This window comes from Paroedura picta, chromosome 1 (genome assembly GCF_049243985.1).
Source record: "Paroedura picta isolate Pp20150507F chromosome 1, Ppicta_v3.0, whole genome shotgun sequence".
NCBI lineage: Eukaryota > Metazoa > Chordata > Lepidosauria > Squamata > Gekkonidae > Paroedura > Paroedura picta.
In genome coordinates, this window is record NC_135369.1 from 26,194,323 (window position 1) to 26,304,449 (window position 110,127).

Here is a 110,127-nt window from a genome sequence, read left to right on the forward strand (position 1 = left end):
AAATCTAATAATAATAATAATAATAATAATAATAATAATAATAATAATAATAATAATAATAATAATAAGGAGCTGTTGTTGCCCACCCATGCTGGTGCTGCCAAACTAAACGGCATTACGCCGAGTGAGAGGTGATCCCTTCCCCTAGTAGTAGGAAGGGAACTTGCCTGCGCTGCCACAAAAGAAGGGCCAGCTCACAACTTGGCCCGGGCCGCCCGCAGAGAGCTTGCCCCTGACTCTGGAGCCCACCGGTCAGTGCGGGGAAGGCTCTGAGAAGAGGGCGGGGTGGATCGGGGGCGAGGAAGCCCCGCCTGCACCGCTGGGGTTTTCCCGCGGGTGCCCCTGGGCCGTCCCTTCCCCTGCACGCCCGGCAAGCAAGCCCTCCTCTTCGGCCGCCCCCTCGGGCTCGGGGCTCCTTGGCGCGGCCTGGGGCAGGCGGGGCGGGGCCGGGGAGGAGGCGGGCCGCTCGGGGGGCGCCAGGCGGGGCGGGGCGGGGCGGGCGCTGCGGGACCTGCTGCTTCTGCTGCTGCTGCTGCCGCCTCCGGGCCAGTCCTTCCATTCCGGCGGCGTCGGGTCAGGGAGCTCTGCGGCGGCTCGCCTGGGCTCTGGGCGCCTCGGGCCGTCGGAGGCTGCCTGCTGCTGCCGCTGCTGCTGCTGCCGGCCACCTCGCCTCGGGGCCCCGCCTGGATGGAGCGGCGAGCAAGAAGAGGCGGCGGCGGCGGCGGCGGCACCGTCTCTCCGGGCCCGGACGAGGGGAGCGCGGCGCTCAGCCCCGGCCCAGCGCCCTCCCTGCTGCCTTGAGAAGACCCCGACGCCGGCGGCCGGCACGACCCCCGCCCGCCCTGCCTCCCTCCTTCCTCCGGGGGCTCGCCTCGCCCGGCTCGATGAGCAGCAGCAGCAGCAGCAGCAGTGCCCGGCCGCGACCATGGCTCCGCTCCCCGCGTACCTCGGCCCGGCCGCCGTCCTGGTGCTGGTCAGCTGCGACCTGTGCCTCGTGCGCGCAAGTAAGTGACCCCTGCTCGGCCGCTGGCCTTGGTGCTGAAGCGGGGCGGCCGGGCCGGGAGCAGCTCGGGGGCAGGAGGGCGGGCGGGGGGGGGGGGCGGCAGGTACGAGTGGCGCTGCGTCAGTGGGACTCCAGGAGCAAATCCCCCCCCCCAGTCGCCCCCTACCCCGGAGCCTGGTCTTCCAGCGACCCCCGCCCGGAGCCTTCCATGCCTTCCTGGTTCCCAGCATCCCGGAGCCACAGTTCCCGGCCAATTTCATTAAGATAAAAGCCTGAGTCAAGAGAAGGGGCTGCTGCCAGTTCTCCTGGCCAGCTCTTGAGTGGGGAGCGTCTTCCCCTCGCCTCCCTTGCCTCCCCACTCAGTGGTAGGTACTTTGTGCCCTGTGGGGTGTACAGGCAGCCACAGTCTTCACCAGCGGGCTTGAGCCCACCCCCAGGAGATGCTAGGAGCTCGGGTGTTGGCTGAACCAGGGAAGAGTCAGTCAGGCCACTGCTCTCTTGGGCTGAGGTCAGAGGGGGAAGGGCTCCCCTGCTTGCCTTTTGGGTGGTCCTCCTTTCAGAGCCTCTCCCATGATCTCTCAGGCCTTGTCTGGTCTGAAAGGGTCTGAGACAGAAAGGGGAGTGCTTGAGGGCTCATTTTGGGTGCCTGTTCCAGAGCCTCCAGGAAGCCAGTGGCGCTTAAGCAGTTTCCAGCCAGCGTCCCAAGTCAGCATGGCTAAAGGGCTGGCTGTGGCACAGGGACAGGACCCAAACCTCTGACAGAGGGCAGCCCTCAGTGGAAATGATCTTGTTCCAAGTTGACCATCTCAATCAAAGAACATTCTTCCACAGTATTAAGCCACAGAAATTCTGCTGTGCTCTGTGCTGGACCTCGTTCCATGGTATTTTGAGGTCCAAACCTTGAGTGTAGCCACCTGGCCCATCCCGCTGGAGACCTGCAGTCCCTGCTTAGGGCCCTGGCAACCCCTAGTCCATTGTACCACTTCTTTCCCATTTCTGTGGACCTCATCCAACTCTCCATAGGCCACTTTGATCCTACCCTCTCCTAGTAGCTATATTGCCCTCACTATGCTTCCTCCTCTCCAGCGCATAATCACCCCATCCCTCTTCTCTAGCTCTTCCAGAATTTAAGTGCACCACTGTTTCCTCCTTTTCCCAAGCGCCAACTCTTGCCCCGGTTCTCCTTTCATGAGTTCCAGATTTCCCCTTTGACTTTTGTTTCTATTTTCCTAGCAGATGTTCCTCACTCTAGCTCTTCCCTTCCTCTCCTACTTTCTCAGCCATCTACAATTTGTATGCTGCCCTCTTTAGGGCCACTGAAATGGCCCTAATCTCTTTCTCTTCCGTGCCAGAGCCAAAGGGCTGTCTGATACAGTTCATTGTGGGGTCCTTCACACTTTAGCTGTGTCTTCTTCTTCCTCTTCCTCAAAAGTTCCCGGGTTCAATCTCCAGAATTTCCAGTTAAGATTGCCATAATCTTACTGAGAGACACCATGGTATTAATGGTGAAACAGCTACAGACTCTAATCTGAAGAACTGGGTTTGATTCCCCACTCCTCTTCCACATGCAGCTGGGTGATCTTGGGCTAGTCACAGATCTCTTAAAGCTATTCTCACAAAGCAATTCTGTTAAGACAAGAGTTAAGCAATTCTGTTAAGACCTCTCATCCCCCCCCCATCTACCTCACAGGGTGTCTGTAGTGGGGTAATGGGTAATATAAATGCTCTCTACTTTAGGATGCTTAGGGCTGATCCTGCGTTGAGCAGGGGGTTGGACTAGATGGCCTGTATGGCCCCTTCCAACTCTATGATTCTATGATTCTATGATTCTACTTGAGACTCTGTAGAGCCGTTTCCAGTCAGACGATACTGACCTGGAGAGACCAGTGGTCTGATCCAGTAATAGGCAGGTTCACATGTTCTTGTTGAGGAAAGAAGCTGTGTTTTAGTGTAGAACAGGGGTAGTCAAACTGCGGCCCTCCAGGTGTCCATGGACTACAATTTCCATGAGCCCCTGCCAGCGTTTGCTGGCAGGGGCTCATGGGAATTGTAGTCCATGGACATCTGGAGGGCTGCAGTTTGACTACCCCCGGTGTAGAACATCTTTGCTTGCAATAAGTCCTCAGTTCTATTCCTGGCATCGGCATTTCAAAGCATCAGGTGGTGGGGAAAGCTCTGCCAGCCATAGTAAACAATACTGACCTTAATGCACCACCAGTATGACTCAAGATAAGGCAGCGTCAAATGTTCAGATCCAGCACAGATTCCTCATTGTCACTTTCAAAGTCCTGCATGGCTGTTCCTCTTTCTATCACCTCTCTTATCCCAGGATCCCCCTTCAATCACCTTAATAGCAGTTTCAGTTCTGAGAAGCCTCTTGATTATGCACATCCCCCTTGCTCCTCAGAGGCAGAGGAATCTCAGGCTATCTAGAATAGCAACTTCACTGGCTTGAGATTGCCAGTCTGATGCTGCCCCTGAATGAATCCCCACGGCTTCCCTTGCATAACTGCTCTGTGTACAAGCACAGTGATTCTCCTTCCTGAAACTTTGACTCACTGCCTTGGCGAATTCTGTAGTGAGTGAGATCACTGGCTATTTGTCTTCTATACGACCATTGATAAAATATTCAGAGGACTCTCCGTAGTCTTTCTCTGGGCTAGGTCCACTCCCCAGCATATTCCCATCTGCATAAAAGAACAGCCAATCCGCCCTTCTCTTGGCGGATTAGCCAATCAGAAGAGCAACGCAGGTTTAACATTGCAATGATCCTAAATAGTGAAGTTGTATCCCCGAAAGAGTACATGCAGAAAACACGAGCATCACAAGGGAATCCTTTGTGGTACTAATGTGCAGCCAAAATACTCTTGTTCCATCCCTTTTTTTGCCCAGTATTCAGTGGGGCAAGCCCTAACCATTTGGCACAAGAGATGGAAAGCTACTATTTACACTCCATGTTCAGGACCCCCATTTCCTTCCCCAAACCCACTATACCATCTGGCTTGTATCTGGCTGCCTTCTTCCTCCAGCAGTGCTAATACATAAATATTTGCAAGAGGGTGTTGGAAATGCACATTCCACATTCTGTAGTTGCAGTCAGGTGTTGTACTTCAGAATAGCCAGAAGGAAGGGCTCTTGGCTCAATGGTTTGCGTACAGAAGGCTCCAGGTTCAATCCCCAACATCCCCAGTTAAAGAAGGATCAGGTAGGAAGTGATAGGAAAGATTTCCACCAGATAGCCAAATGGCCAGATGCACCAGCCAGATTTATGGTGGTCTCTGGTCTCTAATTGGATGCTGAAAGGGAAGCATCTCAATGCAGTCTGGGTCAGCACACCTGATCCCATTCAGGGTGGATAGCTGGCAGGGGTTCATGGGAATTGTAGTCCATGAAGATCTGGAGGACCACAGGTTGACTACCCCTGGACTAAGGTTCTTCTGACTCAGCCACAGGTTGTTCTGTGTGTCCGTGTTTGGGGACGTTTGCATGCAATGCACAGACACACTTCTCCACCCCTCCTGCCACCCCCACGTCTCCCAGCAGTTTGTTTTTAAAGGCTGCTGAGACTGAAAAAACAGCCAGCCAAAATCTGCCATCCATAATTTGAGTCCTCAGCTTTTGTCGTGGTAAAACAGCCTGTGCTTTTCAGGCCCTCGTCTGCCTGGAACAATTGTTGGGTCTTTCTGTCACAGGTGTGTGCTTCCAGCTCCCGGCACTGCGTGCAGGTGTTTCAGAGCTTGGGTTATAGCTGCTAGATGAGTGGGGGGCCTGGGTCCAAAATCCCACTCAGACATGAATCTCACAAAGACCGTTTGCGCACTGGGAACTTCACTGCCCCAGCTCCTGTGCAGGAGGCGGATGAGGCACACCGGGCCAAATACCCCCCCCCGTGTGGGTGCAGGAAGAGGTGGGGCAACCTGCCACAAGTAAAACTCCAGCCTGCAGCCCGGCATGCAACCTCCACTGTGTAAACAGTCAAAGAGTGCAAGCCTAAAAACACTTTCCTGGGAATAAGCCCCATTGAATACTTTCAGTAGGATTCTGGGGAGGTCTGCTTAGGATGGCATGGCCAGCAACCTTGCTCCTGTCACTGTAACCTAACCTTCCTCACAGGATGGTTGTAATGGCAAAACGGAGGAGGAGAACACCATGCACATCATTCCAATTTCTTGAAAGGAAGGTGGAGTAAAAATACGCAAGACTTTTTTTTAAAAATAGAAAAGGTGAATTTGTCTGATCACAGCCTTGTGCCGTTACTGGTGGAACAGCAGACTTTTTGAGGGACATGGATTAGCAGGTCTTGGGATGCGACATGAACCAGGATGGCAGGTTTTGGTAGCAGACAAAATTAGCAACAGGTCAAGGGAAAAGTTCTTTGGCTTGGATGGCCTGATTCACCAAGTCTCCGAAGCTTTGGTTAATATTTGGATGGGAGACCACCAGGGGAGACCCTGCATGCTGTGTTGAGGCAGGCAGGGGCAAATCACATCTGCTCATCTAGTGCCTTGAAAAAACTAGCTTTGCAAAACCCTCAAGTTGGCTGTGGCTTGATGGGACTTTATAAACACACAGGCACAAAGAAGTGCGCAATGGTGAAAATTCTGAAAGAAGGACTCTAATATTGAAGGAGGAGCAGAATACAATGACTAGCGAGAGAAAATGAGGTTCGTTTGGTCATTCCAGATTTGTATTTTATATTAGCCCATTAAGACAGAGCTATCATTGGATGACTTGCTACTGCTTTTGTCTGCAGTTCTGAGCACACTTCCTTGGAGGAAGCCCTAATGAATAAAATGGGATTTACTTCTGAGTAGACCTGCTTAAGATGCCCCCCCCCCTGTTTTTTCCATCTTGTAAAGACATCTGTTGGCATCGCCACATCTCTGCAGTAATGAAACCTTTGTGTTAATTATGCAATGTGTGAAAAAGCATTTCGCACAATTGTCCACCAGCCGATATTGACAGTAGACGGCTCAGGGTTTTAAAAAAAATATGATTAATAGCAACGGCAGCCAAGAAGAGACTGGGAACGTATGGAGCCTTCAGTGAACTAACCAAATTAAATGAGTAATGGCTGCTGTGTGGTGTAGCGGTTAAGAGTAGAGGCTTCTAATCTGGAGAGCCAGGTCTGATTCCCCACTCCTCTCCCACATGCAGCCAGCTGGGTGACCATGGGCCAGTCACAGTTCTCTGAGAGCTCTCTCAGCCCCACCAATCAGGTGCCTGTTGCAGGGAGAGGAAGGGAAGGCAATTGCAAGCCGCTTTTAGACTCATTTGGGTAGTAAAAAGCGAGGTATAAAAACCAACACTTTTTCTTCTTCATCATCATCATCTTCTTCTCCTTGGTCTTCTTGAAAAGTGGTAGAAAAGCTAGCCCATAGGAAGGTCTCTCTCTCTCTCTGCTGGCAGCCTTAACTTGGGTGCAAGAGCCACCTGAAGAGGGGAAAAGTACAAGGGGTACAGCCACGTCTTTCTCTTGGCTGTTCACCCTGGTTCCTGGCCTGACTCTCATCCAACCTTGACTTACAGCCATTTAGGTGACCTCACATGGAACATCTCAAGTACTTCGTCTTCAGCATAATTGGGTTGATGGCAGGGGTACGGACCGTCATTGCCACCAGCAGGAAAGTTGTGAATTTTGGAGCTCGTAGCATTGCAGTTGGGTTCTTGGATTTGCAAGGATCCTCCCTGTTCTTGGAAATGTGCCCTGGGAATGAACTGCCTCCCAGCACTGAAGCCATAGAATTGGTTAGTTCTGGTTCTGCAGCCACTCCCTTGATAAAGCTTCATTTCAGGATTGAATCCAAAGTGATGGCTGTTAAGTACAAAGTTCTCCATGGCCTGAGCCTCACATCCCTAAGGGACTGCCTCTCAGTGTGCCCCACTAAGAAAGCTGCACCCATCTGAACAAAACCTTTTCAAGGTGCCGTTCTGCAGGGTGTACCCAAACATTCTTGCGTGTGGCTCCCACTTGGGGGAAGGGTCCTGACTAAGGTGACCAGATTGTCCCACTTTTGGAGACACATCTGGGGGCACCTGGCAAATTGTACTTATATTGCAAGTAAAAAAAAATATATTACAATACTATTTTTGTGTTCTATGCGTTCTATGAAATTTTTTATTGCTCCATATAGACCAAATTTTTAATCAAGACCCCCCCCCCCCCCAGTCAATGGTGTCCTGCTTTACCAATGTTAAAATCTGGTCTCCTTAGTCCTGACCTTCTGTTATTTCGCAGAATGTATCACACAGAATTGTATAAAGCATTTGTATAAAGCTGTATCTTGGCAGCACAGTCCTAAGCGGGTTCCACCTTTCTAAGCCTGTTGAATTCAACAAAGCTAAAAGTGTGTATCTCCTCCGTTTAACATCATGTCGTGAATGACTGAGAAATTTAAGTGGCTTTTTGCACTGCTTATGTATCATACTATATGATCTGCACTACTTAGAATTGCTGTGAGCTCTCTTCAGTCTCGGAAAGAAAGACAGACTTTAAATGAAGCGATAGAACAACGTTTGTGTCCAACGGCATCTTTCAGAACAATAAACTTTAAAGCTTATACCCAGGAGCAAACTTTTTCTGTTGGTAGTCTTAAAGGGGCCACTGGACTCAAAACTTTGTTCTGTTGCTTCAGACCAACGTGGCTACACACTGGAATTATCACCAATACAAGCAGCAGCAGCAACAGCAGCAGCAGTAGTAGTAGGCAGGTCCCCACCCAATGGGTGTGCTTCCTCTAGCCAGAAGGCAGGAAGAGGGGCAAGAAGAAACGGGGCGAGGGGGGAGAGTGCGCACCACAGACTCAAGCTCCATTCAGGCTTCAAACTTCTATTCACCAACTGGGTAGGCGAATGAGAGGGCCATTCCGCACCAGGATCAATGTTGCAAATTGGTTTCGGAACGAAAAAACGCCATTTTAAATAGTAAAATTCGTCGATATGCATTCCAGCCTTTGTAGTGAAATCCAGTTGCGTTTCTATCGTTTCCCATAGGCCTCGGCAAAAATCGCTAGCCAGGAAGCGATATTTGCCGAGCTTTGTCCCGCCCCGGCCGTCAATCAAACAAGCAGCCAATGGGTGGCGGTTATCATGCTCCTGAAAAGCCCCTTTCCCTTTAAGGCAGTTAAAACACACACACACACACACACACACACACACACACACACACACACACACACTGCAATGAATCTGCGTTGATTCGTTGCAACGAAGAGACCATCTAGCTAGCAGGTGGCGTGTGAGTTGCCGTTTCATCGTTGCCACACTCCCCCCGAGTGAAAAAAAAATCCCCCCCCCCCCCCGCACGGGCGCGATTTTCGGCCGAAAATAAAGGGAAAAATAAAGGGAAAATAAACTGTGTGGTGCTTGGTGACTTAAAACAGCTCTGGGGAGGGACTGCAGCCGGGGAAGCCTCGCTGGGTGAATGAAGGCTCACCGGTTCGTTGATCTCCGCTCGCTCCGAGAAAAAAAATGGCGATCGCTTCGCCGGAAGATCAGAGGAGAGAGCCAGGGGGAGGGACTTTGCTGAAACCACAACAATGGTAACGCACAGAACTTTCCCACTAGTGTTGCAGATTGGTTGCAAGAGTGTAGCGCTTTCCGGAGGGTGAATCCACTCTTTGGGATTTCCCTGAAAGTGCTACAACGACGTGCTTTTTGCAGATCTGTTTCAGGAGTGTAGCAGATCGTCTACGACCTTGTGCATAACCGCATTTTTGTAGCGATTACAATTTGCCACACTCCTGCTACAAAGAATCTGTGCGGAATGGCCCAGATACTTCAGCTCCAGCCCTCATGTTCCATGAGGGTCACATCAGTCCTTGAAAGGCAGCAAAGAGGACATGCTGCAAGGCTCCCATCCTGCTTCATGGTATAGTGGTGAAGAGTGGGAGCCTATAATCTAGAGATTCAGGTTTGATTCCCCACTCCTCCCTCTGGGTAATCTTGCTGGCTGACCTTGGGCTAGTCACAGTCCTGGCAGAGCAGTTCTCGCAGAGCGATTCTCTTAGAGCTTTCTCGGCCCCCACCTACCTCACAGGGTGCCTGTTGTAAGGAGAGAAAAGGAAAGGTGTTGTATGCCACTTTGGGACTCCTTTGGGTGGTGAAAAGCGGGGTGCAACAAACCAGCTCTTCTTCTTCTTTTGCAGGCAGGTAGGTAGGTAGGATTTGGCTTGAGCCCTGACTCGAGGAAAGAGGAGCCTTGGCTGCGTGCACGATCCAAGCACAAGCAATTGGCACCAGCTGTCCACTGCATCTGTCCCTGGCTTGACAGGCCACTGTGCAGGGAGCCTCTCATTAGCAAATTGACAAGGGGGGGGAAGAGCATAGCTGGAGTCCTGGCAGGCTTGCAAAGGACCACTGGGAGCTTCTTAGCAGGGCAGGAGGTGATTTGCAGTGCGTAGAGAAATGATGAACACCAGAGAGACCAGTCTGGGCGGGAGGTGGAATTAACAGCCTACCGTTAAAGGGGCAGGGCTAGGCCGGCATTCCTCCCCTGACCCTTTAAAGCATCCTGACTTTGTGCACTAGTTTGATTTCGGGAAGGGGGGCAGGAAAGCAGACAGAAGAAGGGTGCTCTTTCTTCCAAGGTGCATGAGAAGTGATGGTTGGAACAGCCCTGCCAGACTGGAAGAATCAACATCCCGCCTTCCTTGGCCCCCATTCAAATCAGCCCCCTGCGCCCTGCCTGAAATTTAGCTGTTCAAGGCACTGGGAAGTTTCTGATCTCCATCTATCCTGGTCTGAACCTTTGGCAGTTCAGTATATATATTTATTTATACTTGCTGGGATCTCCAACAGGGAACGAAAATGGGTTACACCATCAATCTTATGTCTTTCATTTCCTCCTGACAACAACAGCCTGGTGAGATAGATTAGTCTAAGCAAATGTGGCAGACCCTAGGTCTTCTATGATATCATGAGGACGGAAACCTGGGTCTCTCCAATCCTGGTACAACACTCCGGCCATTACACTGCAACAGCTCCTATCCAGTCAATAAAAAATCCCTCTATCTATATTTCTCTGAAATCGAAGGAGCCGACCTACCTGAATATATTTCATAGCATCATAGAGTTGGAAGGGACCTCCAGGGGCATCTAGTCGGACTTCCTGCACAATGCAGGAACTTACAACAACCTGCTCACCCACAGTGACCCCAATGTCATGCCCACCCCCAAAATCTCCAGAATCCAGCCTGGCCTGGAAGAAATTCACCTACCATCTCCCAGGGGTGATCAGCAATTCCCTGGGTATGCAAGGAAGGGCCGCAAGAGACAAACACTGGCACATCCCTTCCTGCCCACCTACTCACACTCTGCCTAAGTTCATAAAATGTAACTAAACGTGTCTAAAGCCACATATATATTATTTAAATCCTGCCAAGAAGAACTGATCCTATTGAAGGACTTCATTAGCAAACATTAAGTTGAAAAACAACCACTGATGAAAACTCACTTGAAAACAGTTTTAATCTGGAGGCCGTTTTGGTTGTTCTATTAAAAGACGAGATTAGACATGTTTAGTTACATTCATTGTGAAATTGTTTATTATAGCCTAGGATAGGTTCTTTTTTCTGTTATTATACCCATTTCGAACCGTCCTTTTTTGTGTGGTAAGTTCATAAAATGAGCATTTCTGTCAGAAATGTCCAAGATAATGGCTGACTGTAAGCAACCATGTCCATTGATGTCAGTGCCTTTCTCACCCTGGGATCCAAGTTCTGACTGAGCAGGGTTCCCAAGTGCAGGTTCAGAAATAAGGAGAGATTTGAGGAGGAGCCTGAGAGGGTGGGGTTGAGGAAGGGGAGTGTCCTTGGCAAAGTATAAGGCCATGCAGTCCACCTTCCAAAGCAGCCATTCTCACCACAAGAAGAGGAATAAATGTTTTAAATCTGTTGTAATTCCAGGGGATTTCCAGCCCTCCACCTGGAGGTTGGCAACCTTACCACTGAGTCAGTTTTATAAACATTTGGATTCTGTTCAGCTCTCCAGATTCTCCACTCATGTCCCCTGTGAGGAAATGCCCCACTGCTATGTCAAAAGGACATTTTCCCTCTGTGCTGGGGGGAGAGGGGAAGGGGCCAGGAAGCAGGTACATGGAATGGGGAGAGGGAGATCTTCCCAGAATTCCTAGGTGAGGGGTTTCCTATGGGAGGGGGCGGGAAAAGAATATAGGATTGTGACTAGAGAAGTTTTTTGAGGGGTCTCTCAACTCAGGGTCTCTTGTCTGCTGATCATCAGCTTGCTCTTGGGAGAAGAGGTGAGCAGCCATCTTGGGCATGTGAGCAATGAAAGGTGCCTGCCCTGTATTTAAGATCAGAATAGGGCATGTTTAGCAGAGGGACAGAAGTACTGCATTTTATTCCGTTTCTTTTTGTCTCTTTCGTTTAACTCTGATCTGTGCTAAAGATTTGCTTTTTTGTTCTTTTAATAAATTTTAAATGGGCCATGGTTCTCTGATCCATGTCATGCTCCCCTGCCTCGGAAACACTAGTGGAAGTGCAAAGGGAAGACCCAGAGGGGTGGACCCTTGCAGTATTTCACCCCCCACAGTGTTCAGGAGCTGGGGCTGTGGGAGACCACAGAGGCAAGGCCTCGGGTGTGGAAGGGGCAGCTAGGAGCCCTGGCTCTCCCAGCTGCAACCCTGTACTTTAGCCAGGTGGTGGCAGCAATTACCCAGAGAATTAATTTTGCCACCCACCTGGAGTTGGCAACCATCCAGAACAGGGGGTGGGTAAGGACAGAACTAGGCCTGCAAGGCAAAGGTAGGCTGGTTCCGCCACATTCTCAATAGAAGTTTATCATAATAAGTATCACAAGAAGTAAGAAAATGTTTTTTGATGTTTGACAATATAGCAAATGCTCAGAGGGAAATCAAGTCCTGGCAAGATATTAGAGATGAGGGAATCAACATGCAATGGCTGCTGTATTATCCATCAGCTTCAAGGCTAAAAGAGATTGCCAATAAGGAAGGTGGAACTCTAGGAGAGGTGGAGAGATGACAGGCAGGTGACGTCCAGCTGCTCTGAGACTCCTTCAGATAGTAAAAAGTGGGGTACAAAAATCCAGCTCTACACTGTGTAGTGTATGAAGTGCTATCAAATCTCTTCTGACTTATGTCAAGTGGCTTCCCATTGGCTCCCTCTGCTGAGTCTTCCTTGGGGGTATCCCTTCCAAGGACGGATCCTGTTTAGCTTCCGAGATCTGATGAATTCAGGCCATTCCATGCCACTCTCCCTCCCTCCAATGACTAATTAGTTGAAATGACAACTACCTACACAAGTCATAGCTCCAAGCATGAGAGGAGGAGGGAGGGAGGGAGGGAGGGTAGGAGGGTGGGAGTATATGAGCCAAAACAAAACAGGTCAGTGCCTTTGGGGAATGAACGCTGGCTTGTTCATGATGTAGCTCAGCAGGTTTTCAGGGGGGTTTCATGCACAAGACAGAATCTGGCCTAACCATAAAGAGACAGAAGGAAGCAGTGAGTGGGGCGGAAACACAGGTGGCTTCCACACAGAAGCGATTCTCTGCTTTCCTCTTATTATTACAGTGAACGCTAAGAAATATACTAACCATTAATAATTAAAAAGAAAATAAAACGGCAAAAGAGCCTGCTGGAGGTGGGGGAAATGGCAGGCAGGAATGGAAATTGTGCCGGGTACAGCTTCGGATGTCGGTAGAGGAGAACAGAAATCCTCATCTTCCCTCAACACTTTCCGCAAACCTGCTTTCTTTGTCCTCTTCCAGAAAAGACTGCATCCAAATGCATCTGGGGAAGCTCAGAGCAGTGCCAAGAAAAACCTGGAAGGTCAGCAGGAACATGACATAGCGTGGAAGTCAAAATAAAATCTGCTGTGCAGACTAAAGGGCTCTGTGCCGCACCATCCAAAGACCCCCAAATCCCCACACTCTAACTGTAACTGCAGAGAAAATTGAGATCTGTTCCAGAAGCGAGGCTGAGAAGGACTTCCAGTTCTTAAGAGTTGCTGAAGCTCAAGTTAGACATGCTGCACATCTTTGTGTTCAAATCCAGCTCTGCCCGGCAATGACCCTGTCCTCCTTTTCTCTTTCTTTGCAGATAGGCCTCCATCCCCGGTCAATGTAACCGTCACCCAGCTCAAAGCAAATTCAGCCACTGTCTCTTGGGATGTCCCCGAGGGAGATGTCATCATTGGCTATGCCATCTCACAGCAGGTAAGTCTGGCACAAGGACCTGGGCTCATATAGCACCCCCCAGGCCTATGACTCTTTGGGCCCCTGGTGGAAGATGTTCCTTTCCCCCAGCTGGAGGGTGATGCCCCCTTCCTGGCTGGGCCCTCTGACTACCTCCCCGGTTCCGGCAGCGGCAGGATGGACAGATGCAGAGATTCATCCGAGAGGTGAACACCACCAACCGGGCCTGCGTGCTGTGGGATCTGGCGGAGGATGCGGACTACATCATCCAAGTTCAGAGCGTCGGCCTCTATGGAGAAAGCCAGGCCAGCAAGAGAGTCCATTTCCGCACCCTGAAGCAGAGCGATCGTCTCCCGTCCAACAGCTCCAACCAGGGTAAGCCAAGCAGAGCAAAAAAAAAGAGCCTCCAAGGGAGAATTTGTTCTATCCCCTTCTCCCACTCTTCAGAGACCTGCTTTAAGCATGCAGGACTTTGGGCTTCTGAGGAGGTGGGCAGTGTCCCTGTGGCACATGTGGATCAGTATCTGTGAATCCATCTCCCTCCCCTGCATGTCTCCTAACAATTCCTGGACCCCTCTTGATGGGAAAGAAAACCCAGGAACAACCTCCTTCCCGGCAGCAATCAGATAAGATAAAGGAGGGGGTGGAAGTGAGGCAGAGGCTGGGGCTGGGGCTGGGGCTCAGCTCGGTGGTCGAAGATCTTCAATCTAATCCCCAGCATTTCCAGTTAAAACCATCAGGTGGCAGGTGAGGTGGAAGACCTCCACCTGAGACCTGGGAGAAGCTGAGGCTAGTCAGGTAGTCAAGAGTGGATGGTCTAGTGACAGACCAGTGGTCAGCAGAGAGAGGGTGGTATATTCCCAAGTGTGTGGATATTCTCTCCCCTGCTCCACCCAAGTTCCAGGACCGAGCCCCGGGAAGTTGATGAAGTTTCGCGGCTGAATTCCAGCAAGGCTTGGCCCTTTGTGTTCCTTACAGGAGACATCACAGTGGAGGGACTGGACAAGGAGCGTCAGCTGCAGACAGGGGAGATTATCATCATTGTGGTAGTGCTGCTCATGTGGGCAGGTGAGTCGGATCTATGTCGCTTCCACATCACATAGGCACGTGGCACTCATTTCTGGCACTCTTCCCCTTTAAGGAGGGTAATTGCAGAGAAATGGGGGCTGAAAGCGGGAGACCCCGGCCCCACTGGGGGTTCTGGCATCCCTACGGCTTGAGAAGGGAGGATTGCGTCAAGTATCTCAAGCTCCCTCCCCTCCCCAAGCTCTTCCCCAGCCCCCCCACCTCAGATCTTCAGGACTTTCCTGGCGTCCCTCACTGCAGAGAGGCCTGTCCAAGCACTTGTTCTGCTGCAGTAACTGGGATGCAGGAAGTGAGCCAAGCCCGGAAAGGACACTGAGGAACCTCCTGCACACAGGGAGGGCACCAGCTGGGCAAGCAGCAGCGAATGTGGAGGAACCCTGGCACGGAGGCCGTGGGGATGGGATGGGGCCCCAGGGTCGCCTAGTCCAGGGGTAGTCAAACTGCGGCCCTCCAGATATCCATGGACTACAATTCCCATGAGCCCCTGCCAGCATTGGCTGGCATTCTCTGGCAGGGGCTCATGGGAATTGTAGTCCATGGGCATCTGGAGGACCCCTGACCTAGTCCAACCCCTTGCTCAATGCAGGAAAGTCACAGCTACCTTACCCCCCCTGCCCCCCCCCAGTGATCCCTGCTCTATGCCCAAAGGAAGGCAAAAAATCTCCTGCATCCCTGATCAGTCTGGCTTGGAGGAAAATTTCTGGCTTGGTATAGGGCAGCGGTTCTCAACCTTTTCACTGCCGCAATTCCAACTGCGGCGGCAGCAGCACCACCAGGGGGTGGTATGTGCGCGCACACAGCGTGCTTGGGCGCACAACAATCGAGGCGGTGTGGAGGCGACCAGTGCCATGGCTCCGCCACCTCCGCCCGCCACTGCCACTGCCACAGCAGCAAGCAACCTGGTGACCCTGCAGAAGGGGCCAGGTGACCCCAAATGGGGTCACAACCCCTAGGTCGCTATACCCACTGGTATAGGGGTTAAGAACGGCAGCCTCTGGGTTTGATTCCCCACTCCTCCACATGAAGCCTGCTGGGAGATCATGGGCCAGTCACAGTTCTCTCCCTCAGAACTCTCTCATCCCCACCTGTCCCCCAGGGGGGCTGTTGTAGGGAGAGGAAAGGCAGGGGGCAGTAAGCCGCTTTGAGACTCCTGAGGGGAGAGAAAAGAGAGGCACAAAATACCAGCTCTTCTTCTTCCTTCGGGACCCCAGCATTACCCAAATCCCAAATCCCTAGTGATTCCTGGAAATCAACACTGCCGTCATACGGCCGTATAGCCCCCACTTAAAAACCTCCCGAAGAGGACAGCCCACCACCTCCCGAGGAGGCTGTGCCACTAAGTTCTTCCTCATGATGATTGGGGGGGGGGGGCAGCTAAAGTGAGGCAAGGTGGCTAAGCAAGGCTGTCTTTTTCTTCCACCGTCCACCGCCCTGGTGGCGCCCCAGCCGTCATTGCGCTCTTTTGCAAGCAATACGACATCATCAAGGACAACGATTCCAACAACAACAAGGAGAAGACCAAGCCTTTATCGGAACACAGCACTCCAGAGCGGCCAGCAGGGGGCCTCCTGCGCAGCAAGGTCCGTGGGCCCCCAGGGGGGGTGGGCAGGGGGGCAGGCAAAGGCTGGCCTGGGCACGGTGGAGCAAGAAGTTGGAAGGGGCATACAGACCATACAGCCCAACCCCCTGAGAGGAAGGGAAAGGTATTTGTCAATGACATTGAAGCTTCTTCTGGTAGTGAAAAGCGGGGTATAAAAACCCACCTCTTCTTCAGCTTGGTGTAGTGGTTAGGAGTGCAGATTTCTAATCTGGCAAGCTGGGTTTGATTCCCCGCTCCCCTACACACAGCCATCTGGGTGAACTTTGGGCTTGCCACAGCACTGATAAAGCTGTTCTGACCGAGCAGCAATATCAGGGCTCTCTCAGCCTCACCCACCTCACAGGGTGGCTGTTGTGGGGAGAGGAAAGGGAAGGCAAATGTAGGCTGCTTTGAGACCCCTTCTGGTAGAGAAACGCGGCCTATGAGAACAAACTCTTCTTCTAAACTCCCTGCAGCGACCAACAGGCACTTAGCAGTAGACCGCCTGGCTTCTCTGGTCCCAGGGAGTCCCACCCTGACTCAGGTTTCTTTGTTGTTCCAAGACGCTTTTGCTCAGGAATATAAATTCAACGGTTCCCAGTAGGTGGCAGCACATGCAGTTTATATGAGGCAAAGAAATCTAAAAGACGACGGTTTGATGGATTTTGGAGACATTTGAATTAAAATCACATTGATTGCTCCAATGTCCAGGAAACGTACTGGGAGGAAAGTCAGTGTGATAAGATACTCTCTAGTGAGTAAACTGAGGAGTACGGCACTCGGGGCTCTTGGCTGGAAACAGTTTGAAGTGAGATTACATGCATAAACACCCCAAATCCTGTTTTTCGGAGATAAATATTCTGCTTAATAGAGGTTTAATGTGTGGAAATGGGCAGCTGAAGCTTTTTAATGGCATGGAGGTAAATAACAACACCTAGTAAATAGCATCCCATTACGCCTCAATTGAAGGGACAGGACATTTTTTAATCCAGGCAGCTGGCAATGCTAACAGCCGCGTGTATTCCCAGAGAGCTCTCTTTGGACAGAAAACAGATTCCGACAAAATTAACTTTTCATGATAATTGCTGTTGCTTCCCCACAGAAGCCTGTACCTTCCTGGTTCCCTAGCTCCTTTCTTAAGCACTGGTGTTCCATTTGCTACTTTCCCTTAAGTGAAAAATATGTTTTTGTTAGGAGACTACCAGCTTCACACCAGAGAGCCACAAAACCCCTCAAGGCATGTGCTTGTGTGCGCTATGCCAATCTTTCCCCCAGTGCATCTGGCTGGCAGCAGGCTCAGGACTGACAAAAGGAAGCGTTTTCCCCCAGGCCATTAAATATGCTGCCACAAAACAGGACCTAGTCCTGTTTCAGATGACGCAGCTTCTTCAGTAGGGTCTGGTTTCACGGCAGTCCTGTAATGTGTAGACAGGAATCGCAGCGGCAGTTGGAAGTTGTCATCCCAGCTTGTGAGAAAACAGCACCAGCAGTCGGGTGACTCACTGTCCTGTTCTCATTTGCCAGAGCCAAATCTGTAAGGCAGCCATCTTCTAGACCAGGGGTAGTCAAACTGCGGCCCTCCAGATGTCCATGGACTACAATTCCCAGGAGCCCCCTGCCAGCGTTCGCTGGCAGGGGGCTCCTGGGAATTGTAGTCCATGGACATCTGGAGGGCCGCAGTTTGACTACCCCTGGTCTAGACAGCCTTTCCTGTCATGGACAGGTAGCAAAACAGGGCCCGAAACCTGGGTAGTTCTGAAGTTATGAACTGAGAAACGGTGTACAGAAAGAGGCTGCAGTGGATTCTCAAGCCGCCTTTTGTATGGTTATCTCTGCTCAAGGGAATCAGGGTCCAGTAGCACTTTTAAGACCGACAAAGATTTATTCAGGGCATGAGCTTTCGAGTGCTACTGGACTCACGGCTACACATTTGTATCTGCTCAAGGGGTATTCCGAAGCTGATTCAGTGCTGCAAAGGAGGGAGGGTTTGGCGAAAGTTGAAATGTGTGGGGCAGGGGTGAGGGTAGGGGTGGGGGTAGTTCTAATCTGGCTGAAGTCACCCGACCAGTGACTGCCTTGTGGGATCAGAAAGGGGATTAGACAGGTTCCTGGAAGAGAGGCCCAACTCAGCTAGCCAGGATTAATGTAGAACCTATTTCTTCCCACTGTGCATTGTCGCTGGATTACTGAGATGGATTATCATTGGAAACATCAGGGAACGCCTTGGTCTCTCTGCCCTGTTTGATGGGCACCCAATGTTTGGCTGCTCTATGGAACAAGATGCTGGACTACTGTCGCCATTCAGCAAGAACATATGAGAAAACTGGAAAGATTCCTTTGTAACCATTTGAAGGCACCAATTGCTGCGATGGCTCACCTCCCTGTTTCTTACAGCCGTGGCCCCCTGTGGGTACCTCTGGACATAAGCATGGCACCACCATAAAGAGACAGCCACCAAACGGTGGCTGCAGGAGGCAGAGCCAGACACCCAATGGCAGATGCCACGTACCTTCAGCCACTCGGTGACGATCCTTGTATTGGCGTGGCAGCTACTGGCAACTCGATGCATTAAAAAAATCTGCACAGCCAGTCAGATTCCCAGCAGACACACAGAGACATTGCTGGCCAAAAGCCCTGCTTACTTTCTAAACACACCTGGTGGGCACCAGGAAAGGCGTTGATGTGGGTGCCATGTTGGGGACCCCATCTCAAAGTACCTTGTTGGCCCTTGTTCTAAGATATCTCTCTCTCTCTCTCTCTCTTGCAGAAGAAAACGCCATCTGTCAATATCATTGAGGTGTAGCTGTTCCCACAGGCCAAGAGCCTTCTAGGACTCTGGGACTTCACTGTGCTCCTGGCCTGGCTCCCCACTTGCATGCGACAAATTCATGCTTCTTTCCCCCATCAAGGGAATCTGCATGGAGCAGCTGGCGCAGGATGCATGCAGAAGCCAGTCTCTAACCCCCCTGCCCGACAGCCGCAGGAAACTCCAGCCTGTGCTGGGGCCACGAGGAGCAGCCAGGAGAATCCCGTGGCAAGTGGCGCCCAGAGCCTTGGACAGACGCTGCTTGGACAGTGTTGGTGTGGCCTTAATTCTGGCTGGCGTGGGAGGCCAGGGCTGCGTACTGCAGTCTCTCCCACCCCCAAACCGGTGCCTAGAAGGGAGCCGAAGGCATGGCTTGCTGCTGGACTCCGACCCGCAAGTTGTGAAGTTCGGCTGGGCCGCCTAAAGGAAGCAGTTGTGCAGCTGGTAGAAAAGCAAATGACTTGTGTCGGGGCTCTTTTCAGTGTAGTGACTTAATGGGGGCCGTCAGACGAGGTGCAGGGAAGGGGGCGCTTGGGGTGGGGTGGGGGAGCTCTGCTGTGTCTGGCAGGCAGCTGCTCCCATTGGGGAAGCAAAGAGGAAGAGGGTGAAAATCTGGACGCACGAAGCTGCCATATAGACTCAAACCATTTGTCTAGGTCGGTATTATCAAGTGGTGGGACCTCTTGAGCCTCAAGCGGTGTTTTCTTCACATCATTTGCTCCCTGAACCATTTAACTGGAGGGGGTGAGGACCGAACCTGCAACCTTCAGCGTGCAAAACAGGTGGTCTGTCATTCAGCCGTGGCCCCACCCTGCCCTCAAGGCTAGTTCAAGTTGAGCTCTTAGAGCATTCAGCCCAAGAAGGAGCTAGATCCAATAACTCTGAAGGGAAAGTGTCCAGGTCCAACAGAACAGGAAGGAAGGATTGGGTTGTCCTGGTGGGTGAGCTCTGGTCTGAGCAGAGCCATGCTGTGGGCAGGACTCTGTCCCCCTTTCCCCTCCTCCAGCCAGGAATGTAAGAAGCTGCCACCTCTCTGCTGCCAGAACTCCCCCCAAACAACAGTCCCCGCTGATCTCTCTTTGGGGCTAAAAGCTCTGGCTTTTGGCATCTCCTAGCCCCAATGGGCAGATGATACCACTCTAATGGCAGAAAGTGAAGAGGAACTAAAGAGCCTGTTGATGCGGGTGAAGGAGGAGAGTGCAAAAGTTGGCTTGAAACTCAACATCAAGAAAACGAAGATCATGGCATCCGGCCCTCTCAATTCATGGCAAATAGATGGGGAAGAAATGGAGATAGTGACAGATTTTATTTTCCTGGGCTCCAAGATCACTGCAGATGGGGACTGTAGCAAAGAAATTAAAAGACGCTTGCTCCTGGGGAGGAAAGCTATGGCAAATCTAGACAGCATCCTAAAAAGCAGAGACATCACCCTGCCAACAAAAGTGCGTTTAGTCAAGGCTATGGTATTCCCAGTTGCAATGTATGGCTGCGAAAGTTGGACCATAAGGAAGGCCGAGCGTCAAAGAATTGAGGCTTTTGAACTCTGGTGCTGGAGAAGACTCTTGCGAGTCCCTTGGACGGCAAGGCGAACAAACCGGTCAGTCCTAGAGGAGATCAACCCTGACTGCTCTTTAGAAGGCCAGATCCTGAAGATGAAACTCAAATACTTTGGCCACCTCATGAGAAGGAAGGACTCCCTGGAGAAGAGCCTAATGCTGGGAGCGATCGAGGGCAAAAGAAGAAGGGGACGACAGAGAATGAGGTGGCTGGATGGAGTCACTGAAGCAGTAGGTGCAAACTTAAATGGACTCCGGGGAATGGTAGAGGACAGGAAGGCCTGGAGGATCATTGTCCATGGGGTCGCGATGGGTCGGACACGACTTCGCACATAACAACAACAAGCCCCAATGGCAGGGCCCTGGCCATCGTAGCCCCTGCTGCCTCAAGCCCTCAGCCACTCCTCCTCCAGGGCCAGAATTCGGGAAGCCCGTTTCCACTCTCCCCCACCATCCAGAGGAGCAGCAACATCTGGAGCATCCCCTCATAGAGCGCAACGGCCCAGGTTCCACCCCGAAAGCTCCCCAGCCAGCATTCGCAGCCACGACCGAGAGTCACAGGAGGAACAGACAGTCGCTCACGCTCTCCTCTCCCGCTCCCCAGATGCACACTGCCAGCTGGAGCCTGGAGGCAGCTGGGCAGCCACCCCCCGAGGCACGCGCACCAGCACCCACCGACGGTCTTCCAGTAATCCAGCTCTTCCAGCCCAGGGCCACAGCTCAGAGTGCCGCCCGGTGGAACCGGAGGGGGGAGTGCTGCCTGAGGACTGCGGGAGGAGAGAGCATAGGGGCACAGGGAGGGCAAGGGAGACACTGCAGGGGGGCTCCCCCTCGGCTTCCGCAGGGCCTTGGCAGTGGGGTGGTGGGAGGGGATGGTGGTGCTGCTCAGTGAGGTCCTTTTCAATAAAAGACTCTTATGGCAAAGCCTGTGCTCTCCTATCCCCCCACCTCAATAGTCCTGAGTAGGTAGGGGGAGGGTCACATCACATGTGGGTCTGCGGGAGGGCAACGTTGTGTTTATCTGACACACCTGACCACTGGTGTCGGGTTGGTGGGAAGTGTTTCTTTCAGAAAAGTAAGTGGCTAGTCCTCATGGCCGATGTTTTGACCAAGAGCCCTTTTACTAGAAACGGCTCAGAGATACATACGTGCCTTGTCTATTCCTCCACACCTAGGGATGCCACCTCCAGATTGGAAAATTCCTGGAGATTTTGGGGGGAGCTTGAGGGGAGGAGCTCGGGGCAGGGAGGGACTTCAATGGGGCATAATCCTATAGGATCCACCTTCCAAAGCGGCCATTTTCTATGGGGAAACTAATCTGTTACCTTGAGATCCAAACAGAACCTGGAGGTTCCAAATAGAACTGTCCAAATAGAACCGTCGATTCTGGAGGTTCCAAATAGAACTGTCGATTCCCCAGGATGTCAAAACTGAATGGAAAGGAATCCACAAGCTGCGTAATAAAGTTATTTTTCAAAATCCAATGGTCTTTGCAATGTATTGCAAAGAAATCCAACGTATTTAATGGACAACTAAGCAGAAGCAACCAAAACGAGTTCCCAGGTGCAAAACCCGTTTTCAAAGGGAAACCTTCCTCAGTGGTTACCTCCTCAGTAATGGACAGCTATATGCCAATGTGACACTTGTAGAATTGAGGTAATAATCACATGTGAGCCAAACAATTGCAGACTCTCACCATTACTGAGGGTTTCCTTCTGAAAATGGGTTTTGCACCTGGGAACTCATTTTGGCTACTTCTGCTTAGTTGTGCATTAAATACATTAGCAAAGACCATTGGATTTTGAAAAAAGAACTTTATTATGCAGCTTGTGGATTCCTTTCCATTCAGTTTTGATCCCCTGGAGGTTGGCAACCCTGCCCCCACCCAAGTGAATCTGCCTCAGGGCCCTCAAATACATCTCCTCCTCTTTACGTGGACAGCCGGTGCCCTTCTTCCCCACTTCTGCCTGTCAAGAGTTGTTAGCAAAATACCAGGATCCCTGTCATTACAATTTATACATTCACTTCATGCTCATTTAAATTATCTGTCAAGAGAACCTCAGGTTCTCAGCCCTGCACAAAGGGCCTTGGGAAGCACCAGAAGGGGACGGGTGCTGCTTCAGGCCCAGACTGCTCATGTGCACCAGGGATCTGAGCTGGGTAAAGTCACTAGGCCAGCTCTCCAGCTGCCTAAGGACTACATTACCCATGAACTCCTACCAGCATGTGTCCACAGGGGCTCATGGGAACTGTAGCCCATGGACATCTGGAGAGCAACTCCCAGCCTAGGCGATCCAGCTCATTGCTCCCTCAGACTGGTGTCTGCTCTCCAAGGTCTCATGCAGAGACAAGGTCTTTCCTAGCCCAGGCTATCTTCTGCTTGTTAACTCTGTGCTCCTTAAAATCACACCTTAAGGTCCAGTCTGCCATTTCCTCCTGCAATGGCTGCAGAGCCCACCTCAGGAATCCTCTCCCGCTTCCACACTTCCCAGTACTTCTAGCAACTTCTGCCAAATGTGGAAGGAAGGAAGGAATGGGGAGAGGGAGGTTTGCCTTTTCCTGGCCTCCTGATTCCGAGGGTGCCACCTTTCCCCAAGTGGCCAGACCTGGCTTGCTCGCTTCCTTCCTTAGACTACTCTGCTCTCATTGGCACCCATCACTGGCACTTCCCTCCTCTCTGAGCACCCTAAGGCACAACATGCCCTCTCACCCCGGCTATCCATGAAACACTGCCAGGAGCAGAGCACCGTGCATTACCACCACCGCTCCAGGAGAAGCGGAGGAGAGGGGAGTTTGCGCCAAGCTGGGCAGCACCGGGGAAGAAGGGAGAAGCCGCACAAACCAATCCAGCTGGGTGCTGCATCCTAAGAGCTGGGGTGGGGGACACTGACCCAGCTCTCACCGCCCCATCTGGAATGAGGGTGCTGCAAGCAAGGGTGCCAAAGTACAACAGTACAAATCGTTTATTTCCCTTTAGAAAAGGACATGAAAAACTAACATCTTTTGCTACAAAGCTGTGATTTGGCAGTGATGAGAGACAAGGGGAAGGGGAAGGGCGCGGGGCATGGGAGGGGGCTCGCTGCCCTTGCACCAGACCACATTTAAAGCTGGCAGCAGAGGCCAGACTTCCTCTGTACCCACACAACACACAGCTCCCTCCAAGAAGCAGGGTGAAAGGGGTTCGAGACCGGTCTCCCTGCACAGTAGCACACTAGCCAGAGCCGGGATGCACCTCTTGGCCTGCAGGGGTGGGGCCTTTGGATAAGACCCAGCACCATTACCAGATACCCCCGCAGGAGGTCCCAGGACACCCCTGCCGCAGGCAGAGCTTGGAGCAGCCCCCCTCGGGTGACTCAGCCCAAACAACAGGAGCGCTGTTGGTGACGCTAAGGCAAACGGAGGCTCGGACTGACGTCAGGTGATGCCGGCCAATCAGGGAGCTGCGCCTGGAGGGCTGAGGAAGATTGGCTGGCCCTTCGTGTGCTACATACGAGTGGCGCTGGAGATGGAGAGGATGGCGGCATCCGAACCACACTTAGAAAAGCGTCCCTGGAGGCAGGCGGCTGTTGGGGTGGCCACTTCCCACAGATGCCTCCGACTGGAACTGTGTGACCGGGGAGCTCCCAAATGCAAGGCAGCCTTCCTCTGGAACACAGACAGGGAAGAGCACAGGCCCTGAGAAGAGCAAGACATGCTGCGGGTGGGGAGAGGTGGGGTGGGAAAGAGGATGCCTAGAGTCGGAAAGTCGGGCAATCAAGCAAGGGGAACCAGGGAGCTCTTTTACCTGTTGTGGGCCGGCCGCCCTCCTCTGTGCAGCTTGGTGCCGAGAAAAAAGAGACATGTCAAAGCAGCAGAGGGCCCCCCCCCCTTCATCCCCAACAGAGATGCCAAGGAGCCGGGTAGCCCCTCAGGAATGCCACTGTCCTGCCACCACGACTGAGAATCATTCCTGCCAGCTTCCAAAGGGTTAGGAGCAGTGGACTCTCTTCTGCTTGGATTCCCCAGGCCTCCTCCCCAGGAAGCCTGCTGGGGGCCTTGGGCCAGTCACAGTTCTCTCCCTCAGAGATCTCCGAGCCCCACCTGCCTTACAAGGTGCCTGTTGTGGGGAGAGGGACTGGCCCGAGACAGCTAGACTATGAGGGACAGTCTATAAATCGTCAAATTATAAAAGGAAAGGAAAAGAAGGTGATTATAAGCAAGCTTGGACAGCAAAGGTCTGCGGCCTCTGACCTACCCGGAAAAGGATTCGGGGAGATCGCCTTCCTCTTCCTCTTCTTCTTCCTCCTCCTCTTCCTAGCACCCGGAAAAAAGCACATGGCTGCAACAAAAGCCCCATGCCTCCTCTCGAGGAAGGCCTTGGGAATCCCCCGTCTACGTGGCCCAAGAGAAGGGAGGGATCAGGCTGCTGAGCCCCTCCCTCCCACTTTCTCAGGGGCAGCCACACCTTCCTGCCGTCCAGAGCGACTTAAAGGTAAAGGTAAAGGTATCCCCTGTGCAAGCACCGAGTCATGTCTGACCCTTGGGGTGACGCCCTCTAGCGTTTTCTTGGCAGACTCAATACAGGGTGGTTTGCCATTTCCTTCCCCAGTCATTACCGTTTACCCCCCAGCAAGCTGGGTACTCATTTTACCGACCTCGGAAGGATGGAAGGCTGAGTCAACCTTGAGCCGGCTGCTGGGATTGAACTCCCAACCTCATGGGCAGACAGATTCAGACAGCATATCGCTGCCTTACCACTCTGCGCCACAAGAGGCTCTCCAGAGCGACTTAGCTGCATGCAAAGCGGGAGGGAGAGGGGGAGGACCACGGCCAATTCCATACCTCAAAGTTTCCTTTGAAGGGGGGGCTCCCCATGGGTGATCGAACTGGCTGGCAAGTACCATCCATGGGGCACAGTGGACTCAGTGGGTGCTCCTGCCTGGAACCTGAAAGAAGATTGGGGGCAGGGGGCGGAGAAAAATCTTTCTCAGCGTTTGTGAGAGAGCTGACAATACGTGCCTAATCTAGAACGAAATGGGCTTGAGTGGGTCAGGAGTCCCCATCCCTCCTTCCTGAATAACCTGAAGGTCCTTCTACCCATTTAAGATCAGGAGGTTCAAAATGAGGTTCCCGTTTCTGTGAGAACAGCTCTAACAGGACTGTGATGAGCCCAAGGTCACCCAGCTGGCTGCATGTGGAGGAGCGGGCAATCAAACCCGGCTTGCCAGGTTAGAAGCTGCCTCTCTTCACCACCACACCATGCTGGCTCTCACAAGTGAAAGACGGGCTCCTACCTGCCTGTGCGGCCTCCCAAAGATCCAGGGCTACCTGGAAGGCCTGCGCCACGGTCAGTGTCACAGCTTGGGCCTAGATGTGGGAAGAGAAAGCACAGGTGCCTGAGACGGCAGCCAATCTGGAAAGATCCCCAGGACAGAATTGGGGGTGGGGGGAGGCAGGCAGAAGCAAGAGGCGAGGCAGAAGGCCTCCGCACGGAAGCCATCCCAGGAGCTAGCCGGCCTTCACTGTCTCATCCAAGCAGCATGTGGGAGGGCTGCCTGGTAAAAGACAAGCCCTGGTCCAGCCCTGCAAATCAGCCCTCTTCCCTCCCTAAGCCCCCCGCACGTCCTGCAGGGAAATGCAGTCCCGAGTGAAGCTTACAATCTTCTTCTTGGGCGACAGAAAAGCATGACACTCAAGGGCTCCGTTCTGCGGGTTCTGTGCCACGTAGGCAAAGACCTTGTTCTGCAGCTTGTCCGTGGTGCAATAGGAAATCCTGTGGGGGAGAGGGCAGGAACGGGGCTTAGTGCCTCCTGTGGGCACGTGAGCATGGGCAGGAGAAATGGGCACCCCATGCCAAAAGCAGGAGAGGCCCATGAGCTGCAGTCACAGTGGATGTATGGCATATGCAAGAGCCCACGTGCAAAACCTAGAAGCTACCCAGCATGCATCTCTCCTCCAAAAAGAAGGCCTGGGAGCACGGATAGGGATCAGAGGTCAGGCATTTCGCAGGCAGACTGAAAACACACCCCTCCTACCTCGTGAGCTGGTCCGATCAAATATGAGTCCCATAACAACTTAAAAGTTCAGCAGCATTTGTTTGAGGAGCTTTTGCAAGTCAGCGCTTGCTCCTCTAGAATTATTATCAGGTAGAAAGTGCCCACAAGGACCAGTGGCAGAGCCCCCAAGCCAGCTCTCTCACATTTCTCCCCTTCAAGGGATGCTCCTGGCCAGGCCGGTGTTGTCCTGGGGCCTTCCCTTCACAGCAGGCTTTGGGTTTTTACAAAGCATAATTTGAGGGTTTTGTTAGGCATATTTAACCCTACTCGAGACCATGAGGCCATTGCTGTCACTCCCCAAGCCAGGAGTACTTCAAGACTTTGGATAAAAAGAAGATCAGGGTGACTGATAGGTATCTGGCCATCCCTTTCTGGCTCTGGGGGGGACACTGGGCATAGACACATCCACACCCCTTGCGGCAGCTTCCCCCCAGGGGGTGCTCCCTTTAGCTCTGCACCTGTAGATGGAGACATTTTCAATGGTCTCTTTCGTCTCCGCATCCTGCAGGGAAAGGCCACGAGGCGAGACGGTCAGGATCACCTTCTGGAACTTCTTGGGTCCCACCCGAGCCTGACGACAGGGAGAAGAAAGATTGGGGTCAGGTGTGCATCAGCCTGCTCCTTCACCAGTGATCCTAGCAACCAGGTAATTCTCACACTGGAGGAACAGCGGGTGGGAATCCCTGATGACTCCAGAGAATCCAGGCTGATTTCGTCCCCACAGTACCCTGAGAAAGCCAAGTCTTCTACCTGCCCAGTCACAGTGATTCCCGACACTTGTTTTCTCTATGAACCAGGGCTCTGGATGGCCAAGAAGACCAGCCAAATGCTGCCAGAGGTCCAGAAGGCAGAAAGGCAAAGGAGCAGCTTTCCTAGGCCTGCTTTGGTGCGGCAGTGGTCCCACCTGCCCCCAGCAGTGCCTCCTCCCCCAGGCTTTCTCTGAGGTGGCCACAACTAACCTACCATGGAAATGATCCGATGGATGGCTGCGGTCGCCATGTCTTCTCCTTTCGGCTTCTCCACCAGTGTCATGCCCAGGTACTTGAGGGCAAACCCCATACCCTCTAGGAGAGGCTCTCGCATGTCGGCCCAGGTCTCTGGGAGTTCTGCAGCGGAAGGTCCAGAGTGGAGACAGAATGACATTCAGTACAGCACTGCACTTATTAACATATTCATACTTTGCCCCTCTTGCTTAGTCTTGCCCCAGAAACTATACAGAGAGAAGGTGTTATACTTCATGAGAGCCAGCCTGGATATATACTGCCTAGCCTTAAGTTAAAATTTTGGGAAGTACTGCTTGCATGAATGACAATGTTCTGGGGCAGTTGGGAACTGCTAAATTCAATTAGGGAAATTCAATTACAGTGGGATGGAAGAGTGACGGTTCTTGCTGCCTCGAACATGTTCTTAGAAACTCTGTCGGGGGTTACTAAAGCACCACAGAAATTAATAGGCTAGAACTAATCTGTTTCTATCCTTCACTTCTTCTGCTGCATCCACACCGCATTCTGGTTCCTGGGGCTTCAAACCACAGCAGTGTTTTTCAGGGCATCCACCTGACATTGTCCCCCAGCCATCCACAGTCCAGGTTTCCCCCTGCTTTGCTCCAGTCTTTCCCCAAACCTGCTCTCTTATAATCTTTTCAGGAAGATCACAGTCCAAGCAGGTTTGTCAGCCACCTGGACAGGAAGGTGTTCCCCAACTGACATGAGTCAGACTAGGGTCTGCAAAACCCAAGGGTGCCTCCTCCCACTATTACCAGGGAGGTTTGCTGGGTGGCCTTGAGCCAGTCACACATTTTCAGCCTCACCTGCCTCACAGGGTTGTTGTGAGGATGAAACAAAGGAGAATGGTGTGAGCCCTTTAGGATCCCCAATGGGGAGAAAGGCAGGTTAGAAACAGACAGACAATGTCTGAAATGGCTGCCCTCTTCAGCAGCATTTCACTGCTGCCAGCTGTTACAGCTGTCATTCCCCCCACTGGGCCATCGGAGGAGCATTTGGCCAGTCAAAAAGACATCTGTAGTTCCATATTGCTACAGCATTATGCTAGTGATAGAAAACTAAGAAAAGGAAGAGTAGTTTTTTCTATGCCACTGTATTTTTTTGCCAGAAGGAGTCTCAAAGTGGCTTACAATTGCCTTCCCTTTCCTCTCCCCATAACAGACACAGTATCAGTGCTGTGGTGAGTCCAAGGTCACCCAGCTGGTTGCATGTGAAGGAGTTTCGTGTCCAGATCATGGGAGGTGATGGTACCACTGTACTCTGCTCTGGTTTGGCCTCACTTGGAGTACTGTGTTCAGTTTTGGGCACCCCAGTTGAAAAGGGATGGAGCGTGTCCATAGAAGGGCAACAAAGATGGTGAGGGGTTTGGAGACCAAGACGTATGAGGAAAGGTTGGGGGAGCTTGGTCCGTTTAGCCTGGAGAGGAGACGACTGAGAGGGGATTTTATAACCATCTTTAAGTATTTAAAAGGGTGCCATATAGTGCAGCAGTGCCCAACCTTTTCTAGGTTGAGGACTGCTTCCGGGGGTGGGGGAGAGCCGGCAGCCCGGGTGCCGCGCACACGCAACAGCACTGTGCAAATGTGCATGCGCAAAGCTGCTGTGCATGCGCGTTTGCGCCCCTGGCGGACTAAACGCACGTGCATGGCAGCTCCACACAAATGCGCATGCGCAGAGCTGCCGTGCATGCACAGCAGCTCCACGCATGTGCGTTTGCATGCATCAGCATGCTGGCAGCCACACCTGCCTCTCACTCCCCCCACAGCGAGAAGCTCGCTGAGCTGCGAGCGAAGCGGCTGCTTTGGCGCCTGCTTAGCTCGCGGCCTGGTGAGCTTCTCGCTGCGGGGTGCGGGGAAAGAGGGGGGTGCGGCCGCCGGCAACCCAGTACCGAAGTCTTTACAGCCCTCCACCGGGCCGCAGACCAGGGGTTGGGGACTACGGATATAGAGGATGGAGCAGAGTTGTTTTCTCTTGCCCTGGAAGCTCAGCAAAAGCTCATGACCATAACCAATGGGATGAAATTAATTTAAAAGAAATTCCGTTTAAATATCAGGAAGAAGTTCCTGACAGTCAGAGCGGTTTCTCAGTAGAACAGGCTTCCTCGGGAGGTGGTGGGTTCTCCATCTTTGGAAATGTTTAAACAGAAGCTGGATAGCCATCTGATGGAGAGGCTGATTCTGTGAAGGCTCAAGGGGGTGGCAGGTTACAGTGGATGAGCAATTGGTATGTGAGTGCCCTGCATAGTGCAGTGGGTTGGAATAGATGACCCAGGAGGTCCCTTCCAACTCTATTATTCTATGATGTCTGGAGAACCTGGCTTTCTGCTTCTCTTCTTTGCGCTTCTCTATAAATAAGAGGCAGCATTCTGGCAGTGGGCGGATAGTTGGGTGTTTTTTTTTTTAAATCTTCCCAAGAGCATGGTTTGAAAAATTCAGAGGGGAGAGAAGAGGAGGTTCAGCACTGGGCAAAGCAAAGTCAGAGAACATGAGTTGGGCAGAATAACTCAACCCAGCGCTCATGTCCTTCTGAGACAACCTGGGAACAAAGGTTACTACAAGACTCCTGTTCTTAGAGAAGACCATCATTTTTCAGTCCCACCAGAAACCAGGCTACATGTAGCTTCCTTTCCTTCAGTCAGATCATGCCTGCTTATTCTTCTTCTGTTCTCCAATAGAGTGCTGTGACTTGTTTGCTGTGGCCAGAGAGGCTGATTCTGTGAAGGTTCAAGGGGGTGGCAGGTGACAGTAGATGAGCAATAGGGATGTGAGTGTCCTGCATTGTGCAGGGGGTTGGACTAGATGACCCATGAGGTCCCTTCCAACTCTATTATTACAATTCTATGATCTATGATTCAACATAATATAAATCCAAATTAAAAAGCACAATATAATATAGAATGGCAATAGAGTTCAGAACAGACGCTCTGAACTGCGTGAATGCTGCCTTCATCATTGCTTCAGCATTTACGTAGAGCACCTGCTTCTTCTTATTTATTTATTTGATTTTATTTCTATACCGCCCTTCCATATGGCTCAGGGCGGTTTACGTACAACATCATAGGGGGATACATGGGACGAGTCAACATACAACATAGTCAATATACAACAATAACAACCCAACAGAGAGGTCAGGCTGCTTCAGGCCATGGAGGGGATGTCAGAGGTGGGGAAGACCTGTGGTCGGTCTCCATTTAAACTGTAAAGTTTAAGTAAACTCTGCCTTCCTTCAGAGGTAACAGTGTTATGCTTCCACCCGGGAATAATGAACTCCTCGGCAGTGCCTTTTCTGCAACTACTCCCCTTGTCATTCAGTTCTCCCTGAGAGTAAGCAAGTGCCCATGAGCAGTGCATGATGCTCTCCCGCTGAATGTGGGGCATGGAACGTCTCCCGCCGCCGCATTCTGTATCTGTGTCAGGCTGCTTCCCTTCACCTGCGCTCCCGCCTGCCTCGCACATTCCATGTGAGACATAAATATTCATGGCCCAGAATGAGGACAGCCCTGATTTCTGGGCCAGGCAATTGCCATATGTTTCTTGTGGGGGAGACTTGCAGAGAACCAGCAGCAAACACCCCACCGCTCAGCTAGTAAAGCCTTCGGGCAGAGCGAGAACAGAAGGGAGAGCCAGTCTACACAATACCTAAGGAACAAGTCCTGGGAAGCTGTTCTCCAGCAAATGGATATTCTGACTAATGTTATGCATGTAGCCCCATCAGCGCACACAGTGCTTGTACAAAGCCATTTCCCCGTGCAATTCCAGCACAAAGCCAGCCTGCTGTTGAATTTGCCACAAATAAGATCGCAAACAGAAAGACAAGAAAATCCCCTTTCATAACCTGCTCCTTTCAGTGCTGCCATCTCTCTGCCTTGTGCCTGTTCCCCCCAGAAACCCTCTCCTTGGGGGAAGCTGCCTTCTGCCTATTCAGAAGGGTGTCCACCCCCCTCCCTCTGTTCCCCAACAGAAGGCAACCCACTACTCCCAGCCCCTCTCTCAATCAGCCTTCCTGGACTCCACCATGATAAGATGGGGATGGGGGGTAGGCAGGATACAGGAGTGGCTGTAGGAACGCCCCTCAGGAGCAAATACTTGGGCAGGCTGTTGTGCATCTTAGGAGGCTCCTGTCCGGGGAGAGTGGGGAGGGGGGGGGCTAGCTCCTGGAAGGCGGCCACCTGCTGGCCCCCTTCCCCGACATGTCTAGCCAAGAAGCTGGGAGGGGCTGAAGGGCTGGGGGGCTCAACAGGTGCACAACTGGCAAGTCTGTCTGGAAGAGGACATCACAGCCAAGCCAAGCCCCCTCCCCCTTCTCCTCTGGTCGCTGAGCAACAAAGCCGAGGCAGAGACCCGGCGGGGCGCCCCTCTGCTTTCACCCCGCAGGCTCCCCAGGGCGAGGACCAGGCGGCGAGGAGGATGCTCGCTCAGCATCCCGTCTCCCAGCAACGGCTTCTGCCGTCGGATCATCCCCCCCCCCCCTCCTCCCTCCGGACGGGGCTGGGGACCCGGGGAAGAAAGCGGCTCGGCTCCCACCCCACCTGTCCGCCTTCCTTCCAGCCGCTTACTCACGTTGCCGGTGGCGGCGGAGGCGGGAGACGCCCAGGCGATGGCGAGCCAGACTGGGGCTCCTGAGCACAGCCCGTCCCGCCGCCCGCAGCGCCTCCATCGAGGAACCCACGGGGAGAGAGGCGGCACGGCTGGGGCGGGGCCTCGGCCGAGGGGGCGCGGCTTGCCGGGGGAGGCCGACCCCCCTCCTTCGCTGCGAGGCCGACGACCGCGCATGGGCTGCTAGCGGCGCTCGTGGCCCCGCCCCTCCTCTAGGAGGAACAAGCATTCGCTCGACGTTCCGCGCGTCATCAGAGGTGGCCCAGTCCGGGTGGCCGTTACCTGGGTAACGGGCGGGGACGCGACGCAGAGCCCGGGCAGCGGGGTCGGGACATGCAGCTGAGGCACGTCCGGACGCTGCTCACCCCGCAGGTGGGAACCGGCGAGGCGGGAGAGGCTGCTCACATGGGCGATAGGGGTCAGACCGAAGTAGAAGGGGGTGAGGATGGGGCCGCGCGTGTGGGGAAGAGGCGACCCGCTCCGTCTCTAGTGGGGCACCCTCGTGGGATGGGAAGGGAGCAGCGCAGTGCTGGGTTAGGAGGACAGGTCCCTTTCTTGCAAGAAGGCTGGCGGCCACTTAAAAGCTAACATTTGTTCCGGCTTGATCTTTCCCGAGCCGGGCTCAATTCTGCAGGTGTTGTTTGGAAGGAAATCGTTTTGCAGACTTGTATCAAGAGAATTGCAGAAGGAAAAGGATTGGAATGCTGTGCATATATCTCAAAAAGGACATTGCAGAGTTGGAAAAAGTACAGAGGAGGGCAGTCAAGATGACGGGTGAGGGAGGTGGAGCACCTTCCCTTTGAGGAGAGGCGAACAGTCTGGGAGTTTTCTTTTTAGACAAGAGATTCGGGGGGGGGGGGGGAATAGAGGTTTATAAAATTATGCATGGGGTGGAAAGAGGTGACAGAGGTAATTTTTTCTTCAGATCTCAAAATACTAGAACTCAAGGGTATCCAGTGAAGCTGATGACCAATAAGCTCAGGATGGACAAAAGGAAATACTTTCTTACAGAGAGATTACAATGTGGAATTCATTGTCAGAGGATGTAGTCATGGCCACAGGAATAAACAGCTTGAAAAGGGGATTAGACTGAGTCATGGAGGATAGGTCTATCAGTGGCTACTAATCATGGTGGCTGAGGGGAACACCCACATTCAGAAGCACTAAACCTCTGAATCCCAGAGCCAGGAGGCAACATCAGGAGCAAGTTTCAGCCTCTATGCCCTATTGTTGGCCTTCCAGAGGAACTGGTTGACTACTATGTGAGATGGGATGTCAGACTACATGGACGATTAGGCTTCTTCTGTACTTAAGGGTGGGAGAAAAGGAGGTGCTGGAGGTAGAGAAAGGCTAGGTATAATTCAGAACTTTCACTTTGCACATTCCCTTTGAGGTTTTTGTGTTGAATTTTCCAGCCAGTGTCTTCCCTCCCCACATTTTGGGCTATGCTTTTGACATCTTTTGTTGTTTTTTATCTTCTTAGTGGAAACCGCTTTTAGCAATTCTTTTGAGAGCTCATGGTTAATAGGGTTGCCATATTCAGTTCCCCTGAATCTAGTTAACCTAATCTGTGTATGTAGAGAAATGCCCTTCATTCTAGGATTCAACTCTAATAATTCAGCCATTGGGATTACACTTGGTTCATGAGCAGTAACCCAGCAACAATCTTGCAGCTGACAAAAAGGATGGGTCCCAAGCACAGGGTACCTTAGTGCTAGTGGCTCTGTCTTACACAAAGCAAAAGATTTACTATCTCACATTTTACTAGAATGCTACAGGTTTATTAGAGTCTCTTGTGGCGCAGAGTGGTAAGGCAGCCATCTGAAAACTTTGCCCATGAGGCTGGGAGTTCAATCCCAGCAGCCGGCTCAAGATAGACTCAGCCTTCCATCCTTCCGAGGTCGGTAAAATGAGTACCCAGCTTGCTGGTAAACGGTAATGACTGGGGAAGGCACTGGCAAACCACCCCGTATTGAGTCTGCCATTAAAACGCTGGAGGGCGTCACCCCAAGGGTCAGACATGACTCAGTGCTTGCACAGGGGATACCTTTACCTTTACAGGCTTATGGACAGCCAAATGGCTAAGCAGTAATTTCTTCCTCTGGTAGCAAGAAAGTGAGAACCCCAAACAGAGATGGACTCTTAAATGAGAGGTTATAAGTTCTATGGCCAAGGGGAAAGAAGCTCTCTTCTCTTGCATCTTGGTATTCTCTTTGGGGGAGCACAAACCATGAAGACTAAACCTTTACCTAGGGACTCCAGTTTTGCCCAAGTGGTGAGGCACAATGGGGGAAAAGACCAGATTCTGAGAACTGAGTAATGATGGCCCTTTGAATGCTGTAATTTCAAGAATTACCAGCCTATCCTAGTGAATGTCATAGGTACTGAACATAGAGTATGAGTGCTGCTTAATACGTATTTTTCTTTGTATCCTTCCTTAGTTTGATTCTTGAACAGACCATACATAAAATTTGAGTCCAGTGGCACCTTTAAGACCAACAAAGATTTATTCAAGGTGTGAGCCTTCATGTGCATGCACACTTACTCGGACTTCATGTGCATGCACACAAAAGCTCATGTCTTGAATAAATCTTTGTTGATCTTAAAGGTGTTATTGGACTCAATTTTTTTTTTGTGCTACGTCAGACCAACACATTTATCCATTTAGAGCATAATACTTTTTTTATTAAACTTGATTTGAATGCTTGAAACCTGATTTCTGTAAACACACCATTCCTATCCATTTGTACTATCTTGAAAACAGTAAATTGGAGGGGCAGTACATAAGCTCACCATACCTTAAGTGTGATTACTTAAAGTAGTGCAAGTGTAATAGCTCATCCTTGAGCTAGCTTGTAGAAGCAAAGCAGGAGATGCAGAAACTAGGATGAAGCATTGAAATTGCTGTGCTTGTACAGAGTGCTGGATGTGCAAATTCATCCAGCCAAGAGATGTTCTCAGATTTGCTGGTGGCAACAGTTACTACGCAGTTTGCCTTTGGTAACTCCCTCTCCCCGAGGATTAAGGGGAGGAAGCTGCAGCACTGAACACTTGGAATTGCTGTGGGGTTTTCTGACCTCTTGGGACCCAAGAGAATGTGAGTCTGTTCATTCACAGAATATTATCCTGTTGTTTGCTAATTATGCAAACCAATCACTTTAATTGTCATCTACATCTTCTCCAGTTAAGCATCACAGGCAATGCACCTGTACCTGAGCCTTTGCTCATGTCAGGATTTGCCCAAGTTGTCTAGGAGACAAGAAGAAAGAGATGGTTCTTATAGGCCACTTTTCTCTACCAGAAGGAGTCTCAAAGCAGTTTCCAATCCCCTTCCTCTCCCCACAACAGACATTGAGCTAGGTGAGGCTGAGAGAGCGTGATATTACTGCTTGGTCAGAACAGCTTTATCAGTGCGGTGGTGAGCCCAAGGACACCCAGCTGGCTGCATGTGAGGGTGTGGGGAATCAAACCTGGCTGGCCAGATTAGAAGTTGGTGCCCCTACCCACTACACCAAGCTGGCCTTCTCTCGGCTCCCCTACGAATTTATCACTCTAGCTACACATGGTTCTGCATCTGTTCAATCAGTGGACAAGTAGAACATCTGGGTTAAGAGGTTAATGTTTGCTTTTTTCCCCAAGACTGGAAATTTTGATAGTTATGTACGTCTCTTGGCTTAGAATCATAGAACCATGGAAGGGTCCATACAAGCTATCTAGTCCAACCCCCTGCTCAATGCAGAATGAATCTAAAGCCAAATATGGAATCTTGCAGAGCACCCCTCTGCTTTCACCCTGCAGGCTCCCAAGAGCAAGGACTGGGCGGTGGGGCAGGCTAATGTGTATCTGTCCAGCCGCTTCTTAAAGTCCATCAGTAAGAGGAAGCTCACTACCTCCTTAGGCAGCTGATTCCATGGCTGAACTACTCTGACTGTGAAAAAAACAGTACAATTGTATCATTTTGCCTGAGCTGGTAGAAATGAAAATTCTCCATAGCTAGCTGAAGTAAGATTTGTCAACCTCTTGTTGACTATATCCATACCCAACCTCCTGAAAGGGCTTTTCTGCCATTGATCCACCAGTGGAATTGCATTGAGCGCATAGCTTCCCTCCCTCCGCATTTTTTCAATTGTCACGCTGGTTTATTTTCTTACACACTTCTATAATACTTTGGGTTTTTTTCAGCTGAGGGTGCTGTCGTCAATAGCATTACAGGACCACCACAACCACCACCAATCCTTTTTCTCTTTTATTGATATACTGCTATAAGAGGTCTGTGTTCTGCTCTCTCTTCCCCCCTCATAATCTGCTAGTTCAGTGGCCCCCTTTCTGCCATGCCAATTTTGAACTTCCTAAACAAGACATTGTCTGGGACCTTTTGTTATGGCAATTCTCAGCATTGTGCTAAAGGTGTACTTTGTATTTTGAGATTTACTGTCTTCAGTACAAAGCGATCTGGTTGGCTCTGACAATACCTATTCGATTGTGGCACTGAAAAATGCATATCTGAGAATTACCAGTTCACCCCCACCCCAATGAAAAGTGGTAAATCCTTTCAAAACCATAAGACAACATGTAAAGTGGGAGGGGGGTTATGAAGAGGCAGAGAGGCATATCTTATATTGATACACTACTGCCAGATCACTTTGCTTGAAAAATAGCCTTCTTTGTATCGTGTAGGAAGAAGGGGGTCAGGGAAGGTGGGCTTGGAAGAGCTTATCATTCCTATGCCATCATTATCACTATCTTATAGTGATATTGTTATAAGGCAAAATGTGTGGAAATGTCATTATACTGTCAAAATATTGAACAACCTTAAAATCTAAAGCCTAACTAATCCAGAAGTAAATCTTACCAATTTAAATGGGATAAACTTCTAAACCACTGTGTGTAGTAGTGCAGCCTCTTCTCTGATATCTTCCCAGTAGCAAGCATTGACTTTGAGTCTCCAGGTTTCTCTGCAGTAACAATTAAGCAACTGACTATACATTTCAAAATGAATGTAAGTGTCCATAATCTCAGCTACATCCTCAGACGTGCTGTCACGGACCAACTGCAGGCTATGCTACTGTCCAACCTAAGTTTTAAGAACCTGGGGTTTCTGATGGTCCATGCACAGTGGGCCTTTGTCTCCAGCCTGTGTGACCATTAACCTACTTTGTTGCAGGAGGGGGCAGCCAAGGTAACATGCATGTCCTGGTCCCCAAACAATGCCAAATTTGCTGTCTGTACTGTGGACAAGGTGGTTCTCCTCTATGATGAACATGGTGAGCGGAGGGACAAGTTCTCCACAAAGCCAGCGGATCCTAAGGTAGACACCAGGTTCTTCCTGCCTGAACATAACTCTTGGGAAAGGATTATTCCCTTCCTCTTTGGTCTCACAAAAGAAGGAGCCATGAGTGTAAAGTGCCGCAGTTGACTGGGACTCGCTCAGTACTGAATTTTGTACCATATATAAAAATTAGCAGGTGGCTGTATATGCATAACCCATTAGTAACAATTGCAGTCAGAATGTATCTCCTGCTACTGGAAAGGGTTCAATTGTATTCGAGTTATTAGGTGTGGTACTTGAGTGAAGAAGAATCTTGCTGTACCTGAGAATATGTCTTACCACTGCCTCCCCAAGGAAGGTGATGGTCCTTATCCATGCCATCATCCTGAGTTTTGGAGGCATCTCCAAAGTGCAGTTCAACTGCATAGAGGAGTTGGACTGCATAGAGGAGTCATACCTAGCTTTGCCCTTCCCCAAGTGGAGAGGGACCCTCACTGAGCTGAGCAAATTAGTCAATCCTTGTTCTGGGTCACTTGGGCTTTGTTGGTACGTAAGCACAGAGCCTGCTTTTATTGTTGCTTCCTCTTTCCAGTATGGCAGGAAAAGTTATGTGGTAAAAGGCATGGCGTTCTCCCCAGATTCCACCAAGATTGCTGTTGGGCAAACAGACAACATCATCTTTGTCTACAAGATTGGGGAGGAATGGTAAGTGCCTTTACATGCAGAGGAAGAGGTCATTTCAAGAACAAGCACTAGGTCAAGTTGCTACTCTAGACCCTTGCTGGTTGGCTTGTTCCTGCTGCCCCTGCTGAAAGACATTAGTTATGGATTTCATTCCCTTTGTAGCAACTTCAGTTTTCTGAGAGATCAGGTAGTTTATCCTGCCTTCTCAAAGTTGGAATGTGGCAGATCAGTGATCCGGATCTATCTTTCCCTCCTTATTAAATTTACTAATTAATGGCCCCTTGGACTACTGGAGAAGTGGAGCTGAGAGAGGGGATGTTTAACCTTTTATTTCATGCTGTTTCCCATTATGAAATTGCTCCCTAAAATATAGGCGTTAGTTTTGCTGCTTCATCCCATCATGTGCTATGGAACTAATAACAGCTTGGGGTAATTAAATAAAGGGGAAAGCATAGGGGCAAATGACTGAGTATCTGCTTCCCTACTGCATTCCATTTCCCAAGTCTTCAAGGCAGCTTTGTGGAGTTGCTGATGAGTTAAACCAGGGGTAGTCAAATTGCGGCCCTCCAGACGTCCATGGACTACAATTCCCATGAACCCCTGCCAGCATTCGCTGGCAGGGGCTCATGGGAATTGTAGTCCATGGACATCTGGAGGGCCGCAGTTTGACTACCCCTGAGTTAAACACATGTAAAAGGCATCCTAGCCACAGATCTGCCACATCTCACCTAATTTGCAGCATGGGGGAGGGAGGGATTTCAGTCAGTAGTTTTCTATTGGTGCATAGCTGTTCCTTAGCTCAGAGGTAGTCAACCTGTGGTCCTCCAGATGTTCATGGACTACAATTCCCATGAGCCCCTGCCAGGGGCTCATGGAAATTGTAGTCCATGAACATCTGGAGGACCACAGGTTGACTACACCTGCCTTAGCTGACCCCTTCCCAGGGGCAGAGGAAAGGGGTAAGGTGATCTTGATCAGTATTGTTGCCTGCAGTGGGAGTCCCTAGGTGCCCCTGTATCCCCATAGAACTTATCCTGGTAACAGTTGTCTTTTTTTCTTTCCTGTTGTGCAGGGGCGACAAGAAGGTGATCTGCAACAAGTTCATACAGACAGTAAGGCCCAGCTTGTCTTCTCCCTGTGAGAATTGGTGGCTTTGACTACGAGCTTGGTCTGTTCAGCCTGGAGAGGAGGCAACTGAGAGGGGATCAGATAGCCATCTTCAAGTATTTAAAAGGCTGCCATGTATAGGATGGAGCAGAGTTGTTCTCTCTTGCCAGAAACAATGGGATGACATTAATTCAAAAGAAATTCCATCTAAACATCCGGAAGAAGTTCCTGACAGTTAAAGTGGTTTCTCAGTGAAACAGGCTTCTTGGGGAGGTGGTGGGTTTTTAAACAGAGCCTGGCTAGCCGTCTCACAGAGAGGCTGATTCTGTGAAGGTTCAAGGGGGTGGCAGGTTACTGTGGATGAATGATAGGCTTGTGAGTGTCCTGAACAGTGCAGGGGATTGGACTAGATGACCCTTCCAATTCTGTTAGTCTATGATTCTATGATGTCTGGAGAACCCGGCTTTCTGCTTCCTGCTCTTCTTTGCACTTCTATATAAATAAGAGGCAGCATTCTGGCAGTGGATGGGTAGTTGCGTGTTTTTTTAAATCTTCCCAAGAGCATGGTTTGAAAAATTCAGAGGGGAGGGAAGAGGGGGTTCAGCACTGGACAAAGCAAAGTCAGAGAGCATGAGTTGGGCAGAATAACTCAACCCAGCACTCCTGTCCTTCTGAGGCAACCTGGGAACAAAGGTTACTACAAGACTCCTGTTCTTAGAGGAGACTATAATTTTTCAGCCCCACCAGAAACCAGGCTCCATTTTGTAGCTTCCTCTCCCTCAGTCAGATCATGCCTGCTTATTGTTCTTCTGTTCTCCAACAGAGTGCTGTGACTTGTTTGCTGTGGCCAGAGGAGAACACCATCGTCTTTGGACTCGTTGAGGGCAAGGTAGGGAAACTGCTGTCTGCTTCTCGTGCAGCGTTGGGTGCTACAATGTGCATGTTGGAATGATTGCACTGTTGCACTGAGTGGTCTGTCTTAGTCATCTGGTGCCCCAGATCACTTTGACCATAAGTTTTTTTCCTTTCTGCTATCACTGTTGACCAGATATTTTTCTTCCAAAGGTTCGTCTAGCAAACACCAAGTCCAGCAAGTCATCCACTATTTATGGCACAGATTCCTATGTGGTATCTTTGGCTTCCAAGTAAGTGTGCGACAATGGGAGGAAAGAGTCCTAACTCACTACCATCTCTTTGGTCACTCCGGGAATGGCAAGCTCTATTTTTTCACCTGCCGACTTCTTAGCAGCATAACACTAATCTTAACATGTCTTTTGAGCCAGTTTGGTGTAGTGGTTAGGAGTGCGGACTTCTAATCTGGCATGCCGGGTTCGATTCTGCACTCCACCACATGCAGCTAGCTGGGTGACCTTGGGCTCGCCAGGGCACTGATAAAACTGTTCTGACCAAGCAGTGATATCAGGGCTCTCTCAGCCCCACCTACCTCACAGGGTGCCTATTGTGGGGAGAGGAAAGGGAAGGTGATTGCAAGCTGCTTTGAGCCTCCTTCGGGTAGAGAAAAGCAGCATATAAGAACAAACTCTTCTTCTTTTGTTATGCGCCCCACCCATTTTAGACTCCTAGTGTCCTGAGCTCCCCAGTTCACTCCTCCACCAAACCATCACAGCTGTGATAATGAGACCTTCTAGCCCTCTGTGCTGATAACATCTTGTGTATTTTTGCAGCACCACAGGGAAGGGAATCCTATCTGGCCACGCAGATGGAACGATTGTGCGCTACTTCTTTGACGATGAAGGCTCTGGCGAGTCACAGGTGCAGTCAGGTTCTTCCCTTTAAGCAGCCCCTTTCCCCAGTCCAGGTAGATCCACAAAGTGGCTTGGGGGCGTTGGCTGTGACCTGGTTCTTTCCAAAGGGAAACGGTGACATGAGGTTTGCTTCCAGGCCCAGGCGCCACCATTTCCTGTGCTAAGTGGAGTTTCTGGGGAGCTGTGGTTGCGTGTTGTGCATAGGCTGCAGAGGAGCACCTCTTGTCTTGAGCCTGTGAGCTCACTGGTCTGGATGATCGAGTCCCTGCTGCTCCCTCTGTGCTTGATTTGTGCCTTGTGGGGCTGATAGTTTTCTGTTAGCATACTTTAAAAATTGTGTAGAAGTGGAATGTACCTGTTTTGTAGACATTAGTTGGGTAGTTCTGGAAATAAAACTAGACATGAAGAAACCCCTCCCCTCCACCAGTGCTGAGGTATTATCATTTTTTCCCTCATCCCTGACCCTGCAGACTTTTGGATGCAGTGCGCTTTCATAGAAAATGTCATAGAAAATCTTTCTGCAACCATGTTGCACTCAAACTCAACATAAAGTTGTAAGTCTGTTTATTCTCTAGCAAGCCCCCTAAATGTCTTGCTGCTGATCTCAAGGTCGTGACTTCAGTACTACGGAACAAAGCAATTTTTCCCACTGCTGTTGGGGAGTTGGGAGGAGGAAGGCACAAATCTCAACAGGGTTGTAGAACAGTTCATTAGAGAGGGGGCAGTCACTGCTTTGGTTATGAGCCCAGAGGGCATGCAGCCAATAAGGGAACTGGGCAGTGAAGTGAATAAGAGCATGAATCATTCTCCTTCCAAGCTTTTTGGGTTAGTAGCATAACCCGCAGCCATTTAGCCACAAATCCCTTCATGAAGCCAAAATAAATATCAGACCATGGGTGCCCCATTGTGTTACTTACACTTCCTGAAGTGCCTGTGTTTTTCAGGTGGCAGCCCTCTCTCAGACATTCAGGACACCTTTCTTGCACATCCTATGCCAGAGAGCATTAGTTGGAAGCAGGATAACCCTGTTTGGAAATGCTTATCTACACAAACAGCTGGGAGGATCAACAATGATTTGTGTCCGCAACAGTGCACTCGCAGTGTCCTGTGGCACTCTTCCTGGCACTCATCCCTTTCGCTTGCAGTTTGAGATCATAGAATAGCTCCCAACAGAACAGTGCCCTTTGATCTCCTTGGCTCTGTCTTCTGGCTGTTTTGGGTAGCCGTCAGAGGGCCATGGCACAACACTACTTTTGCCGATAATGGAATGATGCAGCCGCACGAGGCTTGTGTCTGGAGCTAATACTGGTGCGGAGAGATGTTGGGCGCAACCTCAGCTGGCTTGCTGTACAGCTTGGACCCTGCTCCTCACCCCATTCTCCTCTCTCCTTTTTCCACAGGGCAAGCTGGTAGTGCACCCCTGTCCCCCTTACGCCCTGGCATGGGCATCCAACAGCATCGTGGCTGCCGGCTGTGACAAGAAGATCGTGGCCTACGGGAAGGAAGGGCACGTGATCCAAACCTTTGACTACAGCCGAGACTCTTCAGAGAAAGAGTTCATGGTGGCAGCCGCCAGCCCGGGGGGACAATCGGTGGTCATCGGCAGCTTTGACAGGTGTGGTGCTGCGGGGAGGTGCTATTCAGCAGAGTCACCTTGCGCCGCATTTCCCCCTTCTGGTTATCAAGGGTCTCCCCGCCCGTTTCTGCAGGCTCAGGGTGCTGAACTGGAGTCCCCGCAGGAGTGCCTGGGAGGAAGCCAAGCCCAAGGAGATCCCTCACCTGTACACGATCACAGCCTTGGCTTGGAAACGGGATGGCTCACGGCTCTGTGCGGTCTGTATGAAGTTTGTGCGGCAGCATTTTGTGTGTTAATTGTGCCCCCTTTGGGTGGTGCCCCTCTCATGAGGCCTTCCACTCTGCACGAGTGGCCAAGGAGCCAGCTGGCGTGTTTGAAGGCTGGACAGGAGCTTCTTGGATGCTTTAGGATGCCTTGGGCTGATCCTGCGTTGAGCAGGGGGTTGGACTAGATGGCCTGTATGGCCCCTTCCAACTCTATGATTCTACTGAAGGCATGAGTGGTGTTGCCTGATGCCTTTGTATGCTGTCCCTGCAGGGCACCCTCTGTGGTGGGGTGGAGCAGTTCGACTGCTGTCTTCGCAGAACCATCTACAAGAACAAATTTGAGATGACATACGTGGGACCCAGCCAGGTGGGTGTGATTTGGGCCGCGAGGACGGCTTGGCTGTGGAAGAAGTGGGGGGAGGTTGCATTGAGTCTGGGGTTGGAAGAGAAGGCTGGTGGGGCACCTTCCTGAAGCCTCTTTGAAGCACAGTGCTCTTGCCGAAGAGAGAAAAGATTACAATGGCCCAGCACGCTGCAGAAGAGACTGAGGGATTCTTTACAGAATGCAGCCATATATCGAACAGAAAGAGACAGGTTTTGACATGTACATATGCGGGCTCTTCAGAGTAGGGGGTGCCAAGGGCTGAGTTTGAGCTTTCTGTGAACCCGGGAGAGCCCCAGTTCTGCGGGTGAATCCAGCCCCAAACCATAATCTGCACTGTCTGGGCATGTGCATAGAGAGGAAGAGGAATAAAGCAGAAGCAGCAGAGGTGCCAAGAGTGGGGGAAGCAAAGACAGCTGAAGTAGATGGGCCCTGTGAGTTCCTGCAGGCTCCTTTCGTGTCAAAAAAGCAACAACAAAAACGGGCGGAAAGAAGAGCAGCATTCCTAAGAAGCAGAACCTAAGAAGTTAGTGCGGAATAAAATGACCGGGGACGAGAGAAATGTTCTTACAAAAACAAATAGCAACAGATGCAGTAACTGAATCCTTAGCTGGCGTTCTACCACCTCTGGCCTTACACGTATGGCCAGCCAGAGAGCAGCAATGATGTGCTTTTCTCCACTTCCCTCCCAGGTCATTGTGAAGAATCTGTCCACAGGGATGCGAGTGGTGTTGAAATCCCACTACGGCTATGAAATCGACGAGGTGAAAATCTTGGGGAAGGACCGCTACCTTGTGGCCCACACTTCAGACACCCTGCTTCTGGGGGATCTCAGTTCCACCAAGCTTAGCGAGGTACCGTGCAATGCCTGTGGGAACCAGGGGAGCTTAACCTGCAGACTCCATTTTCAAAGGCAACAGGGGGTACGACTGGCTGACATGGCTCACACAAATTTTCCTGGCAGGGCTTGTGTGTGCCAGGGTTCAGATCTGTGAGCACGGTGTGACCAGACCAGCTAGGCCAAGCCATAGGTCCATGTATGATACGCCCTTCTGACGGTGCTTTTCACTGCAGGTGCTTTCTGGTGGGGTCCTGCCTCTCTGTTCCCAGGCCTCCTTCATTGACCAGATGCAAGATTTCTTTAGCTGCACTTCAGAGCCTTCAGGCCCTAGAGGTTCTATTATGGGGGGTGGGGGAGCCCTCTGGTTCTTCTCTGCTTTGGCCCTTTTATTCAGTCTCCCTCTCCTGATTTGCCAGCGTGTTTGTTCAGACTGTCCCACCCAGCTTTCCTAGGGGGCTACAACTCTGTCCTCTTCTCAGCCCAGGTCAGTGTAGCATAAATCAGTCTTTTCTCCTTCTCTATGGGAATGTTTCTGATGCTAGGAGTGGGAAGGTTGGGTTGTGCTGGGCATAGCTTTACAGAGCTAAGCCTGGTCATATAAGCTGCAGAAGTCACCTGAAGCTGCTGTTATTCCTCTGCTCTGACCGTCATGGGATGTCTTAACTTTCGCATCCAATTGGCAAAGCTGGACTAGGCTGTTCTAAAAGGACTTTGTCTGTTTTAAATTCTTGGGAGCAGATATTTCTGTCTTTAAATCTGAAAATGCAAAAGAGATAATTGTGAATTCTTGTATTTGAACTCAATCTAGCATACCAGTCGAAAGATTTTCAGAGTGTTTTGTCTTTTACTGGAAAAAGGAATAATTCTCTTTACTAGGCAAAGTGCTAGAAAGCACAAGCATGTGAAAATTGCTACTGTAAAACAAGTACTAAACATATCAGAGGTTTCTAATATTTGTTATCCTTTTATAGTAAGTAATATTTTAAAGCAAACCAGGTATCATATTATTGTATTTAAAACTGCTTATAGGGAGTTTCATATAAGCTCAAACACACACAGAGAAATCTCACCTAATCTTCTGAGACTTCCATCCAGATAAATCTGATTTGCTTCTCAAAGTAATGCTCTTATAGAAAAATACCAGTGTTATCGTACTCTAAATCACATTTGTCTTAATCATGTGATTATTTTCTGATAACTGATTGGCTCTTAACTGTGATATAATCAAGCCGGTGCATCCAAGGCTAGTTCTGAAATGTCCTCATCTTTTCTAAAGCAAGATAAGGCTGAAGTTAACTGCCGATCACTGTTATAAGGCAACAAATCTAATTTTTCAGCAACTGCTTTCAATCAGCTGTCAAAATGTAAACCTTATGCAGCCAGAGTTTACCAATTGTTGAACCTTGCATGAGCTCAGCGTGCATGATCAGCTGGGTGGGCGGTGTAAAAGTCAAATAAAGAAATAAAAGAAAGGGGGGTGATGTAACTGTGCATGACTACTAGAGAGTCTGGCCAAGGTGCCAGGCAGAGGTTTTGCTTTTAACTGGAAGCACCAGAGATTTAAACCAGAGACCTTCCACAAGCAAAGCTCAATGCCTTCCAAGCTGGCCACCCACCAGATGGCCAGCCACTTGCTTTGTGGGAGTGTGGCCTTCAGGTTGTGTGTGTGAGTGTTTGAGCCACATGCAGATGGGAAACACTTAAGCATGTGGCGTAAGAAGGCTGCAGTCCCACAGGATATTCTGCCTGTGATTACATGTGGGTGCAACGGGCCTTAGTCGACTTGGCGCTCCTGTTGTCTTACCCATTTTTGCTGCTGTCATTGTTGCAGGTTGCCTGGCAGGGGTCTGGAGGGAATGAGAAGTTTTTCTTCGACAACGAAAATGTAAGTCAGCCGGGACAGGGGCAGCCCCAGAATGGGTGGAATGGCCAGCCTTCACCTCGCCCAGCATTGCCTCTGGGAACAGAAGCAGCCTTTCTTTGCAGATGCTATCCCTGCGGGGGAGGACACAGTGCTAGGGAGTGAGGGCCAGTGCAGTGCAGGGCGGGGCAGGCAGGACAAGCCTTGAGCTTTGAAAGCAAGCGAACTCCCTCTCAATCTCTCCCCTTGCTTCAGGTCTGCATGATCTTCAACGCAGGGGAGCTGACGCTGGTGGAGTATGGCAGCAATGAGATCCTGGGCTCTGTGCGGACCGAGTTTATGAACCCCCACCTCATCAGGTGAGGAGCAAAGCCCTCTCGTTTCCTTACTGGAAATGAGGGAGAGAGGCAACTGAGCTCCTGCCCAGTCGTAACCCCCATCTGTCCTGTGCCCCAGCGTCCGCATCAACGAACGGAGGCAGCGGGGAATGGAAGAGAACAAGCGGCTGGCCTATCTGGTGGACATCAAGACGATAGCCACGGGTGAGTGAGGCCCCTCCCTTCCCTCCTGGCCCCCTCCCTTTAGGCAGAGCTCTTGAGCCAGGTGACCTTTCTCTGCTTTCGCCAGTGGACCTCTTGGGCGGCTACAACATCGGCACCATCAGCCACGACAGCAAGATTGACTGGCTGGAGCTCAACGAGACGGGTCACAAGCTGCTCTTCCGGGACAAGAAGATGAGGGTAAGGCCTGGAGGAAGAGGCGGGGGTGGGGGATGAAGGCTGCGAGAGCATACCTCCCCTTCTACACGTTAGAAAGTCTCATTGCAGACCCTAAGGAGGTGGTGAACTTCCCCCTCACTGGCAGTCTTCAAGCAGCAGCTGAACAAATACTTATCAGGGATGCTTTAGGCTCATCCTGCATTGAGAAGGGGGCTGAATTAGATGGCCTGTATGGGCCTGTCCAACGTGATGATTCTCGAGTGTCCCCATGACACTTTTTCGTCTTGTCTCCAGCTGCAGCTGTATGACATCGAGGGAGCCACCAAGACCACCATCCTGAGCTACTGCTCCTACGTGCAGTGGGTCCCAGGGAGCGACGTGGTGGTGGCCCAGAACCGAAACAGCCTCTGCGTGTGGTATAACATTGACACTCCGGAGCGTGTCACCATGTTCCCCATGAAGGTAACAACCATCAGGCCGGGGGGATTCTTGTGGCTGCCACAAGGCTACCAGCTCAGGTACCTGGGCTCCGGCTTGGCACCAAACCAGCATCCGTTCTCTCCACCTGAGGAAGGGAAGCTTAGCAAAGCAATTAGACTTGCCTCCAGTGGTGGAGGGGAAGGCAAGGCCAGGTTCCCTGAGGGCTGAGTGGTGCCAGGCCCTCCTGTGCTTGCAGAGGGAACGAAGAGCAAAGCTGAACAGAGGGCTTTGACTCCTGGCAGGGTGACATTGTGGACCTGGAAAGAAGCAATGGGAAGACGGAGGTGATTGTGACCGAAGGGGTGAACACGGTGTCCTACACCCTGGATGAAGGGCTGATAGAGTTTGGCACAGCCATCGATGATGGGGATTACCACAGGTAAGGGGGGAAGAAGCAGGGCAGGCAGAGGAAGGGACCATCTGTCTCCCTGCAGCACTCCCTCCATCCCCACAGAGAGCTTCTCTTTCAGGCTAGGGCCTTAAGGCAACTTCTCCCCCTCCCCACTCCCTGCCTTGTGAAAAGCGGCAGCCCCCACCTTCTCCTGCTTTGTTTCCAGGGCTGTTGCCTTCCTAGAGACCCTGGAGATGTCCGCGGAGACAGAGGCCATGTGGAAGACTCTGAGCCGACTGGCGCTGGAAGCCAAGCAGCTCCATATTGCCGAAAGGTGTGTTGGGAGTGGGGAGTGGGGAATCAAACCCATATTGCCGAAAGGTGTTGGGGAGAGGGGGTGGCCTGATTTAATCCCAAAGACCACCTGGTGACCCTTTGTATCCACACCGACGGCAGGATTTCTCCTGTCTTGAGCTGCCAGGATCATAGTCTTTATTAGGGCCAAACGCTAGACATTACATTAGGGATCCATGACCTTTTAAAAGCGGCCATAGAAAATGGAATTTGACCTTGTGTTACCCACAGCTGCTTTTCAGAGATGAACTACATGTTAGAAGGCCTGATCGCAGATCCTTAATGTCACATGTATTTGGGGCTACCTTGGCTTGAGAGCAAGCTGGCCTGGTTATTGCAGTGCAGTTCAAGCCTTCCCAACTCTCTCCACAGGTGTTTTGCTGCTCTTGGGCATGTGTCCAAGGCCCGATTCCTCCATGAGACCAATGAGATTGCTGACCAGGTGGCCAAAGAATATGTGAGTGGGGCAAAGGCCTGCATCTGCTTGTTTCCTTGCACACATACTCCTCTCCAGCCAGCTTGGTGTAGTGGTTAGGAGTGGCGACTTCTAATCTGGGAAGCTGGGTTTGATTCCCCACTCCCGCACATACATACAGCTGGGTGAATTTGGGCTCATCAAAGCACTAATAAAGCTGTTCTGACCGAGCAGTAATATCAGGGCTCTCACAGCCTCACCCACCTCACAGGGTGTCTGTTGTGGGGATAAGAAAGGGAAGGCAATTGTAAGCCGCTTTGAGATTCCTGGTAGAGAAAAGGGTCATATAAGAACCAACTTTTCTACTTCCTCACTTCTAAAGATACCAAGGAGGGAGCCTCACCTGTTTCTTTGGCTATGTGGCAGAGCATCTGCTTGACAGATCCCAGGTTAAATCCCCCACATTTCTGAATAAAAGGATCAGGCTGTACGTTATGTAGATTAGTGATCCCCAACCTGTGGGCTGTGGACCACATGTGGTCCTTCGACTAATTGGAGGTAGGCCCTGAAGGACGCCTTCTCCCCCCCCCCCGGCCCTTTACTTCATCCCCCCCAGCCCTTTACAACACACTTCATTGTTGTGGCGTGTCTGTATCTTATTTTGAAGGGATGTTTAAACATTATCATAGCAATCAGAGAGTGTTAGGACAGTGGTTGAGAGTAGAGGAGTAAACTACCCCCCCCCACCGGGCCTCAGTAAAAGGCGTTGAGTGGTCCCCGGTGAGTGGTCTCCGGCGTTGAGTGGTCCCCGGTGATAAAAAGGTTGGGGACCACTGATGTAGATGCCCTCAGTCTGACAACTTGGACGACCTTTGCCATTCAGCGTGGACAGTACTGGTGTTTATGGGCCAGTGGTCTGATTCAGTATAAGGCAGCTTCGCATGTTTGTTCCCATCAGAAATCCAGATTCTTCCTTGGGCTTTAGACCCTTGTCTGTTTGAGCAGATGCTGTACTCACACAAGGTGGTGATTACTTTATAGTGGTTAAGAGCCCTCACCAGACAGTGTGGGAGCCATCCATGCTTTGGCTTTCTGCCTGCGTTGCTCCCTGCCTTACTGTCAAACTGCCCCATTTCCTTTTAGGGAGGGGATGGCACAGACTATTACCAGGTGCGGGTCCGCCTGGCCATGCTGGATAAGAACTACAAGCTGGCAGAGATGATCTTCCTAGAGCAGGTGAGACCAGGTGCCAGGCTCCCTCCCACCTGTTCCTCTGAACCCCTCCCTGTACCTAATCCTTTTTTACCTTCATTTAGAATGCTGTGGAGGAAGCCATGGAGATGTACCAAGAGCTGCACATGTGGGACGAATGCATTGCAGTGGCAGAGGCCAAAGTAAGAGGAGGCTGGGAGTAGAATGGCTTGCACTGGGCCGACCCCATGGGTGGAGATGGTGGTTCTTTGCACGAGCTAGCAAGAATGGCAAATGGTTCTTGGTGCACTTACTTTGTGTCTCTCTTCCACTTTCCCAGAGCCATCCTGCCCTGGAGAAATTGCGCCGAGGCTATTACGAGTGGCTGTTGCAGACGCAGCAGGAAGAGCGGGCTGCGGAGGTGCAGGAGAGTCGAGGGGACCTGCAAGCAGCGGTCGGCCTCTACTTGAAGGCAGGGCTGCCGGCCAAAGCGGCTCGGGTGGCCATGGGACGAGAGGAGCTGCTGAGCAACACCGACCTGGTCAATCGCATCGCCACAGCTCTGATCCGAGGAGAGCTCTTTGAGCAGGTGGGGCTTCTGGCAGGCATGGAGCTGGAGGTGTAGAGGGCGAGGGAAGGATGCACTAAATGGAACTGGCCAAACTGTGGCTCTCCTAATGTCCATGGTCGACAATTATCAGGCGCCCATGCCAATTGACCATGCAAGCAGGGGCTCATGGGAAATGTCGTCCATGGACATCTAGAGGGCCATAGTGTGGCCACCCCTGTGCTAGCCAATGTCAGGCCATGGTGGATTTCTGAGGGGGACACAGAGGGGGAAGCGTCCGCTGGTCCCAGCATCAGCCCTTCCTTTTAGGCTTCCTTGGTAAGTAGCCTCCAGCTCCCATCTCACCTCTTGTTTTCTTGGAACCTGCAGTTGGCAACCGCCAGGCTTTTGAGTCATCCCTGCACACCTTGGCAGGGTTGCTAAACTCTTCTGGCAGACCAAGAGTCAATATCCCTTCAGGCTAATGTATTGTAGAAAGATCCAGCTCTTCACCCTTAGAGCAAGACAAAGGAACTGTGCATATTTATGCAAGAGCAGGTTGGGGATTAGTAGTGGGGTGGATGGGGAAGAGGAAATGCCAAATGCAGAAAGACTGGAAATATCTGACTCTACAAGCACTGAAATCCTTCTGCAAAGCCAAAATTAGTCAGAAGAAAGATGATGGATCTTCCCCCCCAAAATCACAATTATTTAGTTTATCATTGTATTTGTTTACCGCTCCATCTCCTGAGACTCAGGGTGGGTTCCATCACAATAAAATCACATCTAGGATGAAATACAGATAAAATATAAAATATTTAATTAAATACAATTAAAATTCATATACAAGCATCCAGCCACAGTTGCCTAGCTATTCTGCTACTGGAAAAGGAGGAGGTGGGAGGGTCATAGTAGACCCAGTTGGTATATTAGCTGGGAGCTTTGACAAGGAAGCCAGTTGCCGTTCCTGATGCCTTGTCTTTCAAGCAAACCTCCCTTTATCCCTTCTGAGTAGACCTGACTAGTAGTAGGAAACTTAGCAGACTCGGTCAGTTGTTGAGGTGTCCCCTTCTTTTGCATCTGCAGCCTGTCTTTTGGATGCTTCTCACTTTCCCTTAAGGGCCGCAGTGGGTTTTCCCAATTGTAAAGGCCTCAACAGCACTCTCTTCTGCCTTAGCGCAATCGGAATTAAAATTATAGTTTCCCAGGTGAGGGCAAAGCAACTAGGGGTGCAGCAAGGTTCATCTGGACTCTGGGCACCAAGGGGACATGTGACCCCCAGAAAATATTGAATCTGGTCACTGTAAACTTGTTCTAAATGAGTTCAAAAGGACTTCGACGTGGGGGCTAGAATTGCAGCCAGGTCAGTCTCTCTTGGGAAGGGATTTCAGCGGCAACCCCTCTTCCATCTGTGTCTCAGGCTGGGGAGCTCTTTGAGAAGACTCGGAATCCACAGAGGGCACTGGAGTGTTACCGGAAGGGCAACTCTTTCCTGAAAGGTATCAGCCTGAGCAGATGGGCCACTCCCAAAGTTTCTGGCTTGGATAAATCCTAAATCCTATGTTGAGCACATGGGGGTGGGATGGGGCGTTTGTCTCTGTTTCCAACCCTGCCTGTCCCTCGGTTCTTTAAGACTATTGTCATGGACCTGATCCAGATCAAGGAATTCAAGAAAGAGCAAGTGGGCTGGTGTTCTTCCTCTTCCTGCCTCCCCCCCTTAGGCCTTTCTTGCATCTCCCTTCCATGCAGCTGTGGAGCTGGCTCGTTTGGTCTTCCCGGCTGAAGTGGTGAAGCTGGAGGAGAGCTGGGGGGACCACCTGGTGCAGCAGAAGCAGCTGGATGCAGCCATCAACCACTACATCGAAGCCAGGTAAAGGTAGGGGGACCCTGACCTTGCTAGCCAATCTCATCAGTTCTGGAAAGCTAAGCAGGGTCATCCCTGGTTAGTACTTGGATGGAAGAACACCAAGAAAGCCTAGGATTGCTGCATAGAGGCAGGAAATGGCAAACTCCCTCAGAATGTCTCTTGCCTTGGTATTGCTATGTGAAGTGTGACTGGACGGCACTTCAGGCACATAAAAGCACTGGGACAGGCGGCCCTCCTTGTGACTGTGCTGGGCACTGTGGGGCCAGGTTGTGGTGTGTGGGTTTGGCACTGTCCTTCCCCGCTCCTTCCCTGTTCTCCTGGAAAGCTTCAGGCTCCAGCCAAGAGTCTTGCCCTAAGAAGGGTGTCCTCCTACTCCAGGTGTGCCGTCAAGGCCATCGAGGCGGCCATCGGGGCACGACAGTGGAAGAAGGCCATCTACATCCTAGACACGCAGGACAAGAAAACAGGAGCCAAGTACTATCCCAAGATAGCCCAGTACTATGCAGCCCTGCAGGAGTACGAGGTCAGGCCCCGCCCTCCTCCTCCCTCCCAAGCGCCAAGTGAGTGGCACCGTGTGGATGGCTAATGTGGCCCTTGTCTCTCCAGATAGCCGAGGAGGTGTACATCAAAGGGGACTGCATCAAGGATGCCATTGACATGTACACACAGGCCGGGCGCTGGGAACAGGCACATAAGGTGAGACTCCTGTCTGGATTATCCCATTCCTCTTGCGCGTTTGTGCATGACACTGACCCGGGGAGATGTATGTCTTCTCTGTTTTTGAGCGCCACTGAACCATAAAATCCACAATATAGTCAGCAGTAAATGAACTCACAGGACCTGATGCAGCGGTCCCTGGCTCAGCAGGTGACCCTCAAATGGAGGCCCCCCTGTGGAATCTTGCTGGGCCAGATGGAGGAGAGATTCCGCCAGCTGTAGAGGGGAAACTCTTTGCTTTTCTAAGAATGTGGTCTGTTCTGAATCGCTTGCCCCATTGAAATAAATGAGTGGGGGTAAATTAGACCCTACTTTGGGGGAGGTCTGGGGAGATCATCTTGGCCTGTGTCTCCCTGCAGCTGGCATCCCGGTGCATGAGGCCGGAGGACGTGTCTGTGCTGTACATCACACAGGCCCAGGAGATGGAGCGGCAAGGGAAGTACAAGGAGGCCGAGAGGTAAACAACATTGGTGCAGCTGCCCAAGCTGGAATGCCAACCCACTAGGATTGCGGGGGAGGCCTGTGGCTGCCCTGCCAGTAGAGGCGCTGCCAGCTTTGGGGTGCTCTCGAGTTCTGTGGTGGTCATCTGGGGCAGACGGCAGCCAGCTATGCACAAGGCAAGGGGGTTGGACTCTCCCACGCACTCGGAGACCACCCTCTCAGCGCCATACCTCCCCCAGGCTTTACATCACGGTCGACGAACCGGACTTGGCCATCACCATGTACAAGAAGTGCAAGATGTATGACGAGATGATCCGCCTGCTGGCCAGGTACCACAAAGATCTGTTGAGCGATACGCACCTCCACCTGGGCAAGGTGAGAATCCCAGAGAGGGTTTTAATGGGCAGGGGCAAGGAGAGCCAGCCTGATAACGGGCAGGATTCCGGTTTCAGGAGCTGGAAGCTGATGGCCACCTGCAGGAGGCGGAGTATCATTATCTGGAAGCCAAGGAATGGAAGGCGGCCGTCAACATGTACCGAGTGAATAACATGTGGGATGAGGCCTACAGGGTAAGGGCAGCTCCCAGCGTGCACTGCAGTAGCAACAATAAGGATTGTTCCCGGCATTATACCAGCTGAGCCCTGAAGGGGTGGCTGGGTCATGTATGGACCCTCTGATGCCTGAATGAGGAGTGGCCTGCAGGGGGTGACTACACTCCCCCCCCCCCGCCCCGATCTAGTGTTTATGTACTTGGCATATTTATTAACCACTTTTCTCCCTGAAGAAGCCTAGAGTAGCTTACAACAAAAATATAAGAATCCAATCCAAAATATAATAAAAGAAACACATATATTTTACATAAAACAAATGAACATAATTACGCCCTGGGCTGGTCCTGTATCCAGGGGTCCAAGGCTACAGGGTGCCTGCCCAAGGACTCTTTGGTTCTTTCCCTTGCAACTGCATCCCTGACCATGCCCAGAATTTATACCTGGAGACAGAGCACATAAGCCAAAGCACAACCTCAGAGCTTGCAGCTGGCAGCTCTCACTGTCCTCCATGCCAAACGACTCCCCTGTTGCCTGGGGCTGAGGGAGGGCATCCTTTCTGTGGCAGGGGAGGAGGGAGCTGCTGCAAAATATTGTCTCCTACTCAGTCCTCCCGGTCTTTGATCTGAGGCAGGTGGCCAAAGCTCATGGCGGGGCGAACTCCCACAAGCACGTGGCCTTTTTGTGGGCAAAGAGTCTGGGCGGAGAGGCTGCCGTGAAACTCCTGAACAAGTTTGGACTCTTGGAAATGGCCATTGACCATGCAGCTGACCACAAGTGAGTGTGGGGTTGATGGGGAGGCAATGAAGGAAGTGATTACAAATTCCTAAGTATCATTCAGTTATTCAAAATGGGCTTTCTTCTTTAATTAATGGAGACGAGATCTTTCTCTGTATTAACAAATGTTGCCTGTTTTATGATATTTCACTCAGTAAAATATAAGAGAGTTGGTACTAAGCTGTGTCAAAGGCGACTTGTTAGATACTAGGAAATGTTTTGAGTAAAATTAAGAATCTCTTATAAGAGCCTCTTGTGGCGCAGAATGGTAAGGCAGCCGTCTGAAAGCCTTGCCCATGAGGCTGGGAGTTCAATCCCAGCAGCCGGCTCAAGGTTGACTCAGCCTTCCATCCTTCCGAGGTCGGTAAAATGAGTACCCAGCTTGCTGGGGGGTAAACGGTAATGACTGGGGAAGGCACTGGCAAACCACCCTGTATCGAGTCTGCCATGAAAACGCTGGAGGGCGTCACCCCAAGGGTCTGACATGACTTGGTGCTTGCACAGGGGATACCTTTACCTTAAGAATCTCTTTAACTTTATATTTCTGATAAAACAGTGCTTAGCACAGGTAGGCTCCTTAGGGAGAAATATTCTCTGTTTAAGAGCCAGCTTGGTATAATAGTTTGGAGTGCAGACTTCTAATCTGATTCCCTGCTCCTCCTCCACATGCAGCCAGCTGGGTGACTTTGAGCTCTTCACAGCACTGATTAAAGCTGTTCTGGCTGAGCAGGAATATCAGGGCTCTCTCAGCCTCACCCACCTCACAGGGTGTCTGTTGTGGGGAGAGGAAAGGGAAGGCGACTTGTCAGCTGCTTTGAGACTCCTTCTGGTAGAAAAAAGCGGCATATAAGAACCAACTCTTCTTCTTAATGTAAGCCTGAAGGCTGGGTGCTGACTTGTTGCCACATCAGAGGATGAGATCAGGACTCCAGGGCTAGGCTGGAGACTTTGGGGGTGGACCTGGAGATGGCATGGGGGGGAAGCAATGATGGCATTTGTCCAGGGATGCAGCCAGTGAAATGTAAATGTATAAAGTCCTATGTCACACTCTGTTCTGGGCACAGGTTCCTTTTGGACTTGAGTCCCCTGTGTCTTTTGCTGCAGCTAAATAAAAAACATAAGAGCCATTTTCCAGTCTGGCGTGTCTTTGGGTAGCGTCACACCAGGAAAAGGACACTGTTAGGCCTGCAGGCCTTCCAGACTGGCCTTCCAGACTATCTGGGTGGGAAATCTTTTCACATCCAAGCATTGGGCATTGACAGGCCCTTCCCACAAAGGCACAAGGCAGGATCTCAGAGTGCCTTGCTATAGCTATAGGCCCATAATGCCTTCAGGAGGCGGGGCTTTCTGTGGCCTCCTGCATTATACCAGTCTTCTGCAGGGGCCTGCTACCCCCTGCCAGTATTTTAGCCTCTGTGGGCCATACCCCTTCCTTAGCTAAGTGTGTACAGAGTACCCCTTGCCATCCGCTGGAGGCAGGTTATGCTCCTCCCCTCCCTCCAGCTCCTTCTTTTTCTCTGCAGCATGTTTGACTTTGCCTTTGAGCTGGCTCGACTCTCACTCAAGCAGAAGGTGCCCGAGATTCATTTCAAGTATGGCTCCTTCTTGGAAGATGAGGTAGGAGGGCTGGCGTGGGACTGGGATCGGGTGGGTGGGTGGGATGCCTGCATTAACTGCCCTGTCTCCTGACAAATAGGGCAAGTTTGATGAGGCAGAAGTGGAGTTTGTGAAGGCCGGGAAGCCCAAAGAAGCAGTCTTGATGTAAGTGTGCCTTTCCCCATCCCCACAACGGTCTCCCTGGCTTCTCTTGCCTTCATTGCCCCCATTTCTGACCTCCCCTGGAAGATGTTCTTCTAACCGCCCTGCAGGTGCAAATTTACTGGAGATTCCTGGCCCAAGGGAGGTTCGCCTGGGCCTTTTCAGTCCTGTCCCAGACCTGGTGGAATGAGCTCCCGGGAGAGCTGAGGGCCCTGACGGAGCTTTTGCAGTTCCACAGGGCCTACAAAACAGAGCTCTTCCGCCAGGCCTGTGGTTGAGGCCAGGGCAGGACAGTCACGATCTGGGCCCCTCCCTGAGCCATTGAGGTCACCTGCTGCTCCCTATTAGCCCCCCGAGGCAATAATACGCCCTCTGTTGTGTGGGTTTGGGGGGAGGGTATTTTATTCTGCCCTCATCATGTCACGGTAAGGGTTTTTAATGGTTTTTATGGAGGGTTATTGTGGGGGTTGAAATTTTGCTTCCCGCCACATGAGTGGCGGGCTATAAGCCAAATTATAAATAAAGGGATCTCCTGATCGGTTCGGTTTTCTCATGACTGTGTGACTGTCTCTGCTCCATCCTGTCCCGCTGCACTCCCCCCAGGCACGCTCATGCCCAGAACTGGGCCGCTGCTCAGCGGGTGGCCGAGACCCACGACCCAGACAGCGTGGTGATCGTGTTGGTCGGCCAGGCTGATGCCGCCTTCAAGCAAAAGGAGTTCCCGAAAGCGGAGGCCTTGCTTCTGCGAGCTCAGCGCCTCGACCTGGCCGTGAAGCACTACAAGGTGGGAGGACCGCGTGGGACTGCTTGGCTGGGGAGCGGGTGGAGTGTTGCCAAGCCCAGCTCTGCTACCCAGGAAGGGCGCTTCAGGACATTGTGTTGAGGCCAGAGCCGCCCCCTCCCCAGCCCACTCATTGGCCTTTGGCAGGGAATTAGAGCAGGGAGCAGGGATGGGCTCTTCTTACTCCCTCTCCTCTCCCATCCACAAATGGTTCCCCTAGAAATAAAGGAGCAGTGCTCAGAATGTGGTGTGGGCAGGATTAAATCTGCGCAGGCTGCAAGGGAGGAGACACACTTTCTCTTGCTGTTGGCAGCACGAAAGAGAGGGCAGGGGTACAAACAGGATCCTGCAGGAGAGGTCCCAGTGAGCTCATCTGCACCTCTGCTGGTCATTTGGCGCCAACCGTGCTGGACTGCTTTTGCTGGCAGTCACAGGTGCAAACATCCCCACGATCCTGTGTGGATTGTGCAAAACTGTGGTTACCAAATTGCCCAAGAATTTCATGGCACTGAAGAATGACATACACACACCCCATAGGGGGGTAGCTTTGAGATTCTTCTCCAGAGGATGAGCAAAGGGCCCATCCGGGTCCTGAGCAGTCTCCCCCCCCCACTTGTGATCATGACCCTGTGCTTGCTTCACACACCCCAGGAAGCAGGCATGTGGGCCGATGCTCTCCGCGTCTGCAAGGAGTATCTTCCTGGGGATCTGGAGGCCCTGCAGGAGGCGTACGAAAGAGAGGCGGCAAAGAAGGGTCCCAGGTGAGCAGTTCTCCAGGAAGGTGGGCCTGGAAGAGTATCCTAGCATGCAGAAGAGGCAGCCCCAGTCAGCCCCCCAGGGGGCCCCCTCAGTCACTGGGCTCTGGGATCCACAGACCATCACCTTTGTGAACCAAAAGCTTTCCAGCTCCTTGTACCACGACTGCGATTACCTCGATCAGCCTGTGCTCCTAGCACCAGCTCTGTTGCTGGAGGAGGGGAGGCCCCCACATTCCACAGGGGGGCCCAAATGCTAACGCACCCCCCCCCCCCAGACGCTTACCAAGGCCCTGTTGGCCTGCAGGGGCATTGAGGGGATCCTGGAGCAAGCGCGTGAGTGGGAGCAGACAGGCGAGTACTCCCGAGCTGTGGACTGCTACCTGAAGGTTCGTGACCCAGGCAACAGTGCCCGGATGGAGAAATGCGGGATGAAGGTAAGTGACCACCGGGGATCTGCAGGATTGTTCCAGTGTAAATCTCAGGCAACCAGTTAGGAGGTTGGCTCTGCTCAGAGGACATGCAAGGTCACTGGAATTAAGTGCACTGCAGGGTTTGAGGTCTCCTCCCTGTTCCCCCGGGCCAGTGCCTTGAGGGCTGTACATCCCTCATGCCACCTTCTGCAATCCTCGCACAGGAAGTTGTGTAGGGGGTTGGACTAGATTACCCTGTAGGTTCCTTCCAACTCCACGATTCTATGGAACCAGGCAATGGTAGATCATCCTGGCATCCTCCCCCACTCTGGCCTCTCATGGGTTTGAACCCTTCATCTTTTGGCAGGCAGCAGAGCTTGCCATCAAATTCCTCGGCCAGCCCCGGAGCATTGAGGTGATGCGGACAGTGGGACCCCAGCTCATCAGCATTGGCAAATTCAATGTGGTAAGCTGCTTTTGTGGGGCACAGCTCACTCACCGGACTGGCTCCGTGCACTTCAGATCCAGGTCTTGTGTGGGCACACCTACGTTTCCCAGCTGTCCAGCTGATTCCGCACTCCTCCTCAGGCAGCCGAGCTCTACCTCAACCTGGATATGACCAAGGAAGCCATCGATGCCTTCATGGAGGGGGAAGAGTGGAACAAAGCCAAGCGGGTGGCCAAGGAGCTTGACCCCAGGTAACTTCTCTTCCTGGTGAAGCTGCCTTCGACAGACACATTCAAGTGGGTAGCCATGCTGGTCTGAAGCAGTGGCACCTTCCGGACCAACAAGGTTTTATTCAAGGGATGAGCTTTCATGTATGACATTGTATCTGAGGAAGCGTGCATCCACACGCAAGCTCATCCCTTCAATAAAGCCTTGTTAATCTTAAAGGTGTCACGGGACTCTAAATTTATTAGACAGACATAGTTATGGCTCCTCTGAGCCCCCGTACTCTCTGCTGTGACTGCCTAGCGAGGCGATGAGCTCCCCCCACGCCCCACACTGGCTGCGGCTGGACAAACCCTTGTCAGGGATGCCCTAGGCTGATCCTTCATTGAGCAGGGGGGTGGACTAGATGGCCTATATGGACCCCTTCCAACTCTCTGATTCTGTGTCTGGCAATAGCTTCGCAGGGTCTTGGGCAGAACACGGCCTTTTCCAACTTTGTCCTCCTAACTGGAATGCCAGGGACTGAATTGAGGACTTGAGCTCTACTGAGCAGCAGCTTTTTTCCTACTAATGGTCTAAAAAAGACAAGATCGTAGAGGCAGAGCTGAGAGTACATCTGTTTGCCTTGCAAGCTCTTAAGGACTTCATTGAGCAGGAGGGGGATGCCCTCTATTGGATACCACTGGGACTATGTTGGGGAGGCTGTTTGCCTCTGGGCCACGGAGGGCCACGTTCTCTGCCAAGCTACAAGCGACAGACAGACCTCTCCTCTGTGGCAGGTACGAAGAGTACGTGGACCAGCACTACAAGGAGTACCTCAAGGACCAGGGCAAAGTGGACTCGGTGAGATGGAACCCAGGGAGGGAGGGAGGGGAAAGGGCACAAAGCGAACCTTTGCTGTTGAAATGGTTACAGTGGGATGTCTGTTCACATCAACATGTGTCATGTTACTCAAAAAGTCCTGCTTTAAAAAAAGTTACAATTGACCAGCATTTAAAGTTGCCTTTGAAATGACGTGTGAAACCTGCTACACGCCATTCATGATCATTTATGAAAACATTAATTAAACCAATGCACATGTGCTAGATAAGTGCAAGCCAGCAAGCTGTTTGACAAGGGAAGGAGGAGAGGCAATGGATCCCTCAGTGGAAACTGTCAACTGGAATCTTCCAGGGGCCCAAAACTGTGACCCCCATGACAGAGCAAAGGGCTATCCATGGCAGCCCCCACAGGTGGCCTGCGAGGACAGGACTTAAGCTCAAGTTGACTCTTGGTACTAGGAAGGCCCTTCTCTTCACAGTGTTGTCTGTCTGTGCTGTCTCTTTCAGCTGGTGGGAGTGGATGTCATGGCTGCCCTCGACATGTATGTAGAGAGAGAACAATGGGAAAAGTGCCTCGAGACGGCCGCCAAGCAGGTAGCTGCGGGACTTCCTGCCCCTCAGATCCATACCACATTCCCTCTGCCTCCCACATCTCCATGAGCCTGGTCTACTTGCTTCAAAGAAGCTGGCCACAGATCTTCAATGCAGCAAGATGAGGGCCCCTGAGAAGGGTGGCTGTCTCAGCTCCAGGGAACCCTGGCATTCAGGCATGACCGGGCACATTGAACCAGCCTCCCCTTCTTCCCTGACGTTCCGCCCAATGGAATGAAACCAGTGGGGTTGGGTGATTGCGAGTGCTGCCAAGTGCCTGGATAAGGCAAAGGTCAGCCAAAAATGGATTGTGCAGGATGTGTAAACCGAATCCACGTTTTGCGTACTAGCTGTAGGGTGAACAAGCAGCCGCTGGAGTGGGAGAGTCTAACCTCACCATTCCAGTTTCCTGCCTGCCAATCCATACTCTCTTGGCTGCTCATGACAGTTGAGGGGTGACTTTGGCACAGGGGGTTGGTTGCTATTTGATTTCACCAATGGTTTTTTCCCTCTTACTCATGATCAAGAAATGGGAAAGACGAAGGGCACAGTCCACAAATGAGGAGGTTGCTGAAAAGTACAGCCAGCCCTTGAATGACCAGGCCTTTCTCCCAGGGCGAGGGTGATCCAGCAGACTCCTCATCCCTTTCCTCCCTAGAGCCTTAGACAGATAACATTGCAAGGAACCTCCCAGCCTTCTGCTTGTTCTTGCAGAACTACAAGGTGTTGCACAAGTATGTGGCCCTTTTTGCCACCCACCTCATCCGGGAGGGAAACTGGGACAAAGCCCTGAGCCTCTACGTCCAGCACGGCACGCCTGCCAATTCCCAGGTAAGGGACGATAAGACACCTGGAGGGGATGGGAACTGCTGGTCTGTCTGATGCCCTTTGCTTTCCCAGATCTCTCTATCCAGAGCCTTCTCCCCTCCCCCTGCAGAATTTCAACATTTACAAACGGCTCTTTGTGGAGATGGTGAATGTGGCTGGCATGAACAACGCGGAGGCCTACAGCAGTTGGGCCGACCTGCGAGATGTGCTTTTCAACCTGGTGAGTGGCACAGGGATCGGACAGGTCCCCAGTAGCTGGGGAAAGTTCATGTCCACGTTTGGTGCTCTGTGGCCAGAGGAGCACCAGCAGCACAAGGGCTGTAAGCAAGGCCCTCTCTGCGTCTCCTCCGGAGCACCAAGTTCGGACTGCATGGCTTCTGAGCTGCACCCACCCATTCTGAACACTGGCCTTTGAGCAGCTCTGCAAGGAGATCTGCACGCAGTGTGTGAGCTTCTTTTTTTCAAGTATCCCCTTAGCTGCACACTGTAGGGAGGACATGGCAAGGGAAATCTGGTTCTAAGCAAGAGAAGTCCTTGTTTATAACTCGAGACTTCTGGGGCTTGTGATATGAACTTTTGTGCCTGTGGAACTCTCCGGGACAGGAATGTTTCTCTCAAAATGACTTTGCCTCAGCCGACCGTCAAGGCCAAGGGAGTCTTCCCCCCGCCCATGTTATCTTGGATTTAACCTGTTCCACAATCCAGGTCCAAAGTTTCCTTGCAGTAGAAGAATAGTGTGATGAGACAATCTTCACATTTCCCAGGGTTGGGTCTTTTGCCATCACCTGCTGCCCAGCAGATGTATGTTTGTCTGGTTTGATGGTTTCGCCCATTGGTTCCTCCTCAGAGGTTGCCTTTGAACTCCGTGGGAATGGAGTCCTGGTAGTTTCCCAAGGGCCCAAAGCCCAGGTGTTTCATGACATACTGTCTGTATACAAATTACACATGGCATCCCAAAAACGTGAAGGTGCTTTTACACTTTGTTAGTGCTGTGATCCCTCAACCTCTGTACCAGGGGTAGTCAAACTGTGGCCTTCCAGATGTCCATGGACTACAATTCCCATGAGCCCCTGCCAGCAAACACTGGCAGGGGCGCATGGAAATTGTAGTCCATGGACATCTGGAGGGCCGCAGTTTGACTATCCCTGCTCTGTATTCTCTACCTTGACCGGCAGCAGCTGGCAAAAAAAGGTCTTCTTCCTGTTAAGCTCCTTTAAACTGGAGCTGCTGCTTGAGCCTGGACTTGGGACCAGAGGCTCTACCAGTGAACTGTGGCTCCTTCCCCCCACTACTGGCTAGAGCCTGCCTCCTTCGGGGAAAGCCATAAGCTTGTGCCTTTTCCCATTTGCTTCCAAGTGCACCTCTTTAATTTCCAACGGTGACACTCCTGGTTGCAGGCAGCAGCTGTGTGGCTGGCTGGTGAAGGCTACGCTGCACATTAAGTAGCTTCCCCATCTCCCTTTCTCCGCAGTGCGAGAACCTGGTGAAGTCAAGTGAAGCCAACACGCCTGCTCACGAGGAGTTTGAGACCATGCTCCTTGTATCCCACTACTATGCCATGCGGGCGGCAGCCCAGAGCCTCAAGCAGCTGGTGAGTGGAGGGGGGCAGGGGCAGGCCACAGCTAGACGCTGCCCTTGGGGCTATGACAAGGATGGCCATCTGGGCTGGCTTCTCCTGAAAGGAGAGCACGGTCTTCCCACCAGAACCAGAGTTCCAGGCTTTGAGGGCCAGAGAGGTAACCGTGTTAGCAGGAGCCTTGTAGCGCTTCACAGGCGGACAGAATTTCCTGCCAGCCACTGGTGTTGCGGCCTGTTTCATCTCTTGCAAAAGGGCCTTTTCCCGTGGGATCAGCAGGGCAGAACCTCATTCAGTTGTCCCAGGTTCTCACCCAGTTAACATTGGGCACTTCAAGACCCATCCCATTGAGCGGATGAAGCTATTTCAGATAAGCATTCTTGAGTGAGGAAGTAGAACCACCATTCTTTGTGAGGAAATATTTTTTAGCAGTTCTCGTGTTCCCCTGACACTTTCCCCACAACTGAGAGGAGTGAGAAGAACTAGGCCCCAAGAAGAAGGTTCTTATAGCCGCATTTCTCTACCAGAAGGAGTTTCAAAGCAGCTTTCAATTCCCTTCCGTTTCCTCTGAAGCGAGTGAGGCTGAGAGAGCCCTGATATTACTGCTCAGTCAGAACAGCTTTATCAGTGCTGTGGCGAGCCCAGGGTCACCCAGCTGGCTGTGTGTGGGGTAGGAGTGGGAAATCAAACCCGGCTCTCCAGATTGAAAGTCCATGCTCCTAACCGCTACACCAAGCTGGCTGTACAAGGATGGTCTCCAAACACTTGCTCTCTTTAAATGTGCCCCCCTCCCCATACATTTGTACAAAACCAGAGTATTTACCATATAATAGAATCCTAGAAGGGGCCATACAGGCCATCTAGCCCAACCTCCTGCTCAACGCAGGATCAGCCTCAAGCATCCAGGAGAAGTATCTGCCCAGCTGCTGCTTGAAGACTGCCGTCTGTTCTGTTCTAGAAGAACATGAAAGAAGGCCTTGCCTGGAAGCCCCTAGGAGAGGGTTAAAGTTGGAGGTTTAACAGATCATGGTGGACAAATGGGGGGGATTTATGGGGGCAGGGGAGGCTTACGCCTCTGAAAGGCAATGTGGAGTTGAGCCCCGATGGCCAGGGGGTGGGGGGTGGGACAAGGCTGGAGCTAATAGGACGTTTGCCCTCAGGACACTGTGGCAGCAAAGCTTTCCATCTCCTTGCTACGGCACACGGATATCATCCCTGCAGACAAGGCCTTCTATGAAGCTGGGACTGCAGCTAAGGTGAGAGGGCTGTGGGGAAGGGGGGGGGCGTTGAGAGGTCCAATGCCCAGCACAAAGGGTGTTCAGCTTCCAGGGCCTCGAGCAGAAACCAACACCAGCAATGCTCTAGATCAAGGGAGCTGCCGTTACTCAAGGCGAGTTGAAACAGCGGCCAGTTCTTTGCACTTGCTTCTAGGGCTCTTAAGTTGCTTTGAAGTTCAAGGGCACAGCTGCTGGCCAGTCCCAGGGTGGAGTGCAGAGCCAAGGTTGGAGACAGCAGCATCCCTGCCCTGCACGGAGAAGGCTGCTGGGCCAACAGGAGCATTCTGCTCAGTCTTGTGATCCAGATGGGTGGCTGCCTATGCCTCTGAGCTGCTGCTCTGTTCCAGGACTTAGGTTTAGGCCCCTGGTCCCAAAAAGGAAGGATTAGACCCCTATTACCTGGGGTTGGATTGCTGCCTGCACACTTCCTGTTCAGGGCAGAGATGCAGGAGGAGGGGAGCATGGCGTGTGGCCGCATGAGGGCAGTGGTGTTGCAGTGGCATGACCCGGAAAAGGCCTGCTCTGCCTTGGGCGGTGTTTGGAGTCCACCTTCCTCTGGGACCATTTCCATGTTTGATACGACTACCAGTGCCAGGTTCAACTCTGACTCCCCTGGGACTCAGGGGAGCTGCCACCCCAACCACTCTGGCAAGGAAAGCTCTGGCCAGGGAGGAGGACCTGAGCAGCTCTTTGCTTCTTGGCAAGCCTGCCTCCAGTAACTGGCTGGGTTAGAAGAGTTGTTTTTTATGCTCCACTTTTCTCTGCCTCAAAGAATCTCAAAGCGGCTTCCAATTGCCTTCCCTTCCTCTCCCCACAACAGACCCCCTGTAAGGTAGGTGAGGCTGAGAGGGCTCTGAGAGAACTGTGACATGTGCAAGGTCACCCAGCAAGCTTCTTGGGGCGCAGTGGGAAAGCAAACCCGGCTCTCCGGATTAGTCTCCACCAGTCTTAACCACTACACTCGGTTGTCTCTCAGTGCTGCAGAAGCAAGAAGGGCAATTTTGGGGTCTCTTGGCCAGTCCTTAAAGTTTTATTGGACCTTGGCATCCATACTGGCTGTGGGACATGGAGGCCCAAACTAGATCACTTGGTGCCCGCTCTACCCCCGCCCCATCCACTTGCTAATGCCCCCCTCTCTCTGTCTCCACTGCCTCTCCAGGAAGTTGGCTGGGAGAACATGGCGTTTATCTTCCTGAATCGCTTCCTCGACCTGACGGACGTGAGTCTTGCCTGAAGACCCCACATCAGGGGAGGGGTGGCAGAATGGGAGTGGTTGGGGTCTCCCTCCTCCTCACCAGCTCACCCTTGTTCTCTCAAGGCCATTGAGGAGGGCTCCCTTGACGCTCTGGACCACTCCGACTTCCAAAATTCGGACATCCCTTATGAGGTGCCGCTGCCAGCCAAGCAGCATGTGGTGGTGAGTCCCACTGTCCTGTGCCCACCCAACCATGTGAGGGGGGGGAGGGATAAAGGGAAGAAGGCAGTCTCTCTCAGGGCTCGGGAGGGGAGGATGGTCCTTGCCCTTCTCGCATCCAGGTACTCATCCCCCCAAATAGTCCATTCCTGCCCGACCACGCTTTCAGTCTCATGGAGAGGGCTTGCTTATGTGTGGCAGGAAGAGCAGCGGGAGGAGATCCGCGACTGGGTGCTCACCATGTCCATGGATCAGCGGCTGGAGCAGGTGCTGCCTCGGGACGAACGGGACACCTACGAGGCCTCGCTGGTGGCAGTGAGCACAGGTGTGCGTTCCCTGCCCTGCCTTATCACAGGTGAGGAGGGGCCGGGAGCAGGGGCGGTGCTGAGGGTCACAGGGAGGGTGGTGGCCCTGGAGGCAAAAAGCAGTCTCGGAAAGAGCTCTCTCTACCCTCGATCATCTGGATGAAGTTTCATGGTTGAGGTTTCAACCTAAGCCATGTTGACCGCATCCTCCTTGGTCCCGTTCTCAGGTTCTTTTACACGCAGCGGTGTAAATCCTCAGGATTTTATATAGCGCATTTATTAGAGAACAAAAATACAAGCGCTTCCAAAAGGCGTCCTAGGAAGAGGCATTCCCTTTCAAAGGGAGGAATGCCTCTCTGTAAATGATTCTTTCTGAATTTGCATATGCTGTTGCATTATGTCAGAAGAGGACCTCTCTTGTGTGCCATCATCAGCATGCCCCTCAAGCAAAGTCACTCAAGGAAACTCCTCTTTGCAACTTGGGTCCCTGCCCTTCCCTGCGATGTGCCGAGGGTTACGGAGATATGTGCAAATTTTATCTATGCACAAATCAGTTGACATGTACGATTGTCCACTTGTAATTGAGCAAGAGCCCTACTATCTAAGACTCTGCTGGAGACCCACTTGGGGTGGGGGGAATAGAACTTTCTGAAGACATAACCGGATGGCAACTCGGGTGACTTGCTCTCCAGCTAGCTGCCTTCCAAGGCTGCCAGCCAGGTCACGTGCCCCACATCAGGGGTTGTTAACCTGTGGTCCTCCAGATGTCCATGGACTACAATTCCCATGAGCCCCTGCCAGCGTTTGCAAACGCTGAGCCCCTGCCCCACAACTGACATACAAGGAAAGTTTTGCTTCCCTCTCAGGAGGGCACCTTAGGCCCCTACCCCCAGAGAAGCAAGGGAGCCTCAGCAGTCCTGCATCTCCCTCCCCCTTTTCCAGGCTATCCCGTGCTGAGGAACAAAGTGGAATTCAAGCGGCCCGGCAAGCAGGCCAACAAGGACAGCTGGAACAAGTTTCTGATGTCCGTGAAGGTGAGGGCAGATAGGGGGGCATGATGGGAAGGATGCAGAAGGCGATGGAGCAGGGCTGGACGGGCCAGGCTGCCTCCAACAGCCAGGCATGAGGCCCTGGCCAGCTCTTATTCTCCCTGCCTTTTGTCCTGCCCTCCCTTGCAGATGTCACACAGCCCTGCCTGCCAGGATGTCCTCAAGTTCATCAACCAGTGGTGTGGGGGGCTGCCCACCACCAGTTTTTCCTTCCAGTAAGCCAGGGAGGTCCCCTGCTTCCCGCTGGCCGCAGAACGTTCCCTTCCAGGAAGGGCCCCCTCCTTCACTATTTATTCTCCAGTCATTAAACGTATATTCTCAGTACCGCTCTGGTCCCTGTCTTTGTGTTGGTGGCCCCTGTCCCACTCCCCCTGGCCTCTGCATTTCCATCATCTCCAAGAATTGCCGGGCAGCCCATGGGGAGGCAGCTTACATTGACTGGGGTTTAGACCAGTGATGCTCACTCAGTAGCCCGGAAGCCATGCTGCTCCTTTGGCGTGGCACCTGCAGCTCCTCTGAGCAACGCCACCCACTTTAGCACCCGCACCCTGTCCCAGGAGAGCAGCCTGTGCTGTTGCCCAGCACGGCAGGTGATTTGCACATGGACAGAGCCACTGATTCTGGAAGTGTAGGAAGGGTCAGTAATATGATGCGGTTAGTGTGGGCACCATGCTGGGGATGGGAGCCCCTCACCTTCTTCTGCCGCCTCGGTGCTCTCCTCTCCACACTTGGGTGGCTGCTTGGTGTAGTGGTGAAGAACAGCAAGGGCCATCAGTGGCACACAGGCTTCTCCCTGCAGCAGCCAGCCGGCAGCCTTTGGAATTCTCCTGGCCTGACCCCACCTGGTTTATGCCGTGGAAAGCCACCTCTGCCCTGACATGGCAGAGCAGCCTCCTGTAGAGTCAAGGGAGAAGCCTCTGCAGAGAAAAGGCAGGCCCCTCTGCCTCACTCCCTTGCAGAGCCCGCTGATGCTCAGCTGGCCAGTCATGCAATGAGCTCCAGATGTCTTCTGAACTCAGCCACTTGCAGATTTGCAAGGCGTGTGTGGCTCTGTCTGCTGTTCTGCTGTAGGGGTTAGGAGTGTGGACTTCTAATCTGGCAAGCTGGGTTTGATTCTGCACTCCCCCACATGCAGCCAACTCAGTGACCTTAGGATCACCACAGCACTGATAAAGCTGTTCTGACCGAGCAGTGATATCAGGGCTCTCTCAGCCTCACCCACCTCACAGGGTGTCTGTTGTGGGGAGAAGAAAGGGAAGGCGACTGTAAGCCACTTTGAGACTCCTTCGGGTAGAGAAAAGTGGCATATAAGAACCAACTCTTCTTCTTCCTCTTCTTCTATGCACACTTACTGGAGAGGGTCCGAATGAGCAAAGTGGGACTTACTTTTGAGTAAATACATGTAGCATGGTTTCAGGTGGATAGCTGTACTGGTTTGAAGAGGTAGAGCAAGATTCAAATCCAGCAGCACCTTAGACAGTGACAAAATTTCCAGGGTTTACACTTTCAAGAGTAGTTGTGACTTTCCTGCATTCTGCAGGGGGTTGGACTAGATGACCCTGGAAGTCCCTTCCAACTCTATGAATCTGGGATTCAAACCTGGTTGCTCTGTAAGGTGCTTCTGCACTGATGCCCTTAGACATAGGATGGGAACATTCATGTCTCCCCAGTCCCTACATTGATGGGGCTTTGAATCCTGCCCTGGTTGAGGAAGAGGGGAAGCCAAGGTAAGCTGTTTAGAAGTTTGGATGTTATTGTTAATATATCTTTTTACGTTTCTCAGCTTACTCATATGACTGATACATGCTGATTCTATTTAAGCTGTGAAAAGGTAGGAGCTCTGAGATTCAAGTCATGCCTCTGGGTGAGAGGGTAGAAGCAGGTAGATCACTGTGGAACGCCAGTCCCTAAAACCAATCTCCTTGCAAGCAGAAAACGTAGCACAGGGAGAGGTCCCCATCCCCTGAAGAGCTACAGAGTTCACCTTCAAGGAGCTTCTAGCATAAGGAAGTGGTTATTTATTTTTAGCATCTAGCCTAGTGAAGAATTTTGGAGAACTGGCACATTTCCATTCTGTTTGTGTCATGAGCCTGATTTGGTCCCTCCCTTCAGATGGTTAAGAGTGGTGGCCTCTAAACTGGAGAGCTGGGTTTGATTCCCCACTCCTCCTCCACAGGCAGCCAGCTGGGTGACCTTCGACCAGTCACAGAGCTGCTGTTGCAAAGCAGTTCTGTCAGAGCCCTCTCAGCCCTACCTACCTCATAGGGTATCTGTTGTGGGGAGAGGAAGGGGAAGGGGTCACTTTATACTACCCAAAGGAGTCTCAAAGCAGGGTATTTTTAAAAAGCTCTTCTATAATGGTAGAAAGGAAAGGCCAGTTTGACACACTCAGAAGCATCCTAGTGATTTCAAAGATTACTGTGCAAAGAGGAGGCTGGGGGTTGATTCCTTGAAGTTTAGAGCCTTCAGACTATATTCATCTTTTTGCTCTGCATAATTTATTGCGTAAAAGTTGACTCTAAAACTAGGCAGGGATCTGCTCTGGGAATCTGCCTCATGCGTGAGTGGCTGGGCTGTGGGTTGGCCAGACCTGGTAATCTGGCTTCTTGACATCTCTTTTGCTTTTTGCAAAACAGCCTTTACAGAAGCCATTCCTCTTCCTTCACAGTTCTTCTCTAGTTTGGAGTAGGAGCCACCTCAGGTAGGGCAGGGCAGGGCAGGGCTAGGCTGCAGCCAGGCTGGCTCTGGACCGAACACCACTCCGTCAGAGTCCCCACCTACCCCGTGGGCCTGGGCCGGTGCAGCTGGTCTTTCCCTGAGTCCCCCCTCCTTCCTAGGAGTGTCTTTTGGCCGCTTCAGCCAGCAACTGGTGATGAGGCTCGCCTTGGCAGCCTTCCTCTGCAGCCTCTTCCTGTGGAACTGTCTCCTTGACCTAAGGAGAGAGAACAAGGAGAAGGCACACGAGTCAAGCTTGGGGGGGGGCATTCCCTCATCTACACTCCCCCCGCCCACGCACATGCATCTTGCAGGGCTCAGCTGAAGAAACTCCTGCAGGAGCCATTCCTCCAAAGGGGAGCCGGAGGGCCGTCTTACCAGGACCACTTTGTAGGCAGCAGGGCAAGGACAGATTCCACGCAGGGAAAGCGACGCCACGCAGCACCAGGCAGAGAGACCCGCCTCTGTCGCTGCCATCACTACGGACGCGAGCCAAAGGACCAGTGCCGTATCCTGCGGGGCAGAGGGGCGTGAGGCGGGTGGCCGAGCCACGGGATTAAAGGTGAAAGGACAATTGGAGTCACAGTAGCTTGTGGGCATCCACTCACATAGATGCGGGTGGTGTCAAAAGGGCACTCGTTGGTCATGATGTGGCTCCCAGCCGGAAGGACAGAAATGTTGCACCCGGCAAGGAGGTGGCGGCCACCGCTGGCGACGGTGAGAGAGAGCGCGACCACCAGTCCCACGCAGCAGGCCCCCGAGATCAAGGCATTGGCCAGGGCAACCAGGAGCAAGACCCAACCCTGGAAGCAGAAAGGGAAGGGCAGGGGCAGGGAAGCCATCAGTTAGACCCGGAGCGTCCCCCTGAGCCTCTCTGTGCAAAGAGCAGGGCAGAAAGGTGCTTCATCCCGGGGAGAGAGCCAGGGCCAGAGGCAGTCTGGGAGCAGATGATTCACTCACTGGGTCTCAAACCCACAATCTTTCAACCCACATCAGAGAGAAGCTAGTGAGCATGCCCGTAGACTGGGCCAAAGAGCAGCAGATTTGTGAGGGGCTGGCAGCCACTGCCTGGGGAGTGGTTCCTGGCAGATGGCCCGCTGCCTCCATGCATGAGGGAACAAGGCCTTGTGAGGAGCAAAGTCCAAGCAAGAGGGGGAGGGTTCCAGGGCAGCTTCCCTTCCGGGCTAGGAGCAAGCACTCACCAGAGGGCGGTGGGAGAGATTCCGGGACACCAGGATAGCCACAATGCCGGTAGCAATGCTCTAGGAAAACCAGAACAGAGGGGTAGTCATTGGTGCAGCCAGGTGTAAATGCCCGCCTACCTTGGGGTAGCTGGAGGAGCACACTGGCCCACAGGCTCAGGTCCTGCAGCAGGGTGCCAGGGTTCAGCCCCCAGCCCCATCCTTCCTTTCACTGCCATTGTTGCCCCAAGAACTGCTTGCTTGTAGGGAGTTGTCTCAAGCCCTCCCACAATGCAACGTACTTGCACCTGCTTTTGGCCATAAGAAGGATCTGTCTCAGATCCTGTCTCATTTGCTCTGTGCATCTTTGGATGCACCTGATTTGTCACCCTAAATTCTCTCCCGAATTCACTCACCAAAAAACCAGAGACCACCGCAATGATGTTGGCCACAGCATACTCCAAAGTGACGGCGCGGTTAGGTCGGGCCACGTGGCGCAGGACGGAGCCGTGGACAATGGCGCCCAGCACCAAATTCAAGTGGCCGATCACCACCATGGAGATGCCACTCCTCATCAGTCGCTGGGGCCCATGTCTGGCATCTGCAAAAGTTGGGGGGGGGGCGGTAGGGGAGAGAAGTTAGGGGGCCGGAGTTCTGAGGAAAAGGCATAGAATCCTAGAGTTGGGAGGGACCTCCTGGGTCATCTAGTCCAGGGGTAGTCAACCTGTGGTCCTCCAGACATTTGCTGGCAAGGGGGCTCATGGGAATTGTAGTCCAATAACATCTGGAGGACCACAGGCTGACTACCCCTGTCCAACCCCTTGCAGAATGCAGGAAATGCACAGCTACCCGCCCATCCCCAGTGACCCCAATTCCATGCCCAGATGATGCCCCTCCCCCCCAAAAAAACCCACCCAGAATCCTTGACCTGGAGGAAATTTGCCTCCAGACCCCAAAGTGGCCTTCAGCATTTCCCTGGCTTTGCAAGAAAGGGCCGCAAAAGCCAAGCTCCGGCCCCATCCCTTCTGCCCACGCAGCGGAAGCCCCCAGGAGCATTACTTATGTATGGATCAGAGCCAGGATCCTGAACAACGGGGGAGCCTGGAACAGAGACCTTGTCTCTATAGCCTGACCGGAGGGGGGGGGGGGGTTCCAGTCCTGCTCTGACCCGGGCGGCCCAGGCCGACACGATGCCGCTCTCCCTCGGGAGCCAAGCAGGATGGAAGAACTGGCGACTGCAAACTGCCTCTGCCCTGAAAAGCCGACAGGATGGCCAGAGACCTGCTGCGACTGGACGGCACTTCCCAGACGCGACGCCGGAGCGCCCAGTCCTCGGCCCGGGCGGCGCTTTCCCCTGCGGTCAAGGTGGGGCCGTGCTGGCGGCCCAGGGGAGCGGGGAAGGAGGCAGCGCCCTCACCGAAGCCGCACCGTCCAGCGCCACGGCGCCCCATGACACTGCCCGCCCGGCGGCCCCAGCCTGGTCCGGTCAGAGGTTGGGCGGCGAGCTGGGAGCGCCTCCGAGGACCGGCAAGGGCGCAGCGCCCAGGAAGGGCTCGACGGCCCTGTTGGCTTCCCGCCCCGTCGCGTAGGCGGGGTGGGGGCGGGGGTGGGCGCCCGCGGCCTCTTTTTCGCGATCCCGAGGAGCTGGGAGGCGGGCCGGGGCTTGCTGGCCGAGTCCCGCCTTCCCAAGGGGAGTTGGCCGCAGCAGCAGCGGCGGGAACTCTTTGCCACCTCAGGCACCGGTGACGCGTGACCCCCCAAGTTTCTGCTGGACGAAATCCTCCTTTGGGTGCTCCGAGCTGCCTTGGGGGAGGCGACCCTGCCGGCTTCTCATCCGCCGCTGCCGGGACGGCAAGGGAGCAAATTCCACAGAGGCGTCGACCTCCTGTATGCCCTGGTTGCCAACTCCGGTTTGGGACATTGCAGAAGATTTGGAGAGTGAAAGGGACTGGGGGGGAGGCGATCTAATGCTCTGCCAATCCTTCCTCCTTATATTTGAAGTAGGGTTTTTTCTTTCCTCTAAAGCTGCCATTTTCTTTAGGTGAACTGACTTCTGGAGTCTGGCGATCATCAGTTGTGATTCCAAGAGATCTCCAGGCCCCACCTGGAGGATCTTTGCCTCATCTGGAAATACTTGTGAAATGTACAGACTCCCTGCTGGATTAGGCCTGTAGTCTATTTAAGCCTACTATCCTGTAGTCCATTTAAGCCTACTATTTCGTATAATCTATATTTCTGTCTCCTCTGTTTAATTTTTCTCTAAAGTGGTGATGATTCCTTGGATACCAACATCACCTTAACTTCCATGACCCAGTCTGTTTTGATAAACTGCCCAGAGCCGTAGGGAAGGGCGGTATAAAAATATAAATAAATAAATAAATAATCCACAGGCTAAGAGCAGGGACTTTAGGAAGAACTTCCAAAGATCCCAGTGAAAAAAAAAAGGCAGGCCGTGGAAGGGTACTTCTGGGTGGCAAGGAAATGTCCTGAAGGCCCGGAGGCAGAAAAGTGGCGTTGGCAGCTCACACATTTGTTGATCAAATGTTTTTAGTTGTGGGAATCGGTCTCCCACACGTTATGTTTCCTTTGTCCCCCATCTTTGGCAATTACCTGGTTCTGTGTGTACCTACTGCTTCTTCCTGCTATGTGCCTTCAATAAAGATAACTCCCAATGTTTTTTTTTTACTGGGAATCGGCTTTGTTGGCTTCAACGGCTGTCTGCGGGACTGCTTTCTGTGGGTCGTGACACCCATCGTGAATCAGTCTCCTGGCCAAGGTTTCAGTCATTTATCAGCATAGCTGGAGAACGTGCCTACCCAGGCAAAGTTAGCCAGGATGGAATCAGAGCAGGTAGCAGATATCTAGGTTAGGGGGGGATCTTGGTAATACTTCACACACACACCCCCTCACACACTACTAGCTAAAGATAAAATGGAGAAAGGACAATTTCTTTCTCAAAGGTGGGGCTACCAGAATGCAGCAATAATGTAATTCTTCACAAGCCATATGTGAAGGCAAAACAGAATTCTCTCAATCCAGGACTCACACCAGTTTCAGAAGATAATCAGATTGATCCACAGTAGAATGGCTGGATTTGAGTCTAGTGGCATCTTAGAAACATCTTAGAAATCCACAAGTCTAGTGGCATTTTATAAACCTGCAAGATTTTGGCAGTAGAAGCCGTTGAGCGTTGATACTTCACCAGATACCAACAAAGGGCATTTTGGATCTCAGATGCTTATACCTCCAGCATCTTGTTGGCCTCTGAAGTGCCACTGGATTTGAACCTAGCTGTACTTACATCAGTGTCTGTGTTGGAGGCTTTAGTCCAAGGGTGGCCAAACTTTGGTTTCCCAGATGTCCATGGGCTACACTTCCCATGAGCCCTTGCCAGCAAATCCAGGGCATGGCATCTGGAAAGCCAGAGTTTGGCTACCCCTGCTTTAGTCCAACCACAGAGACTGGGCTGTTTCTTCACAGTGTTATGTACAGAAGGTCCCCTCCTCTAATCTTCATGAAAAATTAAAAGGCCCTGAGCTTTTCTGGGAACAAAACTGCTACGAAGACAAGCTCAACTGACTGAACTTGACAGTCTGAACAGCTTCATGATGCTCCCTGGCGGGGGGCAGGGAACAATACCTTGCCTCTCATCAGGAAAACCCAAGGGCACCTTGAGTTCTGCTGCCCCATGTGACTTGTGCCCCTTTGCCTACAGGTGGCCCTTTATCAAAAGCCACCTGTGTTAGCAGTCAGCAAAATTCATAATGGAGAAGGAGGACCTGAGCCTTCGGGGAGGGCGGTATATAAATTTAAATAAATAAATAAATAAATAAATAAAATTCTCCCCTCCCAGCTTCAGCTGCTCAGAGACCTAGGTGGATTCGGACTTACTTTTTTTCCTGTTGTCGATCCTGCTGAATTCAGATCAATTTGAACCCTGGTCTTTCTCCCCTCCCCCACCCCACCAGTTGAAACTGAAAGTCTTCTGCACTTGATTGGGGAAGGTCAGAGCAGGGAAGGGTGTGGTGCTCACAAAGCTGAACCACCTTTCCTGAACTGGGGGGGGGGGGTCAGGTGAAGTCCAGCTCGCTTTAGTTCTTTATTTCTTCTCTTTCGACTCCCAAGCCAGCAAATCTCTGAAAGAATGGGCTTCTGGAGCACAGTCTCTTTAAAACAGGGAGGGAAGCCTTGCAACCAGGTACCAGGAAGTCTTTGAACTGACACCCTGGCTGATCAGGGAAGACTGCTTTGCTATAGGGCATCGAGCAGTAAGTTAACTGGTGGCGATTTTTCAAATATTGAGGCTGATATCCACTTCTGGATATCGTGGGGGAAAGGATTTATCATGCATGTTGCAGAGGGAAAAATTAAAGTGCCCAAAATCGAAATGGAAATTGGATTCCATGCAGATGGGAGGGGTTTATTTGGATGGATAAAAAGCCCCATGCAGACTCGACCCTGATCACACTGCATGTGTACAGTAGTTTGAAAGGTGGCTGCTTTGGACTAGTGCTCCCCTCATGCCAGGTAGGGTTGCACTTGGCTGGTTAACAAGCGGCTCACAGTGTCAGAGGTCTAAATCCCACCAAGACAGTCAGTTTGATCGTTTTCAATCCCAGTTGCGATTCTTCCAGTAATAGCACTTGGCCTTCACACAGTGCTTTAGTTTAGAGTTGGTATCCTGACCTGGATTGTCCAGGCAACATCCAATCTGGTTACATCCTGCTATGGGGGTTGCCGTGTTGGTTGCAACTGGATGGACCACCAAGGTGTTTTTTTTTTCCACCTAGAAGTCTAGATAACCAAATCCTTTCTGATAGTAAGTCATCACAACTAAGATCCAACCGTAAACGGAGAGACCAGGCACCTGTGCTGACACTGAAGTGCCTCTCAGCTCCCTGAAGTCTGCCAGCCAGGAACCAAGACAACACCAGGTGCTGTCCAAAAAACCCATGCCCAAAAAACACTTCCCTAGTCGGTGGAGGAGGTTAACTACTGGAGACACAGAATCTGTATGGGTGGTGCCTGTTCTGCGTGCATTTTACAACCTCCTCCCAATGCAGAGAAAAAAGGAGAGGAGACCTGGGGACAGAATCCAGCTGCTGGAAAATGCACAATTAAAGGCACACTTCTCTTGATGCTAACGGTGGCAGGGCCTAGAGAAGAGGCTAGGAGTGGAATGCCATGTAATGCTTCTTTCCTATCAAGCCCATTTACCTGAAGGAGTTTCTACTGGCTTCCAGACTCAGCTTCTCTTGAGATAAGGAAGGGGCATCAAAACTGGCCTCAGCTTCCATTGAGCCTTTTCCTTTCAAAACTCCACCAAAGGCACAATAGAGGTGCACAGAACTGCCCTGGTCGTTTATGAGGCACTCCCCACACCTGGAAGCTCACTGGCTGAACTGGAGTAATTGGTTTTCTTTCCTCTCAGCCCAGCTGATCTCACAGAGCTGGTGCCAGATAAAAGGGGAGAAGGACATAGCATCATCTGGAGCTTTCTGGTGAGGGGAGGAAGGACAAATTAGTCACTGCTAATGATCTAGAACTGGAAGCGGAGATTGCCTTCTCTGCTGCAAAGGGCTGAGTGGCCTTGGGAGGAGAGCAACGTATGAAGCCAAAGTGCCGTCACACCAGCCCCCCCTTTCCCAAGTTCCAGGCGAGGGCAAGCCAGTCACAAAGAGGTCCCAGTTGCTTATTTACAAAACAGTTTATTAAAAATAGGAACAGAAATGACACTTGGAGAGGCCCCAGCGCAGGAAAGGGGGGGGCACAATTCACTGCCTTGCTGAGGAGAGGCGGAGAGAGGGCCCAGCTTGCAGGAACCAGACTGAGAAGTGAGGAGCAGGAGACAGCACACATACCCAGAGCCCTCCAGCCCCAGGCAGCATCCTGGGCTCCCCCACCTACTGCCTTTCGCAGCTGGAACTTGAGTGCTGCTCCCCCTTCCCGGCTGCCTGCCTCTCCCTCCCCCCCCCCCTCCTCCAGACAGGGCCTCCCTTCCAAGAGGCGGGCTCAAAAGACAGCCTCTCCTTGTTGGTGAAGCAACGGCGGAGAGGGGAGGGAGGAGGAGTGCCTGCGGGTCTGGAGACAGCATGAGGGTTGGAATCCGATTTCTCCCTCCCTCCCGCCTAACCTTTAAATAAAGACAGACATCTCTGTGCTGTGCAAAAAAAAAAACTCTGTACAATTCAAGCAAAACAAAACTCCATGCGCATGTGAGCCTAGGGGAGGCCATTGGCCGCAGGGAAATAATACTGATGAGGCACGCAGCCCCCCCCCTTTTGCCTTGCCCCCTCCCCAACGGTGGCAGCGATTGTCTGTGAGACCCAGCTACAACACATGCGGGAGGCACAGCCAAGCATGGCCTCAGTGGAGCCAGCCGGCCTCGGGTGTTATCCTACACAGATGCAGAGACGCAGAGCGGGAGTGCCGATGGTAACGGGGCAGCCCTTAAGATGACACAGTGACCGCCGCCAGCGCCCCGTTCCGCGAGTAGAAGAACTTGCTGAATGCCTCTTCAAGTAAACAGCTTAGTCGGCTCTGATCAGCCTGCATGGGGAACAAAAGGGCAGTGAGGTGTGGGGGCAGCCTGGGGTAAGAGACCCACCTAGAGCCCTGCTGGGTGTGCATTAGTATGAGCCTAACCCGTACCAGAAACCTAAAGGAAGGATGGATTTAGCTGCCAGGTGGGAGAGGTGCAAGGGGTGTGGATGAGAGGAGAGCGCCTACCTCACTGATGAATCCCAACTGGACCAATTCTGCTGCCAGTTCCTGGATATTATCATCTGGGAGGAGTGGAAAGAACAAGTATAAGACTATGAAAAGAGTCCCTGACTCTTCAAGGCTTTCATCCAGCCATGGAATGTCGTTTTTGAGGGACAGCGATCAGAACTGTACACAATATTCCAAAGGAGGCTGCACTATAGACAGACACATGGATATTATAATATTTTTTTATTTTCAATACTTTTCTTAATAGAGTTTTCTGCTTTTACTGCTGCATGACACTGGGTTGACACTTTCCTTGAACTATCCACTCCAACCCCAAAGATCCTTTTCCCTCTCAGACTCAGCAAGTTCACATCCCACCTGTACCACTATGTATTTCTGGTAAGGGATTGGAGAAGAAGCTGGTCTCATAGTTTAAGTGGCACTTAACACACCCACTCAGGGCATCTGTCCAGCCCCTCAGTGCCTCCACCTCCAACCAGCTGGCCTGTCTATTCAGTGGCCTGCTGATCGCCTTCCATCCCCCACCCCTGACCACTCCCTTCTCCTTTCACTTGAGGCTCAGAGGCTGCAGATCACTGCTGCATGAGAGCCGCCCCTGCCAGTGAGTTTCCTGCCCAGGGCCTCCAGCCTTTCCAGGTCCTGGGAGTAGGGAGAGGCCATCTGTAGAGTTCTTCGCCCCCATCCCCCAATCTAGCACCCATTGTATTCCTGAATGCAATGGGCTTTGTCCCTAATTAGCTTATATTTGAAGTAGGGTTTTTCCCCCTAATATGCATCACCTTACAGGTCATGAATGTTTTGCCAATCCAGTGCCCCCCTCCCATCCTCCAAAACAAACACTTACTGGGCAACAGGTCACAGCTTAGGTGTCGATTCAATTTGTCTTCCAGTTTCAGCAGCAGTGTTAACTGGTGGGTGGGAGAGGAGAAAAAGAAGGGGGAAAGGTGAGCTTTCAGTCGCAATCCCTGGCCTTGGGACCCACCCCAGCTTCTTTCTTGTGAAGCCCACCTGCCATTCTCAGTCCAAAAGCAGCACATTGCCCCACCCACCCCCAGAGCACGAGGGAGACGAGATACATACATGATGCTTCACACCCTCCTCCACTGACTCGATGTTGCACTGCATCAACACCACCTGGGGACAGAAGCTGGCTATGAGTTGAGATTCAGGCAGAGTCCCAACTCTCTCTCTCTCTCTCTCTCTCTGAGAGGCAGAGTGAACCAATCACCCACCTTACGAGTCTCCACCTCAGCAGGTTCTGGAGTGGGTGTCTTCACTGAGGGTGGCGCGATGGGGGATTTCACTACCTCTTGCTGTGGCTGCTGAGGTCGTGGCAGGCCGAAGGCAGTGAGAGGGTAGATGCCATTCCTGAGGGATAGGAGGAGAAGAGGAGTTTGCTCACACAACAGCAAGAAATAAGGCCGTTGCAACGAGCTTTCCCAGGGCCCTTTCCACAGGCACAGTGACCCGCAGCAAGAGAGGACCCCGGTTGCCATGGACCGAAAAGGCAGCTTCTTCCCCCATCCCCCTAATTCTCCTACCTTACATCCTCTAAGAATTTGTCTAGCTCCAGAGCTGGGGACTGGGAGAAGCTGTAAGAAGGCAAAAGAACAATTTAATAAGACAGGCCATCAATGATCTTCAACTAATCCATCTCCCACCCCAAACTGATTTGAGATTTGGACTAAGACCCGAGAGACAAATCTCTGCTCACAATGAAACTCACTGGGTGATCATGGACAAGTCACTCTTTCAGCCTTTCTACCTGACAACGTTGTTGTGATGATAGAATGGAGGAAGGGAGAGAACTGTGCCTGTTTTGAGCTTCCCGGCACAGGGGGGGGATGTTTTAAAATATGCCAATTAAATCATTGATGGATACTGGTTCCCCATTCTGTCCTCCTTTCCAAGAAACTCCCCAAGCACTCCCAGAAGAGCCTCACATCATGCGGATGCCTTCCCGGTCAATATGGTTGATCTCTGCCAGCACAGCATTCATGTCCAAGTTCTTGGTCATTTCTTCTAGTGCATTCTCCGGGATCATGTCTGTCAAGGGAGGAAAACTTTGTGTTACAAGGGCATCCAGGGATGGCCTTCTCTAGCTAAGAGTCCTAGTAGCACTACCTGAGCACCACCACCTCAATTTCAATAGACCCTCTGATGGGCAATCAGCCAGTTAAAGGATAGAAACCAATGAGTAAGAATGGCTCATTTTCATGGCAGAAGGGGAAACAAAAGGCCCCAACTAGATGATATGCAATACAGAGTCAGGAGTGACCAGCGAAGTGGCCAGGAAAACCAAGTGGACTCCGAAAAGCTCCAGAAGGCTTTCAGTAAATGGGCTGGACAAGTCACAAAATGACAGATTCAGTGTAAGAAAGTTTAAACTACAGTGATGCAAACTGGAGAAGAAATACTATCTTCATGTATATACTGAGGAGATCTGAAGTAGGGGTGACTAAGAAATGCTTCTGCTATTAGGAAAGGGTGTGAGGGTACAAGCATCCAGCATCACTATTTCTTAACAGAAATCTATAGTGCAACCACATGGGGAGCAACAGGCATAACTAAAGATTGCACAGTCCCTTTCCTAATAATCCCTTAACACTGAGTTTGCCTTTTTTTTCACTGCTGCAGCACACTAGGTTGACACTTCCATTACACTACCTACTACAACCCCAAGAGCTTCTTCTGTAACTCGGCAAGTTCAAATCTCATTAGCTTATATCTCAAGTTGGGATTGTTTTGTCCCCATGTGCATTACCTGACACATCAACACTGAGCATTTATCACATTGTCATCCGCTCACCTAGTTTGTGGAGATCCTCACTGTTGGTTTTTACCATCCTGAGTAATTTGGTGCCATTTGCAAATCTGGCCCCTACACACACAACTTACCCCTAGTTCCAGATCACTATGAATAAATTAAGTAGTGCCCATCCACCCCCAACTGTGAGACCCACTGCTTACTTCTCTCCATTGTGGAAACTGTTCATTTATTCCTACTCTTTGCTTCCTTATCATTTAACCAGTTTTTAATACATAAGAGAACTCACCCTCTTATCCCATGACTGCTAAGTTTACTCAAGAGTTTTTGATGAGGTATCACTCAAAAGCCTTTTGAAAGATCAAGTGTATAATGTTTATCAGGTCACTATTGTCTGTTAGGGGTGTGCAATTCAGTTTAGCCAAACAAAAACAAAAATTCTGAATCCATGCTGATTCAGGATTATGAATCATCTCCTAAACCAAACTGATTCTCTCACTGAATTGTGAGCCAAGTAGTTAAACACTAAATCAATTCACTTTTCGATTTGGATTATTTGTGCTTCCTGAATCAATGCTCCCTCGTTCCAGTGATCCTTTTTGCTTCCCTCCCTTTGGAAGGCGGGGGAACCAAAAGAGTGCTGTGAAATGGCTGGCAGCCATTTAAATTTAACAGCTTAATCTGTCAGTCAGTCAGCTGTTAAGTTTAAATGGCTAGCAGCCAAAGGGAGGGTTTAGTTTAAATGGCTGCCAGATTGCGGGCTGTGAGGGGAGAACTGACCCCTGTACAGTCCACGCCAATACTGTGGGGAAGCTTTTCTGTGGAACAGCTATTTGTTGGGCTGTGCAAGGGGGCAATTCGAATTGGCCCTCCCCACACAGCCTGACAAACAGCTGATCCCATGAAAAAGCTTCTCTCCCAGGATTAGTTTGGGCTGACCTCTGCTCAATTCAGCTGTTTGTTCAAACCAGCCCTCCCTGGACAGCCCAAGTTGATCCTATGGAGAAACGTCTCTCAGTAGGATGAGCTGTTTGGTGGTGTCTGGAGACATTTATATGGATATAGGTCCGTTTAACTGCATTGCCTTTCCCAAAGCCAAAGCCCTTTGGCTTTCCCAAAGCCAAAAATTTGGCTTTCTCAAATCTTGCTAAACCTGAATACCTAAACCGATACTGGAATTCAGGATATACTGAACTGGGTTTGAGGAGATTTGACCTGAACTCAAAATAATGAGTGTGCCAATTCCTAGTGACTACATGCTTGTTCACTGTGTCAAAGAACTCTACAAGGTTGGTGACGCAGGACTTCCCTTTAAAGAAACCATGCTGATTTTCACTCAGCTTTGTCCCTCTATGTACCTAGCAATGCTATACTTGATTACATTTTCTACTAATTTGTATAGGATAAATGTAAGGCTGACTGGCCTGTAATTTCCTGCTTCCCCTCTGGGTCCCTTTTTAAAAAATGGTGCAACATTCATTACTATCCAGTCTTCTAGTACAGTGGCTTAATTTAGTGATAAATTTAGTGATAAATTAGTGATAAACCCATACGGGTTAGTTGATCAACTGTCTTCTGAGTTCTTTAAGTCCTGGAAACTTATCCGTGTTTAATTTCCCCATCACCTCAATTTAGCTCAGCCACCCTTCCTGGAAACAGGGGCTGTGGCCTGGGGACTTGCCCCACACTTGCCACAGTGAACACAGAAGCAAAAAAGCTATTGATCTTCTTTGCCATCTCCTCATCTTCCCTTTATTCCTTTGTCATCCCAAGGCTCTACTGCTTCTCTAGCTGGTTTCCTGCTTGAGATGTATCTAAAAATGTTGTTTGTCTTCATGCTTTTAGCAACCCACTCCTTTTTGCATGCCTAATTATTCCTGTGGCCTCTCCTGTTTAATGCAACAAGGGAGAGCTTCCACTTTTTAAAAGAAGCCCCTTTACTTTTTATAGCTTCCTTGACTTCCATGGTTAACTATGCTGGTTTTTAGACTTGGAAGTGCCTTTCCTAATCTGTGGAATGCATTGCATTTGAGATTCAACTAGGGTGATTTTAAATAACTTCCAAGCATCCTCTAGAAATCCGACTGTCTTGTATTTCCCCTTCAGCTTCTTTACTATTCTGGCTTTTTAAAAAGTTTCCTCATTGGAAATCAAATGTGACAGTTATGGACTTTTAGGGGTAATTTGTCATTAACCTGAATGCTGAATTCAATAGCACAGTAGTCATTGTTCACAACTGGTATAACAACTTCTACATCTCTCACCAGTTCTTAAGACCTGCCCAGAACCAAGATCTGTAGCCTTCTAATTGTCTGTGAACATCTGTCCCAGCGCAGTCATTTGTGATATCTAGAAATCTCATTTCTACAGTACGGCTTAAACAAGTTTACCCAGTCAATATGAGATTAGTTGAAGTCTCCTAGTATAATAACATTATGTGCTTTAGTCACCTCCCTTAGTTTCACTTCCATGATCAGGTGCGTGATATTCCATACCTACTTTTACGTAACTTCTATGGCCCAGTATTTCCAACAAGATAGCTTCTGTTGGGGAGTTACTTCCCCTGATGCTTCGTAAATTATCTTATTCTGTGTCCTCTTTGATGTGCAATGCAACACCTCTACCAACCCATCCTTTCCTATCCTCCCTATAGAGCTTATACCCAGAAATGACAGCATCCCAAGGATTTTACCCATTCTGGCATGTTTCTGAGATACTTACTATACTAAATTGTCATTGAACACCAAGCACTCCAGCTCCCCCATCTTGGTATCGGCATATAGACACCTATAATGCATCTCCCTCTTCAGTAATCATCACCTCCCTAGGGCCCTTAGTCGCCACACATGGTATTCAGTTGCCATCATGCCCTCACTTTCCAAGTTCTATTAGGCTCCTATCAATGTTACTCCGAGTGTTTATGCAATCATCCCTTTGGACTTCTCCTGAATTGGAGGCTTCCCGGTATTTAAATTTAAGGAGATAGTATGTCCTAGAGTACCAGATGCTGGGGGAGGCTAACACCATGCTCACACCCTTCATGGCCTGGGTGTCAGTCTCCAAGTGGTACAAGGGTGACCATCATTCCTGGTTAAAGAATACTATGTAGATCAGTAGGATTCAAATGTTAAGATTCATCAGCTCAGGACATTTCTGCTTAAATCAGGAAAGGGAGCATTCCCTCTCCTTGTTTTCAAATAACACACTGAGTGGCTGCAATTTTATACTAGTTTCAGCTGTACTGATTGTTTTGTCTAGTGTGTTGTTATGGAACACCCTAGAGGCCTATCTGCTGTACAGTCCTTGAGCTGGAGAGAAACTGGATCAGCTAAAGCAATCCTTAAACTACTATGAAGCTTCTGACTGGACAACATTCACAGCCTATATACCCTCTGCTTGACCATACTCACGCTGATGGCCCACAATGCAATGTGCTGCCAGGAGCTTCAGAGAGGGCACTTCGAACAGGGCCTGATGAAAGAGGAGTTCACGAGCTGTGGGACGCTTACTTGGCTGCAGCTCCAGGCACTTCTGAATAAACTCCTGGAAAGGAAACAGGCTATGGCTTGGCCCAGCTCCCTGGAGGGGGAACCCCACAGGTTTGCCCAGGGGAGGAAAGAAGCATCCAGATCCTTACCCGTTGCAAGGGGTCCTCCAGCAACTGAATGGCATTGTTAATTGCTTCTTGGGGCACGTAGGATGATTCACCGTTTCCCTGTATCTCCAGCACTGCCATCTGCAGGCAAAGAGCATACAGATGCACAAACCATTGGCAAACAGAAGGTTATTTACCGCTCACTGTGAAGAGCTGCATGAGTCAGTCATCACCAATTAGTCACAACACAGAAAGCCTTCATATCACTCCATTCTGCCAATCAATCATACATTCAGCTGCAAGGGTGGACCCAAAACAGCAGTAGTGCTTTGCAGTGGCTCCTCAGAGGCATTTCCAGCACCTCTCTTTCTGATTTATGTTTTTCATTTAACCTATGTCCCAGAGAGAAGGAAGGAAGAAGCCAGAGGCTGCAGGAACCATAGAGCACAACTCCCTTCTCCCCTCCAAAAAAGGAAAAAGAAAAGCCCCTAAGAGACTCAGTCTTCTTTGGAAAGGAGTTCAGGAACAAGACTTGGAGGAGTATTTATGCCACAAGGGCATCACCAACGGTCTGTGAAGCTGTTCTATGCACATTCACACAAGCATCCCCCTACAAACTTCCTCACCTCCAGTGCACACATCCCAAAGGAGTAGATATCCACGGCAGTGGTCACATGTGCAACTTCTGGAACATAAAAGAGGAACCAGAACAAATAAACAGAGAGAAAGAGTGCAAGTAGATATGAAACTGTTCCGGAGTCAAGCTCGGGGCAAGAGACTATACCATGCACTCTCCACAGCCAAGACTGAGTCTGCGGGGCTGTGGGCATGCTGTTAGCGACACACCCCCAACCACCTTCCGTCCCCCTCCCTTTCATACCGCCATACTCTGGAGCAAAAAAGTGCAGGTTCTTCTGCTCCTCACGACACGTCTTCACATGATTATTGATGGTATCTGGGGCAACTAGAAGAGAGGAGAATCATAACTGATCAGATGCAATGCCTTGCCTCACCTTCTGTTGTCGGGGGGCTCAAGTAAGTTCCTCTTGGTCCATAGCTACAGGGAAGCTTAAAGGAGGACAAGGGGCTGCAGTCACCTCCCTTCCCATGCTTGCTGTTACCCCACAGCAAAGGTGCAAGACCAGGGAGAGAAAGGGGACCCACAGCTCAGAAACAAGTGAGAAGGAGGGAATGTAAGAAGGAAGCCCTTGCCATTTCTCCCCAACCCTGGGGCTAAGCCGTCTCTCCATCAAGAGCATTGCAGGCCTATGTGGAAACTGGCCACTGCTTAGTCTTGCTGGAGGACAGTCAGGGACACTGCACAAAAGCAGAATAGGCAGCTCCTGCCCCATCTGCACAGTTCTCCCAGCAGCTTTGCCTTGCATTTCCGCTGCTTAGCACACTGTTCTCATTGCAAGGGGAAGGGCAGGGAGATGGGGCTGGCACCAATGCATACAGCTTTGCCTGGGCTCTGCAGCAAAACAACTATTTTTTTCAGAAAGGGGAGCAGGCAGACATACACACATACACACACACCTCTACAGCCTCAAAACCAGGAGACATATCCTTGCTTCTGGTGCTCTGCTGCCTACCTCCATGCCCCGAGCTAAAAAAAGCATCTTCCAGGTCACTTCACACAGACTGGACTTCAATCTTAGTTGAAGTTCTCTTAGAGGAAGAGAAGAGAGATACAGACAGGGGTCTAAGTCCAGTCTCTATACCAGCCTTTCTCAACTTTTTTACCATTAAAACCCCCCTGAAATATCCTTCAGGTTTCAAGAAACCCCAGAATATGGAGAATATGTTTGGGAAACATAGCTGTGGACACGCCTACTGCAGCCCCTCCCCCAGGCTTATCATTGGCCATTTGGGATGGAGGGGGCAGTTCAATATGACCATATATAGTCATATTACCAGATATATGTTTAATAATTTTTAAAAATATGTTAAAAATGAACTCCCAACTATTCAGAAAACCATGGCAGGGCCATCAAGAAACCCCAGGGTTTCAGGAAATCCTGGTTGAAAAAGCTTGCTCTAACCAAACCCTTGGGGGCAGGGGGAGGCCACAAACTGGCCATTTTTTTTCCTGGGAAAAGCTCCAAGGAAGGAAGAAGCTACCTTTTTTCTGGCTGCACGCTCAATATTGTTTGGCTCAAAGCCTAAGCTCATGCTAGCCCCACCTTACCCTGGTGCTCTTTTCTTCCCCTGACCTTTCACCTAAGATCACTGCCAGGACTATTCCTATACAAGCACCTCAGCAGGGCACCACCGCACAAGAACTGTGGATCCAATGGTATCGCCACTGAAGGTCTTGTTATGCAGGATCAGCCCCCTGAGACTCAGAGACCTTGCTGAGAAAGCTGGATAAATGGAAGCATGGAAAGAAATGCTACTAGCTGGGAGAAGCCACAACAGGAGAGGGAGGAACAAACTTAGAAGCCAAACTACCTACAAGGGAATACTGCCCATGTAGAAATGTAGATGCTAAGAGGGAAAAATAACTGTAGAAAGATTTGGAACACCCACGATTTTAACTGGGAGGAAACAGAAATCTGGGGGGGGGGGGTTATGTTCTATTTAAAGCATTCTGCCTTTTAGAACTGCAAGTTAAATATATTCCAAACTAGTGTTTTAAAATAATATGACAGCCAATTCATGCTAATCGTTCAAACTTAGGGATGTATCGTGTTGCTACTACATTGATTTAACAAGCAAGCAACACCCCTAGGACCAGAGGATGGAAAAGGTCTTCCAAGCAGAGATAGTGGTGGAAAGTTTTCCAGGGATTTATTTCTCTGCAGAAATATTCCCATTTCTAAAGATGCACTGTGCTGATTTATAACAGCAGTGTCAATGTAAGATGAAGCAAGCATGCTTGTTTGAATGTCATAATTCATATTTGTCAGGTGATTTTTTTTCCTTGGAATTGACAGAAAACATGCCTGTGGGTTTTACGAATTTATAAATGGTAGAGTGAGAAACAAAACCATGTAGATTTTTTTAAGCTGTAAATCCATCCAATGTGTTTTGATTTGAACACACAGTTGGAAGGGATACTAATACAACTCAGCACTACCTTCTAAATCTTCCTCCACTGTATTTTTTAAAAGCTTGAATTCTGATTTACTTTTGCGAGTGTTATGCTATTTAACTTCCACACCCCTTGACTAAGCAATTCAGGTCCCAACAGCACTGGTAACAAGACAGGTGTGTGATCTGCATAACTTGATCACAATGGACTGCAGATAGGAAAGTCTTTAAATGTGGTAAATACTAGAAAAAGACACCTGCTCTCCAAGAGTTATTAAAACCCACCCTAAACAGGCCCTATAGAGACTTGATTCCTCTTTTCTTACTGTGACCCAACCAGCAAGCTGTCCATTGCCACATACATAGCACTCCACCCCCAATAATCCTCCTCTAACACAGGGGTAGTCAACTTGTGGTCCTCCAGATGTTCATGAACTACAATTCCCATGAGCCCCTGCCAGCAAATGCTGGCAGGGGCTCATGGGAATTGTAGTCCATGGACATCTGGAGGACCACAGGTTGACTACCTCTGTTCTAACAGACTTGAGACAAGACTATAATTACTTTGTGTCAGGGGCATAAACTCATTCTGTTATCTGCCTGTGCCAAAAATATTTCTTTTAACAGCTTTTTCATTAATTATCTTTCTCGTTTTATCATGGATAGTGGATGGAACCTGCTGTACATTCTGCACATAAACAGAAACCCAGTGAAGAGTTCCCAGAAGCACCATGCCTTTTTCAATATTATTTATTTATGATATTTATTTATATTATTTTTTAGTTGAGCAATTTTACTCTTAACTGCCTCATTTAATTGCTACCATATTTCTAATGAAAAAGATTACAATATTCATGGTTTGCCACATGACAGTTTGTCATGATTATCCTCTGTACAGCTTAGTGTTCTTAAATGCTTTCCAGCTGCAGCTTCTGTAATTTTCGTTACTGATATTGTCTTCTAAATTAAGTTGCTTCTCTAACTAGTTGCTCATCTGACCATTTTGTTTTGCCATCTAATCTAACAGTTCCATAAAGTCCTCCTTCCGTATCTGGTGCTTTAAACATTGGAATTAAACTAAGCAATTTAAATGTGGAAATTCCCTATTAGCATTCCTTCAGCTGTCACAAATGTTTTAAGTTCTTCCTCTTCTGCAAATATAAAAAATAGGGAATAATATGGAATCACAGTATTATTATTATTATTATTATTATTATTATTATTACTATTATTATTAATTCAGTTTGACCGCCACTCTCGGAGACAGGCCTGCAGCAGTTCACAATAATTCACTACAAACCAATACATTAAATACATTAAACCCATAAAAAGCCTTTGGATTTTAAAGGGAATTTCCTTTGTATTTTTCCAATTTCTTCAAGGAATGGATTAAAAGTGTATATGTACATTTCCAAAATGACTTATTTGAACAGCACCTTTGAGTAATTTCACAATTCTGTAAACTGGTAAAGTAGAAAATCTTAGAACAGATCTTCCAGAAAGTAAATTACACCTGACTGCCTTACTGTTTGACCTTTCAATTTCAAAATTTTCATACTTTCATATTTACTTTCTATCAAGGTTACATGGCTTCACTTATGCTCATATTAATTTCTAATGACTGAATCCTTTGTTTTCGCTATTCTTAGGTGCAGTTTAATCAAAGGGGCCTCTAGATGGTGTAAGGCAATTTCTTTTCTTCTTTCCTTCTGTGGCAGCAAGAGAACTCCTATAAAATGAACTCTTTCAGGGTTACAGAACACCACTAAGTGAACAGTTATTTCCTTCTATATGGAGGTCGTTGAATTCAATATTTCATGTTCCTTAAGTAAAAAAGTTGGTTTTTCATTCTCAGTATATGAAGACACCTTATATCTAGTTATAGATCATGCTCTATGAAGGTCTGCATTTTCTGTTCTATTCTGTTCATACTGGCAACAGCACTCAGGTCCCAGGTAAGATGTCTTTCATACCACTCACAGCATGATCCTTTACCTGGCCTTTCTATGTGCAAATGATATGTTCTATCACTGAGCCACTGTTTTATCCCGCATAAGGAAACATTGCTTATACTTTAATTTTGATTGCTTCATGGCTTTAAATTGCCTGCGAAACTGAACACCTGTAGCCCTCTGTGGATGATCCCTCTCGTGAGTATGCTCACATGTGACCAATCCAAGAGGCCCTCATATTCCTACAGGCAATTACCAAATACATGACCTCCCCAGGAAAGACAGAGTCCCGGTGAACAGGAAAGTCCTGGGGAGCTCTCCCCTGGCTAGCCAGCAACTATGGAGAGAAAAAGAGGAGACAGCAAAGCTAGCACCCTTTCAGATTAACTAGCAAGACAGCATCTTGAACACAAGCTGGCATGGAGAGCTAGCCGGTGCTCAGATAGGGCATGGATAATCTGCTGCTAAAACTCTGCCATGAAGCCCCTGATGGCCATAAGCATCTCTGTTAGGGATGGATGAGTGCTACGGAAGTACAGCTGACACATCTACTTCAGGGACCAGAAGAATCATCTTTATACCACACCACCACAAGAATATCTGCTCAGCCTCTACTCTGGGCCACAAGTACTTATTTTTTTCCTCTGAAGTAGTTAGATGCAGAGCGGTGCAGTCATATACAACAGACAGCCCTGCTGAAAACATCCCATGCACACCAGATCAGCCAAAGCGGAAGCAACCAGGCAGGGCCCTCTCTAGGCACAGAGGCATGTATCAAAGCATTTGTGGACTTTGCCGAATGGCAGTGACTTGCTTCCCACAATTCTGAAACTCAGTCAAGGTTCCCCCTCCCAAATTTGTTTAGTGGGGTTCAGGAATAGCACAGGAAGCAAAGTGAGAGTCTGCAGTGGAAGAAAGGAACTAGAAATCATTGCCCCCTCTTCTGTAAACAAGAGGAGGCAATGTTGGAGGAGCTACATGGTTGGTGACATTCTACTGGCTCCTTTCTGTCGTACCCTGGGTAGGTACTCACCACTTTTCCACTACCATAATTCCAGCTCTCACCAGTTACAGTATGCTGACAGCATCTTTAACAAGGGTTTATGGCCCCTACACACTCCAAGCAGAAGGCTTCTCTTTCAAGTCCTCACCCTTAAGACTTGATTCCCAGTCACCCAAACACATCATTAACCATCTTAACCTCTTCATCTTGTGTCAATGAGACTATTGCAGTCCCAAGGTGACTATCAGCATCTGTCCCATACCCAAGTCACTTCTTCCCTTGCTCCATTCCCAAAAACCCCTCCTACCTGAAAAGCACAGCTGATAAATCCCAGAACCTTGCCTCTACTAGCATGCCTTTTTTTTTTGAGAGGAGCACATTCTCAGACATACCACTTCCCAACCTTGGGAGGGACAGAGGCACACATTCGAGAGACAGACATCTAAGATACAGTGAGGTCAGCCAGCTATGATGGAAGCAGAGGTGCCCTTCCTGTTTCCATCCTCCCACCATCCAGTGCCAAGTCACAGAAGTGCAGCAGTCCCTTGCGTGGCAAAGCAATGGCCTGCAAGCGCTTCTCAAGAGGATGATTGCAGCAAGAGCCAGCAGAGCAATTCCAGGGAATTGGGGGGGGGGATTTCTGGCCGAGCTCAGAAGCCCCCAAACACCTTCGACTTGCTCTCCTCCCCCAGCTAAGCCAGCTGCATGGTGAGCCCACTTCCAAGCCTCACTGCTGCAATTCACCCAAGCTCCCTTTGCTAGGTGGTAGCTGCAGGCTCAGGGCACTGTCCCTTCTGCAGCCAGCCAAGGGGTTAGAGAAGCCACAAGCAAGCAGCAAGCAGAGCCCCAACCACAGCCAGAAAAGGAGGCTGTGGCGGCTCCTCAATATGTGAGGAAAGCCCAGGCCCACATGCAGGAGGTAGCATGCAGCAGGGGGAAGGGGGCCAGGGAAAGACTAGTGCAACCTAACATTTTTGTGGGGAGAGGAAGAAAAGTAAAGAGGTCAAGAGACGGCTCTCCTCCAGCCAGGAGCTCGCCAGGGCAAAGAGATCAGGAAAGGGCAGAGCTACACTAGAGGGATGTACACGCCAGCCTCGTAAGCAAGGAACACCAGAGGAGAGGAGTTTATAATATATATAAAGTGATGCTCTCATATATATTTATATATTTAGGTCACAGTCACATCACAGAGCAGAGAGATTTGCTCACCATTAGCAAAAATCCTATGAAAGACTGTTGGCAAGAGAAAGAGAGAGAGAAGAGAAAAGAAGCAGCCCATAAGCGGGAAATTAACAAGACGGACGTCTGTGAGCCGAGTTGATGAACAGCTAGCCCTTCACCACAATCCAAACAACAGTTGGCTGAGTCACCATGGTAGCAGCGCAGGGGTGGCGCGCCTTTCCTTTGCTGGCACCACCAGCCGGGAGTGGAGAGTAAGGGCAGGAGAGAGACAGGGCCAGCAAAGCCCTCTCCTGCAGTTGAAGGGCCAGGCTGCAAACCCACAAGGGAAGCCAGTTCTCAGCACCCAGAAGTCCTTGCCTTCGCCTCCTTGTCCCCCACCAAGGAAAGTGCAAGTGCACATACATGCGTTTCTGATCCAAGGTGAACCATCTAAGGAAATGGGGCAGCCACCTCCCCACCAACAACTCTAATGAGGGAACGAGAGACTACCCTTCCTTCTCAGGCCAGGAACCCTCTCTGTTGACTTCATCTTCCCTTTCAAATATTCCATGCCACCAAATGCTGGCATATCACGTTTGCTGCTGGATGGTTTCCTGCTTCCCCCCCACACACACAAGGGTCAAAGCAAAGGCCTGCTTAGAGACAGGACAATAGGGACGTCTTTTGTCTCTGTAGACCTGGCCCTATTCTGCACACATTGAATAATGCACTTTCTAACTGCTTTTGCAGCTGGATTTTCCAGTGCAGAACAGTATAATCTACTTCTAAAGTGCATTGAAATTGCATTATCCAATGTGTGCAGAATGGGCCCTGGTAGCAAACCGGTAACAGGGGAACACAAGAGAAAGTCTCTTTCCCCAACCCCTTTTCTTCATCCACTCCACCCCGAAATGGGACCCCCAAACTGTCCTGCTCAATTTCCAATGGTCCACTGGAGTAAGCAGATCTGGAGTACAGATTTCCCCATAACTCCACCAGCCACAGAAGGGGGGCAAACCATAAAGTTAAACCAGCCCTGCCCCCGCTGGGTTAAATCCCAACTCTAAGAATTCACATAGTGCAGGAGCGGCTGAATTGGGACTGCAGCAGATTCTTCCTTGCCTGCCTCCGATTATATGATCACTCATCCCCACTGAAATGTGGAAACTCCTGGACTGATGGACATCCCCAAGACATTCCCTCCTCCTTCCCTCCAAGACACCATCAGCTGCCTCAAGACAGTTTGGGTTGTCATCCCTCCATCTCTTAGCGTGTCACCGGCAACCTCTTGAGCTGCTGAGCTGTGGGAACCTCCTGGATGGTATCGCCTTCAGCCAGTGCTACAGAACTCCCCTTATGCATTGTCAACTGGGTGGAAAGAGGAAAAGACAGACCAAGAAGTGGATTGGATACTCTACACTTGCTTGAGCTTCCACAGAAGCAGAATTTTCCTGGTAAGATTTGGGGAAGAAGAGAAGACACAGAATCTCGTTTTTGAAGAGCCAGCTCTCAATGTGGGATGTTAAGATAGAGGTTCAAAGACAGATTTAATGTGAGCTGATCCTTACAATAGTACTGCTCACCCATTCATGCCCACAGGCCAATCTGCTCCATATGTAGAGGGAATGGTTGTCAGGACAAGCCTCGATTCCCCAAAAGTAGGCATCAGTCCTCACATTTCATGCCCCATTTTGGGAAGAAAAAATAATTGCAGCTTCAGATCAAGAGGTTTGTTTCTTTGGGGTTCTTCAAGCAGAATGAAAAATGCACTCTGATCTGGCTTACTCATCGCTCAATACAAAAATGGTCACATGAAGGCTGAGTTTGCTTGCAAGAGGTCAACACCGACATGGATGTGGAACAGGGCAGTCAACAACATCGCCTGTCCAAGTCGAGCAATTCAGCAGTTGCAAACATCTGGAACGAATTCAACCCAGACTGTTCACAACCTAGACAGCATTCAAGTAGAATTCGGGAAACGCATCAGAGTCGCCAAGGCAGCAACTTTCTCCCTCCAGACAGAGCCATGACAGGCCCTGCCCCATCAAGAGTGGAACCACAACCTTTAAGTTTGCTTCCAGAATGAATCCACAGCGCACTTCTTGATGGTTGCCTGAGGTCGACAGACATGGCTCTCCCTAGGCAGATATCTCACCCAACCACCAAGTATTCTTCTCAGAGCAGACCTGGCAAGAGTCTTTCCTTGCTTTGCCATTGAAGCAATGATTTTTCCTTTCTGATAGCAATGCAGAAGATACGGATCTTGTGCGTTCCAGGTAAAGAGAGAGAGGGATGGAAAAGGAGAGAGCGCCAGTAACCGGTCCCCATTCAAGAATCTCAGAATTTCATTAACTTGGAAGTGACAGAAGAAGCCGTTGTGCAAGGTGCCCCCAGGCTGGCATGCTCTCAGCAGCTTTCAGTCATCATGTCATTTGTTGTTCCTTCACATGGCCTTGCGAGACAGGTGCTGTATGATTTCCCGTAGCTGGCCACTGAGTTTGCTCAAGAATCCAGCTGCCATTCCAGCTAGACAGGTCCAGCCAGTAAAGTCATTCTACGTTCTTGGTTAAACAGAAATGTTGCTTCCTGCTTTTAAAAAAATGGCCTTGCAAACTCTGCTATAATTGATGGAGGTGTACAAATCTGACAAAGAGGTTTTTTTGCAAGAGATGCCACTTGAGGATCTGATTTCTTATAAAGTCTGAAATGGTAATCAATCATTCCACTGGTTCTTACTTAAGACATGCCTCCCCCCCCCCACCCCGGTTTCCTACCGTAAGGCTGGGCCAGCCAGAAAACTTCACCATGCTGCAAACGAGGGACTTTTAATCCATACAGAGATCCTCAAATCAGTAGAGTTTCCTCCCAAAACACAATTCCAAGTAGCATCCTTTGCCGAGGGCTCAATGCTTATCAAAATCTCTCCCTTTTTATTGTTATTTTTTTAAAAATTATTTATTATGTATTTACGTTTGGTACTAACTTTCTATTTCAAAATAGATATTCACTTCATATTCATGTGAAAATAAACTAAAATATTAACCAAAACAGGTTCCAGATAAAGATGAATTTTTCAATTGGCCATTTTCAATTTCACTCTTTGTCAGTGCTGTTCCTTTTGTACATAATGTGTCTTAATTCTCTTCAGTTATTTCATATAAACAGTCCTTGTGGGCTAAAAGTTTAATGGAGGTTTCTTAACCGCTCTTGGGCACAGGGGGTATATGAAATACAAAGCTAATACCAAACATAAATACATAATAAATCATTTTTGAAATAATAATAAAAGAGAGTTGAATAGCCAGCTGGTTGAAGGCTTCTTTTCTCTGGACTTTTAATTCGAATAGCCCTCTTTATCACGTTAAGGACCCAATACTTGGCAGATGGAATTGCCTCCTCTAGAAGAAAAAGAAGATGTACAACTAGGAGAGAGGGAAATACACTCCAGCAGATCCACTGCCCTTAAATATGTGATGCATAGTAAAGAAGGTTCTGCTAACAGACATTGAAGACCTCTGAACTCAGTTCTTGTTCTAGGTCCCAAGCAATCCTCCTTCCCCCAAGTGTGGCATTTGAGGAGCAGAGACTGGTTGATCAGCTGAGTTTGGAAATCCTTGCCACAGAGCTGTGTGACCTTTTCCCACATGATAACTTGAAAGGAAGGAATCAAGTGTTACAGCTTTCATGAAAATATAGTCCTGGACTTTGCTTCATAGAACGTTGTGCCCTTTCACATTTCACTTCTCTCCAGAGGTAACACATATTTAACTTATGGAATTTACTACTGTAAGGCAAAATAAGCACACTGTTTTTTTCCATACAAGAGCCGGTGTATTGACAGTTGTTAGCCATTATACCCAAGGATGGAACCACCATGTTTAGAAGCGGTATAGCTCAGAGCACCCAAAGTGGCAGACAAAGAACAAGCAAAAGCTTCACAGCGGTGTCCTGTTAGACTATTTTAGCTGATCCAGCATGGCAACACTTGTATTTCTGAAAGGCAGTACCAAGGCATACCTCCTGGGGACTAGATGTGGCATTTCTGCAAACCTAGATGGGCTTTCTCAGAGATGTTTTGGGGCTCAATGGCAAAAGGACAAGTCCATAATGTACCCTATCCCCTCCCCCTACCATACATAAGAACAGCATACTCCCATAGCCCCACAAATACCTGCATATCTAGGTAGATGTACAATCAAATGGTTTTATACCAGTTTGCCATCCATGACACCCTGAAAGAATTCTGGGAAATTTATTTGGCACTGTGCCAAGAGTTCTTTGGACCATCTCTAGCCCACCCAGTAGTTTATACCCCCACTCCTGTTAGATTGTTAGCCAACATAAGCGAACACTATGGATAATATAAGGCAATTAATGTTTCTCCCAGATTACTCATCCAGCTTGCCCATGACAGAAGTGTTCAGGGGAGAGAGAAGAAATTTCTGAACTCGCCTACCTCAAATGCCAAAGAGAATCCAGGAAGGATTTCCAAGAACTAAAATGATACAATCCATTTTACTAGAGAGGATCCACAGGTAGCCACAGCAGAAGAGGCACAAGAGGGAACATAAACCAGAGCAGCTGACAGCACCACACAACAAAAACACTTTGCTTGCTTAAAGGACTCCCAAGTTGAGACTGATGACATCCCAAGCTGCTCTGGCAACTGTATTTGCTTGGGAAGAAGCCCAACAACTCTAGCCACCCATCCCCTACTACCCCACTGGCTGACACTCAGCCCTGCCAGAGCTGTACACAGAATGACAAAAGCACAAGACTGGCATGGAGACTGCCAAGAACAAAGAGCACTCCCTTGAGAGCCCAGAATGCCAGCCCCATGCCCCAGATCTCCAGGGAGCTGCTGCCTGGAGGACAGAGATCAAAAGATGGCAGCACAGGGTCAGAGATGAATAGCAGCAGAGTTCCCTGTCTCTATTCCAAGAGGGCAAAAGCACAGGGCAAAGCGGCTCAGCATTCTGATCACCTCCTGGCTTTTCCTATGGAGTAGAAAGCAGAAGGGATATTGGGGCAGCCTGCAATAGGAGCAGCTCAGGGCAGAGTGTCCTCAGGCAGCAGAGGTTTCCAGGAGGTTTCCAGAGGTCAGCACCATTTGCTATAAACAGAGGCCCCAGTCAGGTTACAGAATCCTACAGGCAGCAGATGAGTTCCCCGTTAGTCCTTCCCCTTGGTCTCATCTTGCCCAGGGCTGGTGTATGAACCAGTTCCAAGAGCAGGGCAAACAGCAAGCCAAACTTTCTAACCCAGCAGCAAAATGGAAGTATCAAGTGCCGTTTCCTCTCAAAATGTCTCCTCACGGACAGTGACCACCCCATCCCCAGTACAGTCTTACCTGACCCGATCTTGATCAGCCCATTGTGCTGGATAAAGATGGTGTCGCAAGTCAAGTTTCCATGAATAATTGGGGGGTCACAGGAGTGGAGGTAACTGGAAAGGAAACACAAGGGAAAAACAGACCTGGCTGAGTTCCAGCGGGTCATGCTAGATACACCAAACTAGGAGCCGGTTTCATATGGCACCCAAGCAGCCTCAAAGGAGGAGGAACTGGCTATCCTTGGCCAATATGCATGCTCACAAACCAAAAGGTAACAGCTGATGGGAAGGGTGCAAAACCAAAGCCTTCAACACCGCAGGGGGGAGAGTGGGATAGCAAACGAGTCACACTATAAACCCTACAGAACCAGGAATAGAGTTCTGTCATAATCCCCATCTCTGTGATGCTTTCGAAGGGAAGACCTAAGGCAGACCAAATCCCTCTGAGTCTTCCAAGACCAAGTTCACAGGACTAGCAAGACTCCGCCACACAGCATCGTCCTCAACCTGTGAAAATCCCTGTGTCTCAGAGGATAGGCTTAAATTTCTCCAAGATCTGTTTTTTGAACATTTCCTACTCTCTGGAAACCCTCCCCATGCTAGCCCATGCAGATAGCAAATTCTAGCCATTCCACTAATTGCTTGGACAGATGGGTGTGTTTGTGTTTATCTAGGCACCCACAGTTATTTCCCACTATTCTTAATTTCTATACTGCCCCTCTCTATATGGGCTCAAGGCAGTTCACAACAACTAAAACCACATCCAACAAAACATATAATAATAAAAATACGATAAGATGCATTACTAAAATACAGTTTAAAACCTCATCCCCGCCCCCCTTACTCCCTCCACTGGCTACCCCATACTGAAGATGACATCAGATAAATAGGCAAGTAAACAAGTAGATGGAAGCTCAAAAATGAGACGGAGGGTGATGCCTGCACCCAAAAGCTCCTCTCATATACATACCTGAGAGCAGAAAGGATTTGGGTACACCAACGCTTCCAAGCCTGCAACACAGATCAATTATGTTCAGCACCAAGAAGCATTATGCTATGTCCACTATGGCCCTCTCACAGAAGCCCAGACAAGTTCTCCCCTTATTTCCTGTCCTCAAATAGTTCTAAGCTTTCAAACCTTAGCTGCTTCTCCTTATCCCTATCCTAGGATCAATCGAAGAGATATGCTAGCCATCTGCTGACCATCACCCCTTCAGATCACCAAGGGATCTGTGGCTACTAGTGGGCAGAAGAGAAATAGCTGCATAGTACTCCTATCCAAAGGTTAACAACAGCCCTGGAATGGAGGACAAAGCAAGCATGCATGATTTCCTGGTTATCAGAAAAGGAACAAGGGGTCACCTTTTCGTTCATAGTTTTATGGTTCTTTTTTGTCTTCTTCAGAAACTGCTTTAAGCTACCAGAGGACATGTACTCTGTGATGAAGATCACCTGGCAAAGGAAGAGAGGAAGGGGAGGTTACCACTCGCTGCTTCTTCAAAAGCCCATAAGAACATGGAACAACTGATATTCTGGGAGGATAGGAAGGCTTCACTCTACTTACCCTGGCCTTGTTCTCCTTCACATCAGCCCAGTACTTGTGAAATTTCACAATATTCAGATGCTCCAGCTGGATTAGATTGTCAAAGACAGCTTTGACCTTCTCCTGTAGCAACAAGCAAAGCAGAGTCACCACTCCAAAAACGGACCTGCAGCAAGGCTGCAGCACAACATCGTCAGGCATGCAGTTCGCCCTCCCCACTGTGAATGCAGTCAAGCCTGTCCACTTTCCCTGGCAATCTGCACAGATGTCCCACTGCCCAGTGAGCTTAGTCACAAGTTGTGGCTCCTAGAGGAGTACAAGCATTACATACCTCCTGAAGCTTAAAATTCTTTCGCTCCGAGAACTGAACCTCGTTCCACACAACTTCCACACCTTCTTCGGTATCCATTGCCAGGTAGGCACTGTCAATTCCAGGAACATTGCGCTGATTTACCTGGTGCAAAAGATGAGCACATGAGATAGTGGAGACTCAAACAGCAAACAGAAGGCTAGAGTTAAGGCCTGCCTCTACACATAGTACAGTCAAATGGCTGCTGAAATTGGCAAAAGATCAGACAAACTAGATCTAAAGGAATCTTCCCAGTATTCAGGCAATGCTACCCTTCATCAAGAATCAGCTCAGCATGAAAGACTCAAAGAACAGTGAGGGTACAGCCAGTGCAGGAAGGAGCAGCAGAATGCTTGCAGATTGGCTGAAGCAGGTTCCATGGTGGCTAAAAAGCTGGAGAAGGGGTTCGACCAGCTGGGCAATGTCACTCCTGTGACCCTTTTTAACAAACTACAAGGCAGCAACTGACAAGCAAAAGTGGAAATGAGAAGAAGAGGATACTTTGGAATTGGGCTCTTAGGCCAAAATAAGGAATGGGAAACAATCCTGCATTATTACCCAAGCAGAGAGGCTGCTGTTTGTGGTGGGACTGAGCTTGGGAGTCTTCTCTCTTTCCTCCTCCAAAGGGATCACAGCAAGGATACTTTTTCAGTCTTAAAGGAGAGGTCTCTATTAACAAGTGGATTTGTAAAGTTGCCCCTCACGCCAGCCAAACCCTGCTAGTGTCAAAGCCTCCAACATGACAGAGGGCAAGAAGTAAGCTCGGTTATGCATGGACTACAGGTAGAATCAAATAAGCAACTGCAGGTTTCTTGGTCTTTTGATTTCAAGCCTACAGGATTCTATAGCCGAGAGGGGAAGATGAAGACGCGTTGATCTCTTACTGGATGTGCTACTTCCAAGCAGCCTACAGTGAAGTGGCTGGAGGCTCTCCCCAGTTCCAGCTATTGGCCTTGTTCTAACCATTTCACACATGGCATATGGCACATTTCCTGCATTTTTTTCTGTTCCAGAAGTCCCTTCCAACCTCCAGAAAGATCACTCCCAGGGCCATAAGACTCGCAGAGGAACAGGTGTGTGAGCTGGAGGACATAGGTGGGGAAGGATATAGGGATGAACTGGTCCTCCTTCCTCCTCTGCAAGAGCAGCTCTACCAAGGAAAGGGATCAGTTTCATCTTTTGTCCTTCCCTTGTTCTTCCTCTGTGCTGCGAGGAAGGAAAGGAACACAGGAAAACTGTGAGCATGCTATTCACAGCTGGTTGGATACAATCCAGCGTGTGCAAACATGAAACCCCCTTCCCAATTAGTGCTGCCTTAGATGATCATGTGATTAGTGAAGTCAATAGTGGAACCCAGGTGTGGACTTTAAAAGACAATGATGCCAAAGTCTGAAAACTTCTGGCCTCTCATTGTGTGGGATATTTTAACTTGCTGCTATCGTAACTCTCAGAACACAATGTACCCCAGCTCTAGCAACCAAGATCTGGCAAAGGAATATTTAATCAATTCATTCACCTTCAGTTACTTACTTTTAAAATGTTAAAAGTAACAGAGCACAGTTAAGCTTTTAATTCTGAGGGATATTTAAGAGGGATCAGCAGCCCCCATCTAAGCTGGAATTAAAAGAAATAAGCAGGAAGCTGGAGGTCCAAAAGGGAAATATTTCACAACTGAACTGCACACAGGTGCCAACTAAGACTCTGTGAAAGAAAAGGGAAGCGAGGAGGAGGGGGAGAGGTTGAACCCAGCAGGAAAGAAAACAATGCCTGGGAGATCAAATGGTCACTGAAGCTTTACCTGGACTCAAGAAGCAGACATCTGAGAAAGGCTTCACATTAGGTGTAACCCAAGAAAAGAGGTCATTAACAGAAACAATTTTTTTTGGAAGTACAGTGTTCTCCTTTCTCCCTCGGGATAATCTCCCTCATAAACACATGAAGCTGCCTTGTGCTGAATCGAATCCTTGGTCTATTGAAGTCATTTCTATCTACTCAGGCAGGCAACAGCTCTCTAGGGTCTCAAGGCCTATTACTTGACACTTTTATTTGAAGATGACAGGAACTGAACCTGGAGCTTCTGTATACCAAGCAGATGCTCTACCACTAAGCCATGGCCCTTCCCACTCATAATGGTGATTTCTAAAAAGCCTCACCAAAAGGACTGGTAAAACATTCCAAAATGACAAGCACCAGCAATGAGTGCTTAGGTAATAGAGTAGGCGAGTAAGCAAGCAGACAGTGTACAAATCAAAGGTTTCATTAAGCTCAGATTAAACTGACCACAAGACCTGCTTTGCCCAATTAGACCCTAAGGCTTCTCTATAGGCAAATGATCTTTGTCTAGCGGCCACCCAGATACTTCTGGTACTGAAGAGGTAGGCTGCCTTTAAAGGTGAAGATTCCATACAATCACGGCTGATAGTATATGATTTCATTTTAAATGTGGTGCTCAAGGAGACTTTTACAGGTACTGTGGGCCACCAAAAAGACAATTAAGTGCTTTTCACAACCCAAAGGAGTCTCAAAGTGCCTTCCCTTCTTCTCCCCACAACAGATCTAGGTAAGGCTAAGAGAGCTCTGAGAGAAACTGCTCTGTGAGAACAGTTCCAACAGGACTGTAACTAGCCCAAGGTTACCCAACTCTCCCTAAAGCTAAAATGACTAAACGGAAAGTATTATACCATGGTCACATTATAAGAAGACAAAGAGTTACTGCAAAAGGCAATAATGCTAGGGAAAGCTGAAAGCAACAGGAAAAGACAAAGACCCAACAGGAGATGGATTGGCTCAAACAAGGAAGCCACGGCCCTCAGTTTGCAAGCCCTGGGCAAGGCTGTTAATTAAAGGATAGTTATTAATTCACAGGGTCCCCATCAGTCAGAAGTGATTTGCTGGCACTTAACAGACATAGTATCAAAAAGTGCTGGCCTCACCACTCGAGATGGGGATCTGCTCTGCAAACTCTAGAACTCGCCCCCAAAACCTCAATCTGCTATGTATCAGTTGGGGGAAATTAGATTACATTCATGTTATAACTTAGTCTATCGTTTTTAATGATCTTGTCACCCACCCTAAGTTGTATTGGAAAGGCGGGCTAGAAATTTTTAAAAATATTTATTGATTGATTGATTGATTATTGATGATATGATCACTCCACATTCTCTCGATTTGGCCAGTCTTTTGCAAAGCTACATATACTCGTGATCATTTGTCCACCTTAGGATAGCAATTTCATACACTGAGTGAAAGATTTCCATTGTGGGTCCTGAATCAGCAACATTCTGATTTCACTGGATGACCAAAAAAGCTGCTACTGGGGAAGAAAAATATTTCATTATCTACTCTAAATTACACTTATTTATTTTATTGTTGCATTTCTACTCCACCACTCTCCCGAGACTTGTGGTGGGTTACAGTATATAAAACCCCATAAAACTCCATAAAAGTCCAATAACCATCAAACCCTCAAAAAAAAAAAAGTTGGCAGCATATATCCTCCCCCTAACCTCGCAGCAGTTTACTCCAAGGTGGAGGTGCACAAGATGTTAGTGCGTAGCCTGAGGAAGGGCCCTGTTGTTATTAACCCTGGCCTCAACCAAAGACCTGGGGGAAAGACCTCCGTTTTACAGGTCCTGCAGAACTGTGATAGCTCTGTCAAGGCCCCCAAGCCCTCCCAGGAGCTCATTCCACTAGAACAAAAAAGGCCCTAGCCCGGGTCAAGGCCAGGCATGCTTCCTTAGAGTCAGAGACCGCCAAGCAGATTAGGACCTGCAGAGCGAAATGCCCTGGGGGGGGGGGCATAAGGAGATAAGTAGGGCCCAAGCCGTGAATGGCCAGAACCTTGAACTTGCTACTCAGAATTTTATGGGCCTCTCTCGTGTATTCCCACATGCTGCTTGCTTTTGTTTTAAAGGTAGATGCTATGATTCTAAGCCATAATGAAACACGTGAATGCCTGAAGCTGCATTCTACAAAGCCCTACCAAGGTTGGCGCTGTCTACTTTGACAGGCAGTGACTCTCCAGGGTCTCAGGCAGGGCTCTTTCACATCACTTTCCCCAGATCCTATTACTTGGAGATGCTAAGGATTCAACATAGGGCTCTCTGCATGCAAAGCAAATGTTTTCCCACAGCCAATCCCAGTTCTTTGCTTTTTTTGTAGAAGCAATGATGAAGTTTCCCCATAAAGCTCACTCTCTTAAATAATCCTTCAGCACTTTCTACCAGCTTCCCTGAGTCAGAGGTCAGACTGATCTATTACATTTTTATCCTCCTATCTTCCTCCAAGGAACTTAGGACAGCATACATTGTTCTCTTCTGTATTTTACCCTCAAAACAAACCCATGAGGCAGATTTGGCTGAAAGAGAGTGACTGACCCAAGGTTGCCTATAGAAAGCTTCAAGGCTGATTGGGGATTTGAACTCAGGTCCCCCTGATACTATCCCCACACTAACTATGGTAAAATAGCTTTTGATCAAAAATTCTGGATCTTTTTTCCCCCTTTAACTCTAATAATTTGCTCTGCTATGATTGTTCTTTCATTTGTGTGTACCAACCATGTACACAGAACATGTCTCATCCAAGAGGACTGTGGATAAGAACCAATAAAAGCAAGACCAAGGTACCTATCTATGTGACCCTCCTGGGGCCACAGACCAGAAAGAGGAAAAAAAACAGTGAGGCCGTTCATTCCTTTCCAGCCACAGTTCACAATCCCTTCTCTTTCCTACCTGTCTGAAGTTCACAGCTCCAGCACTTATTGTTTTTTTGGCAAGCCTCCACTTCTCCTCCCACTGTCCAGTCACTCAGTGCTGTTTCATTCAACATTCCAACAGAATGACATATTAGGTGATGTGGCCACCTGAATTGCATCAGGGACACATTCCCAAATGCCTCTTCTCTTGATGTGATGCTACTTCCTCTAGCAGTTAAACTACGACGAGTCACACTGACAATAACAAGACTTACTGTAGAAATGGACCCAAAATAAAACAATCGTTTAACATCCACATGCACAACCCCCCAAAATGGGAGGTAAGAATAATATAGCTTAGAGAACAGTTCTGGGATGTGGGGATTGAAAGGTGCAGAGTTAAGGGTCTGTATGAAAAACCAGCAAAGCAACAACAACAACAACAAAAACCCACAACAGACTCGGCACAGCAAGGAAGCTTCAGAAAATCTATTTTAAGACGAGAAGGAAAATAGTGAGGGCTAGAGCAAGCACACCAAGTAAAGCCCAAGAAGTCAAGACACTGGATCTCTCTGAAGCATCTTACCCAACCCAAGGGGGGCGAGGCAGACTAAGCAAAACAAAAACTAGATGCTGGTGAAGCCATTCAAGTCCATAGCTTCTGGCTGAATGGCCTACTCTGTATTTGCTTTGAGATTTCTGTCATGAACTACATTTGCAGATTCTGTATACAATAAGTTCAGTTTTGGCACCACCTCACACACACTGGACAATAAGTAGATAAAAAGTAATTTATGCTCTGACCCAGTGGAAAAACTAAATAACAGACAGGAATGAAAAATATTGCACAACTGAGGTAAAGACTGACATAAAATATATGATGTAGTCTCAGCAATTTAAAATAGTGGTTCCTAAATCTCTGGTAAGAAGGTTGTGAGGCCAGGAGAAAGATTAGAGTCAGCTGAGAAGCTCAATGGCTAGTTTGGGCATGCCTCTGTATAATATGTGAAATGGTCATAACATGGTTTGTTGTGAAGAAAGAAAGCAGCAAATCCCAAAAAGTATACTACAGTTTAGAACTAACTGAAATTAAACTATTAGTACCACAATGAAGTGAAATTTTACACAATACCCCAATACAAAACCACGAGGAGTTATGTAGTGGTCTGTTGCCCAACAGAAGGAATAAATAAGGATACTAGGGGATTTACAGGAATTCTCTAGTTTAAGAGTGAAGGCATACAAAATTAACTCCTGTACAAAAAACCCCAACACCACAAGAACTGTGAAAGGATCTGCCTTCACTTCTGTGCCATATAAGCAGGAGGCACATTCTTCATAACTTAGCCTCTGAGCACCCACACCTTTCCCAGTTTTTCAAGTGCAATTATCTTTTATAAGTTGAGAGAAGTTCAAAATACAAGAGTGCTGCACAGCAATCCCAATTTCAAAGTAATATATGGGTTTCTCCCATGCCTTTTAAATTTCTAGAATTATTTATTCTAGTACTGTCTTGTTTAACTGGATTTTCTACTCCATTCTTCAGGAAACTAATTTAAGGGCAATGCAAACAGCTGGAAGATAATCAGCCATCTGGAGTGTTCATCCAAGCAGGAAAAAAAGCAAGAAGCAAGCAACGAGCCCCTGCAATGAAGTGAATGCAAAAGTACCAGAAGTATCTACATACTACCCATTAAAAATGGAATGGACAAGATTGGAAAAGCTCAACCAAGGATTGTCTCTTGCTGCTTCAACTCCAGGGTCAGATTGAGGGCTACTATTTCTGCATGTCCTCTACAGTGATACAGCAATACTCAGCAACTCCTGTTTCCCTCAGGCCAACTCTCCCCTATGTATTTAAGCCTCTATCTCACATAGAAAGGATCCAAGCTCTCACTTGGGAAACCCATCATAGAATAGATGCTTCATCAGCCTACTGATGTATGTGAATAACAAAGAGCAGCCCTTTGCCTAGTGGCCATTGCCTAGCGCCAATCTTGATTTCTCCTCTTCATTCATCGCTATGACAAACTATACTACTTACTGACAGATATTGGAAAGTGAAGCACTGCAGACCTTAAGAGCATTTCTAGATTTTGGCATCATATGGATCCATCACCAACACTGGCAATGAAACTCAAAAGAACTACAGAGCTTTTAGGTGATTTTAGCAAAGAAGCAAGGGCACGTGCTTCGATCTTGCCGTCCTTGGGAAAGATCCAACATCCATATCATGATTGCCTGCACTATGAAAGCAGAGTAGCAGAAGGAACAAAGTCTGTCCTCTAAGTCGGTGCCCTCCTCACCACCACTTCTCTCCCAGGTCCATCATCCCCATCACAAACCTCTTCCCGCCTCTTCTGCCACCTTCCACAGGGGGACTCTTCCAGGATCTCGGACTCGTCCTCACTCTCCTCTTCTTCCTCCTCTTGGGGGGCAGAAGCAGCCATGGGCGGTGACAAGGAGGCCAGGACAGGCCCCGAATCCGGCTTTGGGTCAGAGCCGCTACTGGGCACCTGCTTGGCTTCTCCTTCAGACATCTTGGACAAGGCTCGCAAACCTGCACGGAGGAAGTCAAGGGAGTAACCGGGGACTTCCCTGCGGGGCGTGGATTTGGGGGAAACTCTGCCTAAGTCGAGCCCTCCTCGACTGCGGGGGCTTAAGGGTCCTCACCCCGCACGAGGCACAGGAGGGAGGGGGCTGTTACCATGACAATTCCTCACCCCCCCTCCCTGGCTGCGTCACGAGCAGCTGTCCTCCCTAAGCCAACCCCCCTGCGGAGGAGAAAGAAGGCCTCAACCGCCGCCGCCCACCCCGAACTCATCCACTTCAGGAGGGCGTGGCCTCCTTGGGGAGGGGGGTCAGCCAGGCACCCTCCCCATAGTCACGGCCAGCGCCATGGAAACGCGGGAGGGGGCGGGGCACGAGTTATGTTCCCCCGCCCGGCCAAGCGCGGCCTACCCTCCCCCCCACCCCCGGGGTGACGGGAAAGGCTCAAGGAGACTTACCGGGCACAGGCCCGTCTCCGGCGACGAGAGCCCGAAGGCAAGTGGCAGCCTCCGAGCCGCGCAGCCTAACACGCTGCGGACGGCGGCGACTGGACAGCCAGGGGAGGTGGGGCTCCGCATCCGCCAATGAGCGCGCGCCCCGGGCGGCGGGACTAGTTTCGGATTGGACAGAGCGCTTGAGACAGCCGGCCCACTCTCTAATACCTGTCAGTCTACCGAGTTACCGAGCGAGAGGGAGAAGCGCGCGTGCGCGGACCGTGGCAAAGGCGGCGCCTGCTAACCGTCGAGGCAGCGCTGGCGCCGGGTAGATCCGGGCGTGCTGCGCGTTGATCCCCGGATGGGAAATGTCCGCTGAGGGCGGGGTGGGAGAATCCCTCCCGGTGGTTTTTTAAAAGCGGGAGTCGCTCCAGTCCTGGGGCGGCTCCTTTGAATGCCGTTCAGGGCCTTCGAGGCGAGAAGATAACGGGCTTGCTCCTGGGAAGGCCTAAGCGCCAGCCTCGGTGGAGGGAGGGCAGGCAGGGGAAAGCACCGCTCTCGGTTGGGACCAGAGGCTGCCGCTCGCTTGGCGCAGGGGGTCTGTCGGCGTGTCGATCTGAGCAAGTCTACCTGCCCACGGAAGCTCACACCTTGAATAAAGAGGGGGCCCTGGGCTCACATTTTGCTCTGCTACTTCAGGCCAGTCGATAGTCAGGCAAGAAAACTCAATGAAATCAAGACGCCCCGACATTGATCCAACATTGCCCTGGCCCGGAGAGTTAAACTTGACTGCCAGCTATACTGTAGATATCTATGCGCAAAGAAGGCTGGATTTTTCGGTGGGATCATAATTGCCAAAATGGAAGTAACTTTGTTGCAGTGATGGGATGGAGTGCCTGTCTGCACTTCTCTATTATACCTCTCAAATTCCCACATTTTGTGAAGTACATTGTGATACATGGATGTTCTAGGAGGGTTACTAAACTGCATAGTGGGCTGCTGGTCTAAGACAGCACAGGTATGCATCTCCTACCCCACCCTTAGTTGCATAAAGGCAGCTGAGTTTTTTTCAGGGGAGAAACAGTATGAGAGGAAAAGCTAGAGGAGACCCATTTCTTCTGTGATGATCTTTTAAGAAAAACTGCATCTGGAAGAGAAAAACACAAATAGCTGTGTTGATATGTTAGGTAAACAAACTCAATACATAATACCTTCCTTATTAAATTCAAAAACTAAAACCAGGGCACACAAATGAAGGACTACAAAGTCTCCACACTAATGCACAGAGTATGGGAAAACAAGCAGGAAGAACTAATAGAGGAAGGGAACTATGACCTAATAGGCGTTACAGAAACTTGGTATGATAATACTCCCAACTGGAATATTAAGATTGAGGAGTACAACTTATTTTAAAGGGACAGACAAACAAAAACGGGGAGGAGTGGCAGTGTATGTTAAGAATGTATACATGTTAGGAAGCACATGTATCTGAATATGGAAGTTCAATTGAGGGTTTTTGGGTAAAAACGAGTAGGAGATAACAGTGGTATTATTGTGGCGATCTGCTATAGACCAGCAGGCCAGGCAGAGGACTTGGATAAGATGCTCGAAGACCAGTTTACAAAGTTTTGAAAGAGGGGGGGGACACATTTGTTATGGGTGATATCAATTACCCAGATATGTTGGAAGACCAACTCTGCTAAAAAATGAAATGTCCAATACATTCTTGACTTGTCTTGCTGACAACTTAATTTCACAGAAGGGTGGAGTGGGCAACCAGGGGGTCCGCAGATTTGATTCTCACCAATATGGAGGAGCTGGTTGATGAGGTCAAAGTAATGGGCACACTTATTTATTTGTTTGGATTTTTATATTGCTCTGGGCAGTTTACATAGAATATCATAGAAGGGACCATGTGATTTTGGAATTTGCAATCTTGGGGAAGAGAAAAACTGTACATAGACATATAGGTTGTACTTAATGAAAGCAAATTTTACCAAACTTAAACCTCTCTAGGGAGTTTAGTTTGTTATGTTGTTATTGTTGGGACCACTGAAGTTGTTGTTTAGAACCTCTGTTGTGTTGTTATTGTTGTATATTGACTATGTTGTATGTTGACTCGTTCCATGTATCCCCTATGACGTTGTATGTAAACCGCCCTGAGCCATACAGAAGGGCGGTATAGAAATCAATCAAATAAAAATTAAATAAATAAATAAATACAGTCATGCTGGGTAGAATCCAGTGGTCAGGAAAGCTTAAGGAGATGGGAGTTCAAGAGGGATGAGTGTTTCTTAAAAATGAAATACTGAAGGCACAAGCACAAACAATTCCCTTGAGAAGGAAAAATGGGAGGAGCCTAAACAAGCCAGGGTGGCTCCATAAACAGCTTTCAAAATAATTGATTAATAAAGAAGACTGATTTAGGAAATGGAAGGAGGATATTATAACCAAGGATGAATATAAATAAATTACCAATGCTTGTAAGGAAAGTTATAAAAACTCAGTATGAGAGACTAGCGAAGAATGCAAAACACAACAAAAAAGGGTTCTTTAGTTATGTTCCAACTAAGAAAAAGAGGACCACTGTAAGACCACTGCAGGGACAAGAAAGTAGAATTGTAGCAGGTGACGGCTGAACTGCTCAATTCCTACTGCTCAGTTCTTCTCTTGCAAGGGAAATGGTGCTCTGTATGACAAAATCATTTCACGTGATCACTGTAGGCTACTAGTTTCCTTAAATGAAACTAAATCCTCTGGGCCAGATTAATTACATCCAAGGATCCTAAAAATCTTGTGGATATAATTTCTGAACCTCTGTCCATTATTTTTGACAATTCTTGGAGAACAGGTGAAGTGCCAGAAGAGTGGAGGCAGGCAGATGTCCCCATCTTCAAGAAGGGGACAAGGGAGGACTCGGGTAACTACTAACCCATCAGCTTGACATCTATAGCTGGCAAAATTTTAGAACAAATTTTTTCTAAGTTCCATGTATTGTTTTTTACGTTTCATATAAACCGCCCTGCGCCTCAGGGGAGGGTGGGATATAAATACAATAAATAAATAAAACAGCCAGTCCTTGAGCAGCTAGAGCAGATGGCTGTGATTACTAAGAGTCAGCACAGCTTTCTCAAGAATAAGTCATGTCAGACTAACCTTATCTCTTGAGAAAGTGACTACCATGCTGGATCAGGGAAATGCTGTGGATATAGTTTATCTTATTTAAGTAAAGCTTTTGGTAAGGTTCCACATGATTATATTGTTGACAAGGTGGTAAAATTCAGTATGGATCCCATTAATCTTAGGTGGATCGAGAACTGGTTGACAGATCACACCCATAGGGTGCTTGTTTATGGTTTGTCATCCTCTTGGAGAGGAGTGACAAGTAGAGTGCCTCAGGAATCTGTCCTGAGCCCTGTGTTGTTCAACATATTTATAAATGATTTGGATGAAGGAATAGAGGGGTTGCTTATTAAATTTGCAGATGATACTAAACTGGCAGGGGTAGCAAACACAGCATAAGAAAGAATCAGGACACATGATGATCTGGACAGGCTGGAAAACTGGGCTAAAATGAATAAGATTAATATATATAGTGGTAAATGTAACGTTCTGCATTTAGGTAGGAAAAATCAAATGCATCATTATAGTATGGGGAAGACCAATCTTGGCAGTAGTATGTGTGAAAAGGATCTAGGGGTCTACTGATAATTCACTGAGCAAGAGTCAGCAGTGTGATACGTTGACTAAAAAGGCAAATGGGGTTTGGGGCTGTATCAAAAGAAGTATAATGTCCAGCTTTAGTCTGCTCTGGTTAGACCTCATTTAAGAGTACTGTGTTCAGTTTGGGGCACCACAATGGAAGAAGGATATAGACAAACTGGAGCGTGTTCAAAAGAGGGCAAGAAAACTGGTGAGGGGTTTGGAGACCAAGATGAGGGAGCTTGGTCTGTTTAGCCTGGAGGGAAGATGACTAAGTGGTGATATGATAAAGGTAAAGGTATAGGTATCCCCTGTGCAAGCACCGAGTCATGTGTGACCCTTGGGGTGACGCCCTCTAGCGTTTTCATAGCAGACTCAATACGGGGTGGTTTGCCAGTGCCTTCCCCAGTCATGACCGTTTACCCCCCAGCAAGCTGGGTACTCATTTTACCGACCTCAGAAGGATGGAAGGCTGAGTCAACCTTGAGCCGGCTGCTGGGATTGAACTCCCAGCCTTATGGGCAAAGCTTTCAGACGGCTGCCTTACCACTCTGCGCCACAAGAGGCTCTTGGTGATATGATAGCCATCTTCAAGTATTTGAAAAGCTATCACATAGAGGATGGAGTACAGTTGTTTTCTGTTGCTCCAGAGGATCAAGCCAGAATCAATGGGATGAAATTAATTCAAAAAAATTTTCGTCTAAACATCTGGAAGAAGTTCCTGACAGTTACAGTGGTTCCTCAGTGGAACAGCTTCCTCGGGTGGGTTCTCCTTTGGAAGTTTTTAAGCAGAGGCTAGATAGCCATCTGACAGAAATGCTGATTCTGTGAACTTACGGCAGATTGTAAGTGGGTGGGCAAAAGCAATTGTGTCTGAGCTTTGCTCTTGTGGCCCTTTCTTGCATGCTCAGGGAAATCCTTATCACCACTTTGGGGTCAGAAGGCAATTTTTCTCCAAACCAGACTGGTCAGGGATTCTGGTGTATTTTTTTGGGGGGGGGGCATCATCTGAACATGGAATTGCCCTCAGTGTGGGTGGTCAGGTTGTGAATTTCCTGCATTCTGCAGGGAGTTGGACTAAGTGACCCTGGAAGTCCCTTTTAGCTTTATGCTTCTATTACCAAGTAATGTGTCACAATCTTTTGAGTGCAGTAGAACAAGACCTTCAGCTT

The 110,127-nt window shown here is 49.9% G+C and overlaps 5 protein-coding genes across 12 annotated transcripts; 2 read left to right on the forward strand and 3 right to left on the reverse strand.

Moving 5' to 3' along the window:
• The first annotated feature begins 495 nt into the window (after nucleotides 1-495).
• On the forward strand, nucleotides 496-20,278 carry FNDC4 (fibronectin type III domain containing 4). Its single transcript, XM_077329826.1, has 6 exons — nucleotides 496-1,004; nucleotides 13,080-13,195; nucleotides 13,345-13,549; nucleotides 14,153-14,242; nucleotides 15,707-15,840; nucleotides 18,607-20,278. The coding sequence occupies exons 1-6, from the start codon at nucleotides 926-928 to the stop codon at nucleotides 18,640-18,642; spliced, it is 660 nt and encodes a 219-aa protein (XP_077185941.1). The 5' UTR covers nucleotides 496-925; the 3' UTR covers nucleotides 18,643-20,278.
• A 2,871-nt stretch (nucleotides 20,279-23,149) lies between these two features.
• LOC143833723 (low density lipoprotein receptor adapter protein 1-like) lies at nucleotides 23,150-32,047 on the reverse strand. Of its 4 annotated transcripts, none has more exons than XM_077329871.1 (9): nucleotides 31,769-32,047; nucleotides 27,200-27,342; nucleotides 26,695-26,807; nucleotides 25,839-25,953; nucleotides 25,475-25,547; nucleotides 25,023-25,126; nucleotides 24,436-24,494; nucleotides 23,986-24,017; nucleotides 23,150-23,846 (listed from the first exon to the last, which is right to left on the reverse strand). In XM_077329871.1, exons 1-9 carry the CDS (start codon nucleotides 32,010-32,012, stop codon nucleotides 23,737-23,739), a joined length of 993 nt encoding a protein of 330 aa, XP_077185986.1. In that variant the 5' UTR covers nucleotides 32,013-32,047; the 3' UTR covers nucleotides 23,150-23,736. The 4 variants fall into 4 exon arrangements, with proteins under 4 accessions (XP_077185986.1, XP_077186005.1, XP_077185976.1 ...); XM_077329890.1 differs by having other exon boundaries at nucleotides 31,800-32,018; XM_077329861.1 differs by lacking the exon at nucleotides 23,986-24,017.
• Nucleotides 32,047-66,538, forward strand: IFT172 (intraflagellar transport 172). 2 transcript variants are annotated; one of them, XM_077329838.1, is made up of 48 exons: nucleotides 32,047-32,207; nucleotides 37,000-37,143; nucleotides 37,697-37,809; nucleotides 38,861-38,900; nucleotides 39,719-39,784; nucleotides 39,961-40,040; nucleotides 40,581-40,668; nucleotides 42,062-42,276; nucleotides 42,371-42,494; nucleotides 42,775-42,870; nucleotides 43,578-43,739; nucleotides 45,558-45,611; nucleotides 45,843-45,946; nucleotides 46,044-46,129; nucleotides 46,215-46,327; nucleotides 46,601-46,768; nucleotides 47,029-47,165; nucleotides 47,344-47,451; nucleotides 47,844-47,928; nucleotides 49,030-49,122; nucleotides 49,203-49,280; nucleotides 49,418-49,666; nucleotides 51,045-51,123; nucleotides 51,374-51,494; nucleotides 51,870-52,014; nucleotides 52,098-52,187; nucleotides 52,568-52,665; nucleotides 52,889-53,024; nucleotides 53,102-53,218; nucleotides 53,832-53,974; nucleotides 55,498-55,591; nucleotides 55,671-55,735; nucleotides 56,336-56,516; nucleotides 57,165-57,274; nucleotides 57,576-57,705; nucleotides 58,049-58,147; nucleotides 58,270-58,379; nucleotides 59,133-59,196; nucleotides 59,682-59,768; nucleotides 60,480-60,596; nucleotides 60,703-60,813; nucleotides 62,065-62,184; nucleotides 63,330-63,425; nucleotides 64,606-64,665; nucleotides 64,765-64,863; nucleotides 65,062-65,215; nucleotides 66,108-66,199; nucleotides 66,344-66,538. In XM_077329838.1, the coding sequence occupies exons 1-48, from the start codon at nucleotides 32,169-32,171 to the stop codon at nucleotides 66,431-66,433; spliced, it is 5,250 nt and encodes a 1,749-aa protein (XP_077185953.1). In that variant the 5' UTR covers nucleotides 32,047-32,168; the 3' UTR covers nucleotides 66,434-66,538. The 2 variants fall into 2 exon arrangements, with proteins under 2 accessions (XP_077185953.1, XP_077185962.1); XM_077329847.1 differs by lacking the exon at nucleotides 37,000-37,143.
• A 2,010-nt stretch (nucleotides 66,539-68,548) lies between these two features.
• KRTCAP3 (keratinocyte associated protein 3) lies at nucleotides 68,549-71,987 on the reverse strand. Of its 3 annotated transcripts, none has more exons than XM_077329904.1 (6): nucleotides 71,528-71,971; nucleotides 70,527-70,711; nucleotides 70,132-70,191; nucleotides 69,538-69,732; nucleotides 69,308-69,442; nucleotides 68,549-69,146 (listed from the first exon to the last, which is right to left on the reverse strand). In XM_077329904.1, exons 1-6 carry the CDS (start codon nucleotides 71,559-71,561, stop codon nucleotides 69,048-69,050), a joined length of 708 nt encoding a protein of 235 aa, XP_077186019.1. In that variant the 5' UTR covers nucleotides 71,562-71,971; the 3' UTR covers nucleotides 68,549-69,047. The 3 variants fall into 3 exon arrangements, with proteins under 3 accessions (XP_077186019.1, XP_077186028.1, XP_077186038.1); XM_077329913.1 differs by lacking the exon at nucleotides 71,528-71,971 and adding an exon at nucleotides 71,392-71,520; XM_077329923.1 differs by lacking the exon at nucleotides 70,132-70,191 and having other exon boundaries at nucleotides 71,528-71,987.
• Nucleotides 71,988-75,802: 3,815 nt separating this feature from the next.
• NRBP1 (nuclear receptor binding protein 1) lies at nucleotides 75,803-105,434 on the reverse strand. 2 transcript variants are annotated; one of them, XM_077329950.1, is made up of 19 exons: nucleotides 105,278-105,434; nucleotides 104,615-104,829; nucleotides 97,559-97,681; nucleotides 97,249-97,350; nucleotides 97,047-97,136; nucleotides 96,655-96,695; nucleotides 95,704-95,798; nucleotides 90,402-90,425; nucleotides 84,085-84,168; nucleotides 83,831-83,889; nucleotides 83,247-83,345; nucleotides 83,020-83,152; nucleotides 78,786-78,888; nucleotides 78,384-78,434; nucleotides 78,075-78,210; nucleotides 77,923-77,976; nucleotides 77,687-77,750; nucleotides 76,840-76,895; nucleotides 75,803-76,659 (listed from the first exon to the last, which is right to left on the reverse strand). In XM_077329950.1, exons 2-19 carry the CDS (start codon nucleotides 104,807-104,809, stop codon nucleotides 76,561-76,563), a joined length of 1,608 nt encoding a protein of 535 aa, XP_077186065.1. In that variant the 5' UTR covers nucleotides 104,810-104,829; nucleotides 105,278-105,434; the 3' UTR covers nucleotides 75,803-76,560. The 2 variants fall into 2 exon arrangements, with proteins under 2 accessions (XP_077186065.1, XP_077186073.1); XM_077329958.1 differs by lacking the exon at nucleotides 90,402-90,425.
• Between the last annotated feature and the right edge of the window lie 4,693 nt (nucleotides 105,435-110,127).

What these genes read in the sequence shown, in the direction of transcription:
- KRTCAP3 (XM_077329904.1), bottom strand. Translation starts at nt 71,561, where the DNA reads ATGGGGCGCCGTGGCGCTGGACGGTGCGGCTTCG. An exon ending in ATCTCTCCCACCGCCCTCTG is followed by an intron (nt 69,733 to 70,131) that starts GTGAGTGCTTGC and finishes TTCTGCTTCCAG; the next exon opens with GGTTGGGTCTTGCTCCTGGT. An exon ending in CTGCCTACAAAGTGGTCCTG is followed by an intron (nt 69,147 to 69,307) that starts GTAAGACGGCCC and finishes CTCTCTCCTTAG; the next exon opens with GTCAAGGAGACAGTTCCACA.
- LOC143833723 (XM_077329861.1), bottom strand. Translation starts at nt 32,012, where the DNA reads ATGCGCGGTCGTCGGCCTCGCAGCGAAGGAGGGGGGTCGGCCTCCCCC. An exon ending in TCCATCGGATCATTTCCATG is followed by an intron (nt 26,808 to 27,199) that starts GTAGGTTAGTTG and finishes CCCTGTCGTCAG; the next exon opens with GCTCGGGTGGGACCCAAGAA. An exon ending in CTCCCCGAATCCTTTTCCGG is followed by an intron (nt 23,847 to 24,435) that starts GTAGGTCAGAGG and finishes TCTGTGTTCCAG; the next exon opens with AGGAAGGCTGCCTTGCATTT.
- FNDC4 (XM_077329826.1), top strand. Translation starts at nt 926, where the DNA reads ATGGCTCCGCTCCCCGCGTACCTCGGCCCGGCCGCCGTCCTGGTGCTG. An exon ending in GTCCAACAGCTCCAACCAGG is followed by an intron (nt 13,550 to 14,152) that starts GTAAGCCAAGCA and finishes TGTTCCTTACAG; the next exon opens with GAGACATCACAGTGGAGGGA. An exon ending in AGTGCTGCTCATGTGGGCAG is followed by an intron (nt 14,243 to 15,706) that starts GTGAGTCGGATC and finishes GTGGCGCCCCAG; the next exon opens with CCGTCATTGCGCTCTTTTGC.
- IFT172 (XM_077329838.1), top strand. Translation starts at nt 32,169, where the DNA reads ATGCAGCTGAGGCACGTCCGGACGCTGCTCACCCCGCAG. An exon ending in TTTTCTTCGACAACGAAAAT is followed by an intron (nt 45,612 to 45,842) that starts GTAAGTCAGCCG and finishes CCCTTGCTTCAG; the next exon opens with GTCTGCATGATCTTCAACGC. An exon ending in GCATTGGCAAATTCAATGTG is followed by an intron (nt 58,148 to 58,269) that starts GTAAGCTGCTTT and finishes ACTCCTCCTCAG; the next exon opens with GCAGCCGAGCTCTACCTCAA.
- NRBP1 (XM_077329950.1), bottom strand. Translation starts at nt 104,809, where the DNA reads ATGTCTGAAGGAGAAGCCAAGCAGGTGCCCAGTAGCGGCTCTGACCCA. An exon ending in ATAAAACTATGAACGAAAAG is followed by an intron (nt 96,696 to 97,046) that starts GTGACCCCTTGT and finishes TCTGTGTTGCAG; the next exon opens with GCTTGGAAGCGTTGGTGTAC. An exon ending in AAATTCTTAGAGGATGTAAG is followed by an intron (nt 78,211 to 78,383) that starts GTAGGAGAATTA and finishes CCTATCCCTCAG; the next exon opens with GAATGGCATCTACCCTCTCA.